The 144,179-nt window shown below is 42.0% G+C and overlaps 1 protein-coding gene across 1 annotated transcript; it reads right to left on the reverse strand.

The window, feature by feature from the left end:
* Positions 1-13,374: 13,374 nt before the first annotated feature.
* Positions 13,375-77,745, reverse strand: NDNF (neuron derived neurotrophic factor). The gene is made up of 4 exons (XM_040330270.1): positions 77,438-77,745; positions 25,139-25,324; positions 21,591-21,715; positions 13,375-15,409 (listed from the first exon to the last, which is right to left on the reverse strand). Exons 2-4 carry the CDS (start codon positions 25,321-25,323, stop codon positions 14,010-14,012), a joined length of 1,710 nt encoding a protein of 569 aa, XP_040186204.1. The 5' UTR covers position 25,324; positions 77,438-77,745; the 3' UTR covers positions 13,375-14,009.
* Between the last annotated feature and the right edge of the window lie 66,434 nt (positions 77,746-144,179).

Here is a 144,179-nt window from a genome sequence, read left to right on the forward strand (position 1 = left end):
CCAAGTCTATCTATCCATCGATCGACTTGGGTACAATCAGCCTGTCAAATTATTCAACATGTGATTACTGCCAGTGGTTATAGCCGCCAGCAGTAATTATTGTATTCTGTCAGCCAGGAGGCATCAAGTGTGGTGCAAGGAAAGAAAATCAATTAATCTATGGCTTGCCTAAGTCTACTGGAATTCTATTGAAGGCTTAGGGCCCATTAACACCAGGCTGATTACATTTTGATGGCACCCCAACACACCACAACACACACAGTTTGCAGAGCACTATGCTATAAAACAAAATGCAGCAAGACATATTTTTTCTTGCATCAATGTGCATTGCAGCCTATTCATTTTGAAAACACGTGTTCTTGCAGTATACATAGTTGTTGTGTGAATAGGCCCCTAATATAGGTTTTATACCTTCATACAGTTTTTCTGTTACAATCCCAATACAATTGCAACCTGTAAAGTATAGATAATGAAGCAAACAGTACTCACTGGATAGTACACATAAATCACCTCTAAATACAGAATTTAGATACAATTGCACTGTCAGTTAAATTACTTGATCAGAGGATATCACAGATTAAACAACTCCCACCCAACATCGGGTCATGCATACAGGTGCAGGGCTATCTCATCAAGCACACTGACATAGATAGAAATAGGATGCAGAGATGGCACTGCTGTACTGTACACTAAGCAGACCAGAGAATGCTGTTCCGAAAGCAGAAGTGGTAATCTTAAAGGACCGAGTTGGCAACCTATAAAGAAATACACCTCCACTTACATGTTTCATTTCAGCCCTGCCCCTTGGTTTTCGAGATCTAACGGCTTGCTTTATAAGATAGTCTTGCACCTGTATTCATGACTTGACATTGGACGAGAGTGCAATGCTTGTAAAATGCTTTGATCACCTAATTTTATTTTCATTGCATGTTTTTAATTTTTTTTTTTATTATAGACAATTTTATTTTACAATTTTATCAAGTGTGCTCTGATTGCTTCATCTTATACCTTCAGCTATACACTGAGGTGGCAAGGATGGTTTGCCTAGACACCAGTAAAACATGCTACATGTGAAGATTTCAGCCTGTGAAGAATGTACAACATAAATTAGAGGTATTGTTGCATAACTGGTTTGCAGGATAACGTTAGTTGTCTATATTTGTTAAGGCAAACAGAACATATTCTCTTGCGTGTTTGGCAATGTTTTTTAGAAAATGATGTGAGTAGCACAAAACTCATAAGAGCACATGTCCTGTTTACTATGAATAATAAGGTACACATCCTACAATGTGACAAAGAGTTGATCGTCTAATTTAAGTTGTACATTTCTCACAAGCTGCACTGCACATGAGGCATCTTGGGCTCATCGGAAGTGGGTTAAATAAATCTGGGTAGCATTCAATTCAGAAGAGGACTAACACTTGACCAAGGAGTGATGAGTCTGTGGAGAACAGTACTGTTAAGAAAATGGATATTGCAGTGAAAGTTGCATTTTTAATTTTAGAGCTAGGCTACCCACTGGAGTTGGGCATTAAGCCTCCTCATCTCTTAATCTTCAGAGTCTCTCTTTTGCCATATCAAGTGTGGATGCCAAAAATTATGCTATTTGCATACTCAATGTCTCCTTTTTGAGGGCTCCCTGAGCACTCAAGAAGATATATTTTGTCTGCTTGGAGATGATTGCTACACTATTAGCAGAAGTATTGGGACACCTGCCTTTACACACACATGAACTTTCATGGCATCCCAGTCTTAGTCCGTAGGGTTTAATATTGAGTTGGCCCACTCTTAGCAACTATAACAGCTTCAACTCTTCTGGGAAGGCTGTCACAAGGTTTAGGAGTGTGTTCATGGGAATGTTTTACCATTCTTCCAGAAGTGCATTTGTGAAGTCAGGCATTCGTGTAGATGAGAAGGCCTGGCTAGCTGTCAAGACTCATTGCATTCCAGTCAAGTTCCTCAACCTCAAACTTGCTCATCCATGTCTTTATGGACCTTGTTTGTGCACTGTTGGCAGTCATGTTGGAACAGGAAGGAGCCATCCCCAAACTGTTCCCACAAAGTTGGGAGTATAAAATTGTCCAAAATGTCTTGGTATGCTGACGCCTTAAGGGGCCAGGCCCAACCCCTGAAAAACAAGCCCACACCATAATCCCCCCCCCCCCCCACCCACCAAATTCTTTGGACTAGTGCACAAAGCAAGGTCCATAAAGACATTAATGAGCGCATTTGGGGTGGAGAAACTTGTCTGGCCTGCTCAAAGTCCTGACCTCAACCCAATAGAACACCTTTGGGATGAATTAGAGCAGGGACTACGAGCCAGGCCCTCTCGTCCAACATCAGTGCCTGACCTCACAAATGCGCTTCTGGAAGAATGGTCAAACATTCCCATAGACACACTCTTAAACCTTGTGGACAGCCTTCCCAGATATGTTGAAGCTGTTATAGCTGCAAAGGGTGGGCCAACTCAATAGTGAACCCTACAGACTAAGACTAGGATGTCATTAAAGTTCGTGTGCATGTAAAGGCAGGCTTCCCAACACTTTTGGTAATAGAGTTTGCATTCCATCAGAATATTGATATAATTGCCTAAAGCCCAACTCTAGGACACTCCAGGATGATGCTTCTCTCTTTTCGCATTTACTTCCTGGGGTCCTTCTTTAGGTGTCCACATCACTGCCTACATGATGTAGACACCTTCTATTGGTGGAGGCTACACTTACAGCTACACATAGGTTCCAGAGGCTGGATAACTCATAGGAGCTGTGAAGGGACCAGTGCCCATTAAGATAATAAGCAGGGAAAAAATGCCTGGTCCCCAGGGTAGGATATTAGCTTGGGTCATAGAGAAAACTGTGACTTTCATCCATTACACTGCAGGATGACTTAAGAAGAGGTTTTTGGCATCAAGACTGACTAGTAATGTAATTGATGGGCTTTAAAGTATAACTGAACCATTAGTGCAGTTACACATAGACAATAGGTTGCCCTTCCTCCAATCCCACCTGCAAGTCTTTTGCTCGCCTGCCACACAGCAAGATATCACTCATAAAGCTACATGGCAACTTGTTAAAATCTTCTATGCAGTTTCTGTCTTTGTTTTCTTATTGTATAACTTGATGCGAGGCCCAAGTTCACTAGGAGATATCCAAAATGCAAAACATGTCCTGGAAATCATTTGCAACAGAACTTTTTAGGAGGTGGATCGGAAAATCAGGGAAACTGCTATTTAATACAATACGTTTTTTGATTAGCTTTTTAAATGTGCAAACATATTTTTAAAAACATACAAAAAGTCCAAATCTCTTTTGTTGTTATTCATTGCACTGTTTATAGTTAATTTTTGAATGACGCTTAGCCAGCAATGGATCCAAAGTCTTCCTGCCACTCTACCGACACAGATAATATTTATTCTTCATTCCTTAGTAATCATTATTTAAACAAAATGTTTGGCTTGCAGTACTTCCTTTCTATTGTCATAGCACAGATAAAATTCCTAGAACACAATTTGAAATTTGTTGTACAAAAGGTGTATGATCCATAATTATTAAACTATTAGTCCTGTATGGATTTAATTTTTTCTTTCAATTTTTTTTTAAGTATTAAGTAGCATGACCTGTCTTTTTATCCCTCTTTCATTATTGACTATAATGATAACGTTTGACCTCTCTTTTCCCCTTTTCCCAAACCCTGCTGCTTTTTTTTCTTCCCACCCACACAAAGTTCAAAGCAAGTATCAAACAGATGTACATTCTATAGAGTGTAAATGAAGCAATGTAAGGATATTGTTTCAGCATTGTAGCTACTAGGAAAGAGGTGATTTATGTTGGTTTTAAGAGTTATTCACAATAAATGGCTACAAAGCAAAGTTTTGTGAATGTAAATGTCTATTTAAAAAAAAAATGATATTATATTATCGTTACTGCTAAATATATTAATTCTCATAATGTGCTTGCATTATACAAGGATACTACTGGGATATTGATTATTACTTCTATAAATCAATCTAAACTTTTATCATTTTGAACTATGAATAACATTTTAAATTTAAACTGCACTTTCAGAACATGCATGCATGAAACAGTGTCTATTCTTTCTTATGGAGAGCTCATACCATGGGATTTGTCCTTTCTAAAAAAAGTTATACTTAAAAATAATACATCCTATTTCTAGGCTGAAGGAGGTCCAGCATTATTTAGCCTGATGTTGAAATGTTTTGCAGCACTGCTACAGGAGGAGAATGAAGGATAGGAGAAAATGTGCTCCTCTGAAGCCTCCATACGTGTCATCATGGCCTGTCGGCCATCTTTAGTGAGGGAAGTGTTTATAAAAAGCATTGGCTCACCACATTTGGCACGCTTTGTGTGCGTGGTTAGGTTAGGGGCACGACCACGCTTGAGAGGGACAGTGTGCCCAGTATAGGGAGAGATTCCTGTGGAAGAGGGACAGAGTAGTGGCATCAAGTCTAGTCCATCGGTGGGAACTTCTGCTGCTTTAGGTACTATTATCACCACAACGATCTGCTGCCCCCTCTTTCGTCAGATACTGCTGGATACAGTAAGCTGCCCAGTGTGTCTTGTACAGTAGAGAGCGAGACTGTTGTATATGCCTTGCTGTAAAGCTCCTCTACAATGGGTTCGGCTGCACTGTTTAAGCTTGTTGGCCAACTTGTTGGAACATTGTGTTAATACGTTGTGCTGCATTCTCATCAGTTTCCGTGTGCAATTACTCCCCGTTGTTGTTAAAAATTTTATTAGCATGTTTTTGGGAGGGGGAACCAGGAGAGGCAAAATATAAGCAAATAAACTTTATATTTAAAAGTGAACAGATGATAAGGCATATCTAAACACAAAAATAAAAAGTACAATTATTCAAGCTTTTTTTGCTTAAATTTCACCCACTTATCCTGTAAATAACACCCCTCTTGCTTGAAGGCTGGACTTCAAACACGTCTGCCTTTCTCCAATTCCAATACAGACTAAAGATGACAGAAAGTGACAAGGGGACTGCATTTCTGGTAAAATTAATATATTTTCTGTACTTGATTTAAAGGTATATTACTGTATAAATGGATATTTATTCTTTTGTTTAACCGATTAAGGACAAGTCGCCGTCATTATACTGCGGCAGATTGGCTCTCCTGGGCGAATCGGCGTAGGTGTACGTCGGGCGCTTTGAGAGCGATAAGGGGCGTGCATCCACCACCAAAATTGCGCACATGCCACAATGCCGTAGCCGATGAGCATAGCTGCTGGTGTCCCGCGATTGCTCCACAGAGAACCAGAACGGGGATCTGTCAATGTAAACAGACAGATCCCCATCCTGACAGGGGAGGAGAGACAGATCTGCTGTTCCTAGTGCCTAGTGATTAGGAACTCTCTCCTCCTCCAGTCCCCCACAGTTAAAAAGCACCTAACCCCTAGACCACCCCCTATTATTAACCCCTTCCCTGCCAGTGACAATTACACAGTAAGCAGTGACTGCTGTATAAATGTCAATGGTCCCGAAATATGTCAAAAGTGTCCAATCTGTCCGCCGCAATGTCACAGTCCCGTTAAAAATCGCATATCACCGCCATTACTAGTAAAAAAGATAATAAAAATGCCAATAAAAATGACATAAATCTATCCCCTATTTTCTAGACGCTATAACGTTTGCACAAACCAATCAATACATGCTTATTGCGATTTTTTTTACCAAAAATATGTACAATACACATTGGCCTAAACTAAAGAAGATTTTTTTTATTATTATTATTATTATAGCAAAAAGTAAAAAATATTGTTTTATTTTTTTTCAAAATTGTCGCTCTTGTTTTGTCTATAGCGCAACAAATTAATACCGCAGAGGTGATCAAATACCACCAAAAGAAAGCTCTATTTGTGGGAAAAAAGGACATCAATTTTGTTTTATGTACAAAGTCGCATAAATGCAAAATTGTCAGTTAAAGCGACGTAGTGCCATATCGCTTCAGATCCCTAAGTTTTTAATTATCCTTTTTAAAAAAAAATGATGCCGTTATATAATAATTATAAATAATGTTTTTAAATGACCCAGGCAATAAAAAAAAGCATTTGAAAAACCAGCAAAATCCTTGATTTTTACATGAAAAATTGGAAAGACAAGGTCTGATTCTTTCTTTGAATGGCCTATAGTGTGGAAGTGTGTAACTTACAGTATTCACATTGCTTCCAGATGTTAATGTTGTTTATTGGCTGACAAAAGGTTCACCACAAAGTCCTCACAGGGCCATTACAGAGTTCTAAAAGGGTCCTCACAGGGTCTTTACAGGTTAGCATCACAGTTACAGTATTTCTGCTTATAAAATGTATATTATAGTCTCTGTGTGTTTATTTAGTATTTATTTATTTTTTGTTAATGGGTACCAATGGCTTCTATGTACCCCATTTTCATTCATGTAGGGGAGAAGATGGCTGTTTGGGTGCCCCCTTATTTTGAAGATGCTTCAAGATTTGAATAGGTCCCACCACATCCATTGGGCCAGGTACCCCCGAATGTTGAGGGCATGTGACTTGGTATGATGCAGGAGGGTGGGTGCATGCTTGCTGCCCCTGCTTTTCTTGGACAGCTAGGCTACATACTTGGATAAAAGTATATAGATTTAGATATAGACTTTGAGGGAGACCCAATGCCATTTCTTTATGTTTTTAAAGGATTTGTGTATTTTTACTGGTGCCCTTTGCACTGCGATAAGAGACCTGCTACCCACTGAACTACATTTTGTATATTTTTTTTGGTACATGTCCTCCATGGCAGAGCCTAGGTACCCATGCCACTTTTTACCAAATGCTGGCGAATTGATCAACACAACTTGACAAGTTTTGGGTCCTATGCACTTCACAGGGTTAGGGAACTATGTTCAGAATATGTGGATTTTCCATTGGGTTTGGAGAGTGTTCACTGAACCAAACTGCTCCGGTTGCTTAACTATTGACAACAGCTCCGATTATCGGTCTTCACTAATAGAAGAGGTGGCACATGAAAATGAATTTAGATAATTTTTGGTTTTTATAAATAATTTTTTTACAGATTGGCTAGATGTGGTTGCAGTGGTGTGTTTTTATTTTATTTTTGCATGAAGTTTAGCTGGAATTACAATGTGCTGCTGCTTCTTCATTGTTCAACCTGCAGATTAATAGGTGTACTGGGCAAGTTTGTACTGTACTTTCCAGTAGCTAGCAATGCAGGAAAGTGTGTTTGATTATACACACATACCAATCCAGTTATTCATTCTTCAATTTGTTTAAAATAATCCATAAATGTTCCATGTAGTTTAAAACAACATCTGATAAATCCATTCAGTTTGTATCCAATCAGATAAGCACTAACGTTATGTAATTGTCAGTAATCCTAAAGAAACATATACAATGTATTGTATGTGATCAACTTTTGACCAAGCAAAGTAAAATAATAATGCCTGTAATGCAGTGTAATTTTTTACTACACTCTGAGGCCTTGTACACACGACCGTTTTCCTCGATAGAATCCATCAAGAAAAATGCTGCCAGAGCTTTTTTGCCGAGGAAACCGGTCGTGTGTATGTTTTTCATCGAGGAAACTGTCGAGGAACTCGACGAGGAAAAAAGAGAACAAGTTCTCTTTTTCCTCAACGGGAATCTCAATTTCCTTGTCATGTTCCTTGTCGGGCTGGTTTTCGACGAGAAACGCGAGCGTGTGTATGCTAAGAAACCTGCGCATGCTCAGAATAAAGTTTGAGACGGGAGCACACCTTCGGTAAAAGTAGCATTTGTAATAGAGATAGCACATTTGTCACGCTGAAACAGTCGGAAAAGTGCAAATTGTCTCTTACCAAACTTTTACTTAACACGCAGTAACATGACATTAGTAAAAGCAGCCCCAAGGGTTGTGCCAGTGGAATCGAACTTCCCCTGCCGTTGTATGTGTTGTATGTCACCGCGTTTGAGAACGAGGAGATTTGGTCTTGACAGTGTGTACGCAAAGCAAGCTTGTCGAGTTTCTCGACAAACCTAACAAGGAACTCGTCGAGGAAAACGATTTGTCTTTTCCGACGAGTTCCTCAGTCGTGTGTACGAGGCCTAATGCCGCGTACACCTGATCTGAATTTCCGACAAGAAAAGTTTGATGTGAGCTTTTGGTCGTGCGTAGGCCCCATATGTAGGGACATGTGTAGGCCCCATCTGGCTTTTTCTGTCGGAATTTACGACAGCAAAAATTTTAGATCTGGATCTCAAATTTTCCAACGGGAAAAGTTCTTGTCGGAAATTCCGATCGTCTGTATGCAATTCCGACGCGCAAAAAAACATGCATGCTCGGAATCAATTTGACGCATGCTCGGAATTATTGAACTTCATTTTTCTCAGCTTATTGGGGTGTTGTACGTCACTGCGTTCTTGACGGGGGCAGAATTTTGGGTGACCGTGTGTATGCAACATAAGTTTGAGCCAACATTCCGTCGGAAAAAAATCCACGTTTTTTTTGTCTGAATTTCTGATTGTGTGTACGCGGCATTACAGCATGATGTTGCAGTTAGAGGTGTGGATTTAGTGGTGGACTGGTGTTCAAGACTTGAGAACGACTAAGCTGATTTGCTGTTGCTCAAAAGTGGATAAAAACACTTCTTATCCACAGGAACTAACCAGCCCAGGTGTGAAATTATTAAATCAATCTTTTGCCTTTAGTGCTTTTTATGCATGCCCTATTTTCCCTTCCTAGACTAATGCTGCGTACACACGATAGGTTAGTCTGATAAACGGTCTGATGGACCGTTTTCATCAGACCAAACCGATCATGTGTGGGCCCCATAGGTTATTTATCTATAGGTTAAAAAAAATGGAACTTGTTTTAAAATGATCTGATGGATACCTAACCGATAGTAAAAAACGATTGTCTGTAGGCACGTCCATCGGTTAAAATCCACGCATGCTTAGAATCAAGTCGACGCATGCTTGGAAGCATTGAACTTCATTTTTTTTCAGCACGTCGTTGTGTTTTACGTCACCGTGTTCTGACACGATCGATTTTTTAACTGATGGTGTGTAGGCACGACTGATCATCAGTCAGCTTCATCGGATAACTGATGGAAAAATCCATCAGACCGTTTTCATCAGACTAACCTATCGTGTGTACAGGGCATTAGGCTGGCCATACATTATACAATGTTCTTGAACTATTTCCCTTTAGATTTACGAATTATAAGGTCAAACCTAAACACACTCAATTTGTATGCAATTGGCAGGCACTACATAGTTGAAGGTCAATTTGAAGGAAATTTAGCAAGAAAACTGTATACTGTATGGCCAGCTTTAAGCAGACCACACACTTTACAAGCTCATAGTACAGTCACTTTTACATTGCCAACAGCTATGTTGAGCAAGGTCCTGCCTCAATAGTTACAGAGAGTGAATTGACTAAGTAGTTCCTCACATTACATAACTTTGCTATGTCCAAAGGAGCTTACACAGACAAACAATGCCAGATCCTGTAGCTGTTTACCCCATATAGACCAAAGTACAGGTACAGCATGCAACACCCCCCCCCGGTGGCTAATTCCTCTAGTTGGCAGGCCACATCTGAGGGTTTAAGGACTGGCAGTGATGTCATGAAAGTGCAACTTCCTGCACTGGATATGACATCACTCCGACTGGGGGTAAGAGGCAAATTTAGTGAGTTTTGGCACCATTTTTGTATATTTAAACAATTTGGGTGTCACATGCAGACATGTGGATCTCACTTGAGGAAAATTGTTTTACTCTAAAACATTGTTATTCCCACCTTCACCAGATCCTGAGTGTCCGCATGCCAGCTGAATTTTTTTTTTTTTTTATATCTATCCATGTGTATTGATGTTACATTCTGAACTGTTAGCCCTGTTCTAATGTATATTATATGATGTTTGTAGCTGAGAGTTTGTTTTTGTCTAGATAGAGGAACTGTGGGTAGATCTTGTCCATGTAGTACAATATAGTGATGTGTCTTTATATATGATACTTTCTTTCATATATATTGGAAACTTGAAAAGTTAGCTGTTTGGAGTGCTGCCTATTATTTATTTAGAGTGTATTATTCCTGGGTCTTTCTTAAGGAAACCCCATATTTTAACACCTTAGTTATGTAATTAACCCTTTTTGCGCTGCTGTTGTGATTTGGGTCAGCATTAGCTTACATTTTGTTTTACTAAAAACACGAAACGTTCAAGGGACTTAAATGCTTACTTGTAGTGTTTTTTCCTTCCATAAGACATGTTTATTCACTTGCAATGTGCCTCTGAACTTGCTTCAACAAGTAGTCAATTCCCTAGCACAGCCTTCTACTTCCTTTTATATCATAGCCCTCAATACCTTCTGGTAGTGTCTACCTACCATCTGTACCCATCCAACCCTCCCCTCCCTACAGGACAATTTGTGTAGCCTCCAGGGGAGGCACAAAGGAAAATACTCTAGAGCAGTGTTTCTGAACTCCAGTCCTTAAGGCGCCACAACAGGTCATGTTTTCAGGATTTCCCTCAGATGAAACGGCTGTGGTAATTACTTAGGGCCCTTTCACACGTGCGGACCGTATTTCCGCATTTTCATCCGTCCGTTGCGGATGAAAACGGGACATACATGGGTCCCTATGTGATTACGGGTGTCAGTGGATGTCCACCTCCGCAAAATCCTATTTTTCTTCCGTCTGCCGGATCGGATGAACACGGACATACGGTCCCATAGGGGAGAGCAAAGGAAAGACAGGGCGGTCCCTGCACAGTGTGCGGGGACCGCCCTGTCAGCTGCCAGCTCAGCGGGGATTTTACGGAGGATCCCCGCTGAGCTGTACGGACACACGGAGGCGGATCATTACTGATCCGCCCCGTGTGAAAGGGCCCTTATGCAGTGAAATTGATTAAATCACCTGTGCAAAATAATGGAAAGCCTGAAAACATGACCTGTTGAGGTGCCTTAAAGACTGGAGTTGAGAAACACAGCTCTAGAGTGTCACTTGAGGCAGCACTGGTCTCCATGGGCTTGCAAGCAAGTGTGTGTGTTTTTAAAAGTCAGTAGCTAGAGTGCTTGTAGCTGCTGACTTTTACTTATTTCAATACCAAATAAATGCCCCTCTTAAATATTCAATGAAAAAATAAAATAAAAACAGCATAAATAATGGTATTATTTATTTTACATATTCAAAATATAAATGGCCAAACAGCCTGGTAATCACACATTTGTACACAAATAGAAAATACAAAAAGAAAGAGACAACAATGAAAATATGAAATTATTTAAAACAAAATGACAACTGTACAAAAAATACTCAAAAAGATCACTTCATGAATCAAAAATACACATCTGATGGCAAAACTGACAAGCACGTGATTTAAGAGCCCTTTCACACTGGTGCGTATTGCAGGTGCTATAGCGTTAAAAATAGCGCCTGCAATCCGCCCGTCCCCATTCACTCCAGTGTGAAAACCTGAGGGGCTTTCACACTGCAGCGGTGCACTAGCAGGACGGTAAAAAAAGTCCTGCTAGCCGCATCTTCGGAACGTAGAAGGATCGGTACGTTTACTGCTCCTCCTCCGCTGCTGCCCAAATCAATGGGACAGCGCGGCTATACCGCAGCGCATTGCAGGCGGTTCTAACCCTTTTCTCGGCCACTAGCGGGGGGTAAATGCGCCCCCGCTAGCAGCCAAAATGCACTGCAAATCCACTCATAGCGTTGGCGGTAAAAATAGCGGTGTTTTACCGCCAACGCTATGGACGGCACAGTGTGAAAGGGCTCTAAGACCTTACATCCACAAGCTTCTAAGGCAAGGAACATCTCTCCGTGTCCGTGTCATCATGCTGGTCATGTTGACGGCATTCTGTATCTTTTCAGTCTTGGATATATTTTAAGGGTCTTATATACAGAAAAAAAAAGAGCAAGAGTTGTGTTGTAACTAGAGCAACAATTTGCTATTAGATGAAAGAACGCTCTAACTTTAGGTAAAACTGGTTGTATGCTACTGCAAATTATTACCCTTTCCACACTCTTAATTAAAACACATTTTAAAGCCATAACTATTATGTATGCATAAAGATGTCCTTAATGCTCATTTTAGCTAATCCCTTGTTGGGTGGGATTTTCACAGTAATATTCTCCTACGTTTTACGAATATAAGAAAACCCTGTATTCTATTGTCTTTAGGGCTGAACTACTTGGGATATTTTAGTTACACCCTGCTGTGAGATCACCGCATATACAGGGCATTGGGTCTATTTGAATACTACGGTGTGAACTGAATTGGGTTTGCAGTGCCCTGACTTGCCTTGCTAATATTGTTAGTGAAGTTGCCCAGCATTTTCCCATGTATTTAGAAAGCCGCCATCTAGAGACGAGTGAACCGGAAAAACAGAGAAGTGGCTTTTTTAAAGGTTGGGGAAAAAAATGTCAATAGCCATACTTTATTTTTTTCTCAAATTTGCCACATTTATACTTTTTTTTTCAGTAAAAACAAAGAGAAGTAAAATATCACAAAAAGGTCATCTAGATTTTATAAATAGGTCAGCTTGCTGAATAAAACATGAAGAAAATGCAGATTATGGAGAAGTTGTATCCACTTCAATCATCCAATCATGTGCAAGCAAAAATACAGTTTTTTTTTTCAAAGTGAACATAACTTTATTTTATTTACTAAGCTCAGTGAACATCCTAAACATAACTTTATTAGTTTAGTAAATCAACCCCAACAAGTTACAAAAAACATTATGGCCAACAAGAAGTTAATTTGTTGAGTAGCGTGACATTAAAATCCCCTGATTGTTTAGCCCGTAGGTATCATTCACCTGCATTATATTTTGTGCTGCGATACATTCTACATCTCGCCTTGTATTTATACAACATCTGGCGAAATGATTTTTGTTGAGTGATAAAATGTTAACACTGACAAAAAAAAAGTCTGTCTCAATGCTGCCTTTACAAAGTATTACAATGCCTTCCATTAATAACGTCTTGTCATCCTAACACCACCTTGAAAAAGCTGCAACTTTTCGTTTTGCTTGCGGATTAAACTACAAAGTACAGTCAGTTATTGTCTGTTTCATCTTTCCTTTAATGCTGCTGATTCACAATACTGGGTGGCCCTGTTTAAAGTCATTCACAAAAAGAGTGTCTGCTGGCTTATATGCTTTGTTTGTTCCTTACTTTACTATCCTTTCTTGCTACGCAAATCTCTTTAAAATTTATACTGTATTTATATATATATATATATCTTTATATAACTATAATATATTTTATATATCTTTATATATTTTGCACACATAAAACACTAAAAACAAGTTAACAACTTGTTTACAGACAACAGCCACTCTTTCTGATATAGTATTTTAAACAACGCGTAAGCAAAAGAAATATATATACTTTTATACTTTCAATTTTTTTTATGTACAGAAATATATGCTTGACAACTTTATACATACAATACATATTTAAAAAATAAACCAGTCTAGTAGGAATGTACAATAGGCAAAGAAGAATAAAGATAGGTCCAGTTAATACTTAGTATTTGATCTGTATTAGGTAAGGAATGATTTTGTAGTTTACATACAACATAAACATTTCAGACAAGACTTTATAAAATAATTTACACATAGTCTATCATTTCTAGATTGTATTGTGTGAGCATGAATAGAACCAGGGGACTTGCCTTGGCCATGTATTTAGTAAAATAATTTAGAGGCAGTTCATGCACTGTATGACACTACCAAAGTTGTCCTTCGTACTTTTGTATCCATTACCACTGTTACTTCATCTACCGTGTGTGTGTCTGATATCAGGTCTCAGACCTATGAGTATATATACGTCTTTCAGTTCTGGAGAAGCAGCAGGATTACCATTTAGAAGCAACCACTTTGATATGTAAACAGAAGTATACAAGTTGATACCTTTCTACGCTGCTACAGGTACTGTGTACAAGTCACAACCGCTTGACTGCACAAGTAGTTAGTAAGTATGCTCCTTGTAGGATATGTTTGTCATACAAGTTCACAGGAACTCTAACAGAACTTTCTTGTTTTTACGAGTTTGCTTTGATATTTGACTGAATGGCCTCCGTGACCCATGACATAGACATCCAAGACGTAAGACTTGCCAGCTTCAAGTCCTTTGATTGTCTCTGTGGTGACTGCTTTATGCAGGTTTTGACTGTGGAAATATTTGCAGAGAACTTTCTCTGATTTCTTTCTGGTGTCAGGCCCCAAACATTGGTTTTGTTCTCGTTTCTTCTGGTCTTCGTTGTAGTCATCATCCACTTCTTTTTTGTAAACGCAATATTTATTTCTCTCCTGCGTTCCCAGCCATGCTATTGTAACAGAAGTGCATGTGCGCAGTTTGTCAAAGGCTTTGATTCGTGTGTCTTCTGGAAGTGAAGGGAAAGGCTGCTTGTTAAATTTCGATGTTGCCAGGATTTTGAGCATAGAGGCACCCTTTTTGCTTCCCTTTAGCCTAATCAAGTATTTCGCTTTTGGTTTTCCTCTCAGTTGAAACTGGCGCACACCTTCTACACTTTGTGACAGAATAAGTTTTCCATCTCTTCTGACTTGGATCTGAATAGTGTCCAGGCAAGAGTGAACTGAAAAAGTGACTTTTTGATGGGAAGAAACTGGGGCAAATCTTAAAAATTTAGTGCCCTTCCTTTTTATGAACACATCAGTAACTTTTCCATCCTTCAACTCTACTGTTTTCTGCTTGGCTTCTTCTTTGGTTCGAGCAAATGTTCCGACATATGCAGTGCTCATATTTGTGGCTGAGTTTATTGCAAACACATCAAAGTAGTACTGGGTGTCAGGCTTCAGATCAGAAACTGTAAATATGTTTTTGTTCCCAATGCATACCTTTTGAAGGTCAGGCTTTGGTTTGGCAGTTAGTTGACGTACTGTCTTTGTGGATAAGGTTTTTGACATGAAATTGCGGTCTTTACCAGCATCATTTTCTGATGAAAACCCAAAGTGGGCAAAGTCAAAGGGACTGAAGTCTAAACCAGGCTTAGGAGCTACCATAAAAGCATCATCAGCATTGATCTTGGCTTCGACTGCGCACATACTTTTAAAATTGTGTTCCTTGTTGATAACAACACAGTATTGGATTGGCTGTTTTAAAACAGAGGATGTAGGAGTTGGTTTCCATGCTAATGTTAATGTGGTGCGTCCTAGCGATGTCACATCAACTCTCGGGTCGTATGGTAACTCTGGGTAAGGCTGGTCTGACTCGGGAGTTGTAGTGGCATAAACTTTAAAATGGGTGTCCTTTTCTGTTGAAATTAATTCCAGCTGGTATAAACCAGAAGGAGAGCTTGTAGACACAAAGTATTCCACATCATTTCCTTTATATGAGAACAGCTCGGTGCCCTCTTCATTCGTAATCTGTTGTTTTTGCTGCTCCAAAGGTTCAGGCTCACCTGCAAAATACGACATTAAAAAAATAGATCAGCGTGTGTGTTATTACAGCAGAAATGCAAGTCTGCACTTTGAGCACCTGACCTTGCTTAATTATCAGACCATTTGAGCCCAACATCTGCTTGGATGTGGGAATCAGCAGTGGAAACAAAAACAAGAACGCATGTTATGCAAAAACAAAATATACAGTACAAAATGTACTAATAGAAATATATGGTGTCACTAAAAGTGAGGCAATGTCAAAATTATTAATGGAGAAGAACTATTTACTCTGGTACTGCAGACCACGTCAGCTCTGAGGAAAGGGGTACGCCCCCGAAACGCGTCAGCTTTTATTTCTACTGATTGGTTCAAACGATTATTCGTGTTCCACTGACGATGCTGGATATCTGCTGTATTAATTTTTAAAGCCTGTTTTTAACTCCAAATTTGTGAGTATAACTATTGATTTTACTATTGGAATAAATACATTTTTTATCAGTATCACACGAGGGCGGTGCGCCTTCCGATCTTTTTCTTCTCTTTTATAGTTTCATGAATACCCACGATTCTGAGGAGGGCTGCAAGACTCTAGATGATAACTTTTAATTGAACTGCACCACTGCATAGTATTCCCTTCAAAATATCAGAGCGCAGGAGACTTGTTCTTGTATATTTCCCACAGTTAAAGCACCCCACACAGTTAGTAAGCACTCCCAGGGAACACATTTAACCCTTTGATCGCCCCTGATGTTAACCCCTTCCCTGCCAGTGTCATTAGTGCAGTGACAGTGCATATTTTTTATCATTGTATTAGTGTCACTGCTCCTCAAAAAGTGTCAAAAGTGTCACTTAGTGTCAAATTTGTCCACCGCAATGCAATGTAACAGTCCTGCTATAAGTCGCTGATCACCGCCATTACTAGCAAAAAAAATAAAATAAAAATATCCCATAGTTTATAGACGCTATAACTTTTGCTCAAACCAATCAATGTACGCTTATTGGGATTTTATTTTACCAAAAACATGTAGCAGAATACATATTGGCTTAAATTGATGAAGGAACTATACTTTTTTCATTGAATGTGTTTTATAGCAGAAAGATATATATATATATATACAGGGAGTGCAGAATTATTAGGCAAATGAGTATTTTGACCACATCATCCTCTTTATGCATGTTGTCTCACTCCAAGCTGTATAGGCTCGAAAGCCTACTACCAATTAAGCATATTAGGTGATGTGCATCTCTGTAATGAGAAGGGTTGTGGTCTAATGACATCAACACTCTATATCAGGTGTGCATAATTATTAGTCAACTTCCTTTCCTTTGGCAAAATGGGTCAAAAGAAGGACTTGACAGGCTCAGAAAAGTCAAAAATAGTGAGATATCTTGCAGAGGGATGCAGCACTCTTAAAATTGCAAACCTTCTGAAGCGTGATCATCGAACAATCAAGCGTTTCATTCAAAATAGTCAACAGGGTCGCAAGAAGCGTGTGGAAAAACCAAGGCGCAAAATAACTGCCCATGAACTGAGAAAAGTCAAGCGTGCAGCTGCCAAGATGCCACTTGCCACCAGTTTGGCCATATTTCAGAGCTGCAACATCACTGGAGTGCCCAAAAGCACAAGGTGTGCAATACTCAGAGACATGGCCAAGGTAAGAAAGGCTGAAAGACGACCACCACTGAACAAGACACACAAGCTGAAACGTCAAGACTGGGCCAAGAAATATCTCAAGACTGATTTTTCTAAGGTTTTATGGACTGATGAAATGAGAGTGAGTCTTGATGGGCCAGATGGATGGGCCCGTGGCTGGATTGGTAAAGGGCAGAGAGCTCCAGTCCGACTCAGACGCCAGCAAGGTGGAGGTGGAGTACTGGTTTGGGCTGGTATCATCAAAGATGAGCTTGTGGGGCCTTTTCGGGTTGAGGATGGAGTCAAGCTCAACTCCCAGTCCTACTGCCAGTTTCTGGAAGACACCTTCTTCAAGCAGTGGTACAGGAAGAAGTCTGCATCCTTCAAGAAAAACATGATTTTCATGCAGGACAATGCTCCATTACACGCGTCCAAGTACTCCACAGCGTGGCTGGCAAGAAAGGGTATAAAAGAAGAAAAACTAATGACATGGCCTCCTTGTTCACCTTATCTGAACCCCATTGAGAACCTGTGGTCCATCATCAAATGTGAGATTTACAAGGAGGGAAAACAGTACACCTCTCTGAACAGTGTCTGGGAGGCTGCGGTTGCTGCTGCACGCAATGTTGATGGTGAACAGATCAAAACACTGACAGAATCCATGGATGGCAGGCTTTTGAGTGTCTTTGCAAAGAAAGGTGGCTATATTGATCACTGATTTGTTTTTGTTTTGTTTTTGAATGTCAGAAATGTATATTTGTGAATGTTGAGATGTTATATTGGTTTCACTGGTAAAAATAAATAATTGAAATGGGTATATATATTTTTTTTTGTTAAGTTGCCTAATAATTATGCACAGTAATAGTCACCTGCACACACAGATATCCCCCTAAAATAGCTAAAACTAAAAACAAACTAAAAACTACTTCCAAAAATATTCAGCTTTGATATTAATGAGTTTTTTGGGTTCATTGAGAACATGGTTGTTGTTCAATAATAAAATGAATCCTCAAAAATACAACTTGCCTAATAATTCTGCACTCCCTGTATATATATATATATATATATATATATATATATATATATATATATATATATATATATATATATATATATATATATATATATAAATTCTAAATTGCCTGCTTTTTTTGTTTATAGTGCAAAAAATTCAAACTGCAGAGGTGATCAAATACTACCAAAAGAAAGCTCTATTTGTTGGGAAAAAAAGTACATACATTTTATTTGGGTGCAACGTTGCATGGCCACGCAAATGCCGTATTGCAAAAAATGCCCTGCTCATGAAGAGGGGTAAGCCTTCCGGAGCAAAGGAGGTTAACAAAACGTGTATAGCTGGTTGTTAAGGAATGGGCCCAGGAAGCCGTCATCCTTAACAACCAGCACACAGTTTGTTATGGACAGACCCCCCCCCCCCCGCAAAACGCATGTAAATTGCATCAAAAACACAAGTGCCCATTGAAATCTACTACACGCATAATAACGCAAGTGTCCATTGAAGTCTATTACATGCAAAACGGAATCTGCTGCGGGAAAAAAATCCCTGACCCTTTCCAAAATTGCACCGGCTGAAAAATGCATAGATGTGAACGTGTACCATAGGAAACCATGCTAAATAGACTGTAGTGCTTTTCTGCAAACTGAAAAACATTAAAAAACGTATAGGGTGAATGTCATCTAGCCAGGCTCCTGCACTACAAAGTGGTCGACAGAGCCTAAAAGATTGTTCAAATCACATTGGGGTAGATTCAGGTAGGGACCGCGTATTTTTGTGCAGGCGTAACGTATCCTATTTACATTACGCCTCCGCAACTTTGACAGGCAAGTGCAGTATTCACCAAGCAAAGTTGCGGCAGCGTAGAGTAAATAGGCTAGCGTAAGCCCGCCTAATTCAAATGTGGAACATGTGGGCGTGTATTATGTAAATGTATTGTGACCCCACGTAAATTACGCTTTTTCCGAACGGCGCATCCGCCATCCGTGAAAGTATCCCAGTGCGCATGCTCCAAATTAACCCGCAAAAAGCCTATGCTTTCGACGTGAACGTAAATTACGTCCAGCCCTATTCCCGAACGACTTACGCAAACTACGTAATCAACGGAAAATTTGACACGGTCCCGACGTCCATACTTAACATTGGCTGCGCCTCATATAGCAGGGGTAACTTTACGCTGGAAAAAGCCTAACGTAAATGGCGTATCTGTACTGCGTCGGCCGGGCGTACGTTCGTGAATAGGCGTATCTAGCTGATTTACATATTCTAGGCGTAAATCAGCGTACCAGCCCCTAGCGGCCAACGAAAATATGCAGTTAAGATACGACGGCGTAGGAGACTTACGCCGGTCGTATCTTAGCAATATTTAAGCGTATCTCAGTTTGAGAATACGCTTAAATATACGACGGCAGGGATTCGGACTTACGACGGCGTATCTACTGATACGCCCGTCGTAAGTCTCTATGAATCTACCCTATTGTATTTGGCATGATCAGCTTTATATTTTTTCACTCCTTACCATATCTCTGTTCTAAAGGACTTATTTTAAAGTAGGGAATTTTATAGTTGTATCCTTTTTTTATTTAAAAAAATAAATAAATAAATACAAGGTTTGTATTATGACAAATGGCTCACTAGTCACTAAAGACTTCATGACACATTAAATGCATACTGCATTAGTTTTTCCTTTCTTATACTCTTAAGAGCAGCAGGAAACAGTGTCCTACAAACTGCTTTTTACATTTTTAGAACATTTTAAGTTACTTGAAACCAGGTAGCACGGTATTGTAGCTTTGACCAAAGAAAGTGCATAGTTTGGGTTTACCTGATATAAATCGCCATATTACAGTTTATAAAAAAATATATAAGTATAATAAGGTTGATAAATTCCCACTCAAATATACATTTGATTTGCTACCAGCCAATATGCTTATATATTTTCAACAAAGTTGCTTGTGGATTGCCTTATTATACACTGTTCACTTTGGAGATGATTATAACTGACTTCTAACTTCTGGTTAAGTGTGTGCAAATAGACATTTATTTACTGAAAGAGAAAAAGAAGTCTTGTATACACAGGATGCTATCCAGGGGACTAGAGGACAAAAGTGCTCCAGGCCTCGTCCATGTTTTAACAGATGAGGGTCAGCACTGAGAGAAGGGAATGTGTTTTCTTTTTGTTGCAGTTAGTGAAATCAGCTGTGCCTTGTGTTGTTGTAAATATCACCCGTATGGCTGTGGGGTGACTTGAGTGGTCCCACTGGTGTGTCATAGAAACATCTAGCAGGTGTTAAGGAATCTGGTATTATCTTGCAGGGAAAATGAATTCCTGTCCACCATACAACACAATGTTTGCACTTCTATGCTGTATGTGATAGCAATAAACTTTGGCCCAATGGCTAGCAACAGGTCTCAAATATTGGTGCCAGCTTAAACAGAGTAGGCCATTAAATTATACACTTAAAGGAGAAGTTAATTTCACCTTTTTGCACTCCTGTGACCCGTTTTCAGCAGAGAGTAGGCTGAAGTCCGCTCTCTAGTGACGTCACAGAGTCGGCCCAGGTACTGCTTCATCACAACCATCTTTAAAATATCCAGAAAGCATCAGAATGAATGCACCTCTTTTCAAGAGGTACCACCATCCTGAGGCCTCGTACACACGACCGTTTTCCTCGACAGTATTCATCAAGAAACTTGGTGGCAGAGCATTTTTGTCGAGGAAAACAGTTGTGTGTACATTTTTCATCTAGAAAACTGTTGTGGAACTCTACGAGAAAAAAAGAGAACAACTCTTCGTCGGGAGTCTCAATTTCCTTGTCGTGTTTCTCGTCAGGCTGGTTTACGACGAGACACACAATCGTGTGTATGCTAAGAAACTGGCGCATGCTCAGAATAAAGTATGAGACAGGAGCGCACCTTCAGTAAAAGTAGCGTTTGTAATGGAGATAGCACATTTGTCAAGCTGTAACAGACTGAAAAGTGCAAATTGTCTCTTACCAAACTTTTACTTAACACGCAGTAACATGAAATTAGCAAAAGCAGCCCCAAGGGTTGTGCCAGTGGAATCAAACTTCCCCTGCTGTCGTATGTGTTGTACGTCACCGCGTTTGAGAACAAGGAGATTTGGTCTTGACAGTGTGTACGCAAAGAAAGCTTGTCAAGATTCTCGACAAGCCTGACAAGGAACTCGTCGGGGAAAACGATGTTTCATTTACGACGAGTTCCTCGGTCGTGTGTACGAGGCTTGACCCTCATTAAATGATAGGACATGATAAAGAAACCATGTGTTAGTTACTTCTCCCTGTCAGCCAAAACTTTTAAAGAAAACTAATAATAATTTAAAGTGTATTTTTAAACCAATATAAAAAATCTCCAGTCAACATTTCTTAATATATATCAAATATTACAGTACAACTGGTACTTTAGATTAATCTTAATGGATAGTAGTGGTCCTTAATAGACATAACTTCCAAAAATTTATAGGCTTCTATCATTTTAATACATTGCGGAAAATACAGTATAGCATATGGTTCAATATACAGGTGTACATTATTACCTGATCCTTCCCCACTGGCTTCCTCAGGAAGTTCCTGTAAAGTCAGTTTCCATTCCAGAGGAGCATCACAGGGTGTAACAATAACAGACAGAGGTGTATTATCTTCCTCCACTACAAAGAAGTACCTGGAATGGAAACATTAACATTTGATGTGTTAATCACTATATTTACAAAACATAACTCACAAAATAAATGTTCCTTGGGTAAACTAAAATACGCGTTCCTAAAATTATAGTCTAAGTTTACTAGGGGGCAATAATCATGGCATCAAGAAGAACACGTTGGCCAGTCCCATACAAAAAAAAAAAAACAGTTAACCACACAGACTTAAACAAGAGGAGGTAAATCCAATGGATTGCTTAGACTTAAACCTAGTACACACTATCGGTTTTCTTCCATTCAAGCCATCGGGTTGAACGAAAAAACAAAACAAAAAAAAACTGTCAGCTCCAGTCAGAACCGCTAAACTCACTATGCAAAGTAAGTACAGCGATCTCCCCCGATGAGCTATTGTGTCCTGGCAGCGGGAACTGATGCAATGCTGGAACAATAATTCAGTGTGTATTGAGTCAATTGCTCAGTGGACACTGTTACACCCAAGATTTTGGGTGTTTACCAATGGTCAGGAATGCTGATCAAAATTAATTGGTTTAGAAAAAGAATGGAACCTTGCAATATGCTACTTTGTAATAGAAAACAACACATACAATGCTGTGAAAAAGCATTTCCCCCCTTTCTGATTTTTAAATTTTTTTGCATACTTGTCACACTTAAATGACTCGTACACACGGCCGAGAATCTCGTCGTAAAAGAAACGTTGTTTTCCTCAACGAGGTTCTTGTCAAGCTTGACGAGAATCTTGTCAAGCTTTCCTTGCATACACACTGTCAAGACAAAATCTCGTCGTTCCCAAACACGGTGATGTACAACACGTACAACGGCACTATAAAGGGGAAGTCTGATTCCATTGGCGCCACCCTTGGGGCTGCTTTTGCTAATCTCGTGTTACCGCGTGTTAAGTAAAAATTTGGTGAGAGACGATTCGTGCTTTTCAGTCTGTTACAGCATAACGAATGTGTTATCTCCATTACGAACGCTACTTTTACCGAAGGTGCGCTCCCGTCTCATACTTTATTCTGAGCATGCACGGGTTTCTAAGCATACACACAAATGTGTTTCTCGTCATAAACCAGCCCGACGAGAAACATGACGAGGAAATTGAGACTCCCGACGAGAAAAAAAAAGAACATGTTCTTTTTTTTTCTCGTCGAGATCCACGACAGTTTTCTCGACGAAAAACATACACACGGCAGTTTTTCTTGGCAAAAATGCTCGGCCAGCATTTTTCTTGATGGATTTTGCCGAGGAAAACGGTCGTGTGTAAATGGCCTCAGATTATCAAACAGATTTTATTATTACACAAAGATAACCCAAGTAAATACAAAATGGAGTTTTTAAATGATGGTTTCATTTATTAAGGCAAAGAAGCTGTCCAAACCTGCCTGGCTTTATGTGAAAAAGTAATTGCCCCCTAAACCTAATAACTGGTTGTGCCACCCTTGGGGGCAACAACTGCAATCAAGCGTTTGCGATAACTGGCAATGAGTCTTTTACATTTCTGTGGAGACATTTTGGCCCACTCTTCTTTGAGAATTGTTTTAATTCAGCCTCATTGGAGGGTTTTCCAGCATGAATGGCCTGTGTAAGGTAATGATACAGCATCTCAATTGAATTTAAGTCCGGGCTTTGACTAGGCCACATCAAAACCTAAATTTTGCTTTGTTTAAACCATTTGGAGGTGGACGTACTGTTGTGTTTTGGATCAGTGTCCTGCTGCATAATCCAAATGCACTTGAGCTTGAGGTCCTGAACTGATGGCCAGACATTCTGCTTTAGGATTTTATGGTAGAGCTCAGAATTCATGTTTCCATCAATTATGGTAAGTCGTCCAGGTCCTGAAGCGGCAAAGCAGCCCCAGACCATCACGCTACCACCACCATGTCTGACTGTTGGTATGATTTTCTTATTATGAAATGGTGTATTAGTTTTATGCCACATGTAAAGGGACGCACACCTTCCAAAAAGTAAAATTTTTGTCTCATCAGTCCAAAGAATATTTGCCTAAAAGTCTTGGGGATAATCAAGATGCTTTTTTTTAAATGTGAGATGAGCCTTTGTGTTCTTTTTGGTCAGCAGTGGCTTTGGCCTTGGAACTCTCTCATGGATGCCATTTTTGTCCAGTCTCTTTCTTATTGTTGAATCATAAACACTGATCTTACCTGAGGCAAGTGAGGCCTGCAGTTCTTTAGTTGTTCTGTTTTTTTCTGACAGGGGTGACCAACCAGTGGCCCGGGGGGCCACATGTGGCCCACGGAGCCCTCTGATGTGGCCCCTCGACCTCCTGCTCTGGGATGGTGGGTGGGCAGGTGTGGTGCACTTCAGAAAGTGCACCACACCTGCAGGATATAATAGAAGTCTAAGTGCAGCTAACCCGCAGGAAAGCCACTGGTGCACTGCGCTGCAATCTCGGTGTGGGTATACCGCAGCGCATCAGCATGAAAGCAGCCATGGGCCCCTTTGACACAATCAGTCCTCCATTGACCTCTATTGAGCCACAGATGTAAACAGACTTGTGGCCGTTTACACCCACCTACCTCTAACTCGATCTGCTAAAAAAAACTGGAGGGGGGATCCGTCTCGTTCCGTCTGTGCAGATCGGATTTGAGGGCCAATAAAGTAGAGTGGGCTGTGCCCCTGTCTGCTCTGCATATGCAGAGTGGACATGGGCCTGTCATCTGCCTGCTCTGTTCATTGTAGCCCACGACCGGTTACCAAGTCGCTTAAGTGGCCCTCGCTCTTCAAAAGGTTGGGCATCCCTGTTTTATGACCTCCTGGATGAGTCGTCGTCATGCTCTTGAAGTAATTTTTGTAGGCCGGCCCCTCCTGGGAAGGTTCACCACTGTTCCAAGTTATCTCCATTTGTGGATAATGGCTCTCCCCATGTTTCACTGGAGTTCCAAAGCCTTAGAAATGGATTTGAAACCCTTCCTAGACCGATACATGTACATTACTTTGTTTGTAATCTATTCTTGAATTGTTTTAGATTGTTGCATGATGTGTGGCTTTTTGTGATCTGTTAGCATACTTCACTTTGTCATACAGCTTCTATTCATGTGATTTCTTGATTCAACAGGTCTGGCAGTAATGAGGCCTGGGTGTGGCAAGTGAAATTTAAAATTGTGGTTAATCACAGTTCATTCATGATTCAGCATGGGAGGGGGCAATTACTTTTTCGCATAGGGTCAGGTAGGTTTGGACAGCTTTTCCCCCTTAATAAATGAAATAATAATTTAAAAACAGTGTCTTGGATTTACTCAGGCTATCTTTGTGTAATATTAAAAATTGTCTGATGATCTGAATAATTTAAGTGTGAGAAATATGCAAAAAAAAATCAGGAAGGGGGCAAATACTTTTTCACAGCACTGTATAGATGTAGACACCCATATATGTACCGTAATTTTATTTGCACATAAACACATATAAAGTACCTTTTAGGATTGTCTCTGAACAGGTAGCCACCAATCTCTGCTCCATCAGGTACTATGGATGAATCGTGGAAAACTGATTTCTCTTTAATTTGCATTTGGAACAGTTCTTCATCTCTAGTCGGAAGTTTCTGGGATTTCAAGCAGATTGGTAGTAGAACCAATAATGTGTACCAATGCGATAACATCCTGTACAAGGAAAGAGAAATTACAATAAGATTATACAATACAGACACATGCATTTTGAATTATGCATATGCATAATAAATGACAACATGGACATTAAGAGATGCAGTAGTATAGAGAAAACATAGAGCAGTATGTCTGTTCTCTTTCTGAGCTGCTATTGTTTTTCTTTTTTCTAAAGTCATTAGTTCTACTAAGTACAGGAATTCATGAGCAATTTATAGCTTAATCACACCTTTAAAATCACTAGCAATTATTTGCTAGTGATCAATCACTAAACAGAACAAATGGCTTCCTCTTGTATAAACTACAAAAGTAGCATGTAGTAGCTATTAATATCACATGAATGCACAGTGCTTCAATTGTATGCGATTAATTGCGTCCCAAATTCTAAAAGATAGTCCAGGCCTAAGGGATCTGTTTAGCGCAAATGCATATGCTTGAGAATCATAAAGCTGCACATCTTTTGCACATATCATTATTCATATTATTATATGTGTATTCTTATACAGGATTTATATAGCGCCAACAGTTTGCGCAATGCTTTACAACATGAGCATCTAATAAAAACAATAGTATTCAGATGTCTGATTGGCATCTTATATCTATATCTTATATCTATGCCTATTTGGATACCTCAAATACTAAGTGCAGACAAAGTTGACACTATGTGACCTGGCTGTAACTCAAGAACCTCATGACTGCTGCTTGAGTACCAGCAGCATCTTGCACCCTTGGGCTACATGAATTTAAGCAAACAACCTGCCCAGATCCAGCATGGCAAAGGCATTAATAAGAATATACATAATACTAATTTGTCTGGGTCTTATTAAGACAGAATCTCAGATGACAGTTACTCAAACACACTCATATCCACTTTCATTATACTAGGAATCTAGGAGGACTGTTGTACCATTTATTGATGAAAGCAGAAGGTTACGCCTTATTTTTACCATTGTCCCAGTTATTTCTAATTTCCCAACCATTTCTACTCTGACCAGTCAAAACTAAGAGACTCTAAATCTGATCCTGCTTAAAATGAGCTGTAATAATAACCTTATAATCATAAACCACAAAGAAATCGGGAAAAGTGATATACAGTATTAGTAACCACCATCACTACCAGTTAATTATCAACATAAAATATTTGTCAATGACTTTACAGCAAAAGAGGGCTTAAAATATAGAACGCAAGAGGCACTGCTGTGCTCATGATAGTGATGAGTATAGCAATCAAAGACTTTGTCCAGTTATAAAGTGTGTCAGAGATCTCTGTAGTTGAGCTTGCAGATGGATATTAGGTAACATGTGCTTCTGTGCCATCAGAAGAAGCTACATGTCAACATGTGAACACCCTCTAGGTGCCACCTAATATAATTGTATGGAAGTATTGCAGTAAAGCACTATGCCCATCACCAAAAAAATCAAATCTCCACCTCAAGTTGACTGGTATGAGCCAGGTCAAAGCTTAGGAGATCAATTCAGTCATGTCTACTTGTGATATATTTGTTCTGTATCCAAAGCCATTTTTTTGGTATTGATAGTGAGTGAAAAGGAATATAACATATGTCAAGTTTTTATTGGTGTCTGTGTCCTCCTTGGGAAGATCAATCCTCCTCATTTGGCCTGGTGACTATTGTCACTGGGACAAAGAAAAAAAACATTTTGATTTGTCACTAGACCAGGAACAGAGGAGAAATCTTACAACAGGGCCACTTGTTCCTATGCAACTGTCAGGCCTCGTACACACGACCAAGAGACTCGACGGGCGAAACACATTGTTTTGCTCGTCGAGTTCCTTGTTAGGCTGTCGAGGATCTCGGCGAGCCAAATTTCTCCATTCCCGTCGAGGAAAAATAAGACATGCTCTCTTTTTGGCTCGACGGGATCCTCGACAGTTTCCTCGTCGAAAAGTGTACACACGATCGGTTTCCTCGGCAAAAAAAACCCCAGCAAGTTTCTTGCTGGTTTTTGCCGAGAAACTCGTTTATGTGTACGAGACCTCAAAGAAAGGAAATAGGACAGCTGTAAAATCATTTTAGGTATTTCATGCCAACTAATAACATATATAGTAGATTCTGTAGAATAGAATTTCCTTCTGTCAAAATGATTCCTAAAAAAAACACTCATGAAACCAAACTTTAACCCTTTTGTACTCTAACATACCAAACTGTTGGGTTTTAAAGGATATGTTTACCTTTGGGAACATGTTACATATTTCACCTATTTTTACGGTTTAGACTGCTGCAACCATTCCTTGAACCATTGCCTCTAGTGACAGCGAGCTGGGGATTTTCTCCCCAAACTCACTGTAAAAAAAAAACATGGCTGTGCAGGGCTCTGCCCACCTGGCCGTGTCGTTCATTAACAGAGTTCTGTGAATGAATGAACTACAAGTGATGACAGCCTTTGTGGCTGTGGGCTTGTAGTTCTCAATCAACTACCAGGGAACTGTTGAACGCTCTTGTTTCTTCCTGGCAGATTGTAGCTGCCTGCTGATCGTGGATGCAATATTTTGCAGGTTCCTAGTATAAAAAATTATATATATATATATATATATATATATATATATATATATATATATATATATATATATATATATATTTTTTTTTTAATACAAAGGTGAACTTATCCTTTAAAGTAAATCTAAAGCATTTCTTTCTTTTACAGCACATTCACATTTAACACTGCATAGACACAGAAAATAATTGTTTTCTGTCTGTCACATTCACACTGCAATGCAGCCCAGAACTGCACTGAAGCATGCCGCGTTAAAATGCAGCACTATAGAGACATGGATGGCACTGCACTGGGGGGATTTACCCTTTCAATCTGGCCTGTTGACCATGGTCACTGGGAGAGAACGTTATCATAAATCAAAAATTGAGTTGTCACTTAAACAGGAATAGGGAGGTGTCCTTCCAATAGTGACATCAGTTCTGGCAGTTGCACTCTGCAAAAGCGGTTGCTCCGGAGCTTAGTAAATGAGGTAAAGCTTCACTTTGCAAAGAATATCCAATCACATGAAAGGAAAAATAACAAAACAAAAAAACAGCATTTTTCCTTCCAAATGATTGGGTGATGGAAGTCAGCAGAGCTTCTGCTAATTTACTAAGCTCTGGAGCAACTGCTCTTGCAGAGTGCAGTCTATTTGCCTTTAGTAAATCAACCCCATTGTGTATATAGGATAGAAAGTGAAGGTGATTCTTCTCCGTGAAGGGATGCAAATAGAAAAGAAAAACAAGTACCTGTCAGCGTTTTAACCATTCCCAAATCTATCCAAAACTAAAAAAAAGTCTTGACTTTACATATTTTTTTCTGTTCTGTACTGGAAAACAAACTACATCTACATCTGGTGAAATACACAACAATTAACCAAATGTAAGATTCTATTTTAATTTAATAAAAATAAAAAGAGCTAAATTATAGAATGTCTTGTGGTCCTCCTTGCTTATCACCAAAAGAAGCTTACATATTCCAACTTACTAAAAGCCAGTGGATCTTAACACTTTGGTAGGCCAATGCGTGCTGCTGTATTCTCTAAAACAAATTAGCCTATTCAAATAAGCCATAAGATTTATCGACACAATAAATTGTGTCATATTATTTAAAAGATGAAAGGATGCGTTCTCCTTATTATTTCAGCTCTGAACGGAATGAAAATGGAAGCAGGTCATTTGTACTGTGGGAATATTTTAAGAGATAGATGAAGCAAAGCAAAGCTAATCCACTCACTCTTACTGTTCCTTTTAAATAATCAAAGACATATTTCAAGTACTGAAGCAGAACTGCATGACCGCAATAAAGCTTTCTCTTGTCATGTTGAAGTGACTCGTGATATTTCGTATAAAAATGTAAAACTTTGTGATTCCGCTATGATGTTCTTTATAGGTCTTTTTTTTCCGCAGAGCGCCCTCTGCAATGTCATATGCCCTTAAAGTTAGCTTCTATATGACAACGTTCCATAATCCTCTTTCATATGGGAGGACTAATTAATAGAATGAAGAAAAACACTCAGCGTCTGTTTGGTCATTATGCATTAGGAATTTTCTCTCAGTTTTTGATCCGGATTAAATAAAGGAGGAAAAATAGAGGGAAGATTTAAACAGGTCTCATCTACAATACACAAAGGGCCAGATCCACAACCAGCGGGCGCAACGTAACTTTTGTGATTTAAGTTACACCGCCGCAAATTACACAAGTTAGTGCCCGATCCACAAAGCACTTACCTGGAAATTTGCAGCGGTGTAACCTAAATCCGTCCCGCGCAAGGCGGGCCAATTCAAATGGGGCGAGTCCCATTTAAATTAGGCACGCTCCTGCGCCGGACGTACTGCGCATGCTCCCGACGCTATTTTCCCGACGTGCTTTGCGTTACGTTGCGCCGAGTTTTGTGAATCGCGATGGGTAAAAAAGAGATGCGGCGGGAATTTTTTTTTTTAAAAAGAAATTTGACAGCGACGCGGGAAAGACAGGTATACTTTTACATGGTGTACTAACTTTACACTTTGTAAAAGTAGCCCTATCTTTGCGACGGCAAACTAACACTTACGGAGACTTAACGAAGGGAAAAAGCTTTGTGGATCTCAGTAAGTGCTAATTTGCATACCCGACGCTGGATTTCGACGAGAAATGCCCCCAGCGGCGGCCGCGGTACTGCATCCTAAGATCCGACAGTGTAAGTCCATTACACCTGTCGGATCTTAGGACTAGCTATGCGTAACTGATTCTATGAATCAGCCGCATAGTTAGAAACAAGGATACGACGGCGTATCCCTTTTGTGGATCTGGCCCAAAATGACTACTGACATTCCAGAACACACAAATTGTAATCAAAGTTCTTATTTTTTCTGTTTTTGAAATGCAACTTTTTTTTTTTTCAAATGTTTTATCAAAGAATAAAAGGAATTTACAAAGGTAAAGAGCAAGTAGGAACTATCCCCACAGTAGAGGTGACAAAGCATGCTCTACAATAATGCAGTGCAACAACAGGGACGCAGCCCATACAGGTGTAGGGTAAGTGAAAAGATACACACAAGAGGACTGTCAAACATCATAGTTTGTGCAGTCCAAAAAATGAACACAGGTATGCAGCAGTGTAATATAACTACATATAAATGAGGTATCAGAATCACTAGGTAATACCCTACAGCAGTGGTTCTCAACCCTGTCCTCAAATACCCCCAACAGGCCATGTTTTGAGAATTTCTCTTAGGTAAAATACCAAGCCATTGACACTGATTTAGAGCACTTGTGAAAGATGAAGAAAACCTGCAAACATGGCCGGTTGGGGGTACTCGAAAACAGGATTGAGAACCACTGCCCTATAGCATGAGACTCAAGGGAGACTGGCCTAGTGCGGAACAAAAAATGGGACACAAGGGACCCTGAAAGTGAAAGGGGGGAGAGAAAAGTGAGGCACAAAGAAGTAAGGTAGGACAAAGACTGGGATTGGGGAGGGGAGGTAAAGGGAAGGAGTGAAGAGAGTCCTGAAAGGAGAGCTCTGATTAACTTTATTGGAAATAGTCAGGGGAATAATAGTGTGTTGTCAAAGTCAGCTGGGAGGTAATGATCTACCCAGGGTTTGCATAGGTGTTAATATTTCGTATACCTATCTAGTATGATTGCTTCGACCTTGATGTGTATCATGGCTCTAGTAATTCTATTCTTAGTTTCCGTGATGTTGAGGTAAGGAGTTTTTTCCATGCCTTGGCTATAGTTTGCTTCGCAGCAGTGGTGTCCTTAAAGCGGGGGTTCACCCAAATTTTTTTTAACATTAGATTGAGGCTAATTGTGAGAAGCACAATCGTTTTTTTTTTTTTTTTTTAAATCGATGCAGTACATAGCGTTTTAGAGATAGATGTTCTCCGCTGCTTCCGGGTATGATCTGCGGGACTGGGCGTTCCTATTTGATTGACAGCCTTCCGACCGTCGCATACAGCGCGTCATGAGTTGCCGAAAGAAGCCGAACGTCGGTGCGGCTCTATACGGCACCTGCGCACCGACGTTCGGCTACTTTCGGCAACTCGTGACACGCTGTATGCGAATGGAAAATTAACCTGTTACCTTGCTCAGACAAGGCTCCCATCCAAGGCAGACCATTGCCCATTCCTGTAAACAGTGCTATTCGTGATGGAGGCATGCTTTGTTGCAGAAATACCAATAGTGGCCTCCAACACATAGTAGGTGAGGTTGAAAAAAGACACAAGTCAACACTGCATGAGGCCCCGTACACACGTTCGAGAAACTCGACGGCCAAAACACATCGTTTTGCTCGTCGAGTTCCTTGTGAAGCTGCCGAGATTCTCGGCGAGCCAATTTTTCCCATTGACCGAGGCCCCCGTAAAACATGTCCGAGAAACTCGACGGGCAAAACACATCGTTTTGCTCGTCGAGTTCCTTGTGAAGCCGCCGAGGATCTCGGCGAGCCAACTTTTCCCATTGACTAACAAGGAAATAGAGAACATGTTCTCTTTTTGGCCCGACGACATCCTCGTTGGTTTCCTCGGCGAAATGTGTACACACGACCGGTTTTCTCGGCAGAATACGTCTCCCATCGAGTTTCTGACTGAATTCTGCAGAGAAACTCGGTCGTGTGTACAGGGCCTGGGAGCTTTGCTTATGACAGGTAAGGGCCATTCTAAAAAAAAATATTATTTTATAAAGGTCGCTTACGTAATCAAGTAGTGCCCTTTATATTTAACCACTTCCCTACGGCCGTACGACTATTGACGGCCGCAGGGTGGTTCTAAATCTCTGAGCCGCCGTCAATTGACGGCAGCTCATTTCCGCATTCCCCGCGCGCGCTCCCGAGCGCGCAGCGGGGAACTTCTGTACTGGCCGTGTCCCTTGGACACAGCCAGTCACAGATCGCCGTGAACGGCCAATCGGAGCGGCCGTTTGCTAGGCGATCTGTGCGGCCAATGAGAGATGATCTCATATGTTTACATATGAGATCATCTCTCATTCCCGGCTCTCGCAGACAGCGGTGCTGTCAGGGGAGAGAGGAGACGGATCTGTGTCTCTTGTACATAGAGACACAGATCGGTCACCCCCCCCAGTCACCCCCCTTCCCCCACAGTTAGAACACTATATAGGCAATACACATTTAACCCCTTCCTCACCCCCTAGTGTTAACCCCTTCCCTGCCAGTCACATTTATACAGTAATTAGTGCATATTTATAGCACTGATTGCAGTATAAATGTGAATGGCGCCAAAAATGTGTCCGATGTGTCCGCCATAATGTCGCAGTCGCAATAAAAATCGCAGATCGCCGCCATTACTAGTAAAAAAAATAATAATAAAAAAATAATAATTCTGTCCCTTATTTTGTAGGCGCTATAACTTTTGCGCAAACCAGTCGCTCATTGCGATTTTTTTTTTTTTTTTTTTTTTACTAAAAATATGTAGAATACGTATCGGCCTAGACTGAGGATAAAAATTTTTTTTTTTTTTTAAATTGAGCCATTTATTACAGCAACAATTAAAACATTTTTATTTTTTTTTCAAAATGGTTGCTCTATTTTTGTTTATAGCGCAAAAAATAAAAACCGCAGAGGTGATCAAATACCACCAAAAGAAAGCTCTATTTGTGGGAAAAAAAGGACGTCAATTTTGTTTGGGAGCCACGTCGCACGACCGCGCAATTGTCAGTTAAAGCGACGCAGTGCCGAATCGCAAAAAGTCCTCTGGGCAGGAAGGGGGTTTAAGTGCCCAGTAAGGAAGTGGTTAATATAAAGGGATCAGGCACTAATTAGTGAGTAGAATGTGGCCTAGAACCTCTTGGTACTCTCTTGTCTATGACTTATATTGGCACAGCTTATATTAATAAATATTCCTGGGACACAATCAACCATGCTCGCTGTGTTACATTCATACCCAATGCTTTCTGCATCCTTATTTTCTTTTGTGTTGCAATACTGTAAGCTCAGCAGTCTTCACTGCCTAGCACATAATAAGAGAGTTTGGTCACAAAAAAACAAGAACTATTGAAGAGATCAGCTTACATAATAAAAGAAAGCCAAAGCACTATAATCCTTTTTATGGGTTCCTTTTGTATTTCATCATAAATTTAAAGGATCCAGTATTCCTTTTTGCACTCCCATTCATCTGCAGTTAAATTCAGTATTTCCAAGGACGCCAAAGCCATAGCTCCAATAATAAAAATCTAATGAAATTAAAGTTAACAAAATTATCCTCACTGCCTTGATCTGGATAAAACATTCACCTCAACGCAATACTATCATCAAGTTAAAGAGTCATGATTGTGATTTACTGCCTCCAATTAATCTGGTATAGTTAAAACAATGCATCTGGAACAGATAAAATCCAGTGCATAATTACAGGGAGCGAAAGAGCATGATTGGAAGTGAGCGAGCAGAATTTAAGGAACGTTGTGTTCATTTTTGCTGGCACAAGCATGCATGTGGGTCACGATTAAGTATGCATTTTGTCAGACATATTATGCTCTAATCTTAAAGATTTATACTGTTGGGTTGCTTGTTTCTAGAGAAATTTAAAAGCTCATTTTACTGCCACTACTACAGGAAAATAATTAAATGTTTTCAATTTAGAAAAAAAAGGATTCTATTTTTTAAAGTCAAGTGACAGTATTGTTTAGAGTGCCAAATAGTTAGACAATCTATTAGCATCAGGGACGTAACTACAGATCATGGGACCCCATAGTATAATTTTATTTTAAAAAAAAAAGTAAAAAGAACAATTTAATAATATAAAAATAAATAAGATTTTTTTTTTTTTAAAGTTCCCCCGTCCCCGTGAGCTCAAGCAGCAAAGAAAACACATGTGAGATATCGCCGCGATCATCAGAGCGAGAGAAATAATTCTAGCCCTAGACCCCCTGCTTACTGTTTTATTTATTTTTAATTCCTAAAAGTGTATTTTTTTCCCAAAAAGTTGTGTTTAACCCCTTAACCACTTAAGACCCGGACCTTTAGGCAGCTAAAGGACCCGGACAGTTTTTGCGATTCAGCACTGCGTCGCTTTAACTGACAATTGTGTGATCTTGCGACGTGGCTTCCAAACAAAATTGGCGTCATTTTTTCCCCACAAATAGAACTTTCTATTGGTGGTATTTTATCACCTGTGCGGTTTTTATTTTTTACGCTATAAACAAAAATAGAGCGACAATTTTGAAAAAAATTCTATATTTTTTACTTTTTGCTATAATAAATATCCCCCAAAAATATATAAAAAACATTTTTTTCCTCAGTTTAGGCCGATACGTATTCTTCTACCTATTTTTGGTAAAAAAAATCGCAATAAGCGTTTATCGATTGGTTTGCGCAAAATTTATAGCGTTTACAAAATAGGGGATAGTTTTATTGCATTTTTATTAATTATTATTTTTTTACTACTAATGGCGGCGATCAGCGATTTTTTTTCGTGACTGCAACATTATGGCGGACACTTCGGACAATTTTGACACATTTTTGGGACCATTGCATTTAAAATCCATTGTTTACTGTGAAAATGACAATTGCAGTTTGGGAGTTAACCACAAGGGGGCACTGATGGGGTTATGTGTGACCTCATGTCTGTTTCTAACTGTAGGGGGGTGTGGCTGTAGGTGTGACGTCATCAATTGTGATTCCCTATATAATGGAACACATGATCGATCACGGCACCACAGTGAAGAACGGGGAAGCTGTGTTTACACACAGCTCTCCCCGTTCTTCAGCTCCGGGGACTGATCACGGGACTCCATCGGCGATCGGGTCCGTGAGTCCCGCGGCCATGGTCATGGAGCTTCGGACCGGGTCGCGTGCATGCGCCCGCGTCGCGCGCGCGACCCCATGGCTGGGCTTAAAGGGCAACGTACATATACGTTGATGTGCCCAGCCGTGCCATTCTGCCGACGTAAATCGGTGTGAAGGGGTCCTTAAGTGTATCACGCCGATATACATCAGCAGCATGGCACAGCTGGGCACAATCACGTACAGGTATGTTGCCCTTTAAGTGCCCAGCCGTGGGTCGTGCGCGCGCCGCCGCCATCGCGCTCGCGACCCGTTCCTGAGCTCCGTGACCGCACCCGCGATCGCCACCGGTGTCCTGCGATTGGGTCACAGAGCCGAAAAACAGGGAGAGGTAAGTGTAAACAAACCTCTCCCCGTGCTTCCTAGTGAGCCTGTCACTGATGGTCTGTTCCCTGTCATAGGGAAGGACGATCAGTGATGTCACACGCCCAGCCACGCCCCCCTACAGTAAGAATCACACACATGGGCAAACTTAACCCTTACAGAGCCCCCTAGAGGTTAACCCCTTCACTGCCAGTGTCATTTTCACAGTAGCAGTGCATTTTTATAGCACCGATCGCTGTACAATGACAATGGTCCCAAAATAGTGTCAAAAGTGTCTGATGTGTCCGCCATAATGTCGCAGTCATGATAAAAATCACTGATCGCTGTCATTACTAGTAAAAAAATATTAATAAAAATGCCATAAAACTATCCCCTATTTTGTAGATGCTATAACTTTTGCAAAAACCAATCAATAAACGCTTGTGTGATTTTTTACCAAAAATATGTAGAAGAATACGTATCAGCCTAAACTGAGAAAAAAAAATGTTTTTTTTTTATATCTTTTTTGGGGATATTTATTATAGCAAAAAGTAAAAAATATTGTTTTTTTTTCAAAATTGTCGCTCTATTTTTGTTTATAGCACAAAAAAACCCCGCAGAGGTGATCAATTATCGCCAAAAGAAAGCTCTATTTGTTGGAAAAAAAGGACGCCAATTTTGTTTGAGAGTCACGTCGCACGGCTGCGCAATTGTCAGTTAAATCGACGCAGTGCCGAATCGCAAAAAGGGGCCTGGTCCTTTAGCTGCAAAATGGTCTGGGGCTTAAGTGGTTAAAACACCGCTGCACAAATACAGTGTGACATAAAATATTGCAACAATTGCAATTTTATTTTCTAGATTCTCTGCTATATATATATATATATATATATATATATATATATATATATATATATATATATATATATATATATATATAATATGTTTGGGGTTCTAAGTAATTTTCTAGCAAAAAATACGGATTTTAACTTGTAAACACCAAATGTCAGAAATAGGCTTAGGCATGAAAGGGTTTATGAGCCCTACTGTCATTCATCCTAGGTCAAGTAAGGTAAAGTACACTCAGCCACCCTAATACTTACCCGAGCCCCATCTCAATCCGGTAATGTGCATGAGAGCAGCGGTTCTCCTGGGTCTCCCCTTCCTCATTTGCTGGGACACAGCAGAGGGAGCCAATAACAACCAGTAAGGAGGGAGCTGGGAGCAGGACTAAGCCACGCTCTGTGTCCCATAGACACACAGAGGTGGCTTGAGAGCGAGCCAACGCGCAAGCTGCTCGCTCTGTGGGCATTTGGCAAGGGGGAGGAGCCAGAAGCCCCAGCGGGGGAGCTGAGAAAAGGAGGATTGGGGCTGCTCTGCGCAAAAACATTGCACAGGGCAGGTGAGTATGATGTGTTTTTATTTTAAAGAAATAAAAATGTACCTTTAGAACCACTTTCAAGTGTCATTATAGCCCACACTTCATTTTATCACTTATCATTTTTAGCATTAAGGTAAAAATGTTTAGGTATTGATTTTGCCCCTCATTTCCCTAATACTTACCTGAGCCCTCATTCGATCCAGCGTTGTGCACGTCTTCTCTCCCAGCACTTCCGGGTCTCGCTGGCTTTGGTGGGGCACCAGGAGCCATTCGCTCCCAGTGCGATCAATCAAAGCCAGTGATGTGGGAGCACCGTATGTATTGTGTTTATTTACTTTTTTAAATTTGGTACCGATCTCTGCCCCCCGTGCGTCGTAACGTCGCAGGGAATGGAGCTCGGCGGCACTCAGCACTGTGAAATGAGCGAGGAGGACACCGCTCGATCACACAGCAGGGAGGCATCGCAGGATCCAGGGACAAGGTAAGTAACTCCCTGCCTGTGGACACTGCGAGGCGATCCCGAGTCTGGCTCGGGGTTACCGCTTTTGGTTCTGAAATTCCACCCTGAGCCAGGGGGGTTAAAGCCAGGTATTAAATTCTATGAGGAAATAAAAAACATCAATCAATGCAAAGTAACAAAAAAAAAAAGAATGTTAAATGCTGTAATGTAAGTAGCTTAACAAATATTGATTCTTGCTTCTCCCAGCAGGACTGGTGTGTATTATTACTACTCTTTTACAAGTGGCGCTTTAAGGGGTCTATTATTAAAACATTTGCTGTGTGAATGTCTGAGCATTCGCACAGCCTTCATGAATAATCCTAGTAATGTGTCTAATATGTCTACTTCCTATGATCATTAACTTGATCTAGTGGCCATAATGCTATATTTTTCTGATTAAGGCATTTGAGGAAAATACTCATTGGGGGAGATTTACTGGAACTGGTGCACACAGGATCTGGTGCAGCATAGTAACCAATCAGCTAGGTTTTATTATCAAAGCTTAAAGCGGGAGTTCACCTGAAAAAAAAATTTTAACCTTAGATTAATGCTCATTTTGTCAAGGGGAATCGGGTAGTTTTTTTTTAAATCTAAGCAGTACTTACCATTTTAGAGATCGATCTTCTCTGCCGCTTCCGGGTATGGTCTTCGGGACTGGGCGTTCCTATTTGATTGACAGTCTTCCGACGGTCGCATCTATCGCGTCACGAGTAGCCGAAAGAAGACGAACGTCGGTGTGGCTCTATACGGCACCTGCGCACCAACGTTCGGCTACTTTCGGAAAATCGTGACGCGATAGATGTGACCATCGGAAGTCTGTCGGAAGACTGTCAATCAAATAGGAACGCCCAATCCCGAAGACCATACCCGGAAGCGGCGGAGAAGATCGCTCTCTAAAATGGTAAGTACTGCTTAGATTTTAAAAAAAACTACCCGATTCCCCTTGACAAAATGAGTATTAATCTAAGGTTAAAAATTAACATTTCCGGGTGAACCTCCACTTTAACTGAACAAGCTGAAGTTAAAAGCTGATTGGTTACAATTCACAGCTGCACCAGATTCTGTGTGAACCAGTTTTAGTAAATTTCTCCCATCATGGATACTAGATGGACCAGACAATCATTGGAAATAAACATATTACGCAGATTATGGGATGATTCTTGACAGCGAATACTCAGACATTCGTGCAGAATTTTTTTTGTTATAAATAGACCCCTTTGCATCAGGTGTTTATTTACTGTGTTGGAAGAGAGGTTAAGTGTTAATGGTTAATTTTTGAAGGTTGATTTAATTGTAACATTGGGGAGAGTGAGGGACATGTTTAGGATGGGATTATGCGTTAGGGATATGTGGAAATTTTAGAGAGGCATTGGTTCATTTTGTTCTCAGTGCCCAATCCTTTGCACCCTAATCTGCATTCGATACTTTGGCACCAAAAAACAAGTATATAATTTTTTTGCTTTTTTCTCAAATTATGTAAATCCTGTAGGACTAAGCTTTATTAAAATTAGGTACCATTAGTTTGTTTCATTGAAGCTTGTTTAATGTACTTCCATGTTCCGTCTTACCCATTGGCTGGCTGCACACAACTACTAATATATAACTTAAAACTTGTTAGTGTAAGATTTGGCATTGTGGTTTTCTGTGAAATAAGGCTCAGGCCTCGTACACAGGACAGAGGAACTCGTCGTAAATGAAACATCATTTTCCTCGACGAGTTCCTTGTCAGGCAAACTTTACAAGCTTTCTTTGCGTACACACTGTCAAAACAAAATCTCCTTATTCTCAAACGCGGTGACGTACAACACATACAATGGCAGCGGAAGTTCGATTCCACCGGCACAACCCTTGGGGCTGCTTTTGCTAATCTCATGTTACTGCGTGTTAAGTAAAAGTTTGGTAAGAGACGATTTGCACTTTTCAGACTGTTACAGTGTGACAAATGTGCTATCTCCATTACAAACGCTACTTTTACCGAAGGTGCGCTCCCGTCTCATACTTTATTCTGAGCATGCGTGGGTTTCTTAGCATACAAATGAACGTGTTTCTCGTCGAAAACCAGCCCGACGAGGAACATGATGAGGAAATTGAGACTCCCGTCGAGGAAAAAGAGAACTTGTTCTCTTTTTTTCTCGTCGAGTTCCTCGACAGTTTTCTCGATGAAAAACATACAGATGACCGTTTTCCTCTGCAAAAAAGCTCTGCCACCAAGTTTCTTGATGAATTCTGTTGAGGAAAATGATCGTGTGTACGAGGCCTAAGGTTCTTATGTTTTGCGCTGTCGAAAGCTAACAAATGACATATAGAGAGGAGACGAGAGTTGTCGATTGAGGTAAAGCGGAGGTGAGCAGCGTGGGGAGGGAGGTATGGGGCACAGTTAGAGGGTGGGAGCCCTTTTATTTTTTTATTTTTATTTGTATGTGGGTGGGGACAAAAAAAGGAAAGAGGAGTTCGCAATAGGTTGACTGACAAGTGATAATAGAATGTATATAATCAATAGGATGTAATATAAATGTGGAATTACTAATATGTATGACCATGTCTATTGGAAATAATGCTGTGAAACTCATGGAAAAGAAAAATAAAGAATTTATAAAAAAAAAAAAAAAAGCTAACAAATCAAACAGAGCCGTATGAAAGTGCCAAGAATGACTGTATGTTTTAGGCCTTATCTCTGCTATAAACCAGCAGTCCTGGACACAAAGCTGGGGCAAGGGCATGACTAGTGTAGTTCAGAGGTACCCCTCCTACTGATACTTAGCCCCCTATACGTCCAACCCCCTATTCCCATCAAACACATGACACTGGTTGGAGTTAAATGGCCATCCGGCCTTTTAATAAACAACATAATTAATAAATAACAATTTAAACAGTAACATAACCCAAAGCTAGATTTCCCCAGCCGCAAAAACACCCTACTTGGGGACATTAACACTTGCCCCACAGACCTTACAGGCCTACCACTACCTGGTCCATCTTAGTGTACCACACCCAACCAGAGGACACCATAGCAATGATGGTTTCCCACTTGTATCCCACAGACACATTTTTTAACCCCATCCAAGGGGTCCCAACAGCCATCTCCATGCCTAAACCCTAACAACCAACATACTCAATCTCAGGGAGGGAGGGCAGGACGTTCCTCTGATGGCTTCCCAATGTCGACTGCTACAGTACCACCCCTTCCTCCAGTCTTTCTCCTACGCTCCTCCCCATCACCCCATCTACTCACCAATCATGTAAGTAAGAACCTGCCACCTTTATTCACAGGAAAACATGAAAACACTGTAGTCAACTTTTAAGAAGTTTTTCTCCAAAGGCCTGCCAATCAGGATGTATTTTTTTATCATGATTAGGCAACAAAATACTGCTTAGCTGGACACTAGAATATTTAAAAACTGTTAGATCTGACATCATTGTTTATAGGATAAACAACAAGAGCCACAGTTATATCTGGTACCTCAGTGTTATTCAAATAACACTCATCCCCAGGACCATTACTGCTTAAGACAATAGCTAATGGCAGCCCCTACCAACACAAGCACTATTGTTGATAACTTCTATCCTCTAGTACTAAGTCCTAACCAAATATGGTCTTGGCTGTTGTTTGCAATAAGGTCACTAAGTAAACAGCACCATGATGCAGATTTTGCATCTCATTCCTGTCTATAGCAACAGAAATCATCTAGAACCCCACAAAGTAATGTTTAGGACTTTCACTCATGGCTCCCCCAAAGAACATTACCTGGGCCAAAATTCTTACTTTTTCTTTATTATGGAAATGGCCTGACTCCACACAAACTCTACAGTAGTTGAAATGTCAATGGAGTTTCAGATACACTATATTGTCAAAATAATTGGGACACCTGCCTTTACACACACATGAACTTTAATGGAATCCCAGTCTTAGTCCATAGGATTCAATATTGAGTTGGCCCACCATTTGCAGCTATAACAGCTTCAACTGTTTGGAAAGGCTGCCCACAAGGTTAAGGAGTGTGTCTATCAGGTTAAGGTCAGGACTCTATGTAGGCCAGTCATGTTCCCCCACCCAAACTCGGTCATCCATGTCTTAATGGACCTTGCTTTGTGTACTGGTGCGCAGTCATGTTGGAATAGGAAGGAGCCATCCCCATCCCCTAACTGTTTCCACAAAGTTGGGAGCATGAAATAGTCTAAAATGTCTTGGTATGCTGACGCCTTAAGAGTTCCCTTCACTAGAACTAAGGGGCCAAGCCCAATCATTGAAAAGCAACCCCACACCATAATCCCCCCTCCACCAAATGATTGGACCAGTGCACAAAGCAAGGTTTGACGTATTTGACGTGGAGGCACTTGACTGGCCTCAACCCGATAGAACACCTTTAGGATGAATTAGAGAGGAGACTACAAGCCAGGCCTTCTCTCCAACATCAGTGCCTGACCTCACAAATGTGCTTCTGGAAGAATGGTCAAACATTCCCATAGACACATTCCCATCAAACACATTCAAACTTTTCTTAATCAATTAAAATGTTTTGGACACGCAGAAAGTTTATTTCTTAAAGCTGATTCTCGCACTTTCAGTGGATGGTAATTTAGCTATATGGGTATTAAAAATACATTACTTGTGCTCCTTTTTAGCTCATATTTCTCATCAACAGGAATTACAATAGTGTATTTCAGGACTGATTGTGAAGTCTAGTATTTTACAAAAACTCCTTTATTTTAAAAGATGCAACACCCTTTCATCTCACAAAGGCAATTGATATGAAAGCCACTAGCAACTACTTTCATGTAAGAACTTAAAAGACAGCAAGAAATTTGTTACCATAGTTCACAATGCTTTTCACAATGATTTACTAACGTGGGGAAAAAAAAAAAACAAGAACACTATCCCTATTTTGGAATATAAATACATAGACAAGTAACTGGTTTACTATTAAAAGTCATTAATCTATATCAATGTATAATATTACACAATAGAAAAACTGATAATTGTTATTGGTTTACATGACTTCAAAACAGACTGCAATGGTTTTGCGAAATGGACAATAGTTAAATGTCATATACCAGTTTTTTAAGACTGTAAATCTAGTGATGCTGTGTTTCACATAATTAAAATAAACCTAGTTTCAGGCCTCGTACACACGACCGAGTTTCTCGGCAAAAACCAGCAAGAAACTTGCTGGGAGATATTTTTTTGCCGAGGAAACCGGTCGTGTGTACATTTTCGTCGAGGAAACTGTCGAGAAACTCAATGAGCCAAATAGAGAGCATGTTCTCTATTCCTTGATGGGAATGGAGAAACTTGGCTTGTCGAGTTTCTCGAAGGCTTCACAAGGAACTCGATGTGTTTCACCCGTCGAGTTTCTCGGTCGTGTGTACGAGGCTTCACAGTATAGGTGCACTTTAAAATATACTGAGGCATAAGGGAGGGTGTGAATTGAAGGCATTTACTTTCTGATGAGGTAAGTGCTCACTCTGCAGAGCTGTTGTAGGTCCTGTTACCAAATGTGGGATTTGGGTAAGGGGTACCTACTAAGCCCTTTGACCCCACCTCTTCTCTTTTGCCTCGCTTCTCTTTCCTTCCTTGTTTTCCTCTATTGGGGGTTGTGGTGGTTGGTAACCCATATTTTTACCTCTCTTTTTACCTCCCCTCTCTCTTTTTTAGACTTTAAAGTGGCTGCAGTTGCATACCTTGGTTGTTCTTGCTTCCACCAAATGTTAGTGTAACTGTAGTTGCTATATATCTACTTATTGTATCTGTTTGTTAATGACATATGCTGAACGATATCAAACACCTTCTACTTCTTCAGTGCTTGAATCCTCTGTATGCATTTAATTCTTCTGAAGTCATTTATAGATTACTAGTTAAATTTGATGAATAAGGAAAAAATTTGAACCTCACAGGTTGCTAGAGGCAACACTTCCAATTTTCATTCAGTTTTTATATATAAAACAAAAGTATTGCAGCAGGTCATATACAGGGCCATCCCTGACAATTCCCACCTTGACCACACACATAGGATATGTGCCTATACATTGGAAGGGTCAAAAGGTGAATGCACATGGAGGACAATAGTGGTCATTTGTGACCAGTAATTCCGGTCCTTTATGAGGAAAACAGGCCTTTGCAATGACCAATGCAGAAGATAATGGTCACATCAGTCTTGTTGATTGCCAGGAAATCAGCCATCGTAAAACAAATAATTCACTGTGATAGTGCTGATTTTGGTGATAAATTTGCAGCATGTGTATCCTAAAATTCACAGATCATATATTTAGAGTATGAACTTGTAAAATCTAAGATATATCCCTATTCTTAGCAACAAATACCACAAGTGAAAGAAAATCCTAACTTTTGTGTTGCCCCTAGAACAGAAATAGTCGGGATATTTCCAGTGGTGACACAAGTTCTGATGACCCCTGGTGACAACCAGGGATTGCATAAATTTCCTCTTACTTCCTTTTTTAACTATGTGATAGGATGTGAAGGAAAATCTCTCCAATGGTAAAAAAAAAAAAAAAAAAACCCTCCCTTACTCTATCCAAAATGTAAAAACATGTCTTTAATAATAATAGCTAATATCCTCATTACACATACTATATATATATATATATATATATATATATATATATATATATATATATATATATATATATATATATATAAACATACACACAATTTATCAATATTCACATCCATTCATTTCTTCCCTGCCTTTTACATTTCAGTAAAAACAAATATGTTTAGTGTTCTTTTCATTTTAATACAGATAGGTCAGAACAGTGAACTTGCCTAAATGAATTTGTATGATAACTTGTGGACAGTTAACTATATCATCGTTATTTTTAACAAATCTTGAGGAAATATTATTCTAGGAGTTACAAGAAAGCGCACGAGCACTGCTCATTTCTTGTTGATTGTACAAACCTAATTTACTATGCAAAAAAAATACATGAGTTATCACCGATTTTTACTGCACCTATTTCTTGCTCTGCTGTGGTTTGTCTGCTCCAAGCACTTTATTATGTTTTCTTTTTAAAGGGTAAGTTCACCTTTGTACACTTCCAGCTCCCCTATGCACCAATATAGCATTCATGTCCTTTTTTTGCAAAACTATCAAAGCTTTCCATTAAATCTACAGTGACTTACTTTTCTTGTCCTAATCCATGTTTCCAGACGTTTCCATTAGTAATGTCTTCTTCCTGATCAGACTGTAGGTCAGGACATAGGAAGGAGTTGACCATCTGACCTCATTAGCACACACCCTGCATCATCCACCCACCCATTTCCAGGTGCACGTTTTTTTTAAATGAAATGCAATCAATCAGTGATCACCCTTCTCACTTAAGCAGGCCATACACGGTCAAATTTCGAACTAATTTTCTTTTCAAAATCAGAAAGTTCGTTTTTTTGTGATCCGATGATGCCACCATTGATTTTCGAAATTTGGCCAACCAAACCTTCATGTTGCCGGGAATATTCTTTTCTCTCTGGGAATATTCTTTTCTCTCCAGGAATATTCTTTTCTTGCACATGCGCATTTTTTTTCTATTACATTTCTCGCACGATTCTCCCATCATTGATCAGAAAATTTCAACATGTCGGATACCTCAAATTTGATTGCCGCACGAAAATCAGCTGTTGCTGCAGCCCACCAGCAGTGTGAAATTCGTACGAAAATTCTTTCAAAATTCGAACCATGTATGGCTGCCTTTAATCAGATTGCATAGTGTATGGCCATCGTTATATAAGTAAATAGATGGCAGTGGACAGAAATACTCAGCTGTCAAGTCCCGTTCACAACTCTGCATAGTGGGAACTCGCATGCATTTTTTTTTTTTGCGGGGAGGGGGGTCTTTTGGAGCATTTTCACTCCTCACACATAGGGCAGCCCATCCACCTGAATGAGCTGCCCTACATACAGCAATCGCCCCAAAGAAGCTTCAGAACTTTTTTTTTAGAGCAGAGCTTGGTGCGTTTTTTTACTGCAATTTTTGGTGTGGTGCATTTCTGAAATGCAAAGAAACGCACAGATGTGAATGGAGCCTCATTGTTCTTGTGTTACTGCACCAATTTCACTTCCAGACCCCATTCACATCTAGCATAATGGGAGCGCACATGTTTTGTCTCGTTTTTCCTGTGACATGTATAGGGTAGCCCGTTGATTTCAATTGGCTGCACTAATTGTGGTAATGAGACATTTTGGCATTGTGTGTTTTTTCACTGTGCAGCATTTGCCCCTCGTTTTTTTCACATTTCAAAATGTGTGTTTGTTTCTGTGTTTGGTGTGCCGTTAACAAATAATGGCACTGAGAGAACAACTAGTAATTTTAGGTGTATAAACATTGCCATACACTATACAATCTGACTGTATATTGTGTATTTAGTGAGAAGGGCAATCACTAAATGATTGCATTTAATTTAAAAAAGTGCACCTAGGAATGGGTGGGTGGATGATGCAGGGTGTGTGCTAATGAGGTCAGCTGGTTAACACCTTCCTGTGTCATGACCTAAAGTCTGATCAGGAAGAAGACTTAACAAATGTAATTACACCTGTATAGAATTTAAATGGACCTTGCCAGAATATGCACCAAGCACAGGGCGACTAGTCGCTATGGGTGCAACTATTTTAGTGTACCAACGTCCCAATAATGTGAAAATGAGAATTAATCTAAACTAATAAAGTGGACTTTTGGCGGTACAGGTAATTAATGTAAAAAATCTATAAATATTTATTTATAAAAAGCACATGTAGAAAAAATTATATACACAACTTTGTAAGACAGTATAGTGTCAGCATATGCACGAGCAACAATTAATAACAGTCTTTAATATGGTTTTTTTATGTTTGGTTTGTATATCTGTTTTATGTATAAACTGGTTTGACTAATTGACATCTTCTGATGTTTTCTGTTTGTGTCATGTATGTTTGTTATTAGACTTCTATGCTCCTGATGCAGCGTTTTTTTTTACGCGAAACATGTCGAGAGTAAAAGCAAGACCTATCACTTCGCATATTGAACCCAGTCTCAAGAACTAAAAGTCTTTTAGTGCTATATGTTCTCATGTTATGAGTATATTTGCATATTATAAGATTTTTAGAAATACTACTGTTATATATACTGGGAGCATATGCTGACACTATACTGTTTTAAAAAGTTGTGTATATCATTTTTTCTACATGTGCTTTTTATAAAAAAATATTTATAGATTTTTTACATTAATTACCTGTACCGCCAAAAGTCCACTTTATTAGACCAGATTAATTCTCATTTTCATTTTCACACCTGTATAGAAGACACCTGGGAGACAGAAATCTTGGTGACTGATAGGGGATCAAATATTTATTTCATTCATTAAAATGCAAATTAATTTATAACTATTTTGAAATGCGTTTTTCTGGATATTTTTGTTGTTATTCTGTCTCTCACTGGTAAAATAAACCTACCATTAAAATTATAGACTGATCATTTCTTTGTCAGCGGGCAAATGTACAAAATCAGCAGGGGATCAAATACTTTTTTCCCTCACTGTATGCAAGTTATTCAGTAAGCCAGTAGCAAAGTATGATAAACCCCTGCAACCAATCAATCTTTTTGAAGGAAAATACAGTCGAGCAGTGGATTACGAGCATAATCCATTCCAGGAGAATGCTTGTAATCCAAAGCACTCGCATATCAAAGCGAGTTTCCCCATAGAAGTCAATGGAAACCAAGATAATTTGTTATGCATTGACTTCTATTCCATGAAATACCGCATGTGGCCAGAGGTGGGGGGCGCCGGAGAGCCTTGAAAATATTTGGGGACAGCTCGGCTGAACTCGGAAACACTCGGGAACTGAGTATTTCCAAGTGATTCTGAATATTTCCGAATGGCTCCAAACCATTCCAAATGCCTCTGGCCAAATGGGGTACTGCACATCCCATTGGCTTGAACCCTGCTTGATTTGGGAGACAACACTTGAAAACCGAATCAGGATTTAAAAAAAAAAGTTGCACATCTTTCAAAATGCTCATTAACCACGTTACTCGTAAACCAAGGTTCCACTGTAATGGTTCTTCCATAAAGTTATCCATATGGTAAGAAAAATAACATTATAGATTACTGCTTCTTTTACGGTACCAAGAATTAAAAAAAACTCTCCAACTTTCCAGATACCACTGAAAATGTACTTATACGTGGACTAAATCATTTTAAGTCAGTTAATTTTTTCAGTTTTCTATTTAATAGATGCAAATTCAGCCCATACTTCAATAATACTGTTGGATACTTTGTAAATTCTTCAGCCTGTGAAATGTTTCTTGTATCTACTTCTATTACAACGTTCCATACTTTAACTCGGGTGATGGCCTTCCTGTACTTGCTTGTATCCGCATTAACCAACACCCTCAGTTTAGCTAGCAGTGTCTGTAAAACTTAGTGTTCTGGAGAGCACAGCTCCATCCTTGCCACAAACTTGGCACTCTACAAATCAAACCAGGCTTTTGATGTCAGTTCATTTATGTAGCAGGCTGGAAATGAGCTGTACTCCATTAAAGACATAATTCCTCCAAATACGACAGCTGTAGAGGTTACCGAAAAAGCAAAAGCACTCAGCCATGGAGCTGTTTATTTATGGATTTCAGCATTTCTCTCACTATTGATAAAGACCAGTTGAAGACAGTCCTCAAACTGCAACAAGAACAACAATCAACTATTCTAAAAGGCACCAAAAATGATATTTTAACAGGTTTAATGTTTTAAGAGAAAAACCCCTCAATGTATGTGTAAGTACCGAGTGTATATTTTATAAAAGAAGGTATGGCTGGGAAAATATTAAATATTCACATTAGGTATGGTAATCTTTTGTTCGGCAATCTTCTGCAGGAATTCTCCGGTATAGTACTGTGACAAGCTGTCAGTTACTCTTGAATTGCATTGCTCGTAGTGCACAATGTATATTGTATTGTTTTTCTTGGTTTTAAGGGGTTTTCCATTTTCACTGAAAAAGCAGAAAACCCATTTAGTCATGTAGCCATGTGTATTGGAAAGACAAGGTGGGCTTTCACCTTCATTTTGGTTTAATGGCTATTCTTTCTGAAATAAACAGGGACGATATCTAAAAACATCTCACCCTACTGTGTATTAGTGGCGGCCGCTGCATATGGGGCGCAGCCCCCCCTGATCAAGGCGTCACAGTGGCAGCTGCTCCATACAGTTAGCAGGGTTGCCACCCCCTGATCCATGCGCCGCGCCCCTAATCTACATGCAGGGCACCGGACGCATGGATTTCAGCAGGCTCAAATTGGCTTCCAAAAAGTTGTGTGATATTAGCGAATTAATATTCACTAATGTCTTCCTGCTGCTCCTTGCGGACAATCAGGAAGCGGGTTCCGAGACCCGATTGGCCAGGGAGTGTTCTGGCCAATCGGGTCTCAGAACCCACCTTAAGTTCGGGTGGGAGGAGAGACAATGGTCCCGACTCTTCTCTCTGCAAGCCACAGTAGGTGGAGGGGTAGCTTCCAGTCCTACCCCGGATCCAGCACCAGTTTCTAAGGTAAGGGCATGGATCGCCGCCTTCCCTTTTGAGCCATGTGGGCGAGAGGGGGGGTTTGTAGTGCCAGTGAGGGGGCCCTTTAGAATATTGAGCACCAGTCCCACTGCTGTGTATCAAAGATCATTGGGCCATATGTTTTAAAAAGTGATGATCAAAGGGAAAAGTGATAAGGATTTTTTTATTTTTTTGATCCTAAGAGCCCAATTCTAGTAATTTTTTAGTTTTGGTTAAAGTAAAGCTCCGTACACACGATCGGAATTTCCGATGGAAAAACTCAGACGGACTTTTTCCATCGGAAATTCCGACAGTGTGTATGCCCCATTGGAGTAATTCCATCGGAGTTAAGAAAGAGAACACGTTCTCTTTTACTCTGATGGAATTTCGTCGGAATTCCGATGTGATTTTGGTCAGAGAAATGTCTGATCGTGTGTACAGGGCTTTAGGAAAGGCTTGTGATCTCTTTCAGATTTGTATTGTCATTTGGATCCCTACTGGGAGATTTTTCTGTGTCCTTAATACTGAGACAGGAAATAAAGACAAGTTTCTGGAACAGGCACAACAACAATAAAACATTTTCTTTTTAGCTAAGGGTGTGCCACATCATAACTGAGCGAAACAGTAAGGGGAGGTCTCCTCAATGAGTACACGAAAGGCAGTAAAAATCCAACAGATGTTGTAACTCTCCCCTACTTTATCTATAAAAAAAAAAAAAAAGAAGGAAAACTATTGCTGGCCATGGATAGATAAAAAATTGTCCGCTTTAGCAAGATGTTCCTGCTTGAGAGAATTCGGTCTAATGATCAGCTTCTCTTGAAGGGAAATGTTGGAAAAAATGTCCATCTATGGCAGTGGTTCTCAACTTTTTTAGTGCCGTGACCTTTGATAAAATTTCACAAGTTCTGGGGAGCCCTAACAGTAAAATTATTTTTGTAGCTTGGGTTGTCGGCACCCAAGGCAAGACAAGTCATTTGTGCCCCCTAACCCACGGACATTTAGCGCTCCCTGAGTCCCTTCCACTCGCACAGTATTAAAACCCCCTTATGGTACATTTTAGGATTAGGATTTAGGATCTTATGACTAAGGCCTTATAGACTGAAACACGTCAACTGTTCTCATTTGCGTTTGTTCATTGTGGCTTGTCAATAAAAACAAAGATTTTTTAAAGAGCAACGACCCGAGTGTGGATCATTTTTCCTCATTACTATACTCAGCCAGCGACTGTGGATCAAGCACCTGGGAACTCTGCTATCTATGTGGTGTATGGGTAGTAGCACTGACTTTTCTGTTTATACATTTTAGGATGTACCACTCTTTCTCTTTGTCCTTTTTCTTTGTTCCTCCTCCTTTTAGTCTCCCTTCCATGTATTCTCTATTTTTATTTCTTCTCTTACTCCTTGGTGGGGGGAATAGGTTGAGTGGCAGTGCTGGGGGGAGTTCTGATCAGCCAACTTAGGTTCTCTTGGATCAAGGTCATCTGCTGATCTGAGAACTGTAGTTGGGACTTTTAATGGCAACTATAATCACAGGTAGTGTTACTCACTGTGTCTCCAACTTTGTGGTGTCTTGCAGCAGTGACACCTATGCCAAAATCAGGAGATAGGATCTCCTCCAGCCCCTCCCACTTCACATTACTCACCAGCCAGCTGACCTCTAGACTCTGTCCCCCAGCCATGCCGTGAATTGAATGGGCGGCTCCAGGTACAACCCTGCTGGGCGGCCGCAAAAAGGCTGGGAGAGCAGTGCAGGCATCAGGAACAGCCTAGGTTTTGGTGACCCCTGGCAAATCCTCATTTTGACCCCCAAGGGGGTCCCAAACCCCAGGTTGAGAACCACTGGTATGCTTAAAAGGGAAGTATGCTGATGTTTTTTATTTCAGAATCATAATTACCGAGCTGGATGCAGCATGGGTCCGATGCTGCATGTGTCCCTCAGCGCCTCTAAGACTGAGAACCAAGAGATCTAACACCGCTGATTGCTCCGTTCTCAGTATCCCCCGAGCAGAGAACTAGTGACTGTCAGTAACCAGCTCTCTGCTCTAACCCCCCCACACTTACTGGACTGTGGAAGGGGTGGAAGTGGCCATCTCAAGCTCTCAGCAGCTCATTGAGAGGCTGAGCCAGGTGCATTTTACAATAATTGTAATAATGCTAACACATTTTAAAAACGCTTAATTTTCCACACCACTACTTCCATAAAATATGGGTTGCTCGTTTTTTGAAAGGATTTCCCTTGGATGAGTTCTTTCTGCAGAATAGAATGTCTTTATATATTCTACAGTGTATCATTGGTGATAAAAATGAGGGTATGTGAGCAAGCGGACTATATTTGTAAGCCAGCAGACTGGTGGAGCCACCTGATTGCTCTAGGTGATTTAACTCTATAGAATGCACCCAAAACTTTCAGAGGGATGACCCTAACCCCTAGGAATTTCCTGAATACAGTACATTTTTTTGTCCGTAAAACCCATTAAGTTGATTGGATGTTGCAGATTATGATATAATTGAAGCTGAACTCTGGGCAGATAAAAAACACACACAAGAGGGTCGGTTTACTAGACACTGACTTTACCCTTAGCTTACAGAATGTGGTGAAAATTCACTTTGCAAAGAATACTCAATCACATATTCGCTGGTACATGAATGGATGATGGACCTCAGAAAGCTTCACCTCATTCACATAAACTAAGGGAAAATTCTCTTGCAAAGTGAACAGTTTATTTGCCTTTAGTTAATCAACCTCATTAATGCAGTTCTGTGTTTATTAAAGCGGGGGTTCACCCTAAAAAAAAAAAATCTACCATGCCATTCCGCATACTAGCGCGACCTACAGTATGCCTTTATTTATTTATTTTTGCGCCGTACTCACAGTTTAATCACGTAGTGAAGTTTCAGACTCCCCGAGGGGAATGGGCGTTCCTATGCAGAGGGGAACATGAGTGACGGCCGGCTATGGTGTGTCACGCTTCCGGGAAATAGCCGAAATAGTACTTGGCTCTTCATGGCGCCTGCACAGTCAGCTCCTAGTCTGTGCGCAGGTGCCGTATAGCGCTGTGAAGAGCCGAGTCCTACTCAGGCTAATTTCGGGAAGCGTGACGCGCCATAGCCGGCCGTCAATCATGTTCCCTCTGCATAGGAACGCCCATTCCCCGCGGGGAGTCTGAAACGTCACTACCTGATTAAACTGTGAGTACGGCGCAAAAAAATAAAATAAAGGCATACTGTAGGTCGCGCTAGTATGCGGAATGGCATGGTAGAAAGTTGTTATTTAGGGTGAACCACCGCTTTAATACCTCTTTTTTTAATGCAAGCAGTGTAAGCAAATGAATTTGACTTAGTATCAGCCTCTTGCAGTCCATGTAGTGCAACGTTTATAATGGTAGAGGAAGAAGCAGCACAAGGAGCAAATCAGTTCATGTGCTGACAAGTGGCATGCTCATAGAAGGAGATGTCAGGGGGACAGAAAGATGAGCTGCTCCTCCTTCACTGTCCAATAACAGGCAAGTTCACGGCAGTCTGGAAGTTGTTATAATAATGCTTGCTGAGGCCATCTAGTGGCTGAAAAGAAGTATTGTGCAGAACCGTCCAGGCTGAAGCAAAAATATTTTTTTTATCTTTTGAGACTTTTGTTTTTTTATTTTTGACTGGAAATCTGCATTAAAGCATAACTAAAGGCAAATCTTTATTTTTAGTTTTGAACAAAAGTGAGAGGGATTAGATCAGGTATTTATTGCCATTTGTGCCCCTCTTAGGGAGACTGACCCTCATTATCAATGGGAGTGAAAGTAAAATAAATTCCCCCAAATGTATCCCCATAACAGAAATAGTGGGGATATTTACCAATTGGTACACAAGTTCTGATGACCCCGGCGACAATCAGGGATTGCATCACTTTCATGAAGATTTTCTCTTACTTCCTGTTTGTGACAGGAAATGAAGGGAAATCTTCCCAGTGACATGTAGGTGGCAAAAATAAACCTTACAGGGGTTAAAAACCTCCATTACTCTATCCGAAATGAACAAAAAGTTTTGCCTTTGGCTCAACTTTAAATATAAATTGTAGGTTTCAGGTTAGTGAAACTTTGAAAAATTGCCTTGCGGGATTGTCATTGTTCTCTATGTAGTTACAAGTTCTGCAGTAAAGAAACTTGTTTATAACATAGTCATAGAATAAACACAGGGGATTTTTAATTTCTCTGCAGCTTGACATTCACTTCCTATTTGTGACAGATTGATTTTAAAGTGCTGCAGATGAAACATTTGACAGTAAGGTCTTAATCTTAATCTTAATATCAAACTGCTGAGCCATTGAATATAATGTGTGTAGTTTTTTTTTTATGACTATGGCCCAGATTCACGTAGGGCGGCGTAACTTTAAGCGGGCGTAGCGTATCGTATTTACGCTATGCCGCCGCAACTTAGAGAGGCAAGTGCAGTATTCACAAAGCACTTGCGTCCTAAGTTACGGCTGCGTAACGTAAATGTGCCGGCGTAAATGAGGAAGAGGTGGGCGTGTTTTATGTAAACTAATCATGACCCCACGTAAATGACGCTTTTACGAACGGCGCATGCGTGCGCATGCTCAGTATTTTCAAAGTAAATTGCGCCCGCTCAATGCTTAGTCGACGTGAACGTAACCTACGCCCAGCCCCATTCACGGACGACTTACACAAATGACGTAAAATACAACGCTGTTCGTACGTTTCCTGACGTCCATACCTAACATGACTTACCCCTGCTTTATGAGGGGTAACTTTATGCCGGCGTATGTCTTACGTAAACTTACGTAAACTACGTATCTTAATACGCCGGGCGCACGTACGTTTGTGAATCGGCGTATCTAGCTAATTTGCATATTCTAAGCGGAAATCTACTGAAGCGCCACCTAGCGGCCAGCGTAAATATGCACCCTAAGATACGACGGCGTAGGAGACTTATGCCGCTCGTATCTAGGCAACTGTGAGGCGTATCTGATTCTATGAATCAGGCGCCGAGTTGCGACGGCCCGCATTCGGAGTTACGACGGCGTATCTGGAGATACGCCGTCGTAACTCCTTTGTGAATCCGGGCCTATGAGTTTATCACTTCCATATAGCAAAGAAGAACCTCATATCAGCTTACTTCCTACAATGCAAAGAACACACACACATATCAAACCTCTGTTTTTTTCCTTTGGCTCATTATTGCCAAACGTGAAAGTGAAATACAGTTTATAGATCTCCGCTTTGTAGCGCCCTGCACTCTGGCACATGGAGACATAGAGTGAATTCATCTATCATAGGTTGTATCTAGTTTAGAAACATATTACAGCTGCTCCGAAAATGTATGAAATACAACTGGCGATGAGAAAAAAAATTAAATAATTTAAAACATTTTAGGGCTTTGCTCTGGTGTAGTGAAACTCACAGACTGTTCCTAACTTGAACAATTCCTAGTAATGGGCTGTGTGGTCTGGGAAATAGCAGCTTATTAAAAGGTTAACAAAAATAAGCACATAGTACAAACCACTGAACATTCTAATTCTGTTTATTTAGCATGCAAAGTACATTTGATCTGTCGGTAATGTCCCATGCCTAATTGGATGAGGCCAGCTCTTCTATTTATAGTCATAATAGACAAGCATTACACTAACTACTTACATTTGCTTAATACAATTCAGTTTACTATTATCGTAATAAATGTATCCAAAACTTCTTCTATAAAGCGCATTTTAATATTGAATCAATGTTTATAATAAACAATATATTTTTTTTTTTACATAAAAATAACAGTTTTTTTATTTATTTATGTCTATATAAAATGCAAAACACCATTACTAAGAAGATATAAGACTCAGGCCTCGTACACACGACCGAGAATAGAAGAACAAAAGAAACGTCACTTTCCTCAACGAGATTCTTGTCAAGCTTTTCTTGCATAAACACTGTCAAGACTAAATCTTGTCGTTCTCAAATGCGGTGACGTACAACGCGTACGACGGCACTATAAAGGGGAAGTTCGATTCCACTGGCCCCACCCTTGGGGCTGCTTTTGCTAATCTCATGTTACTGCGTGTTAGTAAAAGTTTGGTGAGAGACGATTCGCGCTTTTCAGTCTGTTACAGCGTGACAAATGTGCTATCTCCATTATGAACGCTACTTTTACCGAAGGTGCGCTCCCGTCTCATACTTTATTCTGAGCATGCGCGGGTTTCTAAGCATACACACGAACGTGTTTCTCGTCGTAAACCAGCCCGACGAGGAACACGACGAGGAAATTGAGACTCCCGACGAGAAAAAAGAGAGCATGTTCTCTTTTTTTCTCGTCGAGATCCACGATGTTTTATTGACGAAAAACATACACACAACTCGTTTTTCTCGTCAAAAAAGCTCTGCCGGCATTTTTCTTGATGGATTTTGCAGAGGAAAACGGTCGTGTGTACGAGGCCTCACAGTAATTAGGTGTAAAAAAGATCATATAAAAAAAAAATATTCCATATGCATTAAAAGATAAAACAATAAAAGAGCTAAAAGTGTGATTTTAAAAATAATAGTCCCAACTCCAAAACTTTATATAAACTTTAGGGGTTATTTACTAAAGGCAAATCCACTTTGCACTACAAGTGCAAACTACAAGTGCAAAGTGCCCTTGAAATGGCACTTGGAAGTGCAGTCGCTGTAAATCCGAGGGGGACATGCAAGGAGAATAAAAAACAGCATTTTAGCTTGCACATGATTGGATGATAAAATCAGCAGAGCTTCCCCTTATTTCAGATCTACCCCTCAGATTTACAGCGACTGCACTTCCAAGTGCACTTTCAGTGCAATTTCAAGTGCAAAGTAGATTTGCCTTTCGTAAATAACCCCCTTTGTGTAGAAACCAGGTCCAGGTTTTATTGGCAAAACTTAACGTGATACTAAAGTCTTGTTTTTTGTCTTATAAAAATAATAAACATGTTGTACTTACCTGCTCTGTTGCAGTGCGCCTCTTCTCGGTCCCTCTTCTGTGATCCTGGCTCCCCCCTTCTGTTCAGTGTCCCCACAGCAAGCAGCTTGCTATGGGGGCACCCGAGCTGTGTCCTTTCAGACATGGAGCTCCGACCCGACCCCGCCCGCACTCTTGCCTGACTGGCTAGCTGACTTTGATGGACAGCAGTGGAAGCCAATGGCTCAGCCAATCAGGAGGAAGAATCTCGGACGACTGAGACACTCGTGGACATCGCTGGACAGAGATGGACCTCAGGTAAGTGTCAGGGGGGCTGCTACACACGGAAGGCTTTTTTGTCTTAATGCATAGAATGCAATAAGATAAAAAACCTTCTGCCTTTGCAACCACTTTAACTGAACAAGCTGGCCTTTGAAGCTGATTGGCTGCCATGCACAACTGCACCAGATTCTGAGTGCACCAGTTTTAGTAAATCCCCACTGTGTCTACCAGAACTTGGTTCTCTCTATAAAATACTATAAAATATAAAAAATGTGCAGCACTTCTTAACAATTAGACATTGCGTGATACTACTATTACCAATAAAAATAAAATAATACTAATGATAATAATAATAAAATAGGAACAATGATAATAATAATAATAATAATAATAATAATACTACTACTAATAATAATAATAATAATAATAATAATAATAATAATAAGAAGAAGAAGAAGAAGAAGAAGAAGAAGAAGAAGAAGAAGAAGAAGAAAAATAACTAATAGTGATCACCATCAACATCATCATCCACATTGACAGTTGCTGACAAACCAAATAAACCTACAGCGAATGACACAAATATTTCTTGAATGTGGTGATAATGTTCTAAGCAGAGCACAAAGGAATTTAAGCACAGTTCATCTAAAGAATTCCTTTTGCTAAATAATCCGCTTAAGAACTGAATTTTGTTAAGTATGAAACGCCTTAACATCCCTGCTCAGATGAACGTTTTAAACTGTGCAGAACACTGTCTGTAATGCCGGCATTCCTCACATGCAAGCAGCATAGGGGGACATGTCTTGTATGTGCAGCACACATGAATTAGGTAGATGATCCATAACCAAACGCTATACCAGCCGTTGCTCCCACTCCACACCAGTAAAAGTCTAAAAAAGATCAAGAGAAAGGAACCTATCTGCAAGAAAAACTAAAGTATTCTTTTCAAAACAACATCCACACCTGTTATGTTACTGAGACATGCTGGTATTCTTACTGCAACTTCTCCGTATGTTAAATATTAAAGTTTATGAAATTGCTGTCTGCCCTGCATGACTACAGAGGCAATGTGAGGCATAGGAGATCTAGTACAAATAAAATATGTAAGCCTCCAATCATAATGCACCATTAGTACAGTTAAATAATTGATGCATATTAGCTGATTGCTATTGCATCTCAAAGTTTCCCACGTGAATCATATTTTTTACTGTTCCTTTATGAATGAGAAGACCTATGATGATTATAATCTGTTTCATGATGAAGTCTGTGAATTATAGTGTCACATTTGCAACAATAAAAATTGGGAATTGATTTTGTAAGCTTCTTACCTGTTTGTGCCTTATAGAAGCTGTAGGTGTAACTATAGCATGTGACACTAAATTACTTAGTAAGTTACTACAATGAACTACTGTAGCTGAGTGTAAAGTGCTCTTACCTATCTTAACCCTCCTGGCGGTATTCCCGAGTCTGACTCAGGGTTAGATTTTCCTGCTGCGAGCGGTAACCCCGAGTCAGACTCGGGCTCGCCTCGCTGAATTCACAGGCTTGGTTTACTTACCTTGTCCCTGGATCCAGTGATGCCACCGCGCTGTGTGAGCGAGCGGGTCCTCGCTCGATTCACACAGTGCCTCTGTGTGCCGCCGATCTCCGTTCCCTGCGACGTTACAACACACGGGGGCGGAGAACGGCGCCAAATTCAAAAAGGTAAACAAACACCTTACATACAGTATACTGTAATCTTATAGATTACAGTACTGTATGTAAAAAATACACATCCCCCTTGTCCCTAGTGGTCTGCCCAGTGTTCTGCTTGTACTTTTATATAATAAAAACTGTTCTTTCTGCCTGCAAACTATAGATTGTCCATAGCAACCAAAAGTGTCCCTTTATGTCAAAAATGGTTTTAGAGCAGCTAGAAAACAGCGATAATAAATTATAATCACTTGCAGAATTGAGCGATAGCGATTTGTGGGGAAATTCGTCATAAAATAATAAAAGTAATGACAGCGACAATTCTGCAACTGAGCAAATTTCAGTGATTTTGAGTTGATTACATTATTGAATAATTTTTATTATAATTATATTATTATTTGTTATAATTATTTATTATATTATAATTTATAATTTTGTTTTTAAAAAAATGTCATACCCGGGATGCCTACTAGACTCTTGTTTGGTCAGATTTAAGTGAGTTATTCCTAAGAATTACAGGCCTACAGTATAAAACGCCAAATTTCCTTGCAAATAATGGTACTGCTTTCAGCACCTTTTTTCTGAAATAATCATACTGCTAGGGAGGTTAAACAAACAGGTTTCAGAATAGAGCACTAAACTCTGTGAAGGATAAATTCTGATTAGTTGGCTGTCCAGGACTCTCCCTCCTCATTGGCTCATGAGACAGCAGCGACCCGTTGTAAGCCAATGAGGAGAAAGAGGGGGTGTGACCTAGACACAGCTTTGTGTCTGAATGGACACATGGAGCAGTGTCTCGGGCTCGGGTGCCCCCATAGCAAGCTGCTTGCTGTGGGGGCACTCAGCAGGAGGGAGGGGCCAGGAGCTTTGGCGAGGGACCCGGAGAAGAGAAAGATCAGGCTGCTCTGTGCAAAACCACTGCACAGAGCAGGTGAGTATAACATGTTTTGTTATTTTTAAACAAAAAAACAACAACTTTAATAACACTTTAACTACTTGCTGACCGCCTTCCGCATATATACTGTGGCAAGGCGGTTTGGCTGCACAAACCGATGTACCTGTACGTCGGTCTGTGCATGTGGTACTACCGGAGCGCGCGTCTCCGCTGCACTACATGGGAATTCGCCCGCGGGTCTGGCAGACTCGATGTCCGCCGGCCACCAGTGATCGCCGCAAAGAGAGGCAGAACCGGCGGATCCCAGTTCTGACAGGGGAGTTGAGAGAGATCAGCTGTTCCTAGTGATCAGGAACAGCGATCTCTCTCTACTCCCAGTCAGTCTGTCCCCCTGACAGTTAGAGAGCACCTCCCTAAGGAACACTTAACCCTTAGATTACCCCTAGTGTTAACCGCTTCCCTGCCAGTACCATTCATACAGTGATCAGTGCATTTTTAGAGAACTGATCACTGTATTGTGTCACTGGTCACCAACAAGTGTCATTGAGGGTCAAATTTGTCACTTAGGGTCTGGCATTACCAGGGGACTTCTGTGTTGTTGCCCCGCCCCTGGACGCCAGACCCAACAGGAGCCATGCTTGGAAGGTGAGAGCAAAGGAAGTTCTTTGTTGTTGTCTCTTTATTTGTGCACACTATTGGAGTCTTTTTCTCTGCATATACTCGGCTGCTGACATACTGAGGCGGGGGCTATGGGAGAAGTATATGAGCCAGCTGCTTTGGATATATTATTGAGCCCTGGGGTGTCCCGCAGGTGTTTTTTGACCCTACTTAGTTGGGGGGGGTCGCCCCCCTTGAGGTGAGCCTATACCCATCAGAGAGGGAGAACGAGTGAGGTGATCTGGCGGTGGTTGGACGTGTATAATATTTCCACAATTGTGATCAAGACATTCATCAATCAATCATTCACTTGAGGGATATTTGTTCTGCACTTTTATATGGACTTTATTGCTCCTTTAATTGCATGGATTTGATGTATGCACTTTTTATGTATTAATGGTTTTCATGGATTGATTTTTATCAGATAGATTTAGTTATATGAGTTAGCGCTGCACTTTGTTAGAAAATAAAGTAGGTGTTATCTCAATTTGTGTGCAAACATGGAAATACACTTTAAATGTTATACATGGAATAATCACATGGCTTTTCAGCTCTTCAAAGGCCTGCTTCCTGCATGGTGTATTCCTATGAATATCTTGTTTTGGGTGTTCCCAGCTCAATTAATAGTTCAGAGCAGCTGTAGAACACAATACCGGCATCTTCTCCTAATCCACACAATTATAGATGAGTATCTAAAACCCAAAGCGGCAGCTAGAGAAAAGGTCCTTTAATGTAAAAGCACTGACTGAACTAGGAACATTTTCACAAGCATATATTTTTTTTCTTTTTTTCTTCTTTGAAACACATGTAGAGTTAAAAAGAAAAACAAAAAACCTTGCAAGGTTTCGGTTTTGTTTAGGAGGAGGTATATTTTAGTTTGCAGAGCATGTCAGGGCCTGACTTATCCGTTCTGTGCTCTCTTAGATTCAAAGTTGTGAAAAGTGTTCTTTGCCTTGGGCAGTGTGACTTTATGCAGTATTATTATTTCCATAGGTGTTTTAATTTTAACCTCATGAACAGATTTGAACATTTTGAAACGAGCAGCCTTCTAGTATTAAAAGGATATTGTTTCACGGTCAAAACATAAACCTGGCTTACTGCATTTCATCAAATGCTGATTCTAATGATTTGCACTTTATTGAAATAAAGATTTCACAAGTGACTCACCTGTGGTTTTCAGGAGACTATAAGTCTCCATTTTGTATACTAAAAAATATATACTTCAAAATGAAATACATGTGTTGTGAGAGAAATACAGGGGCTGCCACTGCTGGCCAAAGGACTAGTCATCAGTGTATAGACAAGGGAGTTTTTTGGGGGTGCCGGCAGAAAAAAGTACTTTCAATACTCCAATATTTAAAATGTATAACAAAAATGTTATTGCATAAAAGACATTGGCTATGCGTAAGGTGCGCAGGTACAAGAGAACATCTAGAAATCAAAACAGATGGACGAATTGGTCACTCAACAGTAGCATTGGAGTGACTTATCCCGACATGTTTCGCCGCTTAGGGCTTCCTCAGGGGATGTTTTTGAAAACAGTTAGATATAATACTGTGACTAAATGTCAAGCCAAGTAGATGATCGTCACTGGATAGCACACATATGGGCAAACCAGAAAGAGACCAAAAATGTTTATACAACCGGGATATCTAGCCACCTAAGATTATAAAAGAGCCAAGGGTGCCTGGATTACAGACAATTGTCTGTTTAAGAGGATATATGATGATAAATAACTGGTATGCAGAGATGTCACAGCATTGCTACCCTTGTTGTGTCTGACACAACATTATTGAAAGTACTTTCTTTTGCTGGCACCCCGAAAATCCCCCCAAAAAACCCTCCCGTGTCTATACTTATCTACAAGGATGTTGATGCTATTTTTCTGACATTGTCACCTATCCATACCACCACTTTCGACTAGTCATCAGTATTGCCCATAGTTTTTATGCAGATGATCTTTTTCCCATTACTGACTTACCATGCACTGTTCTGCACTGTGTCTCCTTGTGGAAATGGCCATCTAGGTAGATAAGCAGGGCTTTGCTTCCTCCTGTAACTATCAGAGCTGGCCCCTGATGACTTTTGGAACAATATTAAGGAGCAGCAGGAGAACAGGAGGAAGAACAGATCCAAAAAAAAATGAATGAAGAAGTAGGAGGATCAATGCAGTACAGCTTTCTCTCCAGCAAGGAGAACAATAAGCAGCACAGTAGTGTTATCAGCAAATTATATTCCAGCTCTCGTCAGACTTTCAGTCAGGGGCACAGTGCCTTATATCTCACAATGCAGATGTACAGCTATGAGGTTGTAGGAACAGGGCGTGCTTTGGTATTTTTTAAAAGGTATTCCAAAGCAAAAGGTACATTTTCAGGGTATTTCTTAGATATATTTAGATATCCCCTATAATACAGAATATTTTCACATTTCAGTCTACTTTAATGGAACAGCTCTAACTCATAAAGGAACTGATGAATATGGCCACTGTTCCTAAGCCCGTTTGTAGCTCTCTTGGAGAAGAGATCTCAGTGGTAAAAGTATATAGGGTCCCTCCAAACATCCTGCAATATATATACCTCAAGAGATTTGTAACTATAAACGAACAGGCAGTCCCATACTTAGGTAATAGAAGAAATGGCATCATGAATGTATCATCCTATATGAAGCATGGTAAAAGCTGGCAGAAGATAAAGAGGACTCCGTCCAATTTTCTATTCCTGAGTATGCTGCCAGATGCATTAAACTCATGGTTCACTGGATCTAAATCCACATTCCACATGCTAAAACAATTCTTAAAAAGGGAAATCTATAGTTATTTCTACCAAAATAATCTTTGAGCTTTGCATGAATGCTGGCACTGTATTCTTATATTCAATCTTCTTACACTGTACCTCTTGGGTAATCCATTATCAACTCAACTCCATCAGAATCCTCAAATGGTGTTGCCACCTTCTTAACCTCCCTGGCGGTATCCCCGAGCGTGACTCGGGGTGTATTTTCTATGCTATTATCGGTATCCCAGTCACGCTCGGGGTAGATGTGCAGAGTGTGCAGCGGCGCGGCTTACCTGCTCGCAGCATCCACAGACAAGTTACTCACCTTGTCCCTGGATCCAGCGATGCATCCCTGCTGTGTGAGCGAGCGGGTCCTCGCTCGATTCACAGTGCCTCTGTGTGCCGCCGATCTCCGTTCCCTGCGACGTTACGACGCACGGGGGCGGAGAACGGTGCCAAATTCAAAAAAGTAAACAAACACATTACATACAGTATACTGTAATCTTATAGATTACAGTACTGTATGTAAAAAATACACACCCCCCTTGTCCCTAGTGGTCTGCCCAGTGTCCTACATGTACTTTTAAATAATAAAAACTGTTCTTTCTGCCTGCAAACTGTAGATTGTCCAAAAGTGTCCCTTTATGTCAAAAATAGTTTTAGAGCAGCTAGAAAACAGCGATAATAAATTATAATCACTTGCAGAATTGTGCGATAGCGATTTGTGGGGAAATTTGTCATAAAAAAATAAAAGTAATGACAGCGAAAATTCTGCAACTGAGCAAATTTCAGTGATTTTGAGTTGATTACATTATTGAATAATTTTTATTATAATTATATTATTATTTGTTATAATCATTTATAATTATTTATTATATTATAATTTATAATTTTGTTTTAAAAAAAAAATCATACCCGGGATGCCTACTACACTCTTGTTTGGTCAAATTTAAATGAGTTATTCCTAAGAATTGCAGGCCTACAGTATAAAACACCAAATTTCCTTGCAAAATAATTGTACCGCTTTTGGTACGTAATTCCAGACAGAATCATACCGCCAGGGAGGTTAATACATTTTACATGAAAGTCAATAAACAAATATCTGAGTCCAGCTCTGACAAATTGACATCTTTGCTATGGGATTTTGTCAAAGGGTGGGTACCCCAATTAATTGATGTAGAGATGCTTTATATCTTTTGTGGTGCTGATATGTTTGTGCATGGGCCAGGCACAGTGAGTCTTCGAGGGAGTCTTATCTAGGCAGAAGTGAATGTCAAGAAAAGATGAGGAAGTTTTGCGTGGATTACCTGTCTGGTAACTGTGGGCAAAAGCAACAGGGCAGCATCACATAGGCTGGTGAGAGTGGTTCTGTGTGGGCAGGTGGCCAGTGGTCAGCAGGTTAATATAATTCAAAGCCTACATAATTTACAATAATTATTGGAAAATACAGAGCTCTAAATTTGACAAAAAATCACACATAATGTTATTGAAATATAACACCTGTTGCTTTAAGGAAAGATAATCTATGCTCAGAAACAGACTTAAAGCAGAGCTCCACCCTAAAGTGGAACTCCCGCTGATCGGAACCCTCTCCCCCTCCGGTGTCACATTTGACACCTTTCAGGGGGAAGGGGGGTGCAGATACCTGTCTAAAGACAGGTATTTGCACTCACTTCCGGCCACACAGTCTCGGGCAGACTGCAGGCATGATGTCACCCCCCCCCCCCGTTGTGTTCTGGGAACACTCGGCTCCCAGTATACAGCGGGAGCCAATCGGCAGGCGTAGCGCGACTCGCGCATGCACCGTAGGGAACCGGGCAGTGAAGCCGGAGCGCTTGACTTCCTGGTTCCCTCACTGAGGATGGCGGGGGGGCAGCAGAGTGACGAGTGATCGCTCGTCCTCTGCTGCGGACGGTGCTGGACTCCAGGACAGGTAAGTGTCCTAATATTAAAAGTCAGCAGCTGCAGTATTTGTAGCTGCTGGCTTTTAATATTTTTTTTCAGCGGAGCTCCGCTCTAAAGTGTATGTATAGCCATATTTACCAAAACTGGAAAGTGCAAAATCTGGTGCAGCTATGCATGGTAGCCAGCTTCTAATTTCAGCTAACAAAAAAAATCGAAGCTGATTGGTTTCTGCACAACTCTCCAGTTTCAGTAAATCAATCCCACAATATATATATATACACATATGATGAACAGAGCAGGTTATTGGGCTTCATTTGACTATGCCTCCTTCTTGTAACTTTTGGTTGGTGAGACTGAGGGAGAATGATTAGAAATGTTTTATGCAACATTCCAGCTGCCCTTACAGTACATAAAGAAAACCTCAAGAGAGAATCATGGTGGCTATCATTGCTGACCATTCTTTCTGAATGGTCAACAATGGCAGCCATGTTAGTGGTCTGGTTGTCATGATGAAATCATCATTTATTTATTTATTGGCTTCAATGCTTCCTGGGTCAAGTACAGAGACAGGAATTTTATTTTTGTGACACTTATTTCCAGCATGCTTGTTCTGGGCCTATGACTCTAAATATATTAATGGCAGACACCGCCATGTAACAAGCATTTTTAGAAGGAGGCCAACAATGGCTGCCTTCATACTTCTCCCATGATGATGTCACTTTAATGCCCTGTACACACGATCAGTTCATCCGCTGAAAACGGACCGATGGATTTTTTCATCAGATATCCGATGAAGCTGACTTTCATCAGTCTTGCCTACACACCATCAGTTAAAAATCTGATCGTGTCCAACGCGGTGACGTAAAACACAACGACGTGCTGAGAAAAATGAAGTTCAATGCCTCCGAGCATGCGTCGACTTGATTCTGAGCATGCGTGGATTTTTGACCGATGGATTTCCTCACAGACGATCGTTTTTTTCTATCGGTTTTTTAACCATCAGATAATTTTAAAACAGGTTCTAAGTTTTTTCACCGATGGGAAAAAAACTGATGGGGCCCACACACGATCGGTTCGTCCAATGAAAACGGTCCACCGTATTCATCAGACGAACCGATCGTGTGTACAGAGCATTAGAGTTTGTGTAAGAAAGTCACCAAGTATACTTTTGTGTTTCTTTGGGTTGATTCTGAGTTACTTATGAATGACTTGTAACTTACTCCAAGCTGCTGCTGCTTTTTTTTTATTTTTTTTTATTGAGTTGTAAATGGTAGAAAAGTGGTTCATACACAAATAATAGTTAAAAACAGTTATAATGTGACTTCTTTTATACCCTGCCTTAGTATTTATGTACTTCATTGTACTTTTTGCTACTTCATGACTATGTGACACTAATTTAAAGGAAGAGATGGCACAGTTACTTTTCCTACTATTAAAGATAACTTATTCTCGACCAATGCCTATCGACTTGGGATGGTGTTTTAAAAAGCTGTTAGCCGTACATAAATTTATATTTTGGGCTTTATAACTAGCCCCTTCATTAATATCTGATGTGCAGGAAACTTTGATAAGATGCTATGAAGATAGATTTCAGGCAAAATACTAACAGTATTTTACAGTAAAGCAGGAACAAAGATTGTGTCTGGACAGCCGCACTCTGAACAAATTGTAGCCTTTTATTAAAAGAAGGACAGCACTATAAGTCACAGCAAGATAAAATAAAACCTGACTGCTGACGCGTTTCGCACTGAAACTAGTGCTTAGTCATAGCTATGTGCTACATACATAGCTACAGTAGCAAAGTCCTATTTGCACATCAGAAACACACCGTTCTGAAAGCATTTATTCAAGGTCCCAAAGTAACACTTGTTATTTAGCATCATTTCTGTCTACCCACGGCCCTCCGGAGTAACACTTTAATATGGCTTATCGGCTGTGACCACATGAGACATTTATACTTTTAAGAAAAAAGCTTGCTCAAGGTTTAAAGGGATGGCCTTGATCTATATGGTACAATAATGGTGGGTTTTCCACTTTCTTGCTGGAAGCAGAAAAACAATTTCATTGTGCAAGACCAACGATGTGTGTTAACCCATGTCAAGCAATCATAAATATAAGAGCTGATTTCTTATTACTACACACCAGCCACTCTCAACCAGGGTTCCTCCAGAAGTTGCTAGAGGTTCTTTGAGCAGTGGTTGACTGATCTCCTACTTTAACCCCCCTGGCGGTATTCCCGAGTCTGACTCGGGGTTAGATTTTTGTGCTAGGATCTGTAACCCAGAGTCAGACTCGGGCTCGCCTCGCTGGATCCACAGACAGTGTTTACTTTCCTTGTCCCTGGATCCAGCGATGCCACCGCACTGTGTGAGCGAGCGGGACCTCGCTCGATTCACACAGCGTCCCCCTGTGCCGCCGATCTCCGCTCCCTGCGACGTTACGATGCACGGGAGCGGAGAACAGCGCCAAATTCAATAACGTAAACAAACACATTACATACAGTATACTGTAATCTTATAGATTACAGTACTGTATGTAAAAAATACACATCCCCCTTGTCCCTAGTGGTCCGCCCAGTGTCCTACATGTCATTTTATATAATAAAAACTGTTCTTTCTGCCTGCAAACTGTAGATTGTCCATAGCAACCAAAAGTGTCTTTTTATGTCAAAAATGGTTTTAGAGCAGCTAGAAAACAGCGATAATAAATTATAATCACTTGCAGAATTGTGCGATAGCGATTTGTGGGGAAATTCGTCATAAAAAAATAAAAGTAATGACAGTGACAATTCTGCAACCAACCAAGCAAATACAGTGATTTTGAGTTGATTACATTATTGAATAATTTTTATTATAATTATATTATTATTTGTTATAATTATTGATTATATTATAATTTATAATTTTGTTTTTAAAAACATTTCATACCCGGGATGCCTACAAGACTCTTGTTTGGTCAGATTTAAGTGAGTTATTCCTAAGAATTACAGGCCTACAGTACAAATCACCAAATTTCCTTGCAAATAATGGTACCCCTTTCAGCACCTTTTTTCTGAAAGAATCATACCGCCAGGGAGGTTAAAGTACCTGCATCCAGGGGCGTTGCTAGGTCTACAAAAGATCTGGGGCTAGAGCTCATAGCAGTAAAGTTAAGAAAGTCATACGCTTGGGTGGACATACACATGTATATAATATACATGTGTGTGTATGTATATGTATATATAAAGATACAGATATACAGATATAAAGATCTGTATGAAGAGGACAGCAGAGAAAATGTCTGTGGGCTGAGTGCCTGCATTCAGCGGTCCGAGGGCCACGGGTTGCCGACCCCTGCCCTAGAGATTCGGGGCTATAGCCCCAGTAGCCACCCCCTAGCGACACCACTGCCTGCATCATTCTGGGGTTGGCACCACTTGGCAAAGTCAACTGCATGACACCAGTAGGCATTTTAGTTGTCTGTAAGGAGTGCATTCTAACCACCTATACAAGGGTATGGGGGGCATTCTCCCATCTGACCACAAATGTAAGGGGCATTTTCCCCATTGACTAGTTGTTTTTAGCAAGGATTGCCTAAGACTTGAAAATAATTTCATGGGTTCCTCTGGAGAAGAAAATGTTACGACAGGCTGCTATAGACTGAATACCGTTGTCACTTGCACAATGTTTTCAGATAAGCCTCTAAATATGATCTTCTTCTGGGGCACAGCAAGAGCTGTGGTGGAATTTCTGGGGCACAGCAAGAGCTGTGGTGGAATTTCTGGGGCACAGCAAGAGCTGTGGTGGAATTTGCTATTACTTTGCATTAAGCGTTCATAGAACATGTCTGACTAAACTGGTATGCAAGTAATACAAACAGATTAAGTAATAGCAATGAAATGCTACTGTCCACACAGTGATTTGTAAAGGGCATGTCATCCTTTTTTTTCATTCGTCGCAATGTCCCCAGGACAAACAAGCCTCAGGCTGAGCTTAAAGGAAGCACTTTTGCATGCCTTCGCTTTCTGAGTGTTTTGAAAAGGAACTGATGTGAGACAGACAAAATGCACACTGACATCTATTTCTAGCCGTTAGTGACATCACGCCCTACGTCGGTCTAATGGACGCTATTCCAAAAATGCACCTAGCAAACAATGACATGTAAGCCAACACAATAAGGACTAACCTTTTAATCAAGAGCTGCTGCTTTTCCTCTGCATGATAGATGTCACTGGTTTAATGTACTGAATACATAGGTTGGTAAATAATTACGTAGAATAAAGAAAAGGTGTCACATCAGTCTTATGAATGTGACAGGTAAGTAGCTCTTTTTATCCAATGCATTTACAGCTTTTCTATTGAGCTTAGGGTACAAGGGGGTCATATATTTGTAAAAAAGTACAAGCAGTCATGTACATGGGTCTCAGAAACAAGTCAAATGCAATATGCCTTAAGCCTCATACACACGATCAGATTTTCCAACATGAATTGTGCGATGACAGGCTGTTGTCGGAAAATCCGACTGTTTTTACGTGCTTTTACGCTCCATCGGACAATTGTCGGATTTTCCACCAAAAATGTGGTATAGCATGCTTTAAAATTTTCCGAAAACAATTGTGTGTTGTCGGATTATCCGAAGTCTTTTGGACAAAACTCCAAAGTACAAACTCAGAAGCAATGCTCACATAACACAACATACTGCCCAAAGGATGGCGCTAAAGAACTGGAAAAAACACATCGTTTTGTGTTTGTTGGCCGACAATTCTTTGCCATTTGTATGCAAGACAAGTTCCTGGACAATGCCCTTCGGACAAAAGCGCTACGCTTTGTCGACAGAAGATCTGATCATGTGTACGAGGCTTAAAATGCTCCTAAGTTGCTTTGACTTTCAGAGTTACTGGGGTTTATTTGCTAAAATAGACTGTTCACTTTGCAAAGGAAGATGCACTTTGCAAGCAAATATTCCCCAGAGCTCAGTTAATGTAGTAAAATGTCACTTTGCAAGGAATACCAAATCGTGTGCAAGAAAAAAAAACAGCATTTTTGATTGCACCTGATTGGATGATATAAGTCAGCAGAGGTTTACCTCTTTAACTAAACTCTGGGGGGGTTGCCTTGCAAAGCGCAATTTCCCTTGCAAAGTGAACAGACTACAGGCATACCCCACTTTTATGTACACAATGGGGTTTATTTACTAAAGCTGGAAAGTGCAAAATAAGGCCTTGTACACACGACCGAGGAACTCGACGGGCGAAACACATCGTTTTGCTCGTCGAGTTCCTTGTTAGGCTGTCGAGGAACTCGGCGAGCCGAATTTCTCCATTGCCGTCGAGGAAAAAGAAGAGTATTTTTCTGATAATTCCTAACACCTTAATGTGATTTAAAGAGGTATTAAACCCCAAAACAAAAATTATTTATGTGGCAACTTACCAATTCCTAGATGGGGTGGCTGCATTCGTCCCTTTTTCAGGCTTTTTCCCTATATTTTCATCTGTTGATCCTGCCAGTAAGTTTGCTTTCAACAGAACAAGCTGTCCAGTAAAAATAGCAGTTGAAGGGTTGAGACAAACCATTTACCACAATGATCAGCTTTTTTATTGTGTAATTTTATTACAATTATTATTAAATTATTGCATTTATTAAAATGCATTGTGCTATTATATGTAAAATCTTTATCCTAAAAGGAAACATTTATGTTTCTGTAACTTCTTACAAAGTGCCATCTAAATCTGCCAGTGCATCTAACACTATTGCCTCGTTTCCACTGAGCGGATCAGTTCGGTACGGTTCGGTACACTATTTTGGGTGTTTCCATTATGAAAGTGTGCCATAAAACCAAACCGTACCGGACCATTCTGGGTCTTGCTTCAGATGTGGGGCCATAGAAAATGGAACAGTTCCATTAGGGCGGAGATGCAATACATTCCACTGATTGGTGGACGTGCTAGGCATTTTTTATAAATCATGTATGGTCCCGACGGTCCGATATGCAGTGGAAACGCTCACGAGAATAGACCGGTCCGTTCTAAACCGTTCCAAATCTACTGACCCGAACCGTTCCCTTCAGTGGAAACAAGGCATAAGCCTCTCACCAGATTCACAATCTTGCGGTCCAAAGGTTCTCCAGCGGAGTGGAGGCACCCTTTTACAATACGCATTTTACTGAATAGATCACCAGAAAGAAAATAAAGGAAAAATAAAGCGTAAAAAAAAAGAAAACAAATGCAGCCACCACAAGGATCAGGAAGCTGCAATATATTACATTTTATTTTTGGGTTAATACTGCTTTAATGCAAGCAGAAGTTCAAGTGGTATTAACCCCAAAACCAAAAATGTCATTTATAAATATGGTAGATGTGGTGGTTGCATTACTTTTCCTTTTTTAGGCTTTTTTCCCCTCTGTTTTCACCTGGTGATCTGGCCAGTAACTTACCTCCTTTATTAGCCTGGGTTCACACGTATGCAATATTTTCGTGCAAATCCAATGCGAGTTCATCCATACAACTGTATAACTGAGCTTGCATTGCACTCGCACGGAAATAGCGCTGGAACCTTATTTTTTCCCGCACTGGAATCGGATCACACCCATGCGATCTGATTCCTGTCCCAATTCACAGTTCTTACTGCAATCTGTGAACCGATCTGCGGGTGTCATTGACCTTTTATTGATACCCGCAACGGTTTCGCAGAGGACCTGCGAGGGAGATGCGATGCGGGAATCACGCTGGTTCCCACAGTGCATATGTGTGAACTGGGGCTTAGCGTGCCCCCACTGTGGATGAAGGAGCAATAGAGACACCTTTGGACAGCCGCATTGCCAGTCTGGGGAGGGAGCCAAGTATTAGATGGACTAGCAGATTTAGATAAACTCTAGCTCACACTTTATAATTTGTATTATTATTTATAATAATTATTATTATGCATAGAACCCAATGAGCTTCTAACCCCAGCTTGTTTAATTAAAGCAGAGTTCCAGACTTTTTTTGTGTATTAAAAGTCAGCAGCTACAAAAAGCATAGCTGCTGGCTTTTAATAAACAGACACTTACCTGCTCCACTGTCCAGCGTCGTGCCGCCCAGAGCTCCGCTCCTCTCCCCCCCTCTCCGCCGGCGCCTCCATTCTAACTGTGGGCACCCAGCCGTGACAGCTTTCGGCTTCACGGCCGGGCACTCACTGTGTATGCGCGAGCAGCGCTGCGCTACCTGAGTTGATAGGCGATCGCCTGGGACCTGTCACATGTCCCAGGCGATCGCCTACAGGGAGGGGCCGCCGTAGGTGATATGACGCATCGCCTAAGCGGTCCCTGGGCGGAAGGAGGAAGTGGGACAGGAAGTCCCACTCCTACTGAAGCCCCCGCTCCCCCCCCAAAAAAATGACATGCCAAATGTGGCATGTAAGGGGGCGAGGAGTGGATTAAGCGGAAGTTCCACTTTTTGGGTGGAACTCCGCTTTAAGCTTTGGTAATAAAACCTGGAAGCTCATTGGTTTCTGTGCAGAAGTGAGCCTGATTTTGCGCTTTCCAGCTTTAGCAAATAAACCCCATTGTGTACTTAAAGTGGAGGTTCACCCTAAAACCTTTTTTTTTAACATTAGATTGATGCTCATTTTGTCAAGGGGAATCGGGTAGTTTTTTTAAAATCTAAGCAGTACTTACAGTTTTAGATAGCGATCTTCTCCGCCGCCTGCGGGACTGGGCGTTCCTGTTTGATTGACAGGCTTCCGACGGTCACATCTATCGCGTCACGATTTTCCAAAAGTAGCCGAACGTCGGTGCACAGGCGCCGTATAGAGCCGCACCGACGTTCGGCTTCTTTCGGCTACTCGTGACGCGATGTATGCGACCGTCGGAAGCCTGTCGGAAGACTGTCAATCAAATAGGAACGCCCAGTCCCGAATGACCATACCCGGAAGCGGCGGAGAAGATCGCTCTCTAAAACGGTAAGTACTGCTTCGTTTTAAAAAAAACTACCCGATTCCCCTTGACAAAATGAGCCTCAATCTAATGTTAAAAAAATAAATTCGGGTGAACTCCCGCTTTAAAAGTGAGGAATGCCTGTAATGTAAGCATCCTTGTCAGTAGTAAATGGTTTGTCTCATCCCTGTAAATGATACATCTGCAGGAGAGCTTGTTCTTTTGGTACAGTCTTACAGGCTGGATCACCAGATAAAAAAAAAAAAAATTCAGCCATCACATCTAAATATTGGTAAGCTACAATATAATAAATGTTTGCATTTGGGTTTACTGCTTTACTGGGTGAAGCAAAAAATAACACGCTGCCCGGTTTTGCTGCAATGTAATTCTCAGAACCAATGTGATCGATCGAACAACAATTTCTTTTATACTACAAAAAAAAAAAGATCATATTAAAATCACGCAAGGACTTGTAATCGGTGCTTTGCTCGCCCCGTATTCTGTAGAAGTGTTCGATGAACTACTTTGTTAAGGTGCTTTTAGTGCATTTTTTACTCTTTCTACTTTCAATTTCAAGCCAAGGAGTTAAATAACAGCTGTGATTATCCCACTTGGTATATACAAGCAGTTTCAACGAAAACCACATTTTTCTGGCTAGTCTTCCAGGCTACACATAAAACAGATAATATGTACGTTGAAAGTTGAAATGCGGTTTCTACGAGTACAGTACTTCTTTATATAACCCGCCGTTAGTGCAGATTTTATTTACTTTCCAACAAATGGATTTGTCTTGCACTGAGCCCTTATTAGTCTATTAATGGAATCATGGTTAGAAAACATTGCTGGATCTGCTTAACTTCCTACTCCTCGCTCACCCTTAGACAAACTCCAAAACTTCAGTGTGCCAGATTGTACCAACGAGCAGCTGTTTGAAATGTTTCCCTAGAGTGACCCACAGTGGTGGTGATTAGGCACAGCATGGCACCGCAATGGGATTCCCGAGCAACATCCTCACAACTATGACCTATTTTCTGTACCGCTAGAAAAGAGATATTTGTTATCTGTGGCATCATTTGTGATAACGTCCGCTGTAATAGAACAGGGATATCCATTTGCTTGCATCTATGATGATCTGATTAACAAATATTATTCTCAAATAGTAAAACATTTTTTTTTTATCAAATAGTAAAACATTTTTATTTTATTTTTTTATCAAATAGTAAAACATTTTATTTTATTTTTTTATCAAATAGTAAAACATTTTTATTTTATTTTTTTTTATCAAATAGTAAAACATTTTTATTTTATTTTTTTTATCAAAAAATAAAACATTTTTATTTATTTTACTCAAACAGTAAAACATTTTTACTGTGAAAATAAACAAATAACAAAACATCCTTTTTAAAATAAAACAAATGCATCTTTGCATTTTCTTCTGATAGGACCCATAGGGGTTGATTTACTAAAACCGGAGTGAAAAAATCTGGTGCAGTCGTGCGTGGTAGCCAATCAGCTTCTAACGTCAGCCCGGAAGCTGATTTCTATACACGGCTGCACCAGATTTTGCGCTCTCCAGTTTTAGTAAATCAGCCCCATACTGTAATTTAAAATAACACGCTGGTGCCTAAAATTCAACAACGTTATTTGATTTTTTTTAATGATTTGAATGCAGTCTATTGTTTTCTATGGGTCTGTACACACAGCATGTGATGCATTCACGTTAGTAAAAAGAAAATTAAATCTGCGTTCATATTTTACATAATTTAAAAAATAAAAAATAAGTTAAACCCCATTTAAATTACGGGAGCTAGAATTTTTATGCCTACAGACGTTTATGTGTCTATTCGCAAGCATATACTCTCTGTCAGCAAGATCTGGTATAAATACATCAGTACCGTGTGCAAGGAGCCTTAAGAAGATTATTGTGATATCTCTGTACTTTTAACTGGTATAAAATAAATGTACTTAAGCCATATAAAGTAATACAATTAAGATACAGTGGTAAGAAATGAAGTAGAATGTATAAAAATTAGGTGTAATGTATAAAAATGAGCTAATAATGTATGTCTGCACTTGTTCTTTTCACATTCATATGGAAGGAGTGGTATGCTGAATGCAAGCACAGTAACCTCAAAGTATTTTAATTCCTTGCAGTGTCCTCGGTCTTACCCCATTCCCACCGGCTGATAATCACTATACAGTAAAACATGCTAAACGCTAAGATGCAAAATACTAAAAAATGTTAGCCAACAAAAGTTTTCAGAATATGAAATTCACATCAAAACTCTATATAAGACATAATTCTGACCCCCTTTGATATCTGATATAAAAACAAATCCTTATATAATTTAAGAATTACATGAATGCACCATTATACACCGGTACAACCAGTTTCTGAAAACTTTGCAAACTACAGATACATTGTACTTTACTTTTATTATCGGACGTCGACTTTATCTTCTTCCACATATAAATAGGAGATGGGTCATTGGTAATTATATCAGGGTTCAGGGCAGCTTTAGTAACAGGTAAAGTCACCAAGCTTATATTTTACAGTTCTAGAAATCAATGAGATAAAAAAGGAAGGAGGGGGGGGTTATATTCTCTATTTTGAGTAAAGTTGCCCACCCTGGTGCAATCTAAGAATTCTAAATCACAGGCTAAGGGACTATCCCTGATTTAGAATTTAGAATCACTTAAAATAATAATGTTGCATCTATTTGCCCCTGATTGGTTTTAGCCAGAAAAAGGAAGGGGTTAAATTCTCTGTTTTAACTAAAGTTGGTGCAATTGTCCCTTGTTAATTAGAATTCTTAGTTTGCCCCTGATTAGCTTTAGCCCCCCTAAAAAAGGAAGGGGGATATATTTTACTATTTTAGGTAAACTTGGTGCAATAGTCCCTTAGCCTGTGAATCAGAATTCTTAGTTTGCCCCTGATTGGCTTTAGCCCCCCAAAAAAGGAAGGGGGATATATTTTACTATTTTAGGTAAACTTGGTGCAATAGTCCCTTAGCCTGTGAATCAGAATTCTTCGTTTTCCCCTGATTGGCTTTAGCCCCAAAAAAAAGGAAGTGGGATATATTTTACTATTTTAGGTAAAGTTGGTGTAATAGTCCCTTAGCCTGTGAATCAGAATTCGTAGTTTGCCCCTGATTGGCTTTAGCCCCCCAAAAAAGGAGGGGGGATATATTTTACTATTTTAAGTAAAGTTGGTGTAATAGTCCCTTAGCCTGTGAATCAGAATTCTTAGTTTGCCCCTGATTGGCTTTAGCCAAAAAAATAGGAAGGGGGATATATTTTACTATTTTAGGTAAAGTTGGTGTAATAGACCCTTAGCCTGTGAATAAGAATTCTTAATTTGCCCCAATTGGCTATAGCCCAAGAAAAAAAAGGGGGGGGGGGGTAAATTCTCTGTTTTAAGGAAAGTTGGCACAATAATCCCTTGTTAATTAGAATTCTTAGTTTGCCCCTGATTGGCCTAAGCTAACAAAAAAAAGGAGGGGGGATATATTATTTGTTTTAGGTAAACTTGGTGCAATAGTCCCTTAGCCTGTGAATCAGAATTTTTAGTTTGCCCCTGATTGGCTTTAGCCCCCCAAAAAAGGAAGGGGGATATATTTTACTATTTTAGGTAAAGTTGGTGCAATAGTGCCTTAGCCTGTGAATCAGAATTCTTAGTTTGCCCCGGATTGGCATTAGCCCAAAAAATAGAAGGGGGGATATATTTTAGGTAAAGTTGGTGTAATAGAACCTTAGCCTGTGAATAAGAATTCTTAATTTGCCCCAATTGGCTATAGCCAAAGACAAAAATGGGGGGGGGGGTAAATTCTCTGTTTTAAGTAAAGTTGGTGCAATAGTCCCTTAGCCTGCGAATTTGAATTCTTAGTTTGCCCCAATTGGCTTTAGCTAAAAAAGAAAGGGGGGTATATTATTTGTTTTAAGTAAAGTTGGTGCAATAGTCCATTAGCCTGCTAATTTGAATTCTTAGTTTGCCCCTGATTGGCTTTAGCTAGATCAAATTCTCTGTTTTAGGTAAAGTTGGTGCAATAGTTCCTTAGCCTGTGAATTAGAACTCTTTGTTTGCCCCTTATTGGTTTTTATAAAAAAAGAAAGGGGGTTAAATTCTCGGTTTTAAGTAAAGTTGGTGCAATAGTCCCTTAGCCTGTGAGTTTGAATTCTTTGTTTTCCCCTGATTGGCTTTAGCAGAGAGACTCCATAGAGGAGTATATGTATCCTGCCAGTAAACAGACATCATAGTGTATCATCTTCATAATTCCCCTGATCACTTTACCAATCAATGCATTGTATGGGGAAGTAATGACCCCCTGCATTGATCTGCCCCTGGAATCCAGCACGCCAATGCATAAGGTCATCTCTCTATGTAAGGGATATGCTATGAAAACAAGGCGGCCATATGTTCCCCTGCTCAGTGACATGTGTGTACCAAGAGATTATTTGTCTGCTAATCCATCCCATTTGATCGGACCGTACCTTTAGCATCCTGCTGATTCATCCCTAACAAACAAATCTCCTTAGTACGAGCTTAGGCTCAGTGTAAAGCGGAATTATTAAAACAAACAAGGCACAGAAAGGGCAGCCACAACAATGCCATGGTATCAAACGGTGGATGGTCCTTGCCAAGTTTGCCCTACAAGTCAGATGCCTCCTCCAGTTACAAGTCATGTCATAAAGCGGCGCTGATTGTGCGCTGGCAGCGATATCAAAGCTGTAATTTCCTGGGTCTGCTCTGCAAGGAACTTTTCAAAGCTCTTGGAACTGAGAGGGACCAATTAACTCGTTCAACTGATTGCCAGACAGTCCTTCCTTCGCTTGCATGGCAGCCCTGGTTCAGAGAGGGGGAAGCTGCGCTCCTCTTTCCTCCTTAAATCCTACATGTCTGATGCTAAATGAAGGATGGACATTTTTTTAAGGCGACTTATGCGATTATTTGCAACCCATTGCTACACAATAGAGCATAGCATGTAGAATGATTAATCGCTAACGATCGTGCATGATCCAAATTTATAGAATTTATATTGCGCTGACGCAGCACATTACATAAGCTGTACATTTGCATCAATCCCTGCTGAATATGTACCAATCGCTAACTTTGGTGGCACAAAAATCACCCATGCGCGCCCAGGACAAGGTAAATGGTGAAACTTGTCAAAGATCAAATATGCTCAGCCTATTGTCACCTAGATTTAGAATCATACAATGGTTCATGCTTCCAGAAACCATCAATTTTTATTCTGATTGATCTCTCTCAATAGACATAATCGATCTACAGTCGGATAACCTGTTCGATCGATAAGCGGGGAAGTGAATTTTGATTGATAGTTAAGACCTGATCATAATTTATAATCATCGGTTATAGATCATGCCTCTGTTTCCATCACGTAATTTCATGATCTGATCAATCTAAATACGATCGCATGCAAAAATAAAGTATCTCGGTGCTGATGACTGATTTAAAGTAATTGATCATTTTTCCACCCTGGCCAATCGACTCAGTTTGATCAAATGTGATCTGAATCAATCAGAAGGAAAGCTACAATCTATACAATTGTGATGAGATAAGAGAATTGAAGCGTGTATAGTCAGCATTGGATAGAATAATGAAGAAATAAGCCATGACTTACCTTTCTGCTCCCCTGGTGCCAGTCACTTGTCACCAATCAGATCACAGTCACAGCTTTCTTCCTTCAGTCCTGATGAAAGTTGGAGGAAAGTGACAAGCCAAGCAGCAGGACTGTCACCCACACACCAGAGATGGATGCTGCTGTGCCCTGCTATCCTATATCCTTCCTCACCACCCAGTCCGTACACAAGTTCCTTCCTGGTATACAATCATGTGTGTGTGTGAGTGAGTGAGTGTGTGTGCACAAAACTTTCCGTGTCCCCGAGTGTCGGCTCTGTGCTGCCCGAGCTCATCTCACTCTGATACTACTCCTCCCCTCCTCTCCGCACCTCACCCACCAACCAACGAGACACAGGACCCGACCCTCCACCAATCACCGACACACATTCTCCAACAAGACTTTCTCAATGGTACCAAACCCCGCCCACCTTCACTATAAAAACAAAGCCAGGGGCACAGGCAGGCATCAGAGCCTGGGATGGATGACAATAGGAGGAGAGGAGCTGTGTACAACAAAGGGTTACTGACAGCCCCGCAAACACACTATGGAGCAAGGAGAACTGCTGAGACTGCTGGGATCTATATATCTGTCTATATACATCTATCTTTATACATACAGCTATATATCTATCTATATATCTGTCTATATACATCTATCTTTATACATACAGCTATATATCTATCTATATATCTGTCTATATACATATATCTTTATACATCCATCTATATATCTATCTATATATCTGTCTATATAGATGCATTTATATATCTATCTATATACATGTATCTTTATACATCCATCTATATATCTATCTATATACATGTATCTTTATACATACAGCTATATATATATCTATATATCTGTCTATATACAGCTATCTACATACATCTATATATATATATCTATATACCTATATCCATATGTCTATATATATACAACTATCTATATACATATATCTATACATCTATCTATATACATCCATTTATATACATATATCTATCTATACACAGCTAACTACATATATCTATACATCTATCTATATACATCTATCTATAGATCTATCTATATACATTTATTTATAAACATCTATCTATAGATCTATCTATATACATTTATTTATATACATATATGTATATACATCTACCTATACATCTGCATCTATCTATACATCTATCTATATACATCTATCTATAGATCTATGTATATACATATATTTATATACAGCTATCTATACATCTATCTATATACATATATCTGTACATCTTCCTATATACATCTATCTATAGATCTATCTACATACATCTATTTATAGACTGTACATATATCTATATACAGCTATCTATATACATCTATCTATATATCTATCTATGTACATCTATCTATACATCTATCTATATATCTATCTATGTACATCTATCTATACATCTATCTATATACAGCTATCTATATACATCTATCTATATATCTATCTATTTACATCTATCTATACATCTATCTATATACATCTATCTATATATCTATCTATTTACATCTATCTATACATCTATCTATATACAGCTATCTATATACATCTATCTATATATCTATCTACATACAATTTTTTAATTACCTATATCTATATACAGCCATCTATATACATCTATCGATATACATCTATTTATATATATATATATATATATATATATATATATATATATATATATATATATATTTATTTATTTATATATATATATTTATATATACACGTCTATCTATACATCTACATCTATCTATCTATAAATCTCCCTTGTTATCTATCTATCTACTTATCTATTACATTTTTCTAACTATCTGTATCATTTATCTGTCTATCTATCTATCTCAATTATCTATGTCTATTTTCTATGTCTATCTACCGATTACATAGCTGTCATGTTTCTATCTATCTGTATCATCTATTTATCTATTTATCATTGTCTATCTATTATCTAAATCTATCTAGCAACTATCTATCTATCTATCTATCTATCTATCTATCTATCTATCTATCTATCTATCTATCTATCTATCTATCTATCTAAGACTGGCCATACATTATACAATTTCCTCATTAAATTTTCTTTAGATTTTCCTCCAAGTATGCAGTGCAAGGGTCTCCCGGATTGCATACACATTGAAAGTGTTTAGGTTTGATCTCAAATAATATGTTTTTTTGTAAATCTAAAGGAACATTGTATAATGTATGGCCAGCCTAAGTCTATCTATCTATTACACTTTTCTAACTATCTGTATCATCTATTTGCCTGTGTATCTCAACCAACTATTTCTGTCTATCTATTACCTAGCTATAATTTTTCTATCTGTATCATCTATCTATCTATCTATCTATCTATCTATCTATCTATCTATCTATCTATCTATCTATCTATCTATCTATCTATCTATCTATCTCAATTAGCTATTTATGTACCTATATCTATCTATTATCTATCTAAGGGTGGCAAAACATTATACAATTTTCTTTTAGACTTACCAAAACCATATAATATGAGGTCAAACCTAAACACGTTCGATTTGTATGCAATAAGGAAGGCCCTTGCATTACATAGTTTAGGGTAAATCTAAAGGAAATTGAATAGTATCTATCTATCTATCTATCTATCTATCTATCTATCTATCTATCTATCTCATTATCCATCTATTTATTTATCTATGTATATCTACTATCTAGCACCTATCATTTTCTATGTCTATATGTTATCTATCTAAGTCTATCTAGAAATTACCTATCTATCTATCTATCTATCTATCTATCTATCTATCTATCTATCTATCTATCTATCTATCTATCTATCTTTTTATTATATCCCATACATCAATCTTTTTTATTCCCTTGTCCACATATTCAAGGTGGAAGGGGGAATCCCTTCCACTGTGGTATTGTATTCTGACAACGGGGAAGCCTTCTCCACCTTCAGACTATAAGGATCAGTTCTGCCGGCTACAGCCTGCGCAACTGATCAATCGAGAAACACCCGATGGGCTGGTTGTACAGAAGTCTCTGATACACTACGCCGCAGTAACTTACAGCTTTTTTTTTTGTATCCTGAAAGAATTTGCGCCGTAAGTTACGGGGGGCGTAGTGTAACTTTGGCGGCGTAAGGGCGCGCAATTCAAATGTATGTGATGGGGGCGTGTTTTATGTTAATACGTCTTGACCCGACGTAAATGACGTTTTTTTTTAAACTGCGCATGCGCCGTCCGTGGGGGTATCCCAGTGCGCATGCTCGAAATTAACCCGCAACAAGCCAATGCTTACGACGTAAACCTCATTCTACGCAAAGCCCTATTCGCGAACAACTTATGCAAACTACGTAAAATTTTAAAATTTCGACGCAGGAACGACGGCCATACTTAACATAGGATACGCCTCATATAGCAGGGGTAACTATACGCCGAAAAAAGCCTTACGGAAACTACGTAAAAAAAATGCGCCGGCCAGACGTACGTTTGTGGATTCGCGTATCTAGCTAATTTGCATACTCGACGTGGAAATCGACGGAAACGCCACCTAGTGGCCAGCGTAAAAATGCACCTTAGATCCGACGGCGTACTAAGACGTACGCCAGTCGGATCTAGCCCAGATTCAGGCGTATCTTGTTTTGTGGATACAAAACAAAGATACGCCGGAGCAAAAGAGAAGTTACGCGGTGTATCAATAGATACGCCGGCGTAACTTCTTAGTGGATCTGGCCCCCTCTAATTATGTATATCAGTATTTTATCCCATTGTGCTATATATTTCAAATCATATCGTAAAAATGTATATGTATTATGCTGTAAATGTCATGTTAGCAAATGTGTGGTCGTTTTTTAAATAGTAGAATTTATGTAATATACATACTTACAGTGGAGATATACATATGAAAAGGGATATGGCATGCTTTTTTACATAACTTAACCAATAATTTTACCAAACTGACACACTTTTGCTACTATAAAAAAAAAAAAATGTATGTATATGTGTATATATATATATATATATATATATATATATATATATATATATATATATATATATATATATATATATATATATATGTATATGTATATATGAAAAGGGATATGGCATGCTTTTTTACATAACTTAACCAATAATTTTACCAAACTGCCAAACTCTTGCTACTATAAAAAAAAATACACAAAATATATATATATATATATATATATATATATATATATATATAGATAGATAGATAGATAGATAGATATATATAGATATATATATATAGATATACTGTAGATATCTATATATATAGATATACTGTAGATATCTATCTATCTATAGATCTATCTATCTATCTATCTATCTATCTATCTATATATATATATATATATATCTATATATATATATATATTTTTTTTTTTAAAGTAGCAAAAGTGTGCCAGTTTGGTAAAATTATTCTATATATATATATATATATATATATATATATATATATAATTATTTTTTTCTTCACAATATATATAGAGAGAGGGAGGGAGAGAAAGAGAGAGAGAGTGTACATAGATTAAAAAATATATATTCATAAAATAATATATAAAATAAAAATTATATTAGCAAACATGTTGCAGTTTGATTATTGAGCAATATCATAAAAAAAAAAAAAAAAAAAAAACATGCGCATCTGTAATAAGTGTAGATTAATCTTAAAAAGATACCTCACTTTTTTTCCAGTAGAGTTGACGCCAGAAAAATGTAGTTTTTAGTGAAAAAGAAGCAGTTTGAAGTTGGGAGAGGAAAAGAAAACAAGTTTATTTTTTGAATAAATAGTCCAAGCCGTGGAGTTTCCAGACACCATACCAAATGCAAACTGTTTTATAAACCTGCTGCCAAACCAAATCTGTGGTCACATTGCTTTTATTAAAATATGCAGGCATGTATAAAATGCCAAGAGAAAAACTAAAAAACACAACACTTTATCCAAGGCCTTATCGGGGCTAAATTGGAATTAGGCTGTAAATTACAAGGATGTCTCAAATCCACACACGGGTCACTTTCAAGTCATTACACAATCATGCAACGTTTTTTCTTTTAATAAAAAAGAAAAATTCAATTTGTTTTACTTTCTAATGTATTGGCTAAACCTGGGGCTAGGGGCATTAAAAGTACCGCCTTTGTTTTGTTTCAGATTCTAAACATTATTTTTTATATTGTCCGCAATAGATTGTTTAACTCTGGCAAATGGGATTATATTGTTCTAAAAGTGGATGAAAGATGTGTTGCTGTACTGTAAAGTCTCCCAGCTTTGACTTGCATGTATCGGATAATGAGAAACAGCACACTGGTACCCTCGGCTTCTTCCAGGCGATCAATCACATGGTGCGATTCAAATCAGATGTAAGCACTTACTCCTTAATGGAAATTGCTACCTGCTTCTTACACCTACTCGGTTTGTGTACTTTAGGTAGACATTCCTCCCGATAGGGTAATAGCAATAATAAATGCCACCTGTGTATAGATTTGGGAATCAAAATAAGTGAAGTCAAAAGTTTCCAAGGGGTCGCTCACACGTGCAGCTATAGCTCCGCCCCTTAAAAAAACCGATCTTTTCAGAGGGCGCTTAAAGTGGTAGTAAACCCTCCTATCATTTTCAGCCAAGGAAGCTGCCATCTTGGCCTCTGTTTAATCTACAGCTGCCATAATGCTGCACATGTGATCAGTTATGACACCAACCATTGGATGGTTTGACAGTTTGGTTGAGAGCACAACCAATGGGAGTGTTACATTTCCGGCATGTGCCGGAAAGGTAACTGTTTTATTGATGGGTTTACTTCCGCTTTAATAGGCAGTGAAGAGGCAATATGTCACTTTCCACTGCCTGTTTTAACCCTCAAAATGTTGACCCACTGCGTTGCACTTTGAATGGGTCGAGTTCAATGGTGATACCACCTGACAAAAAACGTCATGCCCTGAAAATGTTTGCCCCAGCTTAGGTGGGCAGTTGGAGGATGGCAAAACCACTGCTCAACCACCTGCTTTTACCACCCTCTGGACGCCCATGGAAACAAGCCATTAGTTTAGGTTCACATTCTCCATGTGCACGGGACACTTTTACAACTGCTCCTAAATGATTAAACTTGACAGATAGTAACCCACGTTTAAAACGTCTATTTTGCCGCGTTTACATGACGCGTTTAGGCGCGGTTTGTGTTTAGAAGCTTTTCAATTGAAAAAAATCTATGGGCCAGATCCACAGTGAGAGTACCCCGGCGTATCTACTGATACGCCGGCATACTTTCAAATTTCCTCCTTTCTATCTTTAGTTTGAATCCTCAAACCAAGATACAACGGCATATGGGTTTGATCCGACAGGCGTACGCCTTCGGATCGTAGATGCAATACTTCGGCGTCTGCTGGGTGGAGTTTGCGTCGTTTTCCGCTTCGGGTATGCAAATTAGCTATTTCCGACGTTCCACGAACGTACGCGCGGCCGTCGCATTCCTTTACGTCGTCCCTAGTCGGCTTTTTCCGGCGTATAGTTAAAGCTGGTATTTTGCGGTGTATAGTTAGACTTGCCATGTTAAGTATGGCCATCGTTCCCGCGTCGAAATTAGAATTTTTTTTTTTCACGTAAGGCGTCCATGAATCGGAATGTACGTAAGTCCCGTCTAAGTTAAAAAAATGACGTCCTAGCGATGTCATTTAGCGCAATGCACGCCGGGAAATTTCGGGACGGCGCATGCGCAGTTCATTCGGCGTGGGGACGCGCTTCATTTAAATGAAACCCGCCCCCTAATCGCCGATTTGAAGAGATACACTACGCCGCCATAACTTACGGCGCAAATTCTTTGAGGATTCAAAGCAGCCAAAAGTAAGTTACAGCGGCGTAGCGTATCTCACATACGCTGCGCCGATCTACTTCTATGTGGATCTGGCCCTATCATTTTTTTAAATGGGCAAAAATGAAAAACACCTATAAACAAAACGCTGCTAAACGTGGGTTACCGCGTTTAGCCACGTTTAGTCGCGTTTGGCGTCTGAAACGTGGAAATCTTCTGCGTCTGAACCCATTTTTTTGCTTTCAAAGAAACGCTGTTAAACGCAACTACCTAAAAATGGCAATAAACAAGACTATGTGCATGGTCACATAGGATAACATTAAATGAGTTCAGGGGCAGTTGAAAAGAGCATCCAACTGCCTCTGAACATACGTTTAGCAGCGTCCCGTGTACATGGGGCCAAGCTTGAGCTTCTTCAATTGTTTTTGGAAACTTTTCAAGTGTAAAGCTGACTTCCATGATTTAGTGAACTTTTACCACTTGCTGTCCAGCTGCTGTCAGAATACTGCAGCCAGGTGGCACGATCCAGCTAATCGCCGTAGCTGTACCTCGGCTCGGGAACTTGCTTTTGTGGACAACCGCTTGCTCCCATTGGTCAGCGGGGGAGCCAATTAGCAGGTCCGGCGGACTCGATGTCCGTTGGCCACCCACGAACGTTCCCCACAGTGACAGAATGGAGATCTGCCTGTGTAAACAAGGCAGATCTCCATTCTGACAGGGGAGATCACACAGATCCTGTCTTTCTGCTAAGCAGGAAGATGGATCTGTGTGTTTCCCCAGTCACACAGTCCCCCATACAGTTAGAAAACACCTGCAGGGAACACATTTAACCCCTTCATCACCACTAGTGTTGGCCCCTTCCTGCCAGTGTCATTTATACAGTAATGAGTGTTTTTATAGCACTGATGGCTGTATAAATGTCACTCTCTGATCTGTCCGTCGCAGTCCCGCTAAAAATCCCTGATCACTGCCGTTACTAGTAAAAAAAATACATATTGGCCTAAACTGAGGAAGAAATGTGTTTTTTTATATATTTCTTGGGGATACTTAGTATAGCAAAAAGTAAAAAATATAGCTTTTTTTTCAAACTGTCACTCTTTTTTGTTTATAGCGCAAAAAATAAAAACCACAGAGGTGATCAAATACTACCGAAAGAAAACTATTTGTGTAAAAAAAAGGACATAGATTTTGCTTGTTTACACCGTCGCAGTGCCAGTTACAGCGACGCAGTGCCGTATCGCAAAAAAAATGGCCTGGTCATTAGGGGGCAAATCCTTCCAGGGCTGAAGTGGTTAAATAGTTCATTTGAACCAAGCGGGTTCAAACAAACTATTTACTTCACTTAGGGCCCTTTCACACTGGGGCATTTTTCAAGCGCTTTAGCGTTAAAAAAAGCGCCTGTAAAACGCCTGAAAGAAGCTGCATCTGCAATCCCAATGTGAAAGCTCGAGTGCTTTCACACTAAAGCGCCTGAAAAACACCCCAGTGTGAAAGTGGTCTTAGCGTTAAAAAAAAGCGCCTGAAAGAAGCTGCATCTGCAATCCCAATGTGAAAGCCTGAGTGCTTTCACACTGAGGCGCTGAGCTGGCAGGGCGTCAAAAAAAGTCCTGCATGCAGCTTCTTTGCAGTGCTTTAGGAGCATTGAATACACCGCTCCTAAAGCCCCCTTCCCATTGAGGAAGCTTTTTTTAACGCCAAAGCGCCTGAAAAGCGCCTCAGTGTGAAAGGGGTCTTAGCAGCGCTTTACCAGCGTTTTTCGGGCGCTGGCAGTGTGAAAGGCCTCTGAAAGCACTTGGGCTTTCACATTGGGATTGCAGATGAGGCTTCTTTCAGGCGCTTTACAGGCTTTTTTTAAACGCCAAAGCGCCTAAAAAACGCCCGAAAAACGCCCCAGTGTGAAAGGGGTCTTACAGATGCATCCGCAGGGAGCATAGTATAAACTGTATGTTAGTTGTACGAAGAGTTTTATAAAATATATTCCTCAGCTACATAAAGTATACATTGTTGTGTTTCGGCAGCAGAACAGAAACTTCTCGTCCTGCTCCCATAACAAAATCGAGTAGAGCTGAGAGCTGCTCAGCCCTTTAACAGGGGCTTTATATTCTGAGGAATGAATACCAACATTCCTGTGATTGGCTGAGGTGGAGATCATGAGGTTATCCACTTGCCTCTCAACATCAGCCAATCAGAGGATGCTTTGTATTCATTCCCAGCTTGGTCCAAATTAACAATTTAAAGTGCACTGAAACCTGGAGTTCTGCTTTGAAGGATAACTGACCATTATCACCAGTGAAGGTGAAAGATACACCCAGATTTTGAGCGGTCACCAGAACAGGCTACCAGGGGTTTCCCACAGTTTGGAGAGGTTAACTCTCACTTTCTGTTTGTGGCTATGGGACAGACAGTGAATTAGAATATTGATGAAGGGACCAGACAAGGCAATATTAAAGTGGTTCTAAATGCTCTTTTTTTGTCCTAAAAATAATACACATCATACTTACCTGCTCTGTGCAGTGGTTTTGCACAGAGCAACCCTGAGCCTCCTCTTCTCGGTTCCACCCCGGCCAGAGCTTCTGGTCCCTCCCCCATTCTGAGTGCCCCCCAAAGCAAGCTGCATGCTATGGGGGCAATCGTGCATGCTCACTCCTGAGCTGCCTTTGTGTGTCTAAGTGACACACAAAGGGTTGCTCAGTCCCACCCCTGCTCCCTCCTTACTGGCAGTGATTGACAGCAGCGGGAGCCAATTATCTGAGCCAATTAGAAGAGAGAGGCCCGGGAGAGACACTGATTTTGTGTACACCGCTGGATCAGGATTAGACTCAGATAAGTATTGGGGGGGGGGGGGGGCTGTTGGGGGAGCTGCACAATGAAGGTATTTTACCTTTGTGCATAGAAATGCCCTTGTGTTTCATTGTGAATCCCTCCTCCATGGTGGTAGATGAGACTTGTAGTATTTTTATTCACAGATTCTTGTGAGTGAATGATGCCGCTGTGCAGGTGAAGTCATGCATAGCTTTTACCTAAAAAAATTGATGTTGTTGTTATATTCAACACATTATTTATGACACTTTAACACTTAGGCCTCGTACACACGACCGAGGAACTCGTCGGAAAAGACACATCGGTTTCCTCGACGAGTTCCTTGTTAGGCTTGTCGAGGAACTCGACAAGCTTGCTTTGCATACACAGACGTACAACACATACAATGGCAGGGGAAGTTCAATTCCACTGGCACATACACACGATCGTGTTTCTCGTCGAAAACCAGCCCGACGAGGAACAGGACGAGGAAATTGAGACTCCTGTCGAGGAAAAAAATAACTTATTCTCTTTTTTCCTCGTCGAGTTCCTCAACAGTTTCCTTGATGAAAAACATACAGACGACCGTTTTCTTCAGCAAAAATACTCTCCCACCAAGTTCTTTGATGGATTCTATCGAGGAAAACGATTGTGTGTATGAGGCCAACTTGTTCTCTTTTTTCCTCGATAAAAAACGTACGTAAGGCAATCTCAGCATCTCAGTAAGCTTTGTATTGAGGAACTGTTCCAGCTACCACCATGGCAAACACAACAACTTTTTAGGGGTCATTATCACCAGCCCCTCTGGGATACGTTGGGAAACATTGCTCAATGCAGTCCCAATTAGAGATGCGGACAAGGGAAAAATCTGTTTTGTTTCAGATTACTTCTTTAAGTTAATAATTTTGTTTTGTCATATTCATTATGTTAGGATAATTTGTTTTCAGAATACATTTCACATATTCCTTGTTCTATTTGCAAAAGAGACGGGCAACGATGTCTACGGCACATGTGCCATAGACAACGGCGCATGCGCTGTAGACAACGACACAGGCGCACCTTAGAAACCTTTAGAGACGGCGATCATGCAGTTTCTAAATGAGATTGTGCCGTGACTGGTGGCTCCCGCGCGCATCACGTGTGACATCATCGCGGCTCCAGCCAGTCACAGATACTGAAAGGAAGCGGGTGAAAGATGGACGCTTCGTGGAGGCGAGGAAATCGGGGACATTGTAGGCTTCGTTTTCAGGTAAGTTACACATAATGGGCTACTATACAATGCATAGTAGCCCATGATGATTTACCTTTGCAGGGAAACATAGAGGAAGTAAAACCCATCAAGGTTTACTTCCTCTTTAATTCATTATTTTGTGAGATTGCTTAGGCACTCTGTTTGGATTAGATGGAAGTGGATACATCACAATCTCCAACTCATAATATAGTGAATGGAATTAAATTAATTTCAGATTAATTTGTTATTTTATGATTCAGAGATTTTGATCGATCCATCGCCTTCCAACCCAAACACAAGAAGTAGAAATGATCATCTTATTTCACTTTTATACCTTACTGTATTTATTGCAATATGTTTCCATTTCATATGTAGTGAATTTCTGTATAATAATGAAAAATGTTAATGCAAAATAAAAACAAAATGGATATGAGTCTATTCATTGTCATTACGTTATTTCGAATGCTTCAAATATTAACAAAAGTCCAAAACTTTTGCATCATGTCATCCAAATTAAACAAATGAATATGAATGCCATTGTTGTTTTTTTATAATTTCAGATCAGTTGAAATTCCCTACTATTGTGATTTGGCAATTTGGACACATCCAAATCCCTGAATAATAAAATTTTCATCCAAATTTTGATCAATAATGACCCACTCTTTCAGTTCAAACCAACATGCTGTATTGGTGTGGGCTAAACTATAAAGTAGGAGAGGGTACATTTTTATACAGCATGTTGTGGCACACCACGCCGCATCACAGTGCATAGAGTTGAATGAAATGTAATAAAAAAGAAATAAAAGGAAAAAAAAAAAGAAAACACAAGTCAAACAGTGTGACTCCTTGTAACTACCCCTACCCAAAGCACACCAACATGCATGCGTTATACAAAGCATAACGCGTACCCACTGGTATGAACGGGCCCTTAAACATTATTTGAAAGAGTAACGTAATTAGGAATGTTTCTTGAGTTTGTCAAGTTACGTATTCAGTGCAAGCTGAGTAACTTATTCCAATGCCTAAGGCAGTACTAAACCTAAACACAGCCCTGTTTCTTATAAGTGTTCAGAAGTGCCTTCATGAAAATAAAGATTATTTCGCTCAGCAGTTCATCCTCAAGGCCTGGTGGTGACAGTCTTGCTAGCCACATACATATAGCTGATGACAGATCCCACCCAGACCAGCAAACACAACCTGTCTATGGCAAACAAAGACACACGTTCCTTGTATTCTAAACATCTCACATCATGTGTGGTTACTGCCCTGAATCCAGATGTGCTCTTTTATTTGATTCCTAAATGTTTAAATGATCAAACGTCGTTCAGCTCTGAACTTATACTTTGATATTGAAGGCTTACTTAAAGTGTACACAGTATATACCCCATTTTATTTAGTTTCAGGGGAAGGAGGATACATGATCAAACGTCGTTCAGCTCTGAACTTATACTTTGATACTGAAGGCTTACGTAAAGCGTACACAGTATATACCCCATTTATTTAGTTTCAAGGGAAGGAGGACAGTTCTTGATAAGGAAAGGAGTTCTTCAGACATAAAGACATGCTCAAACAAATGTATTGCACGTTTAAATGCAAATGCATTAAAGTCTAAGGCCTCGTACACACGATAGGATAGCCAGAGGACAATGGTCTGAAGCACCGTTGTCTTAGGTTAACCAATGAAGCTGACTGATGATCAGTCGTGCCTACACGCCATAGGTTAAATAATCGATCGTGTCAGAACGCGGTGACGTAAAACACAACGACGTGCTGAAAAAAACGAAGTTCAATGCTTCCAAGCATGCGTCGACTTGATTCCGAGCATGCGTGGATTTTTAACCGATGGTTGTGCCTACTAACGATCGGTTTTGACCTATCGGTTAGGAGTCCATCGGTTAAATTTTAAAGCAAGTTCCTTTTTTTTTAACCGAAGTTTAACCACTTGACAACTGGGCACTTAAACACCCTTAATAACCAGACCAATTTTCAGCTTTTGGTGCTCTCACGTTTTGAATGACAATAACTCAGTCATACAACACTGTAACCAAATGAAATTTTTGTCCTTTTTTTCCCACAAATAGAGCTTTCTTTTGGTGGTATTTGATCACCTCTGCGTTTTTTTTTTTTCCCGCTATTAATGAAAAAAGAACGAAAATTTTGTAAAAAAATGAATTTTTCTTCATTTCTATCATATCATTTTGTAAAAAAGTAATTTTCCTCATACATTTGGCCTAAAATGCATACTGCTACATATTTTTGGTAAAAAAAAAAAAAAAAATTGGATATTATTTAGTCTGGGTGAAAGTTATAGGGTCTACAAGCTTTGGTACCAATTTCTGAAAATTGAACAATTTGATCACACCTGAAGTACTGACAGCTTCTCTCATTTCTTGAGACCCTAACAAGCCAATAAAGTACAAATACCCCCCAAATGACCCCTTTTTGGAAAGTAGACATTCCAAGGTAGTTAGTAAGAGTCATAGTTAGTTTTTTGAAGTTGCCATTTTTTCCCACAATTCTTTGCAAAATTAAGATTTTTTTTTTTTTTTTTTTTTTTCATACCAATATTGTCATTATAACAGGTTATTTCTCTCACATGGCATGTATATTCCACAAATGACACCCCAAAATATATTCTGCTGCTCCTCCTGAGTATGGCGATACCACATGTGTGAGACTTTTACACAGCGTGGCCACATACAGAGGCCCAACACCGAAGTAGCAACTTCAAGCATTCTAGGAGCATAAATTACACATCTAATCTCTCAACCACCTATTACACTTTTGAAGGCCCTGGAGCACCAGGACAATGGAAACGCCCACAAAGTGACCCCATTTTGGAAAGCTAACACCCCAACGTATAATCTATGAGGCATAATGAGTCTTTTGAACAGTTCATTTTTTTGCAGATGTTTTTGGAAAATGTGGAAAAAAAATGAAAACGCATTTTTTTTACACAAAGTTGTCCATTTATAGGATATTTCCAACACATAGCATGTACATAGCAAAAATTACACCCCAAAATATATTCTGCTGCTCCTCCTGAGTATGGCGATACCACATGTGTGAGACTTTTACACAGCGTGGCCACATACAGAGGCCCAACACCAAAGTAGCAACTTCAAGCATTCTAAGAGCATAAATTACACATCTAATCTCTCAACCACCTATTACACTTTTGAAGGCCCTGGAGCACCAGGACAATGGAAACGCCCACAAAGTGACCCCATTTTGGAAAGCTAACACCCCAACGTATAATCTATGAGGCATAATGAGTCTTTTGAACAGTTCATTTTTTTGCAGATGTTTTTGGAAAATGTGGAAAAAAAATTAAAACGCATTTTTTTTACACAAAGTTGTCCATTTATAGGATATTTCCAACACATAGCATGTACATAGCAAAAATTACACCCCAAAATATATTCTGCTGCTCCTCCTGAGTATGGCGATACCACATGTGTGAGACTTTTACACAGCGTGGCCACATACAGAGGCCCAACACCGAAGTAGCAACTTCAAGCATTCTAGGAGCATAAATTACACATCTAATCTCTCAACCACCTATTACACTTTTGAAGGCCCTGGAGCACCAGGACAATGGAAACGCCCACAAAGTGACCCCATTTTGGAAAGCTAACACCCCAACGTATAATCTATGAGGCATAATGAGTCTTTTGAACAGTTCATTTTTTTGCAGATGTTTTTGGAAAATGTGGAAAAAAAAATGAAAACGCATTTTTTTTACACAAAGTTGTCCATTTATAGGATATTTCCAACACATAGCATGTACATAGCAAAAATTACACCCCAAAATATATTCTGCTGCTCCTCCTGAGTATGGCGATACCACATGTGTGAGACTTTTACACAGCGTGGCCACATACAGAGGCCCAACACCGAAGTAGCAACTTCAAGCATTCTAGGAGCATAAATTACACATCTAATCTCTCAACCACCTATTACACTTTTGAAGGCCCTGGAGCACCAGGACAATGGAAACGCCCACAAAGTGACCCCATTTTGGAAAGCTAACACCCCAACGTATAATCTATGAGGCATAATGAGTCTTTTGAACAGTTTATTTTTTTGCAGATGTTTTTGGAAAATGTGGAAAAAAAAATTAAAACGCATTTTTTTTACACAAAGTTGTCCATTTATAGGATATTTCCAACACATAGCATGTACATAGCAAAAATTACACCCCAAAATGTATTCTGCTGCTCCTCCTGAGTATGGCGATACCACATGTGTGAGACTTTTACACAGCGTGGCCACATACAGAGGCCCAACACCGAAGTAGCAACTTCAAGCATTCTAGGAGCATAAATTACACATCTAATCTCTCAACCACCTATTACACTTTTGAAGGCCCTGGAGCACCAGGACAATGGAAACGCCCACAAAGTGACCCCATTTTGGAAAGCTAACACCCCAACGTATAATCTATGAGGCATAATGAGTCTTTTGAACAGTTCATTTTTTTGCAGATGTTTTTGGAAAATGTGGAAAAAAAATGAAAACGCATTTTTTTTACACAAAGTTGTCCATTTATAGGATATTTCCAACACATAGCATGTACATAGCAAAAATTACACCCCAAAATATATTCTGCTGCTCCTCCTGAGTATGGCGATACCACATGTGTGAGACTTTTACACAGCCTGGCCACATAGAGACCCAACATCCAAGAAGCACCATCAGGTGTTGTAGGGACACAAATTACACATCCAATTTCCTTACAATCTATCACATTTTTGAAGGCCCTTCATATTTCTAACACAGCATGTACATACCAAGAATTACACCCTAAAATACATTCTGCTGAGTAATGGGTACAAAAAAAAAGGATTACCTGTGTTTTTAGTAGTGCAATTGTCCACAGGAGGAGAGCCCTGATCCAGGCAGCAGGCAGGAACGTGGTCAGCGACAATGAATGGAATTGTCCAGGCAGCAATATTGTTCATAGTCGGTACATAGCCAGCAGTGCCAAAATATTGGTCCTGGTAGTAAGGCCAGGAAAGAATGGGGACAGGGGTAGAGGCTTCTCCCACCCAAATCTCTTTGAAGCCTCCGGGCAACCAGACCCTAATCTGGGAATGAGAAAACTAAAAAATTAGTTTTTTCATCCAGAAAAACAATTCTGGAGCCCCTCACATGTGTGAGACTCCTGTGTTCCCACTAGCATAGCAGGGTAAAAGATCAATCCAAGGGGCAGGCAAAAAACGTGGTCAAACAGTCCAGGGTCAATTCCAGAGCAGGCAGATGTAGGTACAGTTTAGGGTTAGGCAAAAGAGTGGTCGTATAACAAGCCAGGGTCAGTTCCAGAGAAAGCAGAGGTATTTTTAGCATTAGGCAAAATCGTGGTCGTATAAAACAGTCCAGGGTCGGTAACGGAGAAGGCAGAGGTAGGTACAGTGCAGTGGCATAAGGGGTGTGGAGGAAAATGACAGGGAATTTGAATTTTGTTTATCTAATAATTTTCAATAGTGTGGTAACGGCGGAAACATGCACCTAAACAGAGGCCTGGTTGGGAGGGACAATCGGGACAATAAACTGTTGTGTCTCTTCTGACTCCTCCTCTGGCGCACACCCGACATTTCTTCTGACGGGCTGCACCTGTTCGACGGGGGGGGATTTTGTCAGGAAAGTGCCGTTCGTGAAGTCTGCTCACGCAATCAGTGCGAAGAATGTCTGGTGGCATTTCAGGGAACAAAAGGGCGGTGATAACGTCTTCTTGGTAGAGTAGATATGGAACGGGATTCTGTGTTGCTTTTTTGTAGATAACATAAGAGTTATAGAAGGCCAAACTGAAAAAGTAAATGGACACTTTTTTATACCAGTGACGGGATTTTCGGGAGGGAAGATAGGGTTCAATCATCTGGTCATTGAAGTCTACGCCACCCATAAATAAATTGTAGTCGTAGACACAAGATGGTTTCTGCACTGGGCCGCTTCTTTTGGGGACTTCCACGTAGGTGTCATTGTGGATGGTGGTGAGCATGTGGACATCTCGTCTGTCCCTCCACTTGACAGCCAATAGCTCCTGGTTCCGTAAAGACGTCGTCTCTCCTCGTCTCAGCTTCTGATTCACCAATTTTTGGGGGAAGCCCTTTCTGTTTATTCTCACTGTGCCACATGCTGGGGTGTCTCTCCGGTAAAGATTTCTAAACAGGGGCAAGCTAGTATAAAAATTGTCCACGTAAAGGTGGTATCCTTTTCCAAGTAGTGGATAGATGAGCTCCCAGACGACTTTTCCACTTGTTCCGATGTATTCGGGGCATTCGGGGGGATGTAGTTGGGAGTCCTTCCCTTCGTAAACAATGAAGGAGTAGATGTACCCCGTGTCTCGGTCACACAGTTTGTACATCTTCACCCCATATCGGGCCCTTTTGCTTGGGATGAATTGTTTAAAGCCCAGCCTGCCGTGGAATTTTACAAGGGACTCATCTATTGAAATATTTTGTTGAGGGGTATATAACTGGGGGAATTTTTCAGAAAAAAAATTTAGAAGTGGCCGAATTTTAAATAATTTGTCAAAAGCAGGGTCATTTCGGGGAGGGCACTGGGTGTTGTCATTATAGTGGAGGAACCGTAGAATCATGAAGTATCGGGATCTGGGCATACGGGATGAGAAGACGGGCATGTGGTGGATGGCTTTGGTAGACCAATAGGCGTACCCTTTGTTTTTTTTTGAGAGACCCATATTGAAGGTCAGGCCTAAGAATATTTTAAACTCCTCTACGGTCAGGTCTCTCCAATGAAAGGGGCGGGCATAGCTGGAATCGGGGTTGCTTAGAATAAATTGCTGAGCGTAGAGATTGCACTGGGCCACAATAGATGACAATAATTCGTCTGTAAAAACTAAATGAAAAAAATCAATCGTGTCAAAATTATCGGTGTTCACCTGTACACCTGGTTGGGCGGTGAAAGGGGGGATACTTGATGCTCCAGAATTCGAAGGCAGCCACAGGGGGTTTTGAAGGCCATAGGGAAGGCTGGCATGGCCCCTATCCCTTTGGGGCAGAGAGGACACCCTACTGGTGCCTGACCTTTGTTGCACTGCTTGCGGGGTGGACGGCACTGCTTGCGGGGTGGACGGCACTGCTTGCGGGGTGGACGGCACTGCTTGCGGGGTGGACGGCACTGCTTGCGGGGTGGACGGCACTGCTTGCGAGGTGGACGGCACTGCTCGCGAGGTGGACGGCACTGCTTGCGAGGTGGACGGCACTGCACTAGTAGTAGGCTGCTCCACGCCAGAACGCCTTCTTTTAACGGGCACAGGTTCCTCCTCTGAATCAGTATCAGACCCGCTTCCTGTTACGGGCTCATAGGCCGAATCGGAATCGGACAGAGACTCCTCACAGCTGTCATCAGACGCCCATAGTTTCTGGAAGGCCTGCTCGGTTGTAAAAATTTTTTTTGCCATACTGGTGGCTAGTGAGGCTGGACTGCAGAACACTGGTGGGCACTAGTGGCACTGCAGTGGCGCAGGTGTAACTGATGGGCAAATGTGGCACTGGTGTGGCTCTGGTTGCACTGCTGTGGCTCTGGGGTCACTGATTAGCAGGCGGCACTGGTGGGCACAGGCGTCACTGCAGCGGTGCAGGTGGAACTGGTGTGGCACTGGTGGGGCACAGATGGCACTGGTGGGGCACAGATGGCACTGGTGGGGCGCAGATGGCACTGGTGGGGCGCAGATGAGCACTGGTGGGGTGCAGATGAGCACTGGTGGGGTGCAGATGAGCACTGGTGGGGCGCAGATGAGCACTGGTGGGGTGCAGATGAGCACTGGTGGGGTGCAGATGAGCACTGGTGGGGTGCAGATGAGCACTGATGGGCACAGGTGGCACTGATGGGCACAGGTGGCACTGATGGGCACAGGCGGCACTGATGTGGCTCAGATGACACTGGTGTGGCACTGGTGTGGCTCAGATGACACTGGTGCGGCACTGGTTTGGTACAGGCGGCACTGGTTTGGTACAGGCGGCACTGGTGTGGCACAGGTGGCACTGATGGGCACAGGCGGCACTGATGGGCACAGGTGGCACTGATGGGAACAGGCGGCACTGATGTGGCAAAGATGACACTGGTGTGGCACTGGTGTGGCTCAGATGACACTGGTGCGGCACTGGTTTGGTACAGGCGGCACTGGTTTGGTACAGGCGGCACTGGTGTGGCACAGGTGGCACTGATGGGCACAGGCGGCACTGATGGGCACAGGTGGCACTGATGGGCACAGGCGGCACTGATGTGGTTCAGATGACACTGGTGTGGCTCAGATGACACTGGTGCGGCACTGGTTTGGTACAGGCGGCACTGGTGTGGCACAGGCGGCACTGGTGTGGCACAGGCGGCACTGGTGTGGCACAGGCGGCACTGGTGTGGCACAGGCGGCACTCGTGGGCACAGGCGGCACTCGTGGGCACAGGCGGCACTCGTGGGCACAGGCGGCACTTGTGGGCACAGGCGGCACTTGTGGGCACAGGCGGCACTTGTGGGCACTTATGGGCACAGGTGGCACTTATGGGCACAGGTGGCACTTATGGGCACAGGTGGCAGTGTTGTGGCACTGATGTGGCAGTGTTGTTTTACTTTTGTGGCACTGGTGTTCACTGGTGTAGGACAGGTGGCACTGTTGGGGCACTTGTGGGGCACAGGTGGCACAGATGGCACAGATGGCACTAGTGGGGCACAGATGGCACTAGTGGGGCACAGATGGCACTGCCTGGGGCACAGATGGCACTTCCTGGGGGACAGATGGCACTTCCTAGGGGACAGATGGCACTGCTGGGGTAAAGATGGGGCACTGCTGGGCACTGCTGGGCACTGCTGGGCACTGCTGGGGACTGCTGGGGATTGCTGCACTTACTATCGATTTGAAAAAATCTCTCTCCTCTCCTCTCACGCTGCAACGGTGTGAGGAGAGGAGAGAGATGACCTGCATGTGACCCAGCTTGCAGGGTTTGTTTACAAATGTGATCGCGCCGTCATTGGACGGCGCGATCACGTGGTAAGGAGCCGCGTCCATTGGCTCCTTACCGCGAGTGCTGTTGCTGCGGGTCCCGTAGACCCGGCGAGCACCGGCGATCGCGTGTGCGCGCCCGCTCGGGCGCGCACAACGCAGTCTCTGGGAGGACGTACATTGACGCCCTCCTAGAGTACAGTAACCGCTCTGTAGCCGTATTTTGGCTATAGGGCGGTTACCAACTGGTTAAATAGCCTATGGGGTCCACACACGATCGGTTTTGACCGATGAAAATGGTCCTTCAGATCGTCGTCCTCTGGCTATCCTATCGTGTGTACGAGGCCTTATGATTAAATTTGTCCTGTCCCCCCCAAACCATACTAGGCCACTTACTCTCAACAAGGGGATAACTTGACCCTTTGAGGGAAATTCAATAAAGCTGCTGCACCACTTTTCTGGTGTTAATTGTTCTTGTTAATGTGTTGCGTCTAATTAAAAAATAAAACATCTGGAACAGTTTTGGGTCTGACAGCGACAGCGACTCAATTCTGAATAACATACTGACAGTTTTTCTCCTACAGAAGTGGAGCAGTATTATTTATTTATTTATTTATCACTAACGACTAAGAATTTGAGGCACTGCTACTTTTCTCCACTATTATGAAATTAAAGCAAGTGATCTGGAGCACAATGATCTGGCAGTTGATACACATTAGGGGTCTCGGGGAGCACCATAATGAAACATAAAGTGAGCATCCCACCCATTGCTGAAAAGTCCAGTCTAAATATATTAGTCATTATTCAGGATAACAACGAATATTACCTCCAATGCATTTGGGGTATTGTCAGGGCCGCCATCAGGAGGGTACAGGCATTACACCTGTAAGGGGCCCGAATGTTCCTGGGGGCCCGGTCGCCCCCTTTTTACAGCTAGCGGCTGAGAGGAGAGGAGAAAACTTTCATTTCTGTAGTCCCCCCTCCCCCTTTTATGTTGCGACGAGAGGAGAGAAAACAATCTCACTTACAGTTTGCGGCCGGAGGAAGAGGTGAGTGAGATGCCAGTGTCATTTTCGGCAACCCCAGCGTCACCCCCCGATTCTCAATTGGCAGCAGCACCCCCACCCCCCGGTTCTATTCATGGCAGCACCCCAGGTTCTCTACTCCAGGGAGCCCATGCCTGAAGCTGTCTGAGGGGCCCCAACATTTCTGATGGCTGTCCTGGGTATTGTTAAAGTCCTTCTTGTTCAGGGATTTAAAATCTGCATGCAAAGTAAGTATGGCCCCGTACACACGACCAGTTTCCTCGGCAGAATTCAGCTTCCGACCGAGTTTCTGGCTGAATTCTGCCGAGAAACCCGGCCGTGTGTACACTTTCGGCCGAGGAAGCCGACGAGGACCTCGGCGAGGAAATAGAGAACATGTTCTCTATTTCCTCGTTGTTCTATGGGAGCTCTCGTCCCGCCGAGCTCCTCGGCGGCTTCAGGGCTGAACTGGCCGAGGAACTCGATGTGTTTGGCACGTCGAGTTCCTCGGCCGTGTGTATGAGGCCTAAGACTCTTGGAAAAGCACTTCTATATCACACAGACTAATATGTCCCTGAACCCTGAGGCCTGCTTTTCTGTATTATACAGCATTTAAATCCCTGATGAAGGGGGACTTTAGTAATCCCTGAAATGCATTGGCTGCAACATTTGTCTTCCTGATTAAGGACTAATACATTTGGATTTCTGGACTCTACAACAATTGGTGTGGTGCTCACCTTGTGTTAAACATTCAATCTTTCTTGGTGTCTATGTACACGCTGGGTAGATTCGCCCTCTTTGTCTGTCCTGGTCACTGGAATAATATAAATATATATAAAAATATACATATAAAAATATAAAATATAAACATTTGCAGTTGTCACCTGGTGTTGTCAGGAGGTGAGTGACAATCTTCGTTTGTGGACATCTTCTCTAGTAACAACTATCTAGTAGCCACCATAAGCTCTTTGGTTTTATTATCTGATCAACGTGTTATTCAATCAAAATGTTCCTTCTGATCGATTTGGACTTGATGTAGATCAGATTGGATCAAACTAAGTCAATTTCCCAGGATAAAAAATTATAGATCGTTTTACATAGATTAGCAGCATTGAGATGCTTTGGTCATGAATTTGATTGTACAGTGTTGTAATTGGTCCGAGTATGAGATTGCATGATGAAATCAGAGATGCAGTCGATAACTTATGACTGTATCTTCCAACTAGTGATCAAAATCCACTTCCCTGTATGTGGCATATCAATTGAATGGATTGTAAACTATAGATCAATTATTCCCCTGGGAGAGATCGATTAGAAAGCAAATATATCATTTATCGAAGCATGTATGGCCACCATAGGAAGGGAATTCCCATTACTTTGGATATTTCCTCTAATTCCTGTAGTGTCTTATGGACAAGGAGTTAAGGAAATACTTGGCAACAGGTAAAAAGGACAGTGGCAAGATTTTTTAACAACTCTGTCCTTATAAAAAACTTTGGTTATACATACACTGCAGTATCAAAAAATATATATAGTACCCAACCTGTAGTCCGGGGGTCGCTTGCGGCACTTTGGCAGTTTGTGTTGCCCTCAGGGCCCCTGAAGACACTAATCTATGGTTCTCTATAGCCCTGTTATAGTAGTGATTTCTAGCAGTCTCATGGAATGTGTCTACAGTCTATGCCTGTCTCCTGAAGCACGTCCCACTCCTATAGCATGTTCAGTTTCTGAACATCTCCTGTATAATATTTACTGTCTCTGTCTATCTCTTGTGTCATGTCCACAGTCTCTGACCATCTCCTGTATCATGCTCACATTCTCTGATCATCTCTTGTATTATGTCCACAGACTCTAACCATCTCCTGTATCATATTCAAATGCTCTGACCATCTATTGTATTTTGTCCACAGTCTCTGACCATCTCCTGTATCATGTTGGCATTCCTTGACCATTTAGTGTATTATGTGCACAGTCTCTGACCATCTCCTGTATCATGTTCACATTCTCTGACCATCTCTTGTATTATGTCCACAGACTCTGACCATCTCCTGTATCATATTCAAATTCTCTGACCATCTATTGTATTTTGTCCACAGTCTCTGACCATCTCCTGTATCATGTTGGCATTCCCCGACCATTTATTGTATTATGTCCACAGTCTCTGACCATCTCCTGTATCATGTTCACATTCTCTGACCATCTCTTGTATCATGTCTGCACTCTCTGACCATCTCTTGTATTATGTCCACAGACTCTGACCATCTCCTGTATCATATTCAAATTCTCTAACCATCTATTGTATTTTGTCCACGGTCTCTGACCATCTCCTGTATCATGTTGGCATTCCCTGACCATTTATTGTATTATGTCCACAGTCTCTGACCATCTCCTGTATCATGTTCACATTCTCTGACCATCTCCTGTATCATGTCTTCACTCTCTGACCATCTCTTGTATTATGTCCACAGTCTCTGATCGTCTCTGGTATCATGTTCGCATTCTCTGACCATCTCTTGCATCATGTCTGTAGTCTCTGACCATCTCCTGTATCATATTCAAATTCTCTGACCATCTATTGTATTATGTCCACAGTCTCTGACCATCTCCTGTATCATGTTGGCATTCCCTGACCATTTAGTGTATTATGTCCACAGTCTCTGACCATATTCTGTATCATGTTCACATTCTCTGACCATCTCTTGTATTATGTCCACAGACTCTGACCATCTCCTGTATCATATTCGAGTTCTCTGACCATCTATTGTATTATGTCCACAGTCTCTGACCATCTCCTGTATCATGTTGGCATTCCCTGACCATTTATTTTATTATGTCCACAGTCTCTGACCATCTCCTGTATCATGTTCACATTCTCTGACCATCTCTTGTATAATGTCTGCACTCTCTGACCATCTCTTGTATTATGTCCACAGTCTCTGATCATCTCTGGTATCATGTTCGCATTCTCTGACGATCTCTTGCATCATGTCTACAGTCTCTGACCACTTCTTGTATTATAGTATGTCCACAGCTTTTGACCATCTCCAGTATCATGTCTGAGTTCTTTGAACATCTTTAATATTGTGCTCATATATCCTGTTGTGTGTTTGCGTTCTGTGACAGTGAAAAATCACTGAATTTTTCTGTGTGGCTGTTTGGTAATGTCAAGGGCCGCACTTGAGGTTCTCCAGATTAAGAAAGTTTGGGGATCGGTGCTGGAGATGTGGCCAGGCTTCGGGTACCTTCCTCCACATTTGGTGGGATTGCCCGCTAATTCAAACATACTGGCGCGGGGTACATGATGTGACGGCGGCGGTATCCTCGCTTCCCCTGGAGTTTTCACTAGTACAGTATTTTCTTCATCTCTAAAAAATTCCCAAAAAGCGATATTGCAAATCTGTGGCGATTCATATGATCAACGCGGCCAGATTGTGTCTACCTGTTCATTGGAGAGATGCAACGTCCCCATCTATTAAAGAGTGGGTGGCACGCATTAACCAAATTGCTGCGATAGAGGAGCTGATACATTCTGCACAAGATAGAATTTCCAGCTTTTGCTCTGTCTGGGAAGACTGGTTTAAATTTCGGAATACTGCGGCATATCATGACCTTATGCAGAAGGTGTGATGAATAAGAATATGCAGCGTAGTTCGGCGCTATACACAGTATTTGGTACAGTTTGCTTATGTCTTTGCCAATAAAGTAGATGGAGAGGGTAGCTGGTGGTTCCCCCACCCCCTCTTCGGACATTTAAATCCAGACACCCCCCCCCCCCTTTTTTTTTTTTACCCCTCTTGCTTCCTTCTTCTTCCTTACCTTTTCTCTTGATAATAGTGATTTTAACGAGGTGGGGGGATGGGTCTACCCTTGGTGGGCCCCTCCACCCATCCTCGCTGGAGGAGGCGGATCTTTAAAGAGAGAGGCAAGATTGAAACAAAGGCCCAGGTTCGCTGTAGCAGGTGCCCTGAATTATCATTCCAGTTTTTGGGTTTGTTTTTTCAATATATATGTTTACTTCCTCTCCTTGGTTAGAGGATCTAAAAGCACTGAAGTATGCCAATGCTAGCATGATCCTTCTTAGATAGTTGGGTACACATAGGTAGATTCAGAAAGAGTTAGGGCGGCTTATCAGTAGATAAGCCGACCTAACTCCGAATCTACGCCGCCGTATGTTTAAGCGTATGCTCAAACAGAGATACGCTTAAACATATCTAAGATAGGCCGGCTTGCGCCGTCCTATCTTAGATTGCAATTTTTTGGATGGCCGCTAGGTGGCGCTTCCATTGCGGCCGGCGTAGATTATGTAAATGAGCTTGTACGCCGATCCACGAACGTACGCCAGGCCGCTGCAGTCGAATTACGTTGTTTCCTTAAGGCCTTAGGCGGCCTAAAGTTATTCCACCTATGAGGTGGAATAACAATGTTAAAGTATGGCCGCCGTTCCCGCTGCGAGGTTCGAATTTTTTACGTCGTTTGCCTAAGTCGTCCGCGAATCGTGAGTTACATCGTTTACGTCCACGTCGAAATCAATAGGCCCGTACGGCGTACTTAGCCGCAATGCGCACTGGGAAATGTAGGCGCATGCGCAGTAGCAAAAAACGTCAAAAAACTTGAGGTCAAGCCTCATTTCCATACAACACGCCCCCCTCCAACCAATTTGAATTAGGCGCCCTTACGCCCGCCGTGTTTACACACTTACTAAGTAAGGAGGTAAGTGCTTTCTTAGGCCCCGTACACACGAGAGGATCCATTCGCTGGAATTGATCTGCGGACCGGCTCCAGCGGATAGATCCCCTGGTGTGTACAATCCAGCGGATCTGTTTCCGCGGATTTTTATCCCCTGGGATGGATTTCCAGCGGATAAAAATTTGAAGACATGCTTTCAAATCTATCCGCTTGAATCCATCCCAACGGATTGATCCGCTGGTCTGTACAGACTCACCGGATCAATCCGTCCGAATGAATCCCCCGCATGCGTCGTAATGATTCGACGCATGCGTGAAATTCCTTATATGACAGCGTCGCGCACGTCGCCGCGTCATCATCGCGGCGACGGCGCGACACGTCATTGCGATGGGATTTCGACGCGGATTTCGATCCGATGGTGAGTACACTCCATCGGATCAAAATCCTCGCAAATCCTCGAGAGGATTTATCCGCGGAAACGGTCCGGTGGACCGTATCCGTGGATAAATCCTCTCGTGTGTACGGGGCCTCACTTAAGGCTTAAGTGTAAACACGCTAGGCTACGCCGACCTAAAGTTTAAAAAACGTTAAATATAAGAACGGGTCACTAAGGGCCCGTTCACACTAGAAACTGTGCATCTACTGCATGTTTTACATGCACATTTGCAAGCAGTTGGTGCATGTTTTTATACGCGTCTATATGCTATCGATGCACGTTTTTCCCTCCGCATTTGTCCTTTGAGGTCACTTTCTTCTCCTTTCTGTTAATGAGCTTTTTTTGTGCTCTGAGATGCAATGTGGTGCACTAGCGTGCATTTACATGTGTTTGCGTGCGTTTTTGCATGTTTGCGGTGTGGAAAAATCCAGCTTGCTGTACTTTTTTTACTGCACTGCACTGTAGTGATGTGAACTATACACATAGGTTCACCTGGATTTTGGAATGTCTATACATGGGAATGCAGTCAAAAATGTATCCGACTGCATCTGGCGTGAATGGACCCTAAATCACAATACTCAAATATGTAATTAGTCAGGCCACATGGATTGTAACCATCTGAGATCAGCTTTCTGGTCAGCTCCTTCAACATTTTCACAAAGACAAAAATAATAACATAGTGGAATTCTAACAACCGCAGATGATTGTTCGGCTGAGACACTATGAAACAACAGCAGGCAACCGCTGTCTGAGAAAGAGTGTTATGAGGGTCTGTCTTCTATAGTTAACTGCATCAGCACTGGTTGAAATATTTAATATTTAATAGTATGTGTTAGACCCGGTTCACACTGGGGCGACATGTCAGGCGGCTCAGTCACCCGACGAGTCGCGTCCCATTGACTGCAATGGAACCGTTCTAATAGGAGTGACGCAAGTCGCTCCGACTTAGAAAAAGGTTCCTGTACGACTTTGGGGGCGGCTCGGGGCGACCTGCATTGACTTCTATACAGAAGTCGTTTTGCAAATCGCCTCTGAAGTTGTCCTCAGGACGACTTGCAGAGTCGCCCTCGAAGTCGTGCCGCTGCAGTGTGAACCGACTCTTAGGAGATATGTTTATTGAAAAAAAATATTTTGTTATTATGTTTTTTTGGTTGCTGAAAGACTTTTGTTTCAGAAAACAATTGCAAATATGAAGTGAGCATGTTTGCATCCAACTTGGGGATATATGAAGTAGGGCAGGAAAAAGTTCATATCATGACACATATATTGTACAGACATTGCTAGAACCCCTATTTCTCTACTATCCCATAAACCACCTAACTAATAATATACAGTGCCTTGCAAAAGTATTCACCCCCCTTGGCATTTTTCGTGTTTTGTGGCCTCACAACCTGGAATTAACATGGATTGTTTGAGAATTTGCATCATTTAATTTACAGAACATGCCCACAACTTTGAAGATTTTTTTTTTTTGTGAAGCAAACAACAAATAGAACAAAATAGAAAAAGTCAATGTGCAAAACTATTCACTATTTGGATAAGTCTCTATGAGCTTGCCACATCTTACCACTGGGATTTTTGCCCATTACTCCTTGCAAAACTGCTCCAGATCCTTCAAGTTGAATGGTTTGTGCTTGTGAACAGCAATCTTCAAGTCTGACCACAGATTTTCTATTGAATTGAGGTCGGGGCTTTGACTAGGCCATTCCAACACATGCACATGTTTCCCCTTAAAGGGGTTGTAAAGGAACATTTTTTTTTCATAATAAGCATCCTTTACCTGCAGACATTCCTCTTTTCACTTCCTCATTGTTTGTTTTTGCTCAGAAATCACTCTATTTCTTCTCTGTTCTGTTCACTTCCTGCTTGTCTGATTTTACTGACCACCGTGATGGGAGGCTTTACTGCGGTGGTCAAACTGAGCTTTTGCTGATCGGCCCACAGGCCAACTCTACCTTTTTACCTGCCTGGCCATCCTCGTTTGGCCCTGCCCCAACTCCAGCTAAGCAGGTAAAAAATCTGGGTATAATTTGTGATGCTGAACTAAGCTTCGTACCTCACGCAAAATATTGCATAAAATCAGCCAACTATCATCTGCAATTATTACGGAAAATTAAGAATCTCTTCACTCAGCACAACCGTATGATCTTAGTTCATGGACTTATCCACTCTAGGTTAGATTGTTCTAATGTTTTCTTTCTAGGGCTCCCACAGAAGTGGATAAAACGATTGCAGATTACACAGAATCATGCTGCAAGACTAGTCACAAACTGCCCAAGGCGGAATCACATCTCCCCGGTGCTTAAGAATCTACACTGGCTCCCGATAGCAAAACGGGTTGAGTTCAAGGCACTCTGTCTGGTGTTTCGGGCCTATTGGCAACTAGGTCCGATGTACTTATCGAATATGACACAACACTACTATCCACCCAGAGAGCTTCGCTCGACTGACGCCCTGTTAGCAATTATTAAATCTAGTCGATCAGCTTCAAAAGGTGGCCGCCGGCTCCAAACACTGGGGAACTCTCTTTGGAACCAGCTCCCTCATCAGCTCCGAGCATCCTCCTCCTTGATGGCCTTCCGTAAGGGCTTGAAAACACTTAGCAGGACGCTGCCTTAATCCCAGGCTGCGGTCCATGGTCAGGGAGTAGGGATAGGCTTTTTGTGCCCTGACACCCCCCCTCCCCTTCTTTTTATATTTCTGTTTATTTCTTGTCTGTTCCCCTCTTTTACTTAGATGTCCTAGTTTCTTCTTTTTGCTCTTGGAAACTTGATACCCCCAGCTTGTTGGTAAGCGCTTAGACACGAGTTTCACAACTCGCATTTGGCGCTCTATAAGTATTTATTCCAATCCAATTCAATCCAACGTGCTCACCCCCTCCTGGGAACTACATCTGTGTGGCAGGACGCTCTCTACATGTTAGAGACTTCAAGGAGGTGTGAATTACTGGGCGTGCCGCAATTCATACTGGGAAATGTAGTTCTTACATGAACAAACGATGCAAACCAGGAAGTGAATGAGAGAACAGAAACTAGAACGCCGGAGGTTATATAGATGAAGGAATTTAATAGGTATTTACTCGTTTTTTTAAAAGAATCATTACACTATTCTGTCTGTCTACCTTGCAGACATTAATTTTAGGCAAAAAAAATGTTTTCCTTTAGTGACCCTTTAAACCACTTAAGTGTTGCTTTAGCAGTGTGTTTGGGGTCATTGTCAGGCTGGAAGGTGAACCTCCGTCCTAGCCTCAAATCACACACAGAGTGGTACAGGTTTTCCTCAAGAATATCCCTTTATTTAGCACCATCCATCTTTATCTCAACTCTTACCAGTTTCCCAGTCCCGACTGCTGAAAAACATTCCCACAGCATGATGCTGCCACCACCATGTTTCACTGTGGGGATGGTGTTCTTTGGGTGATGTGATGTGTTGGGTTTGCGCCAGACATAGCATTTTCTTTGATGGCCAAAAAGTAAAATTTTAGTCTAATCAGACCAGAGCACCTTCCTCCATACATTTTTGGAGTCTCCCACATGCCTTTTCACAAACTCAAAATGTGCCATTTTGTTTTTTTGCTGAAAGTAATGGCTTTGTTTTGGCCACTCTGCCATAAAGACCAACTCTATTGTCGTCCTATGTACAGATACTTCAGTCTCTGCTGTGGAACTCTGCAGCTCCTCCAGGGTTACCTAAGGTCTCCTGTGACACTTAGATTGCACACAGGTGGACATCATTTCACTAATTCTGTGACTTCTGTAGGTAATTGGTTGCACGAAAGCTTTTTATGGGCTTCATAACGAAGGGGGTGAATACATACACACATGCCAGTTTGGGCCAAATATTGCCTGTTCCTAAGTTCGGGGAACACCCTAATTTGAGGGGCACTCAGCGGGATGATCACCTGCCAATGTGCCCCACAATGCATTGCATGCTGCACAGTACATTCTAGGGCCCTATTGGATGAAGCCTTGCACCTAACCACTGGTCAGGTGCAAGGTTTTTCCCAATCAGGGCACAGAGCACAGTCAGAGCCATGATTGGACAAAGTGATGATGACTTTGCCCAATTATGGCTCAGTGCTCATAGTCCCAACCCACATTATAAATGGTTCCTTCCCACAGAAGTTTTTTGCAGTGTGTTGTTGGAGTGGAGATAGAGCAGGGCTCAATTTGCTACTAGTTACAAGTTAATGTGTATTTGTGACTCCGAGTGTAGAGTGTCAGTGTAGTGTTAGTGCAATGTGAGTATTGTGTGTCAGTATAGTGTGAGCATAGTGTAGTGCAGGGGTGCTCAACCTTTTGAAGAGCGAGGGCCACTTAAGCAACTTGGTAATCGGTCACGGGCCACAATGAGTGGAGCAGGTGGATGGCATGTCCGTGTCTGGTATGCATATGCGGACAAAGCCCACGATACTTTTTAGCGGATCGTATTGGAGGTAGAACACAAGTCGGTTTATGTCTGCCACTACTTAGAGGTGAATAGAGGGTCCAATTGGTCAGACTGTTGAACTGACCATGTGAAAGGGGCACAAGGCTGCTTTCACACTGCGCTGCGGTTTGCCCGCACCACGGGTGCAACACAGCGTACCTTTGGCTTTCCTGCACTTTGCAATAGACTTCTATTATATTCTGCAGGTTTGGTGCAATTTCAGAAAGCGCACCAAACTCGCAGGTAATAACAGAAGTCTATGGCTCAGTGCAGGTAACCCGCAGGTAAACTGCTCTGCACCTGCGGATCAGTTTAAAAGCATGCCCATATATATATATATATATATATATATATATATATATATATATATATACACTGTGGCCCGGATTCACAAAGCACTTACGCCAAAGTATCTCGACATACGCCGCGCAAGTGTAAGTATGCGCCGTCGTATGTGTGCGCCGTGCCCACAAAACTAGATACGCCTGAAAATAGGCTTCCTACGACCAACGTAACTTGCCTATGCCATCGTATCATGGGCGCATATTTACGCCGGGTGCATTTGCCACTCCCATAGATTTTCTATGCACATATGCAAATGAGGGAGATACGCCGATTCACAAACGTAGTTGCGCCCGACGCATAATATACGCGGTTTGCGTAAGTCGTACGTCCGGCGTAAAGTTTTTCCCCATATAGGAGGCGCAACTCATGCAAAGGTATGGACCAGGGAACACAAGCCGTCGTATCTTTTGTCGTTTACGTTGTACGTGAATATGACTAGGCGTAGGTTACGTTCACGTCGTAGGAAGTGATTCGACATATCTTAGGCAGTTGTTCCGACGTGATTCTGAGCATGCGCACTGGAATACGGCCACGGGACGGCGCATGCGCCGTTCATTTTAAGTACTTCTATGGCGCTTGGCCCATCATTTTCAGGGGGTCACGCCTCATTAGCATGGCTCACGCCCACTTCCACCTACACTGGCTTACGCCAAGGAAACCCAGCGTATCTTTAAGAGAAGGCCGGTCGGAACAGGACAGGCAAAGCAAGCAACTGCCTGGGGCCCCGAGCTGGCCAGGGGCCCCCAGCAGCCGCTTGCTATAAGTGCTGCAGTCTGTCCATGGGACGGGACCCAATGGGACCATTGGTCCCAGGCGGCAGGTTCTGAGGGGTGGCACATTGATGCCTAGAAAACACTGGTCCCGCATGATCGCTCCGCTCCACACGCCCGCCCCCCTCTCCTCACCTCCCCTCATTTCACTGTGTGGATGCCCTGGCGCCGCTGCTATTACATGTAATAGCAGATCACAGCTGGCCGCCCCCTCCCATCCTCTCCGCGGCTCCCCCCTTTGCTGCTGACAAGTGAAAGTCAGTTTTCAGGCTGACGGCCAACAGCGTGAAGGGGGAGGAGCTTTCTGCTGAGTGGAGACCCCATGATGAAAGAGGGATCACTGCTGACACTGAGAGAAAGTAAGTGCCAGCGCCCTAATCCCATCTCCACCTGCCTCTGTCTAACTCCCATACCCCCTCCCTACCACCCCTGCCTGTGTCTAACCCCCTCCCTACCACCCCTGCCTCTGTCTAACTCCCATACCACCCCTGCCTGTGTCCAACTCCCATACCCCCTCCCTACCACCCCTGGCTGTGTCTAACCCCCTCCCTATCACCCCTGGCTGTGTCTAACCCCCTCCCTACCACCCCTGCCTGTGTCTAACCCCACTTCCTACCACCCCTGCCTGTGTCCAACTCCCATACCCCCTCCCTACCACCCCTGTCTGTGTCTAACCCCCTCCCTACCACCCCTGCATGTGTCTAACCCCCCTTCCTACCACCCCTGCCTGTGTCCAACTCCCATACCCCCTCCCTACCACCCCTGTCTGTATCTAACCCCCTCCCTACCACCCCTGCCTGTGTCTAACCCCCCTTCCTACCACCCCTGCCTGTGTGCAACTCCCATACCCCCTCCCTACCACCCCTGGCTGTGTCTAACCCCCTCCCTACCACCCCTGCCTGTGTCTAACCCCACTTCCTACCACCCCTGCCTGTGTCCAACTCTCATACCCCCTCCCTACCACCCCTGGCTGTGTCTAACCCCCCTTCCTACCACCCCTGCCTGTGTCCAACTCCCATACCCCCTCCATACCACCCCTGCCTGTGTCTAACCCCCCTTCCTACCACCCCTGCCTCTGTCTAACTCCCATACCATCCCTGCCTGTGTCCAACTCCCATACCCCCCTCCCTACCACCCCTGGCTGTGTCTAACCCCCTCCCTACCACCCCTGCCTGTGTCTAACCCCCCTTCCTACCACCCCTGCCTGTGTCTAACTCCCATACCCCCTCCCTACCACCCCTGGCTGTGTCTAAACCTACCTACCACCTGGGCCCTGCCTGTGTCTAACCCCCCTCCCTACCACCCCTGGCTGTGTCAAACCCCCTCCCTACCACCCATGCCTGTATCTAAACCTACCTACCACCCTGGGCCCTGCCTGTGTCTAACCCCCCTCCCTACCACCCCTGGCTGTGTCAAACCCCCTCCCTACCACCCATGCCTGTGTCTAAACCTACCTACCTACCACCCTGGGCCCTGCCTGTGTCTAACCCCCTCCCTACCACCCCTGCCTGTGTCTAACCCCCTCCTTACCACCCCTGCCTCTGTCTACCCCCCTAGCACACCTGTCTAACTCCCATACCATCCCTGCCTGTGTCCAACTCCCATACCCCCTCCCTACCACCCCTGGCTGTGTCTAACCCCCTCCCTACAACCCCTGCCTGTGTCTAACCCCCTTCCTACCACCCCTGCCTGTGTCTAACTCCCATACCCCCTCCCTACCACCCCTGGCTGTGTCTAACCCCCTCCCTACCACCCCTGCCTGTGTCTAACCCCCTCCCTACCACCCCTGCCGGTGTCTAACCCCCCTTCCTACCACCCCTGCCTGTGTCCAACTCCCATACCTCCTCCCTACCACCCCTGCCTGTGTCTAACCCCCTCCCTACCACCCCTGCTTGTGTCTAACCCCCCTTCCTACCACCCCTGCCTGTGTCCAACTCCCATACCCCCTCCCTACCACCCCTGGCTGTGTCTAACCCCCTCCCTACCACCCCTGCCTGTGTCTAACCCCCTTCCTACCACCCCTGCCTGTGTCCAACTCCCATACCCCCTCCCTACCACCCCTGGCTGTGTCTAACCCCCTCCCTACCACCCCTGCCTGTGTCTAACCCCCCTTCCTACCACCCCTGCCTGTGTCCAACTCCCATACCCCCTCCCTACCACCCCTGGCTGTGTCTAACCCCCATTCCAACCACCCCTGCCTGTGTCCAACTCCCATACCCCCTCCCTACCACCCTGCCTGTGTCTAACCCCCCTTCCTACCACCCCTGCCTCTGTCTAACTCCCATACCATCCCTGCCTGTGTCTAACCCCCCTTCCTACCACCCCTGCCTGTGTCTAACTCCCATACCCCCTCCCTACCACCCCTGGCTGTGTCTAAACCTACCTACCTACCACCCTGGGCCCTGCCTGTGTCTAACCCCCCTCCCTACCACCCCTGGCTGTGTCAAACCCCCTCCCTACCACCCATGCCTGTATCTAAATCTACCTACCACCCTGGGCCCTGCCTGTGTCTAACCCCCCTCCCTACCACCCCTGGCTGTGTCAAACCCCCTCCCTACCACCCATGCCTGTGTCTAAACCTACCTACCTACCACCCTGGGCCCTGCCTGTGTCTAACCCCCCTCCCTACCACCCCTGCCTGTGTCTAACCCCCTCCTTACCACCCCTGCCTCTGTCTAACCCCCCTAGCACACCTGCCTCTGTCTAACACCCCTACCACCCCTGGCTGTGTCTTACCCCCTCCCTACCGCCCCTGCCTGTGTCTAACCCTCGTACCACCCCTGCCTGAGTCTAAACCCCCTACCACCCCTGCCTCTGTATAACCCCTTACCACCCCTGCCTGTGTCTAAACCCCCATACCACCCCTGCCTGTGTCTAAACTCCCCCCCCCCTCACCACCACCGCTGCCTCTGTCTGAACCCCACCATCACTGTTGCATGTAAATCTGACAGGCTTTGCCTGCGGGGAGGGTTGGGGGGCCTCCATGTCCAATTTGCTTTGGGCCCCCAAATTCCTTCAAACGGCCCTGTTTAAGAGCGAGTGGGAGGAAGTGCTTTGTGAATCCAGTGCTTGCCTCTGTGCGTTGCGCCGGCGTAGCGTAAAAGAAATACGCTACGGCGGCATAAATATCCGCCGATGTATGTGAATCCGGGCCTGTGATTTTAGTAATAAACTGACCTTTAATAACAGTAATCTATTCCATCCCACCCCAAAGCAGGAGGTCGCGGGCCACATCAGAGGGCTCCACGGGCCACATGTGGCCCCCCCCCGTCCACTGGTTGGGTACCCCTGGTGTAGTGTCACTGTAGTATGTTAGTGTAGTGCAGTGTTTAACACAGCATTACATAACATTTGCTGTATATAGTGCTGTATACCCATTTTTTTTTTTCGGTTGCTGTGGTTTTGTTTTTTGTCCGTGCCTGCCCCCTTTTTTTAAATTGTCAGCAGAGGTTTTGCTGACTGCGATGCTGTTGTTCCCCTTTTTTTTTACATTTCTGTCAGCGGCAGTCCTCAATTTAAAGTACATCGAAACACCACCTTTCTTTGAATAAAGTGCATCCAATTACACATATATCAGTATATATTATATTTGGGTAAGATCCCCCCCCCCATTATGTCTGGCAGGCCAACAAGGAGAGACAGACGTTCCCATGCCACTATGAGGGCATGGGTCCACAGGCAAAAATGAACATGGTCAGTCCTCAGGCAGGGCACCATTTCCTCTGTTTAGTGAAGTTGCCCATGCTATCCAGCCACAGCATGCAGAGGAGGAGTCAGACTGGCTTTACTAAATCATACTCATCCTCTATCACCCAAGCCGACACTAGTTTGCAGTCCACCACAGCTTCCAGAGCGGCCTATTCTGCCTACTTGTCCACAGCTACTCCTGCCATAGCCCCATCATCATGCATGGAGGAGTCAGCTGAATTATTTGAACACAATGGCAATTCTGCGCCCTACAAGAGTAACTGTGAGGAGTTACAGCTTGCTAGCACCACCAATATCCAAAGCCCAGTTTTTCCATACTGGTGTGACATTTTGAGGAGCAGAATATAATCCTACATTTGCCAAGGATAACTGTAAAGGGTTATGGTGTGAAGGCACCACCAACACCCAAGGCCCAACCTGTTTCTTCTATCCAAAGTCTGTAAAAGAAACACCAGAATGTATCCAAAAAAACTCTAATCTTGTTCCGAGTGCACTAAATTGTGGTCTCATCATACAGACTGGCTCCCCAAGCCATTGTTTACTAAATAAATAAAGCTTGCACGGAAAATGTTTTTATATATGTGAGTTTTTCTGCAGCAGGTTCTATGCACAGTACAGATGCCCATCTTTATAGGCAGACTAATGGGAACCCCCCCCCCCCCCCGCAGACTAATGGGACCCCCCCCTCCCAGGCACTATATTTAAAGCAATTTTTCATTTTTATTCCTTATGCCGCATACACACGATCAGGCTTTTGCCCGGCCAAATCTCGACGGAATTCCATCGGAAAGAAATAGAACATGTTCTATATCTAAACTCCGATGGTATTCATCGGAATTTCCGATAAAAAAACTCCGATGGGGCTACACACGATCGGAATATCCGATGGAAAAAGTCTGTCTGACTTTTTCCATCGGAAATTCCGATCGTGTGTACAAGGCATTTCGGCATCATTAAAAACGATCTTTAAAACAAAAAAATATATAGATTGACCCCAGGACAGTACCTGGGCCCCCATACCCTTTTTATGGCCAGTTACTTGCATACAAGACTTTTGATTTTTTAAGTTCGGGTCCCATAGACTTTACTAGGGTTCGGAGTTCAGGTCCAAACTTTTGTTTTGTTTGAGAGTTCTGGCGCAAATAGAACCGGGGTGGGTGTTCAGCCCAACTCTATTTGCTAATACAACTATGTTCATGCTGGATGATGCTATACATGCACTGTAGAGCTGAGCATGCAGTGGGATATGGAGGAGACTTTTGCAGACAAGGAGGACTGCTTCATCAGGAGAAAGTGGAGGTATATTTATAATAACCATATAAACATATCACGGGAAACAGGAATAGAAAACATACAAAATAAATAATATATAAAATGTTGCCATACATACATTGGGTAAATATTCAACAAATGGAGCGACTGGAGTGCAGGGGCAGTTAAAGACAAGGGTAACCACCAAAATTCCCATGCAGGACCATAAATATTGTAAAAGCATATACAGTATATGACATTCAGACAAGAAAGGCCATTCCCTCTCCTGCTATTTAGTACTCTGTATGTTACTTTGTGGATTGTCATTTCTTCAGTGTTGTCACATGACAGTGACAGTGTCACTGTGATACTGTTATACTGTGTACATTCACTGCTTTACATTGTAGCAAAGACAGTGTAATTTCTTCAGTTGTCACATAAAAAGATATAATAAAATATTTACAAAAATGTGAGGGGTGTACTCACTTTTGTGAGCTACTGTACTACTATATATATATATATATATATATATATATATATATATATATATATATATGTTGGCTTCTTCTATAATTGGGGAATTTTGCCATGTGGACCAACTCTGACCATATGAATTGTGATTAGTCTGCCTCTCCTTAGCTTCCTGAGTCTATATTGCAGAGGTGTATTCTAGCCCTTTGGATGATTTGGTAGGTAAGGAAGGTTTAGTTTATGGGCATGACACCTAGTCTGGAGTTATATGTATTGTTTTTTCTAAGCCAGTACTTTAGAAGACCTTGTCCTATTCTGATTCCACAACTTTCAGACTTGTGGTTTGACAGAACTTCACACTGCCCTTATGCAGCCTCTCTCTTTCTTGATCAATGGGGCATCTGCCTATACTTTTTCCTTTGGGTTAAAAAGGCCTGCATGGAATCCAGCAGTCTGGTCAGTGCTTCTTCCACGTCAGGAAGCTTCCAACCTCTGGAAATGGTAGAATTCCTTCTACATGTTCTACATGTTCCAATTTTCCTAGTGCATCTACACTTCTTGCATCTTTTTGCTGGAGGCTTGTTGCCTTTTTCTCAGTGTGGCCATTCTTTGGGTCTTTACACTGCTCCTCTGGTCTTCCCAAGGCACTAGTCCCTGTTCTTGCTCTACAGTATTTCAACAGTTTGATATTGGATGACCTTCTTCTGAAGGTGTGATCGACTTAGGCTCAGTCAGCTTATGTCCTGGTGATGGTGCAAACACTACTGAAATATTGGAGGATTCTAATTCTCCAGAACTCATTGCTGGAACTGTCTAATTGCACAGAGTATCTGAGCCTGACCCTATTCTAAGCCCTGTTTAAGTTTTTTTTTCTTTTACCTAGACAAGCTGCAGTCTTTTTGCTCCCACATTCAGACTGTAAGGACTGTATGCCGAGGGATTAATTCTAGCTTCCCCAGTTGGCCTGGATCACTGTGGGGCCTTGAGGACCATTAAGGGGTTTCTCTTGGCCTTGGTGGTAGCCTTTAGAGACCACATGTGGTGGGGGGGTCTTTTTACAAGGAGTGAGTTGCATCATTCTTCCTGTATTTTTTCCTGGTGATTCTGTGGGTTCCCAACCTGGTTTTTGGTCAGGTCTTCTGCCCCTAGGATTACACAATATTTTTCTGTGCCTCTTCTTATTTTGTAATTGACACAACGAGGAAATTGAGACTCCCGTCGAGGAAAAAGAGAACTTTTTTCCTCGTCGAGTTCCTTAACGGTTTCCTCGATGAAAAACGACCGTTTCCTCTGCAAAAAAGCTCTCCCAACAAGTTTCTTGATGGATTCTGTCGAGTTTATCGGTCTTGTGTACAAGGCCTCAGGTGCTTTGAGTTGCTCTCTGAGTTCTACTGAGCTTTTCTTTTACACATTGACACATTAACCTCATAGTGTTTTGGTTGCTCTGTGGACCCCCCATCACTTAGACTTTTTTAAATGTCCCAGGGTTGAAGAATACTGTGTCTTGTATTGTTCAATAAGAAAATTATTGGTTTTGACATTTCTTGAAGTACAGTACAGGACCCAAAACTGAGGCTAGTTGGGAGTGGGAGAGGATATATGGAGGATGTCTTTACTTTATTTTTATGTATTTTTTTTTGCCAATGTCCACTCACCTGAAGGTAGTAACATAAAACCCAGGGTTTAAAAACTATCAGTGCCTAGTTCAAGCAAGCATTTGAACCAGTGTCCACAACATTACCGGCATGGAAAATTCAGGTAGTTATTACTACCACCAGTTTCTTAAGCAATTACTGCCAGTTCTCCATTTGAGAAACTGTTAGTAATTAAGACTAACTCCTATCTGGGTACTCAGAGTGGGCTATGCCTGTACTAGAAATCTGTCACACATGTGACAGCTTCCACTAACAGTGTTGTACCCCATGCTGGCCAGGATATTCCCCAGTCAACAGCTGAATGTAAACAAAAGCGCTAGAGATGCATCTGATGTCATTACTCAAATATTGGTAATGCTCATATTTGGGAGATGACTTGTCACTGGGTGGGCAAGCCTGATGGGGAACTGAGAGATTAGTTCCGCATCAGGTCTGCTCCACAGCAGTGGACGACTTTGAAAGCCACTATTAGACTGAATTGTGGCTATGGATCCACCCACTGTCACGTGCTATCAATCAAAAGTGCAGCGGACCTGTTGGAGAACTAATCTCTAAGTTCCCCATGAGGCTCCACTCACACCTAGTATTAAAATCTTCAGCCATATGCCTGTCAGTGTGATGAGTGTTATGGCCAGTGAGGGAGAGCAGGACTGGGGAATGGGTATCCACACTTCACACTCCTACCCAGTTGAATGAATGAATGACTTGTATAACGCTACACATGCGAACTGAATCGCCTCTAAGCGCTTTTTCCAGCCAGTGTCTGCTTGGCTGGTGTGGTCATTTTACCCTGTAGGATCACGACACTCTTGGGACACACAGTCATACACATATATATACTGGGCCAATTTGGACAAGATCCAATTTACCTACCAGCATGTCTTTGGAGTGTGGGAGGAAACCGGAGTACCCGGAGGAAACCCACGCAGGCACAGGGAGAACATGCAAACTCCAGGCAGATGGTGTCGTGGCCGGGATTCGAACCAGCGACCCTTTTGCTGCTAGGCGAAAGTGCTACTCACTACACCACTGTGTAGTGAGTAGCACTTTCGTTCAGGCACAGACAAATGTATGTACCTTTCCATGACAGGTAGAAAAATTGTGTGCAAGCACCGACACTTTTAGTGCTGCACCCTGATGGAATTCTAAAGGGTATATTCAACACCCTTTTTGAATTCCCCCAACTATGTTTTATACTCTAAGAAATACATTTTACTAGTTAGTCTAAAATCTTATTTTATTGAGTATTATAAAAAATGTAATGATTAGGAAAATATTCGGTTTTCATTGTGTAATTTTGAGTTAAATGTAAAGAAATAAGTTGTCAGCGTAAACTTATAATAAAAGTGATAACAGAAAAAGTAACAGTAATCACACAAAGCAAAATTATTGTCTTTCTATGAGTGGTCATATGTTGGTTCAGCTAAAAACGTGTTCACTTTGCACTATATATGGGACATTACAAAGTTAAGCCACCCTGAAAAGTGTCTGGGTTTTCCCTGCATACAGGCCTTCTTTGCTGTTTAGACAAGTGGCAGTGGATTCTAAAGGTCAAAGAGAAAGTGCAGAAAAATGTGCATGTGTCAATTTCCATTGTTTTTCTTCCATCTGTGTCTATCACTGCCACTTGTATGAACAACAAAGTATTGCATGTGCTGGAAACACCCTGTATGTAACTGCCAGCCTGGCACAGCGTAGTGCATAACAGCCTTAGAAGTCAATGGGTGCTGAAGGGAATTTTAAATATTAAAATTTACAGTCAAATATTAATTTTAAATAAGAGGAAACAGACAGCATCTTTGACTTGCTTTTTTCATTGTTGGGGGTTTTGTTGAGAATCTTGTGAAAATCATGCTTTATGCTGACCTTATGCAGACTTCTGCAGACACCCCAGCAGATGGACCCCAGATATGTGTCTATTAACTGAATAGTATTTTCCCAGCTGTCAAACTGGCGTTGACGGTAGACATCATTTCATTAGAAATTATCACAAATGTCTGTATGACATGCAAATATTCACATGTGTTCCATCCTTTCCTAGCATCTGATCCCCATCTATATGTGTTTTCATATACACTAAGTTCAGAAAGCTGTTGAACAGTATGCAGTATTTCAGTGGCCAGTCTAGAGAGAAGAAATACATTTTTACAAACTTTATAAACAAAATAATTCCATATACCCCAGATTTTATTATGTAAAGTTTTCATTATTACTGCCCAATATTGAGTACTGATGAAGCCCACATATGCCCTTTTGCAACTTTTGAAGGCTTAAACCAGTGATTCTCAACCAGGGTTCCTCCAGAGGTTGCTAGGGGTTCCTTCAGCATTGGGCAATGTCTGCCTCTCAGATAAAGTTCCCACTGACACCATTGATCTTTTTAGCTATTTGTAAGGAGGTAATTCTTCACAATGACCATAAGTGTAAGGACCATTCTTCCAACCAGTGGTGGTTTGTGCTCAACATTTTTGGGGGGCGCAAACAAACTTAAACAATTCTGGAAAAAAAAAAAAACATCAATTGCAGCCACTGTACCAAATGCAGCCACCGTGCCCATCAACTGCAGCCACCGTGCCCATCAACCGCAGCCACCGTGCCCATCAACCGCAGCCACCGTGCCCATCAACCGCAGCCACCCTGCCCATCAACCGCAGCCACCGTGCCCATCAACCGCAGCCACTGTGCCCATCAACCGCAGCCACCGTGCCCATCAACCGCAGCCACCGTGCCCATCAACCGCAGCCACCGTGCCGCCACTGTGCCCCTCGTCATCTGCCTGACACTTACCTTGTCTCGGGTGGGCAGCGGGTGACGGCAGCAGGCGGCGATCGGTGTTGGGTGTCCTCCATCTTCCCCAACCCCGATGTCTTCTCCCGCCCGCTCCTCCTCTGCTGTGATTGGACGCCTGATAGGAAGCAACCTTAGATAGCAGCAGTGACCTTGGATAGATTCATGCAATGCATGAATCTATCTATTGTATTTAGAGAGTGGCAGAAGAGGGGGGGGGCGGCGCTCCTGTGCCCTTTATGGGCGTACCGCCGCTGCTTCCAACTGACCGTCTCACTAATCTATCATGAGTTCTAGATTTCTAATTTTTAGCAGGGGTTCCCCGAGACCGGAGAACTATTTCAAGGGTTCCTCTGTCTTGAAAAGCTTGAGAAAGACTGGCTTAAACACTCACCCAGTGATGGATCTCATAGTAAAATAGTTGTGTTGTAATAGAAAGTCCTGGGGTCTGTATTTCAAGCATCCTATTAAAGTCAGTCCTTTACCACTCACTAAAATACATATCTGCCTCAACACATGTCCAGGGCTGGATTTTTCACTACACAGTAGGATTGTTCCTATAAGCAGCAGAGGCAAAGGGCAACTTTTCTGTGTACAGTTATTGGCCACACATTCTTTCATCATCAGTAGAAGAAATACAGCCAGCTACAGTAAGCTTATTTACACACTGCCATTACACACTAATGCCTCGTACACACAACTGTTTTCGAGGAAAACAGTAGTGTGAATGTTTTTTCGTGGAGAAAACTGTTGTGGATCTCGACGAGAAAAAAAGAGAACATGCTCTCTTTTTTCTCGTCGGGAGTCTCACTTTTCTTGTCGTGTTTCTCGTCGGGCTGGTTTACGATGAGAAACACGTTCGTGTGTATGCTTAGAAACCCGCGCATGCTCAGAATAAAGTATGAGACGGGAGCACACCTTTGGTAAAAGTAGCGTTCGTAATGGAGATAGCACATTTGTCACGCTGTAACAGACTGAAAAGCGTGAATCGTCTCTCACCAAACTTTTACTTAACACGCGGTAACGTGAGATTAGCAAAAGCAGCCCCAAGGTTTGCGCCAGTGGAATTGAACTTTCCCTTTATAGTGCCGTCGTACGTGTTGTACGTCACCGCGTTTGAGAACGATGAGATTTTGTCTCGACAGTGTGTATGCATGGAAAGCTTGACAAGAACGTCGTTGAGGAAAACAACGTTTCTTTTACACCGAGATTCTCGGTACGAGGCCTAAGGCTTCATGCACACTAGCGTTTTTTTAAAGCTCATAGAAGCTGTTATTAGCATTTTTTCTGCTCCTAGAAGCTAAATAGTCTTATCCTATGTGCTCATGCACACTACTTCAGGCTATTAGAGCTTTTGAGCTTCAGCATCTAGGTGCAGAAAAAAAATTGTTTTTGTAGCGTTTCTTGGAGCGTTTTTTTTTTTGCAGAAAAGCAGGTTACGTTAAGCTAGTGCATCGTTGGTTCACTTACCTTTTCCTTCAATTTCCTTTCTAAATGTTTTTTTTTCTGTTTTCTTTGTCTGAATTTCTCACTTCCTGTTCCTCCTCAGTAAGCTGTTCTAAATGACTTCCCACCGCTTGGATGATGGGAGCAAGCTTACTGAGGAGAAACAGGAAGTGAGAGATTCAAACAAAGAAAACAGAAAAAAAAACATTTAGAAAGGAAATTGAAGGAAAAGGTAAGTGAACCAACGATGCACTAGCTTAACGTAACCTGCTTTTCTGCAAAAAAAAAAACGCTCCAAGAAACGCTACAAAAACAATTGCGCCGTAGACATTGGTGCTGGTATTTTCTGCAAATATCTCCTAAACCTTTTAGGTTTGGGAGATATTTGTTGCACCTAAAGGTAAGCCCTAATCTAGGCTTACTTGTAGGTTAACGTGGTTGTAATGGGTTTACAACCACTTTAATGTAACTTTCTTCTGACACAAACATTTAAAGCCCGGCTCCAGGCAAAAATGAAATTTTAATGGTACATTGTGCACAAGTACCTGATGCCGCGTACACACCATCACTTTATGTGATGAAAAAAAACGTAATTTTCTGTGAAGTAAAAAACTTTGTTTTTTAAACTTAAGTTTTCGAAAAAGAAGTTGCCTACACACCATCGTTTTTTCACAATGCTCTAGCAAAGCGAGGTTACGTTCACCACGTTTTTCCATTGAAGCTCGCTTCATAACTAGCTTCTGGGCATGCGCAGGTGTAAAAACTTCGTTTTAAACGTCGTTTTTTGCTACACACGGTCAATTTCTGTGAAGTAAAAAACGACGTTTTGAAAAACGACACATAAAATTGAAGCATGCATCAATTTTTTTTGTCGTTTTTCACAAGACATAAAACGACTTTTTCCCCCCAACACACTCATTTAAAATGTTTTTTTTTTTTTCACATAAAGTGATGGTGTGTACGCGGCATTAGTCCTGAGTTTCCAAACACTTTTTCCTAAGTCATCCTGCAGTGTAATTAATCTAAGTCACAGTTTCCTCTATGAGCCAAGCTAATTTCCTGTCCGGGACCAGGCATCTTTCCCAGCTTCTTATGTTCCTGAGCATTGGACCCCTCGTTGCCCCCCTGAGTACACATGCCTCTGGAGCCTATGGTAGAAAACCCAGCCATTAGAATTGTCACCTCCACCAATAAGAGGATGTGGAAGCCAAAGAAGGACCCCAGGAAGTAAACAGAAGCAGAGAGAAGCATTGTCATTGGACAGCGGGTTCAGTTAAGGAAATTGGGCATTTGGATAGTTTTTTTTATTTCATAGCAGCTGTTAGCTAGGAGGAGGTGTGCTAATATCGTGAAGTTGGTTTTTTGGGAATAGGAATGGGAATACTTTGCATGTAGCACACTTGAAAGAGTGACCAGTTTTCCGTTCACCTATCTCCTACCTCAGAAGGTCCATAGAGAGCAGACTTGCAATACTGCAGTGTAGGCCTACCAATTACCACCCATGTAGAAGACAGATTTCAGCTTGTCTCATGTGGTTAATAAACACGCTCCTCACTTCTCACTGAATAAACTCCCTATCTGTTTGATGTCCCTGATCAGAGCCGAGCCTCTGCAAACACTTGGTCAGGTCATCCTCCAAGCAGGGAGTGCACACCATTCTGAGCAAACTGCCTGCACTAGAGTAGCACATTAATCCTTCAAACCGACTGACAAGGCCTGCACAGCAGACCCTAGCACCTAATCTCTGTGTTCTTTGCCACATGTGATGATTTTATTAGGCCCATTCTAGGACACAGAAGGCTCAGTTTGTCACTATCAGTGCTCCCTTTCAGAGGCATTAGCCAATTCCTTAGGGCCGATCTGCCTTTTCTAAGCAGCTTAAAAAAAACGTTTGTTCTTCTCTATTTAGGAAATTACAATCTTATTTCATAGGCAGAGGCTTTGTGCTTTTTATGGACAAATGAAAGATCATCACACTGTGCTTTCCACTGCATAAAAATAACACAACAACTTGTTAACCAATAAACTTGTGTTCTGGATGGAAGGGAATTTTATGACTATTTCAACTTCCTAGAGGGAGAATCCTCTGTATAAACATTCTCAAGCAAGAGCCCCAGTTGCGCTTTCTGAAGGGTTTGCTTTCAGATGTGATGTAATGGTGCCACCTGCAGGTTAAAGTTGAAAGCTGCAACATGCCGAAGGAGACCCGCGTGTTTTTTCTCCTCTCTATGTTCAGCTAATAGGTTAGACCCTGGTCACATCTACACATTCTCATCCATATGTGAAAATAACAACGTTTATTTTTCTGTTTTGGATACTGTTGATAAAATGTTGACAACATTCATATATGTATAATGTATACAGATACTCCTCGTTTAACGACTTACCTTTTTAACGATCGCTCAGACTTATGACCAGCTCTCCCCACCCGAACAACGCGCTATACATCATTGTATTGTACAGTACAGTACAGAATTTTCGTTTGTGTTTTGGTACTTATGCAAATTAAACCAACGTTATTGAGCTGGAGATTTGTGTTTAGACCTTTTTTTCACAATACAGTATAGTACAGTACGTAATAATAAGTATTGATTACTTGTGGCTCCTTTTATAACGACCAATTTGTTTAACCACTTAAGCCCCGGACCATTTTACTGGTCAATGCCCAAGGACCATCATTACAGGTATTATTTTAATGAAAGGGGCAAATACAAAGGTTGACCGTCTTTTGGGTTGACTAGCTTCTTCTCATATACAGGTGAAACGCGAAAAATTTGAATATCGTGCAAAAGTTCATTTATTTCACTAATGCAACTTAAAAGGTGAAACTAATACCGTGTTTCCCCGACAATAAGACGTACTCCGAAAATAAGCCGTAGCGGTATTTCGACGCAAGATCGAAATATAAGACATCCCCCGAAAATAAGATGTAGCGATGGCGTGTCGAATCCCCGAAAATAAGACGTAGTGATGGCGTGTCGTATGCGTAGCGGCGCGGGCGGGAAAACAAGACGTGATAGGCGTACTGTACTGGTGCGGAGCTCAGGAGCTGTAAAGAAGTTGTGCAGCCCTTCTTATCTGCTCCACGGTATCTCTAAGTGACCGGAGAGGTGTCGGCAGCCCCATAAATACGGTAAGGTCGGCTCCCCCTGTCAGGTGAAAGTGAAAGTAAAAAGTCTCCTCAGTGAAGTGAGGAGAAGGACGCTCTGTACTCAGGGGAAGAAGTAAAGCTTCTCCCCAGCACTGACCAGCAACAGTCTCTCACCCCACACAAACACCAGGGGATAGTTGAATAAATGTAGATTGTTGTACCATACTGTTGTACCATACTTGCCAGTAAAAAAAATAAGACATCCCCCGAAAATAAGCCATAGTGTGATTTCTGGAGGAAAAATAAATATAAGACGGTGTCTTATTTTCGGGGAAACACGGTATATGAGATAGACTCATTACATGCAAAGCAAGATGGTTCAAGCCGTGATTTGTCATAATTGTGATGATTATGGCTTACAGCTCATGAAAACCCCAAATCCACAATCTCAGAAAACTAGAATATTACATGCAATCAATAAAACAAGGATTGTACATAGAACAATATCGGACCTCTGAAATGTACTCAGTACTTGTTTTGGGCCCCTTTTGCAGCAATTACTGCGTCAATGTGGCGTGGCATGGAAGTTATCAGCCTGTGGCACTGCTGAGGTGTTATGGAAAACCAGGATGCTTCAATAGCGACCTTCATCTCTTCTGCATTGTTCGGTCTCATGTCTCATATTTCTCTTGGCAATGCCCCATAGATTCTCTATGGGGTTCAGGTCAAGCGAGTTTGCTGGCCAATCAAGCACAGTAATCCCACGGTCATTGAACCAGGTTTTGGTGCTTTTGGCAGTGTGGGCAGGTGCCAAGTCCTGCTGGAAAATGAAGTCAGCATCCTCATAGAGCTTGTCTGTGGAAGGAAGCATGAAGTGCTCCAAAATCTCCTAGTAGACGGCTGCGTTGACCCTGGTCTTAATGAAGCACAGTGGACCAACACCAGCAGATGACACGGCTCCCAAAATCAACACAGACTGTGGAAACTTCACACTGGACTTCAAGCATCTTGCAGTGTGTGCCTCTCCATTCTTCCTCCATACTCTGGGTCCTTGGTTTCCAAATGAGATGCAAAATGTGCTCTCATCAGAAAAGGGGACTTTGGACCACCGAGCAACAGACCAGGTGTGTTTTTCTTAAGCCCAGGTAAGACGCATCTGACGTTGTTTGTTGTTCAGGAGCATCTTGACAAGAGGAATACGACAATTGAAGCCCATGTTCAGGATCCGTCTGTGTGTGGTGGCTCTTGATGCACTGACTCCAGCCTCAGTCCACTCATTTTGAAAGTCCCCAACATTTTTGAGTGGCCTTTTCCTGACAATCCTCTCCTGGCTGCGGTCATCCCTGCTGCTTGTGCACCTTTTTCTTCCACACTTTTCCCTTTCACATAACTTTCTATTAATGTGCTTTGATACAGCACTTTGGAAACATCCAACTTCTTTTGCAATTACCCTTTGAGGCTTTCCCTCCTTATGGGGGGTGTCAATGATGGTTTTCTGCACAACTGTCAGGTCAGCAGTCTTTCACATGATTGCGATTCCTACTGAACCAGACTGAGAGTCCATTTAAAGGCTCAGGAACACTTTGCAGGTGTTATGGCTTAATTAGCTGATTAGAGTGGGAAACTTTAAGCCTTGAATATTGCACCTTTTCACAATATTCTAATTTTCTGGGATTGGGGATTTGGGGTTTTCATGAGCTGTAAGGCTGGGTTCACACTGATACTACACAACAGTGATACCACTTTCATGAACAGGATACTACTTTGATCCTACTTTGTTATAGTCTGACTTGTCCTTTGACCAATAAAAACAATCCCAGTGTGAGATAAATTCCTTTTACTGCTGCTGTAATCTCAATGTCGGATGTCAAATGTCGGATAGTTAGGACAAGGATCCTACTTTTATCCAACAATGATATTCAATGCGCTGAAGTAGGATCAAAGTCGGACCAAAGTAGTACAGGGAGTATTTTCAAAGTCGGACCGACTTGTGTCAGACCAGTTAAGTTGGCTCTCATAGGGAAACATTGATTTTCATACGTCATGCCACATGAGCTCCCAATGTCAGAGCGTTTTTCGTACCAGTGTGAACCCGGCCTCAGCCATAATCATCACAATTATGACAAATCACAGCTTGAACTATCTTGCTTTGCATGTCTATCTCGTATATTAGTTTCACCTTTTTAAGTTGCATTAGTTAACCACTTCAGCACCGGACCATTTGGCTGGCCAAAGACCAGGCCACTTTTTGTGATTCAGCACTGCGTTGATTTAACTGACAATTGCGCGATCGTGCGAAGTGGATCTCAAACAAAACTGACGTCCTTTTCTTCCCACAGATAGAGCTTTCTTTTGGTGGTATTTGATCACCTCTGCGGTTTTTAGTTTTTGCGCTATAAACAAAATTAGAGCGACAATTTTGAAAAAAAGGAATATTGTTTACATTTTGCTATAATAAATATCCCCAAAAAATATATATATAAAAAAAAATGTTTTCCTCAGTTTAGGCCGATACGTATTCTTCTACCTATTTTTGGTAAAAAAAAATCACAAAAAGCGTTTAATGATTGGTTTGCGCAAAAGTTATAGCGTCTACAAAATAGGGGATAGTTTTATGGCATTTTTATTAATATTTTTTTTTTCACTAGTAATGGCGGCGATCTGCAATTTTTATCAGTACTGTGACCTTATGGCGGACACTTCAGGCACTTTTGACACATTTTTGGGACCATTGGCATTTTTACAGCGATCAGTGCTATAAAAATGCATTGATTACTGTAAACATGTCACTGGCAGGGAAGGGGTTAACACTAGGTGGCGATCAAGGGGTTAATTATGTTCCCTAAAGTGTGTTTTAACTGAAAGGGGGATGGGACTGACTAGGGGAAATGACAGATCACTGTCGATACTTTGTATGAACATACGATCAGTAATTTCTCCCCCTAAAAAAGAACCGGGAGCTGTGTGTTTACACACACAGCTTCCGATTCTCACTCTGTTACGAGCGATCGCGGGTACCCGGCGGTGATCGTGCCCGCCGTGCACTCGCATCGGCAACGGGGGCGAGCAGGGGGCGCTAGCGCTCCCCTAGTGGCCACAGGGAGACATCACGTTATATTACGTGATTTTGCACAGCTGAGCCAACCTGCCTCAGTAAAACTGCGGTTGGTGGTCGGCAAGCCGTTAAATAAATGAACTTTTGCGCGATATTCAGATTTTTCAAGTTTCACCTGTATACAATATGTGATGCTCATTAACTGCCCTTTTTTTAAATGTTCTCTAAGCACCCTTTAAATTCTTCTGTTGGTTTTGACGTGGAAATATCCAAGTTAAAAGGCAGAGAACTGAATTAATCCAGGATACATGCTAAAAAAAGTTTAGTACCTGTTTAAATCCAGAATATCAGGGTTCTGTGCTGCCTTGAAATGTGATATATTTGTAGTTTAATGTTTCTGTTATCAGGCTGCCATAAAATGATACATATACCGAAGATCTATGTTGTGCATGAGACGTCAGACCACACAGGACCTCCCTGTAGATGTATGCATGAATCTCCAGCTTTCCTCCCATTGTTTACAATAGAAGGGGAAGTTCATCAATCTGGAACGTATATGACAATGCTGCCATGCATCACCATGCCTTTCTCTAGGAAAAAAATCATAATCAAAACAGACCCTGTTCTTTGCCTGTCATGTTTGCTAAGAAAACATGTAACATGTGCTTATTATTCTGTAATTATAGACATTATACAGTGACAAATATGATATGCTCATTTGCATTTCAACACTGTACAATTTTCCTTCTGGGTCTGTTGGGTGATTGAGCCAAAGGCAAACCAGATTTAGTCAGCCAAATGTAAAATATATACTCTTAATTTACCCAAAGACTTACCATTGTTTAACAACGCTGGGTGCCAGGTCAAGCAATGCTGACCTTCCAGCATGCATTTTTAATCTAATATATACATTTCTTGAGAACACCTGCCATGCAACCTGCTCCCAATCAGCTTTGACAGCACAAACCTTTGTAAGGATATCTTTCATTATAAAGGTCCTTGCCCTCACCCAGCATATCCTGTACTTTGGTTGAGATACTTGTACAGCAAGTGCTTCAGACCTGTAAAACAGACCTGAAGCCCACTTTGTAGAGCCTTACCTTTTCAACATGACAGTGTTATACTGGCGTACTATACAATATAATTTGCTTCATTTTTTTTCTTTACATGTTACAGCGTGTTTCCTTACAATTGTCATTTTTTCTGCAGTTAACATAAGATACAAAGTAATATATAGAGTTGATTCTGTGTTTTTTCATCGGCAGTCGTGATCACTTTTAAAAGTAAAAGAAACAATTATATGTTGTAGCCCATAATAATATTTTGAACGTTGGAGATACAAAAAATGCAATGTATCTATTTATGTCTATGTTGTAGTTATATGGCACCTTTCCACAGCCTATTTTTTAATAACAGTATAGCTTGGTTCACACTGCCACGACTTGTGATCTGACTTGTGAAATCCAAGTGAGGCTGGGTTCACACTGGTACGACAAACGCTCCGACATTGGGAGCACATGTCACACGACGTCTATAAATCAATGGTTCCCTATGAGAGCCGTCTCAACTGGTCCGACATAAGTCTGTCCGACTTTGAGGCCGGGTTCACACTGGTATGACACAACAGTCCTATTACTGTGGATCCGACTTTTCCCTGCGACTTGAAGTCCGAAATGTGTCCAACTTCAGTGAACAGGGATCTGACTTTGATCCCCGACAATACCAGGCACTGTCTGGTATGAATCTTTAGAAGGAACTCCACGCCAAATAAATAAATAAAACAACGTCTTGAGTTCTCCCTCCAAGAGCATACTAGGCCCTTCGGTCTGGTATGGATTTTAAGAGGAACCCCCACGCCGAAAAAACTGTGTGGGAGTCCCCCCAAAATCCATATAAGAACCTTATTTAAGCACACAGCCCGGCAGGTCAGGAAAGGGGATGGGGACGAGCAGGGGGGGGGGGGGGGGTGCTTTGGGTTCGTAGACTGGGTTCACACTGGTACGACAAATGCTCCGACTTTGGGAGCTCATGTTGCATGATGTGTGAAAATCAATGTTTCCCTATGAGAGCCGTCTTAACTGGTCTGACACAAGTCGATCCGACTTTTTAAAATTATCCCTGCACTTCTTTGGTTCGACTTTGATCCTACTTCAGCCCATTGAATATCATTGAAGTTGAATCAAAGTAGGATCCTTGTCCCTAATCATCCGACTTGTGACATTTTCTTTATTCAAGTGCTGGATACAAAGGTGAACTACAGGTATCAGCTTACATGTTTCACAGTAAGGTCAGGTGCTTACTCATAGCTCACTGGTGATTGCAGCAGCAGTAAAAGGAATTTATGTCACACTGGGATTGATTGGTCAAAAGGCAAGTCGTACTACCTCAAAGTCGGAGCAACATCTTATCTTGTTCATTCAAGTAGGATGTAAGTAGGACCGAAGTAGGACCAATGTAGAACTGATGTTGCAGGGCAAAGTAGGATGACAGTCGTACAACAGTCATGCTGTATCAGTGTGAACCCAGCCTAATGGAAGTCGTCTCCAAGTTGGATCCTCATTGATATTGATGTCATTTGGATCAGACATTACAGGAACATTACCGAGACATTATCGAAAGTCGCTTCTAAAGTTGCATAAAGTCACATCAACGTAGTACTCAAGTCACTAGCAAGTTGCCAGGGTGTTGCCTGGAAAAGTCTCACCGTAAGTGTGAATTTCAGGTCGGAGTAGTGTAAACTGAGCCTAAACACACATTTCTAAGTTTCTGTATCTGTGCTCATCAACTGAAAGCAGTCAGTAACTGTGTGCTGGAGCAAACAACCTAAACTGCATGCTTTTATGATCAATAGAGATTGCATTACACACACATTGCAAGTCTGACCTAGACTGAAGAACTGACAGTTGGAAATCAGGAATGATTGCTCAACAGAATTAATATATTTTATAGAAAGGCTGGGACTGTTTAAAACTGCTTGTAATCAACAAAATCAATTGTAATTGATCTGATTTTGCTAAAGAGAAATGAGAAAAAGAATATGACACCATTCCTTGACCTAGGGTCAAACTTGAATTGTTATTACTGCATTGGCCATACAACTTAAAGTTGAACTTTACCCATAACAACCTGATAAAAATAATGTTCTTTAGTGAGGAATATACATTCCACATTAATAATTATGCTACCGAAATGATTGCATGCTGTAATTTGCCTCTAGTTTGCCTTAATGTTTCTTCTTGTTGGAGGCTGCCATTTTGCTAAAGCCCAAGGCCCCTAAACAGCAGTAAATATTTAGGCTGTCATCAGATCGGCCTCTGCAAATTTGGCACAGTGCTAAACAATAGAGAGCAACTGAGCATGTGCAGAGCAGGGTGAGCCAGTATATTTCCTGGATTTTAAGCAGTATAGGCACCTACCGTATTTATCGACGTATACCGCACACTTTTTTGCCCTGAAAATCAGGGCAAAATTGTGGGTGTGCGGTATACACCGATACCCGCTTTCCCGCCCCGAGTTTGAATACTGCGCCGACATATACTGAGCGCAGTACACTCGGGTATAGTCGGGCAGTCTCGGCTCCTTCCGCGCTCACGTCCTGGACGTACAGGACGTCAGCGCGAGAGTTGCCGAGCCTGCCCGACAATAAACGAGTGTACTGCGCTCTGTATATGTCGGCGCAGTATTCAAACTCAGTGCGGGAAACGAGCGGGGAGGACGCGAGGACGCCGCGGAAGGACGCCGGACCCGACGAAGAGGACACCCGAAGCCGCAGACGGACGCCGGACCCGACGAGGCCGCAGATGGACGCCGCACAAGACACCAAAACTGTAAGTACAAAAAAACTTTTTCCCACAGGAATCCGCTGCAACTTTAGGGGTGCGCGCTATACGTAGGAGCGTGCTATACCCCAATAAATACGGTATTTGTAATGCTTTACATAGCTATACCTGCCAGCCCGACGTGATCTACCAGGACTTTTTTTTTTTTACTAAAGTAACACTTTAACAGAGGGATCTCTAAATGTTGATGTCAGAGAGGTATGTCAAATGTGTGTTTAACCTAACACACCAGCATACACCCAAAACTATTTTGGCAGACATTACGCTTTAACTAATGCAATCAATCTACATTTTTCATTCATAGGTGGAAATCCTTTGACAAATTTTCATGTGCCCAGTTGCACATCAATCTTACTGTTAAAATTGTACTTTAAGGGTTCATGTACGTGGGGCATTTAATAGGCACATGGGGCTTTAACAGGCATTTTATGTGTAATTTCCCAGCATTTTCCCACATGTGTGGGACTTTGCTTCATTACTTCAATAAAACAGTTCAGAACACAAACAGCTACATTCTATTATCCTGATTATATAACCAGCATCCTTCACAGTGTAGTACATGATAGCTTTTGGTAAAACAGACAGAAAGCTAGAGATCCAAGGGTCACCCAACTGAAACTAGAGTCCTATGGTAGCAAGTGAGGAGGGGCACCTCACAGTAGCTGGAACTTCCGGAGAAGATGTATACTATTAGGCTCTTGTCTGGTTTCCCACACACCAATATTGACAGGGTAGGGCTGCTCACCTTGACGCAGCTCACTCGCCCAACTACCTGTGACTCATCAGGTATGGCTTGTCTAAGCTGCTGAGGGAGGGAAACTGAGGAACCTACTTTCCCTGGGTGTGTCCAGGTACCCAGGGAGTTCTGGAAAATTAACTTAAGAGACCCGCACAACTTAAACTCCAGGCACTCCAAGACAGTACCTGGGAAATGGGCACTCTGCTACAGTACCTATTCAGCATTACTGTGACTAGCCAAGATTTAGGCTAGTGGTCAAAGAGTACTGTAGCTGGTTTCTTCACAGCCAAGTAAACATGTCAAGCAGACTCCTTTTAAAATTGTGTATCACTGCATGCAACAAATATATATTTTTTACATATTCTGACATGGAAGAGGTTATTTGTAAATGGCAAAGTTAGTATTTGGACATTTTTCAAGAGAACTATAACATCTGAAAGTTGATTTTCACAATTTTTTTCCCATATCCCAACAAAACTAAGAACACCCTAATGATATCTGTTTGCATATATGTAGAATAGATAGTATAGATCATTGGCCTCCAAACTGTGGCCCTGAGGCTGGATGTGGCCCTTTGCTTGCCTTTAGCCGACCCTTGAGACATTATTCCTGCCATAGACACCATAGACACCAACAATGGGGCACTATTCCTTCTACTGACACCAACGATGGGCATTATTCCTCCCACTGACAACAACAATTGTTTACTCTCACTGGGCACAGTCTGGCCCCCCTTAAAGGGGTGTTCCAGTCATTTGTAATGTTTATTAAAAGTCAGCAGCTACAAAAAGTGTAGCTGCTGGCTTTTAATAAACATACACTCACCTGCTCCACATTCCAGCGGCGTGCCAGCCGGGGCTCCGCTCCTCTCCCCCCCTCTCCGGCCGGCGTCTTCATTCTAAGTGTGGGCACCCATCCGTGACAGCTTTCGGCTTCACAGCCGGGCACCCACTGCGCATGCGCGAGCAGCCCTGCGCCATCCGATTGGACAGGTGATCGCCTGGGACCTGTCACGTGTCCCAGGCGATCGCCTACAGGGAGGGGCTGCCAAAAGGCAATTAGACTATCCACCTTAGCAACCCCTCGGTGGAAGGAGGAAGTGGGACAGGAAGTCCCACTCCTCCTGAAGCCCCCACTCCCCCCCCCCCCAAAAAAAATACATGCCAAATGTGGCATGTAAGGGCGCGAGGAGTGGATTAATCGGCAGTTCCACTTTTGGGTGGAACTCCGCTTTAAGTATAAAGGACAGTAAACTGGCCCTTTCTATAAAAGGGCACAGACAGCACAGTGACAACAATGGGCACAGAGGCGACAAAGGGCACAGCACAGTGACAACAATGGGCACAGAGACAACAAAGGGCACAGCACAGTGACAACAATGGGCACAGAGGTGACAATTAAAGGGCACAGCACAGTGACATGCACAGTGGCAACAATGGGCACAGTGGTGACAATTAGCACAGTGGCTGCGTTTGATGACATGGCACAGTGGTGACAATTAATGGCACAGCGGCTGCGTTTAATAGCATGGCACAGTGGTGACAATTGATGGCACAGCGGCTGTGTTTGGCATGGCAAAGTGGTGACAATTGATGGCACAGTGACTGCGTTTGATGGGATGGCACAGTGGTGACAATTGATGGCACAGTGACTGCGTTTGATGGCATAGTGGCTGCGTTTGATGGGATGGCACAGTGGTGACAATTGATGGCACAGCGGCTGCGTTTAATGGCATGGCACAGTGGTGACAATTGATGGCCCAGTGACTGCGTTTAATGGCATGGCACAGTGGTGACAATTGATGGCACAGCGGCTGCGTTTGATAGGCACAGTGAGGCTACAATTGGTTTCTTTTTTTTCATTTTCGCCCCCCCCCCCCCAAAAAATGTTGAGCACCAGCCTCCACTGCTTGTTTGCAAGGTGGAAGGAATGTGGCATACCCTGTGAGATGACTGGTGTATGCACATATGTAGTTTTCTGCCTTCATTAAATAATTAAATAAAATAAAATAATTAACTTCACATAGCAAGAAAACAGAAGGATAGTTTCAAACTGGATATCCCCAGTAAAGGCTTTATCTGCCTACTCTTGGATATATTGTGATTGCAGCATTCCTCTGCAATACTCACTCAGTGGTGGCAGCAGTTCCCTTGTGTTACTTTTCCCCTATATACTATAGTTTGATTGCGTGTGTGTGTATATATTACCCCTATTTACATTGCTTCACATTAAATGAAATGTGACTTGAGGTCCAGCACTCATCTTAGGGAGAAAAGGTTTGTGAACTATGAGGTAAGATTATTTTCAGAAGAGCTGCATTCTAATCATTTCTTCTGCTCGGGTAATCTAGAGGATTCCGTTTCTCATACATGTCTAATGCTGTTTTATTTAGCATCTCCATAGCGACAGATACCAGAACTGTGAAGTTTTTGGAAGACTCATCTGTTTTCCCAGGCTATTCTATTGAGAGCTGATACTGTAGGTATTTCCTCTCTTGCAAAGTCATAATGTTATATCCGGTAGTCTGTATGTATCTTAGGGTTTGTTTAACGCATATATTTTGCTTTTTATTTTTTGCTTTTTACAAAGAAAGTATAAGGGAAATCCTCCTGGTTTTTCTGGTTATTGTAGGATATTCATATGTTTTCTTTGCAAAAATAATAAAAACATTCCAACCATTCCAGTATTCACAGCCACAGCCAACATATGAAATAGTGTCTGACAAGGTATAGTATAACAAAAGAAACTTCTACTGTTATAAATGTATGCCTGAAAACGTGATTGATATAGCACTTTGTAAGTCAATTCCTGTACTGTACATGCAGGGCTGTCTTAATGAGAGGGCACACCTGGGCACTGCCCAGGGGCCCCAGCTGCGTGGGGGGCCCCTGCATTTTCCCCAAAGCAGCTGGTCCTTGAGAGCCCAAACTGCCCCGAAATTGGGGGCCCCATGATGGCACTGAGAGTGATAAATACACAGGGGAGGCAGTCTGCCTCCTACCTACTTGATGTCTGTTTACCTGCACTGTCATCATTGTAGGGGGCCCAGAGCATTATCTTGCCCAGGGGGCCCATGATGCTATTAAAATGGCCCTATGTACATGGAGTTGAGGGGCAGGGGGTTCACAAAGGTTAGGCATTGCCACATACACAAACAGGTATACCCATTGATCAGTCAAACTTTTAATGATGGATGTAGATTCAGTGGAGTATAGCCCTTCTTTTTCAGTATATTTGTGTACTGCACAAACCTTTGCTTATTGTACGTTGCCTGTCAAGTAAACACATTTATTGAAAAATACAAGTTGTTGCATCACCACTGGTTTTCCCTATTGCATGGATTGACTTATTTTTTCATCTATATTTTTGCAAAAAGAACCTAAAGTAAACATTAAGGCCCCGTACTCACGACCAAACATGTCTGCTGAAACTGGTCGGCAGACCAATTTCAGCAGACATGTTCCCTCGTGTGTACAGCCGCGCGGACAGGATTCCAGCAAACAATTGTCTGACAGACCGTTTCTGAGCAGACAACTGTTTTCTCGGACTTGCTTTAAGGCCGGGTACACACGAACAAACATGTATGGTGAAAGCGGTCCGTCGGACCGTTTTCACCATACATGTCTGCCAGAGGGCTTCTGTACGATGGTTGTACACACCATCGTACAGAAGTCCGCGCGTAAACAATACGCGGGGCGTGTCCGCGGTGTCGCCGCGTCGATGACGCGGTGTCGCCGCGACAATGACGCGGCGACGTGGGCGGCCCGCCTTTAAAATGCTTCCACGCATGCGTCAAAGTCATTCGACGCATGCGAGGGACGGCGGGCGCCTGGACATGTACGGTAGGTCTGTACTGACGACCGTACATGTCCGAGCGGGCAGAATTCCAGCGGACTGTTTTAAAACAAGTCCAGGAATATTTGTCTGCTGGGAAAAGGCCCGGCGGGCAAATGTTTGCTGGAATTCGGCCCGCTCGCGCCCACACACGACCAAACATGTCTGCTGAAACTGGCCTGCGGGCCAGTTTCAGCAGACATGTTTGGTCGTGAGTATGGGGCCTAAGGCCTTGTACTCACGACCGGATCTGTGCGCTGAAAACTGTCTGCCGGACAGTTTCCGGCGTACAAGGCTGATTTTTGTTTGGTTCCGCTGGCTTGTACACACCAGCGGACCAAATTACCGTCGTACCGGAACGCGTGCACGTAAACTACGTACGACGTCACTATAAAGGGGAAGACCAAACTTAATGGCGCCGCCCTCTGTTCCTCTTTTGCTAGTTACGGGTTTGCTCGTGTTAGTGAAGGTTTGGTTAGAGCTGATTCGCGCTTCTCGGTCTCCAGGCTTTGACAGCGTGTATTCACGGGTTCAGTGCGTGTGCTTGCGGTAACGTAGTTGTCATTCGGCTATAGGCTAGCAGGTTGTTTCTGCTTTAGCAGTTGCATCCTGTGCGCTCGTATCTGTTTGTCACGTGTTTGTCGCAGGTAGTGCTGGATTTGCGAGTGCTTTCTGTTTGAGTGTGTTCTTGACTGACCAGCCGGCCGGTTTGAAGCCATGATGGAGCAGCAGCGTCAATTTTCGCGAGTTGGTGCTGTTTATGGGATGGCTGCTGGATATGTTCATTATTCCAGTACTTTGGCCAGAAACAGGGGGCGGAGGCGTTTCTGGACCAAGAATTGGTTGTGCCAGCGTGACCAGTTCTCACATATGCCTCTGCTTAGGGAACTCCAGGAGAATAATCCTAATGACTTTAGGAATTTTCTCCGCATGACGGACCCCGTATTCAACAGTCTGCTGGAACTTCTGTCCCCCTATATCACGAGGCAGGACACTGTGATGCGCCAAGCCATCACGGCCGAGCAGAGGCTTATTGCCACGTTGCGGTACCTGGCGACTGGGAGGAGCCTGCAGGACCTCAAGTTCTCGACAGGCATCTCTCCGCAGGCGCTTGGGGTCATCATACCGGACACGTGTGCTGCCATCATCAAAGTTCTGCATGAGGAGTATATTAAGGTAAGTTTCCTGGCTGTAATAATGTGGCCAACTAACTTTATTTTTAATTTCCCAGATATGCTGTGTGTTTAACTAACGTTCCCTTTTCTCCCTATGCATGTTGATATAAGCTTTACATGTTTTATTCTTGACCTACCTGCATATTTGTCCCTTACCCAATATTAACCTGTCCAGCATGCTATCCTAGGGACAAACCCACCTTGCCATTTTTTAAAACAGGACTTTTTGGTTTTTGTGCCCCCCCCCCCCCCTTCAAACTTTTATTGTCCCCATCAGAGGGCTGTGGAGTCTCTTAATGAAGTGGCCCTATATATTTCATTTCCCAAATTCTCCATGCACATTTTTCTAATGCAATTTTAATACTGTGAAGTGTCACAAGGATGCTTGTAGGATGTTTTTGTTCCAAAGTACTAAATCTCTTTTTTTGTTTGTCCCCACAGCTACCCTCCACACCACAGGAATGGCAGTCTGTGGCTTCCCAATTTGCAGAGCGGTGGGATTTTCCAAACTGCGGTGGAGCAATAGATGGGAAACACGTCCGCATTGTGCCCCCACCCCACTCGGGGTCCTACTATTATAATTACAAGGGTTATCATAGTATTGTGTTGATGGCGGTGGTGTCGGCACAGTATGAGTTTCTATATGTGGACGTGGGGAAGAATGGCCGGATGTCTGATGGGGGAGTGTTCGCACGGACTGATTTCTATGATCGTCTCCAAGCTGGTGGTCTGGCATTGCCACCAGATGAAGAGAATGTGGAAGGACTTCCGTTTGTGTTCCTAGCGGACGAGGCTTTCGGGCTTGGTCCTCACCTCATGCGGCCTTTTCCCCAGAGGACCCTCACCTCAGAGAGGAGTGTGTTTAATTTTCGGTTGGCCAGGGCTCGGAGGGTAGTCGAGAATGCCTTTGGGATACTCACCAACCGGTTCCGCCTGTTCAGGACATCGATACATCTGGCGGAATATAAATTGGACACCGTTGTATTTGCCTGCTGCATTTTGCACAACTTTTTACGCAGGCACTCCCAGACGTACCTACCCGACATCGGTTCTGAGGCAAGACTACCCTCAGATCCCCTTCCCCGGCTGGACACTGGTCGCGCTGGCTTGGCCCCCCAATCAGCTCGTGAGGTACGCGACAAATATGTTGAGTACTTCATGGGTCGGGGGGCCATTGCTATGCCAGATCATATTTCTTTCTAATTCGGCCCCCAAAGAAAGGAATATTCTCACAAATAATAAATAATTAGACCATTGGACTTTATACAGTTGTTTGTCATTAATGCTTTTTCTCTTTTTATCTGTCTTCCTGGTTCTCTAACTAACTTCTTCAATTTTACTGCATAATTGATTTCTCCACTTTTAGTAAATAACCACATTTTGCACAGTATTCACTCATCTACAAACAGGGTATTGAGTCTAGAAATAAGAAGCAACTCCATTGTAAAATTTGGAGGTCAAGTTTTTTAATTTTTGCTTGTTCATGACCCCAAAAATTATTTTATATTTTTTTCATTACTCCCTGCTTTTGTACTTAGGAGTCTACAATAATTTTTTTATTTTTGTTTTTTTTTCAGGTAATTCAACAAAAAATATTATGAAGATTATACATTTTTTAACAAGTTCACAGTTTTGTTTATCAAATATAGTTCGATTTATTGTTTACATATATATATATATATATATATATATATAGAATATTTTTGGTGGGGTGTTTACCGCCTTAGTATTTTTTATTCTCGGCATATTTTTTATGCACAAAAAACAATATTTTTTAGATTATTTTTTTTATATTTTTTTTTTTTTTGGTGTGTTTTTAAATACGAATATTTGTTGTGGAGATTTAGGAGTCAAATCTCGACTTCACTAAATTCAGTGATTAGAGAGATTTATAATTCTATATATATATCTTTCGAATTTTTTTTCGGTGTTTATTCTTTATGGTCTAAACTTTATAGTATCCAAAAATGTACAACATGGTCAAAAAGTAAAAAAATAAAATTATAAAAATATAAAAACTCACAACAGCAGTCAGTCATGGTGTGCTTTCACACTGGAACACGCCAAAATTTGAAGATACACACATTCAGTGCAAACTCGCCAAATGTCATTGGTTCAACAGACAAATGGCCACATGTGCTATCTGACATCATGGGTGATCAATGTCTGTGTTTTGTGGGAGCAAACCCTTCCTCTCAACTACTTGAGGATGGAGGAGGGGGTTGGACCCACAAAGCACAGACACTAGATATGTGATGGCAGATAGCACATGTTGGCACACTGTGTGTGTATCTTCAAATTTTGGCGTATTCATTATTAAAACAGTAAAAATGTTTGTGGGGGCGGGGGATGGGCGGGGGGTGTTTCAGTCTTTGACACGGCCCATCATGTCAATAATATTTTTAAAATTAGATTCGATGACCATCATTCTTTGCCGCATATTGTCCATTTCCGTGCTGCATTCCAAAAGGACATTTGTTACATTCTGTTCCATGACAACCATCCTTTCACGCATATTGTGCATTTCAGTGCTGCACTCCATTACCTGCTGAATAATTATAGCAGCACTTGCACGTGAAAATATTGACACACCATCCTCCTCCCCTAAAAAAAAATAAAATGGTCATTTCCAAAATTATTTTTCGATGAGGCCTATCTACATATGTTTTTTTTAATCAAGCTAGGGTGACACTGACCTGATGGGCTTCTCCTTTCCACCTCTTCGACATCTTCTATCACTCCTCCTTCTTCCACCACCTCCCCATCATCTTCTATCACTCCTCCTTCTTCCACCACTTCCCCATCATCTTCGACTCCTCCTTCATCCATCAATCCACCTTCTTTCAATTCGCCAAATTGTTCTTCCGCCACTTGCCCTTCATCTGCTATAAATTCTAAGTCCAAAATTACTTCTTCCTCCTCTCTTCCTTCCTCCTTTCTTCCTTCCTCCTCTCCTTCCACATCCTCTTCTCCTTCCACATCCTCTTCTCCTTCCACATCCTCTTCTCCTTCCACATCCTCTTCTCCTTCCACATCCTCCTCCTCCTCCACATGTTGAGATGGAAGATTTTGGCCTTGTCTGGCCCTCTCTGCCTCCTCCAAATGCTGGCGACTTCTTTCCCCTTAAATAACAAAAAAAAAATGTAGACTCATCAGCACACAGATATTGGAGAGCATAAATCGCACACATTGCTTAGAAGAGGCTTTCATTTAGTTACTTTTATCTTTCACCAAACCTACATTTTGGAATTACTTCTATGGCAAGCTCTGATCCTGCCCCTTTTTAGCAAAGTGACACACATGGATGTCCCCCCTAAACAGTATTTCTGGGAGACCCTACCAAAACCCATTTTTGATTTGGGGAGACACAGGTGCTCTGCATTGCAGATGTGAAAACATCTGCTTTATTACCACTGTTTTTAGAATGAATCCTGTTTGCCTTTCCCATTCTCTAAATTTTATTTTTTAGAACTAGCTTTTACACAATGTTTACAAACAAAGTTTTTGGCCAGTGAGCCATGTCCAGGTGTGTTGTTCCTGGAATAACCGAGCCTTTCTGAGAAACTATGTGATGTTACGTGGTTTACTAAGAACACTATTTGTAAATATGTAGTTATTTATGTCCTAAAAAATAAATGACAACATGTCTTTAAAATTACAAGCAGGCCAAGGAGGCAGATGGTGAAATATACATGGCAACACATTATTGCAGACAATCACCCACCCCCCCCCCAACCCCAATATATATTTACTTACTTTTACGCAGAATTTTAAGTATTTTCTTCATCTGATGTGGCTCCCTCAATTTTAAGTCTGACCAGCGTTTCCTCAGCTGTTCCTTGGACCTGGTGATCCCAAACATCCTCTGCATTCTCCTCGCCACCTTGTCCATAATATGTGCCTTTCGGCGGTTAGGGGTCTTGTATGGCCCTAATTCACCATCATAGTCCTTCTTTCGCATGATGTAAACTAACTCCACCATTTCCTGGAACCGCATATTAGTGGCTTTGTATCTTCTTGGCCTTGATCGGGACGTCCCTGCCTCTGTCCCTTCACTTGTGGCATGAGAGCATCGTGCCCGCTCGTGTGACATCGCCATCTTTCCTTTCCCACAGAGATTATGGGCGGGGAAAAGATGAATTGTTACGCCATGGGCGGAGAAGAGGGCGGCGTTTAATACATACGCGGAGTGTAGAGAATGCAAACAACGTGTTTACGTAGGTTACGCGGAGAATCTTCGAGCGCATCCAGAACATACACAGTTAACGCCATATTTCCTAAACTCATTGATTAGGGGCCTAGCAAAGGTGACGAGGGCGGGGTTTAATAAATACGCGGAGTGTTTAAAAGGTGCACGCCGTGATTACGCATCTTACGCGGTAATTAGGCGAGCGTGAGAAACGAGGAGCGAGAGACAGGAAGGTAAGGAAATTAAAAATGGGATCAGCAGAGGCCTGGAAAATGTAGACACATGGGATGGGGGTTTGGGCTGTTGGTTGCACCCTTTTTAAGCTATTCTGTCTATGGGGTACCACAATGTTATTTTGGTATCCAAATGCTTTTGGACAACTCACAAAATAGAGATGTGAACAATGCTGTACCTCATTGACAAGTTTTTGAATGGTGTATTCAGATCAGGCAAAGTATTGTTCAAGTGTTGGTTGTACAGAGGTCATTAGGAAGTGTCTTGTATGTCATCCATTGTCAGGGGCATGAGATTTACACATGAAAGAGTGCCTAGATGAATACTGTCATTTGTAAGCATTGTTTATTTTACTATATTAAAAATATTTACTGCAATGTTAACAATGGCTCTGCATCTAGCAAATCAATGTTTGGTACAACCAATGCGGCCGAGCTGCCAATCATTGTTTAAACAAGAGAGACTGTGTTTGTAATTAGATATAGGTAATAAATTTGAAGACACATATTATATCAAGGTCAACGCTGATCCTTTTGAATATTTATTTTTCTTTGGTTTATGTTTTGCGAATCTAGACTCAAAAAGAAATATCATTTTTCAAAAAGGGAAATGGACCTCCTACAAACAAAGGAAGCTATAGAGGCCTTACTCCAAAAATATCAGGACACGCCCATCCTGTGGAATTCCAAGCACTCTTTATATTGTAATAAAGATGTACGAGCGGCAGCACTAGAAGAGCTAGCAAACTATATGCAAACATGGGTGCCAGGATGCACTGCCAACATGGTGAAGGATAAACTTGCCAACCTCAGAAGCACATACAGGAGAGCATACAAAGCTAATAAAAGCAAAAAATCAGGAGCAGCAGCAACACAAGCAAAGGAACCCAAACTGTGGTATTACAAACAGATGGCTTTTTTGCGGGACGAAATGGAAGGCAGGAAAACGATGTCAAGTCTTTCTTCCAACCTTTCCTCCATGCTACCTTCCAGCGGACATTCCCCAGATGACCACAGCCCTGCAGAGTCGGAGGAAGAGGGCCTGGCTGACAGAGATGCAGATCTGCCACCCTTCGATGAGGAGGTATAGTAGTTTCCTCTATATTTCTGGCGTAAATAATTCTTGGTGGATTAATGATTTGATATTGTAAAAGAAAAGCCAAGCTGGGAAAAAGCAAAAAAAAAGGTGTACAGACAAATAGGTGTCAGGGATGACAACTGCAGGGGTCAGAAGTAGAGTGTATTCAAGTAATAATGAACAGAAAATACTAAACGAAAAACATGAAAATGAGTGTGGTTTTATTTAGCGAAATTGTAAAAAATGTCCTTTTTTTTCCACACAGGAAGAAGAGATCAGCCAGGAGGTGGCAGATCCTCAGGTGTCTGTCAGCCAGGAGGAGGCCGGGGTCAGTGGCAGCCAGGAGGAGGCCGGGGTCAGTGGCAGCCAGGAGGAGGCTGGGCCCAGTGGCCTGCAGCAGGTCCCCCCGGCCAGGAGAACCACCACCAGCCAGTCTTCTCCCCCCCAGGTGAGGCCATCAGGCCGAAGGAGGCAGTTGAGGCCTGTGGAGGAGGCAAGCCTCCGCATGATACAGGAGGCAAGCGCCATCATGAGGGCCCCCCTCAACCCCACAGAGGCCTTCAGTGCCTCATTGGCCCACGATTTGAATGAAGGGGAGGAGGACCAGAGAAGACTGGCAAAGGCCCTGATGAACCAGGTCCTTTGGTGGATGCAGAAGGGCCTGCTGACCCCAGACACTGGGCTATGTGACCCGGCCCGGCTTGCGGAACACCATCCTCCTGCTGCCACATCGACCCCACCTGCAAGAGCCCGTGTTAGATCCGCTGGAAGGCTGCCTGGAGGGAAGGCTGGAAAGAGGAGGAAACGTTGATTCTCTGCCTTCCATTTCCTTCCACATAAAGGACATATTGTTTGGACTACCACAGTTTGGGTTCCTTTGTTTCTGTGCTGCTGCTTCATATTTTTGGGTTTGGCTCCTGAGGCTTGGAAGTTTATCCTTCACCATGTTGGAAATGCAAGTTTGCATATAGTTTGCTATCTATTCTAGTGCTGCCGTTCTGTTTATTTTTTGTGATGACATTTGCCTAAATAAAAGGCTTTTTTACTTTCATTTGAAAACATGTCTATTGTTTGTTAGTTATACTGTGGGGATTATTAGGCAGCAAACCTTTAATAAATATACAATGGGTCATTTACAAAGGACACACTCCTTGGGGGGGGGGGGACATTTGGTGTGCCAACATGGTTTAATATTCTCAAATGAAACAAAAAAAAAAAAAAAAAAAAACATGTTAAAAAAAATTAAACTAAATGGTGACATAACTAGAAACAACAAAAAAACAAAAAAGATGCACATTCCTTTACAAAAATGACTAATATAAATTATGGAGGACCACCAACCAAAACACACGTCTGGCATAGAAAACATTATTAAAGGATTACATCACAAGCAAGAAATGTGACATTTCAGTATGGGACAACTCTATTGAAATTGCATCAGCAAGAGAACGGGGTTATTCTAGCAAGAGAAGAATTAATAAAACGAGGCAAGAAAATGTGGTTTAGTGCGCCTTTTTAAGACATTGTTCTCTTGCTAGAATAAAAGGTTTCTAATGACGAATGTGCCATATCCCAAACAAACGCGAGTTTTACCTGAACGAGCGCTCCCGTCTCCTCATTTGGACTGAGCATGCGCGGGGTTTTTGTACGCTGCTTTTGTGTACAGACGACCGAACATGTCTGACGGACACGATTCCAGCAGACTGTTTTAAAGCAAGACCAGGAAACAGTTGTTCGTTGGAAAACGGTCTGGCCGACGAATGTTTGCTGGAATCCTGTCCGTTACTGCCTACACACGAACGAACATGTCCGCTGAAACTGGTCGGCAGACCAATTTCAGCAGACATGTTCCCTCGTGTGTACAGCCGCGCGGACAGGATTCCAGCAAACAATTGTCTGACAGACCATTTCTGAGCAGACAACTGTTTCCCGGACTTGCTTTAAAACAGTCCGCTGGAAACCTGTCCGCCCGGACATGTACGGTCGTCTGTACAGACCTACCCTACATGTCCTGCCGCCCGCCATCCCTCGCATGCGTCGAATGACTTCGACGCATGCGTGGAAGCATTTTCAAGGCAGGCCGCCCACGCCGGCGCGTCATTGTCGCGGCAACACCGCGTCATCGACGCGTCGACACCGCGGACACGCCCCGCGTATTGTTTACGCGCGGTCTTCTGTTCGATGGTGTGTATAGCCATCGAACAGAAGTCCCCGGGCAGTCCCCGGCCAGACATGTCCGATGGAAACGGTCTGCAGACCGTTTTCATCGGACATGTCCTGCCGTGAGTACTCGGCCTAAGAAGATATCAAGTTCTGCTTCCTAAATATAAAACAATAAAACCCTGCACTATAATATATATTCCGTATAGCTGCCTGCACTGAGATTACCCTGTGAGAGATTAAAGCGGGGGTTCACCCCAAAAAAATGTTTTTAACATTACATTCAGCCGAGTTGTCAGAAAAACAATCGGCTGTTTTTTTTTTTTATCCCCGTACATACCGTATTTTCACCGCCGCTTCCGGGTATGTCTTCTGCGGGACTGGGCGTTCCTAATTAATTGACAGGCTTCCGACCGTCGCATACAGCGCGTCACGACTTGCCGAAAGAAGCCGAACGTCGGTGCGCAGGTGGCGTATAGAGCCGACTCGCAGTCTGGCTTCTTTCAGCAACTCGTGACGCGCTGTATG

Source organism: Rana temporaria, chromosome 1 (assembly GCF_905171775.1).
Source record: "Rana temporaria chromosome 1, aRanTem1.1, whole genome shotgun sequence".
In the NCBI taxonomy this organism is placed as follows: Eukaryota; Metazoa; Chordata; class Amphibia; order Anura; family Ranidae; genus Rana; species Rana temporaria.

Coding starts and splice junctions, on each gene's coding strand:
- NDNF (XM_040330270.1), bottom strand. CDS start 25,323: ATGTTATCGCATTGGTACACATTATTGGTTCTACTACCAATCTGCTTG. Junction 21,716..25,138: donor TTCAGAGACAATCCTAAAAG/GTACTTTATATG, acceptor TTTCCATTCCAG/GTACTTCTTTGTAGTGGAGG. Junction 15,410..21,590: donor AGCCAGTGGGGAAGGATCAG/GTAATAATGTAC, acceptor CGTATTTTGCAG/GTGAGCCTGAACCTTTGGAG.